Source organism: Rhamphochromis sp. 'chilingali' (assembly GCF_963969265.1).
Source record: "Rhamphochromis sp. 'chilingali' genome assembly, chromosome: 9".
Classification (NCBI taxonomy): Eukaryota; Metazoa; Chordata; class Actinopteri; order Cichliformes; family Cichlidae; genus Rhamphochromis; species Rhamphochromis sp. 'chilingali'.
The window spans coordinates 18,399,135-18,538,987 of record NC_137936.1 but is presented as its reverse complement, the minus strand read 5'-3'; the positions used below and the strand labels follow the sequence as shown (position 1 = coordinate 18,538,987).

General features: G+C 40.5%; 13 protein-coding genes and 1 pseudogene across 16 annotated transcripts; 3 read left to right on the top strand and 11 right to left on the bottom strand.

Moving 5' to 3' along the window:
* Positions 1–936: 936 nt before the first annotated feature.
* On the bottom strand, positions 937–13,186 carry eefsec (eukaryotic elongation factor, selenocysteine-tRNA-specific). Its single transcript, XM_080892715.1, has 7 exons — positions 12,627–13,186; positions 10,245–10,452; positions 9,828–9,924; positions 8,430–8,594; positions 6,574–7,218; positions 4,986–5,142; positions 937–1,752 (listed from the first exon to the last, which is right to left on the bottom strand). Exons 1-7 carry the CDS (start codon positions 12,928–12,930, stop codon positions 1,571–1,573), a joined length of 1,758 nt encoding a protein of 585 aa, XP_080748841.1. The 5' UTR covers positions 12,931–13,186; the 3' UTR covers positions 937–1,570.
* Positions 13,187–13,532: 346 nt separating this feature from the next.
* ruvbl1 (RuvB-like AAA ATPase 1) lies at positions 13,533–21,476 on the top strand. The gene is made up of 11 exons (XM_080892717.1): positions 13,533–13,820; positions 17,582–17,668; positions 17,774–17,906; positions 18,716–18,867; positions 19,031–19,120; positions 19,768–19,917; positions 20,035–20,098; positions 20,182–20,380; positions 20,478–20,580; positions 20,670–20,761; positions 21,127–21,476. The coding sequence occupies exons 1-11, from the start codon at positions 13,680–13,682 to the stop codon at positions 21,284–21,286; spliced, it is 1,371 nt and encodes a 456-aa protein (XP_080748843.1). The 5' UTR covers positions 13,533–13,679; the 3' UTR covers positions 21,287–21,476.
* Positions 21,477–21,607: 131 nt separating this feature from the next.
* On the bottom strand, positions 21,608–23,840 carry mustn1a (musculoskeletal, embryonic nuclear protein 1a). Of its 2 annotated transcripts, none has more exons than XM_080892718.1 (3): positions 23,702–23,840; positions 22,381–22,507; positions 21,608–22,067 (listed from the first exon to the last, which is right to left on the bottom strand). In XM_080892718.1, exons 1-3 carry the CDS (start codon positions 23,717–23,719, stop codon positions 21,970–21,972), a joined length of 243 nt encoding a protein of 80 aa, XP_080748844.1. In that variant the 5' UTR covers positions 23,720–23,840; the 3' UTR covers positions 21,608–21,969. The 2 variants fall into 2 exon arrangements, with proteins under 2 accessions (XP_080748844.1, XP_080748845.1); XM_080892719.1 differs by lacking the exon at positions 23,702–23,840 and adding an exon at positions 22,608–23,471.
* On the bottom strand, positions 23,618–27,231 carry rft1 (RFT1 homolog). The gene is made up of 10 exons (XM_080892716.1): positions 26,936–27,231; positions 26,759–26,844; positions 26,552–26,674; positions 26,184–26,475; positions 25,959–26,093; positions 24,883–25,143; positions 24,646–24,790; positions 24,449–24,554; positions 24,107–24,356; positions 23,618–23,986 (listed from the first exon to the last, which is right to left on the bottom strand). The coding sequence occupies exons 1-10, from the start codon at positions 26,996–26,998 to the stop codon at positions 23,822–23,824; spliced, it is 1,626 nt and encodes a 541-aa protein (XP_080748842.1). The 5' UTR covers positions 26,999–27,231; the 3' UTR covers positions 23,618–23,821.
* Positions 27,232–28,258: 1,027 nt separating this feature from the next.
* prkcda (protein kinase C, delta a) lies at positions 28,259–43,580 on the bottom strand. The gene is made up of 18 exons (XM_080890482.1): positions 43,408–43,580; positions 40,806–40,934; positions 40,463–40,662; positions 40,316–40,382; positions 39,859–40,012; positions 38,760–38,791; positions 37,863–37,948; positions 37,142–37,271; positions 36,681–36,781; positions 35,605–35,701; positions 35,301–35,431; positions 34,744–34,917; positions 34,546–34,637; positions 31,544–31,606; positions 30,603–30,741; positions 30,295–30,483; positions 29,333–29,461; positions 28,259–29,243 (listed from the first exon to the last, which is right to left on the bottom strand). Exons 2-18 carry the CDS (start codon positions 40,912–40,914, stop codon positions 29,085–29,087), a joined length of 2,052 nt encoding a protein of 683 aa, XP_080746608.1. The 5' UTR covers positions 40,915–40,934; positions 43,408–43,580; the 3' UTR covers positions 28,259–29,084.
* Positions 43,581–48,192: 4,612 nt separating this feature from the next.
* Positions 48,193–70,120, bottom strand: fgd5b (FYVE, RhoGEF and PH domain containing 5b). 2 transcript variants are annotated; one of them, XM_080891907.1, is made up of 21 exons: positions 69,912–70,120; positions 66,327–68,889; positions 60,038–60,191; positions 59,465–59,523; positions 59,327–59,357; positions 58,634–58,785; positions 58,284–58,440; positions 56,546–56,636; positions 56,371–56,421; positions 55,744–55,802; positions 54,732–54,803; positions 54,435–54,503; positions 52,730–52,813; positions 52,499–52,578; positions 52,204–52,300; positions 51,942–52,079; positions 51,686–51,788; positions 50,176–50,312; positions 49,949–50,074; positions 49,655–49,809; positions 48,193–49,215 (listed from the first exon to the last, which is right to left on the bottom strand). In XM_080891907.1, the coding sequence occupies exons 1-21, from the start codon at positions 69,919–69,921 to the stop codon at positions 49,179–49,181; spliced, it is 4,425 nt and encodes a 1,474-aa protein (XP_080748033.1). In that variant the 5' UTR covers positions 69,922–70,120; the 3' UTR covers positions 48,193–49,178. The 2 variants fall into 2 exon arrangements, with proteins under 2 accessions (XP_080748033.1, XP_080748034.1); XM_080891908.1 differs by having other exon boundaries at positions 49,976–50,074.
* A 15,108-nt stretch (positions 70,121–85,228) lies between these two features.
* On the bottom strand, positions 85,229–92,098 carry ccdc174 (coiled-coil domain containing 174). Its single transcript, XM_080892591.1, has 11 exons — positions 91,971–92,098; positions 91,639–91,746; positions 91,444–91,544; positions 91,303–91,361; positions 91,069–91,216; positions 89,772–89,867; positions 89,537–89,673; positions 89,111–89,205; positions 88,564–88,711; positions 88,309–88,461; positions 85,229–87,017 (listed from the first exon to the last, which is right to left on the bottom strand). Exons 1-11 carry the CDS (start codon positions 92,010–92,012, stop codon positions 86,470–86,472), a joined length of 1,635 nt encoding a protein of 544 aa, XP_080748717.1. The 5' UTR covers positions 92,013–92,098; the 3' UTR covers positions 85,229–86,469.
* A 2,261-nt stretch (positions 92,099–94,359) lies between these two features.
* On the top strand, positions 94,360–95,348 carry ghrl (ghrelin/obestatin prepropeptide). The gene is made up of 4 exons (XM_080892352.1): positions 94,360–94,502; positions 94,880–94,957; positions 95,047–95,158; positions 95,251–95,348. Exons 1-4 carry the CDS (start codon positions 94,389–94,391, stop codon positions 95,268–95,270), a joined length of 324 nt encoding a protein of 107 aa, XP_080748478.1. The 5' UTR covers positions 94,360–94,388; the 3' UTR covers positions 95,271–95,348.
* Positions 95,349–96,905: 1,557 nt separating this feature from the next.
* On the bottom strand, positions 96,906–103,744 carry tatdn2 (TatD DNase domain containing 2). The gene is made up of 7 exons (XM_080892701.1): positions 103,603–103,744; positions 100,733–101,042; positions 100,203–100,616; positions 99,022–100,017; positions 98,771–98,898; positions 98,205–98,388; positions 96,906–97,409 (listed from the first exon to the last, which is right to left on the bottom strand). The coding sequence occupies exons 2-7, from the start codon at positions 101,030–101,032 to the stop codon at positions 97,269–97,271; spliced, it is 2,163 nt and encodes a 720-aa protein (XP_080748827.1). The 5' UTR covers positions 101,033–101,042; positions 103,603–103,744; the 3' UTR covers positions 96,906–97,268.
* Positions 103,745–104,396: 652 nt separating this feature from the next.
* On the bottom strand, positions 104,397–107,033 carry LOC308403084 (uncharacterized protein). The gene is made up of 6 exons (XM_080892335.1): positions 106,646–107,033; positions 106,475–106,553; positions 106,324–106,372; positions 106,148–106,231; positions 105,906–106,019; positions 104,397–104,974 (listed from the first exon to the last, which is right to left on the bottom strand). Exons 1-6 carry the CDS (start codon positions 106,783–106,785, stop codon positions 104,919–104,921), a joined length of 522 nt encoding a protein of 173 aa, XP_080748461.1. The 5' UTR covers positions 106,786–107,033; the 3' UTR covers positions 104,397–104,918.
* A 1,577-nt stretch (positions 107,034–108,610) lies between these two features.
* LOC308402378 (von Hippel-Lindau disease tumor suppressor-like) lies at positions 108,611–112,709 on the bottom strand. The gene is made up of 3 exons (XM_080891179.1): positions 112,277–112,709; positions 109,799–109,921; positions 108,611–109,403 (listed from the first exon to the last, which is right to left on the bottom strand). The coding sequence occupies exons 1-3, from the start codon at positions 112,461–112,463 to the stop codon at positions 109,210–109,212; spliced, it is 504 nt and encodes a 167-aa protein (XP_080747305.1). The 5' UTR covers positions 112,464–112,709; the 3' UTR covers positions 108,611–109,209.
* A 4,083-nt stretch (positions 112,710–116,792) lies between these two features.
* LOC308403121 (uncharacterized protein) lies at positions 116,793–118,962 on the bottom strand. The gene is made up of 6 exons (XM_080892369.1): positions 118,876–118,962; positions 118,705–118,783; positions 118,554–118,602; positions 118,378–118,461; positions 118,136–118,249; positions 116,793–117,198 (listed from the first exon to the last, which is right to left on the bottom strand). The coding sequence occupies exons 2-6, from the start codon at positions 118,714–118,716 to the stop codon at positions 117,143–117,145; spliced, it is 315 nt and encodes a 104-aa protein (XP_080748495.1). The 5' UTR covers positions 118,717–118,783; positions 118,876–118,962; the 3' UTR covers positions 116,793–117,142.
* Positions 118,963–120,836: 1,874 nt separating this feature from the next.
* Positions 120,837–124,778, bottom strand: LOC308402377 (von Hippel-Lindau disease tumor suppressor-like). Its single transcript, XM_080891178.1, has 3 exons — positions 124,324–124,778; positions 122,025–122,147; positions 120,837–121,629 (listed from the first exon to the last, which is right to left on the bottom strand). Exons 1-3 carry the CDS (start codon positions 124,508–124,510, stop codon positions 121,436–121,438), a joined length of 504 nt encoding a protein of 167 aa, XP_080747304.1. The 5' UTR covers positions 124,511–124,778; the 3' UTR covers positions 120,837–121,435.
* Positions 124,779–128,768: 3,990 nt separating this feature from the next.
* On the top strand, positions 128,769–130,129 carry LOC308402512 (vasopressin V2 receptor-like; annotated as a pseudogene). Its single transcript has 2 exons — positions 128,769–129,737; positions 129,921–130,129. The product of its transcript is annotated as a vasopressin V2 receptor-like (transcript).
* Positions 130,130–139,853: the final 9,724 nt, after the last annotated feature.

The window sequence follows — 139,853 nt, the reverse complement described above, 5'->3', positions numbered from 1 at the left end:
AACAAACCAAACATGCACACTATTGTTTTGTTACGTTTAAGATCTTAAACTTGGGCAATGACGCAAATATGTGCGCTGTCATGGTATGCCGGTTTAATTGTAACACTGGGGAAATATTTAGGAACCAAAAAGCTAATTTCCATGACAGCCTCATAACGAAGCCAGTAATAGAGAAAAAGGGGAGGGGGGTTCTATAAAAACCAGAATGAAAGAGGGGGAGGTGGAGCAAGAAAGAGAAATTGGAGAGACCAGGAGTAAAAAGCGACAGATTTTTTTTTTCTGTCTGGTTTTCTATAAGAGGAACGAGAGGAGATAAGACTAAAAGGACTGTCACTCAGAGGAACAATCCTTCCAGTGTCCCCTCTTGCTCCTGCTGCTCCTCCTCCCTCCTTACCCCCCCCCCCCCCCCCCCTCTCCAATTTCCACAGATTCCTGCTGAGATAGAGTCGCTGTTCACAGGAACAGTTTGCTGACATCATCCGCTACATATCGAGCGTCCTGCATTCTCACAGCCCCGCCCAATAACACTGACAGGATGGACACGTACATACACGCATACTCAGGCACAGAGACGTGACCGTGGCTGAACAGCAACTTCTCGATAACTGCTGATTAGCAGCAACACTGATGTCCCTTTTTTTAGGGTTTAAAGAAGGGAGACTAAATCATGTGCAAACCATTTTTCTTCTTGTGTCTGGAGAGTCAGAATGCACAAGACTTCCTTTTTTTCAACTCAAACAGCAATTCTGATTGCTTGCATTATTATTTGACGACATATAGTGTGCATTATATATTTTATTGACTATAATTTAGCAAAACTAATGTCATTTCTGTAACTTACACTCTGCTGGAGCATTATCAGTATATAAACAGTACAGTAGGGCTCGTATTGAACCCCCAGTGTACTACTTTATGCATAAATACTCCCCCCCCCTCCCGAAAAAAAAAACCCAGTCTTAACAGGAGTTTTGTTTTAATTCTCTGAGATCATCAATATTGAACAGAAATCAAATATCATACAAACTGCCAATGATCACCGATTAGTTAAAGATGCAGCCAAACCCAGTCACTGAGCAAAGAAGACCTGAGTGAACGTGAGTTTAGTATTTCTACAGTGCTAAAGTCTTTATGCCAACAAGTTCTCAGATGAAATTTAAAATAAAAAAACTAAACACACACACATAAACAGCAAAGACAAAAGTTAGTTTCTAGTCAGAATGATTGAATCAATTCTGTTTTTATCAATAAAGAAGAACAAAAGCCTTGATTTCTTTCAAAGATAAATCAAACGTATTGAGATCTGTTGAGCAGCTTTCACCCTTCTGATGGAGCAAACAGGATTAGATCCAGCTCATTAAACTGAGATAAAACAATCACTGCTTTGCATGCGTTTAGCGTCCCACAATCATTGCATTTCAGCAGACTGTCTCCATCTCCAGAAAAAAAGAAAGGCAATGAGAGTTAACACAGCCTGGCAGTCACCTCTCTTTGTGCCAAGACTTCTCAAACAACTTCTCTATCTTACTCTCTGTCACCAGTGGTGTCTGTCTATAAGTGTGCGCAGCAGAGGTCAAGACTGAACCATCTTTTTATGGGGATCAAAGACATATCGCTTGAAATGCAAGTGAATGCTAACAGGCTGAAAATCTGTTCTGGGCTCCTCTTCATTTGCAGTTGCACCTTTGCTCCCACTCTTCCCTTTCTTCTTAGAGGCGGAGGAAAACAGCTGCTTGGTTTCTGGTCGAAGACCCTCTAAAGAAAAACATCAACATCAAGGTCAACTCAAACTGTATTAAAAACTGCATTGATGGAAACACAGAAAACGTTAAGATCGTTACTGTATACTGTCCGACAGTATGAACAGTAGTTGTGATGGCATATGTGATACATGATATGGATCTTTTCAGTTATGTGTGCAGTTGATGTTGTAACAATGTGCTGACCTCAAAAACAACTGATGCTTTCGTGCTCCTGATGTAACTGACGACAGTATGTAGAAAACCAGGTCGCAGTTGCTCCTAGTTATAATCTACACAGTTCCACGTTGTGTCGCATCTATCTGTTAGCTTCTCAGTCATCACTTTCCTCTCATATTGGCCTTATTCTAAGCCATACCAACCCATGCGAATGCTCAGTTTATTGTTCGATGCCAGTTAGGCGTGCAATGCAAGTCCTTCTCTATCATATCTTGTCGTCTGTCTGTATGTCTTTTCGAGGGAACAAACTGAATGCGTGTTTGCTTGCTGCCTTGCACACGGAAGGTAAAAAATGGTCTCAGTTCACTGCTTTACACGCTGGCTGTCTGACCTCACGTACAGCGGCGCCAGCATTCTTCTTGTTATCGTTATGCCAGCGTGAGGGTTGTTATGGTTGCAGCGCAGCCAGAAATTTCTTCTTGTTATCTTTGATCAGCTGAAAATGCCCCGTTCGCCACCACAAAACACGCCCTCCCACACCCTATCACTTGAGTTCAAGTGACACATGAGGATTGCTATTTTGTTTTCTGCCCACAAATGCTGCCAATGTCTTGGCATTTTCCACACACAGCAAAATTAAACTTTACAGGTACTACACAAACTTAAAGCGTCTCTCAAAGCATGACGATTTTTACTTAAAAAATATTTGTCAGATGTGGTTCAAAGTTAATAAGCAAAAAGCATAAAATACGGATAAAAACTGTCTTTGGTGTGAAGATCACTTTGTTTTCTGTGGAGATACGAAGTGACTGAATCAATACAACGACAGCAACCTAATGTATTACACAGTTCTTTTGGGCTTTTCAGTGGTAAAGTACACATGCTTGGAGAACATGTGCAGTGGCAAATATACTGACAGTTTTGTGTCGGTATATTTAGAAAAGTAGTAACAATCAGTAATACTCCGGTCACTACTACTTCTACTCTGTACAAGAAATCTGTGGATAGGCCTCTTACCTATTTCTAACATAACACACAATTATAGGAATATTATCTTAGACTATATGCTCAGCTGAATGATAAAAATAATCATTAGTTGCAGCCCTATGAATAATGCAGGTATGAACAGCTGATTTGAACAGGAAATAATCTGTGGGTGCAGTCTGTGTAAAAGCAGGCACACACATTAGAAACAGACCTGTGCTGGCCGCAGGAGAGCTCATAATATTTACAAGTTAACTTGTGTATTAGAGTAAAAGCATTTCAATACTTTGTTTTGCTTTGTTTTGTTTTTTTTTTACACTGAGTGAAAAAGAAACTACTTCAGACTTCCAGCATATACAAACTGCTTTAACCTCCAAACAACTACATATTCGTCTTTTCCTCCTGTTATAAGCTTATTACATTTAAAAATAAAATGTTTCCTATCATGAATTTGTTGGAATCTACATTTTTTCAGGGGGGTTTTTCCTACAGGAAGTTAGATAAGGAACATGTTTCTATTTATGGCCCTTGAAATATATGTGGGTTTTTTTTTAACATTATAAGCTTTGTCTTTACTGTATTTTTCAGCTTCTAAACATTGCTCTTTAATATTTTGTGGTGTACCATGTGAGAATCAGAGATATCCAGAAGTACATGCAGTTTGACAACTGAGCAACCAGAACAACAAGAGCAACCAGAGCTGGTTGAGGAAATCTGTTTGATCAAGGAAAATTGTTGCTTTTGAGAATATGAGGACAATACATCCCTTCTAAAGCTGAGAAAAGATTTAGTAGAACTGGGATGCTGAAACTCCTCATTGCATAAAAAATATTGAAAACCAGGATTCATTACTTTACATACGTATGTCTGTACATGCCGCATGCTGATGTTAAGTTTCTGAACCATAAAGGGGGCATTAAGAGAGTTTGTCATCCTCCATCTTTGCTGTTGAACACATTAACGATCTGTTTAGACCTGTGTTTAAAATGATCAACTGCTAATCTCTCTTTTAGTTATACTAAAAGAGTGTGAAAGCAACCATAGCAACCTACCTTCTGTGCCTTTCGAGACTCTGGCTGGTCCTAGTAGATTCCTAATAGGTTTTTAGTGGCAATTTTTATCGCAATGATTTACTTGAACTGATTAACAAACTGGCAAATTGAAATTGAATTTTTAGCATGGATGGTGACAAGCTTTTCAGTCCAATCATTTATTATCTGTTTTAAGACCAGACAGTCTCACCACTTCAGAGGCTACTAACATCATGAAGAGCACAGGTGAGGCTATCCAATTTCTACACGCAATCAACATCGCCCACAGAGATCTCAAGCGATTTGTCATTGGCTTATCATACTTATTCATAAGAAATTTACTTTATTTTTCTTTCAACTGAGGGTGATTTAGTTACTAATGTTGTAATCATATCTTTTTGTTAGATTCCTGAATACTCCCAGCAGCCAGAGAACTTACTGTATTCCTGAAAGAGACCCGGTGCCCCCCTCAAGCTCACAGACTTTGGCTTTGCCAAGGAGACCACCTCACTTAATGATGTTGGTAAGAATCTGTATGTAAAGCCATTAAAAAAGTATTCTTATACAAAATATGATGGATTCACTTGAGGGTTAGGAGTACAACTGCTCAAACAGATCATAACCCATCATTCTCTGTCTTATACCCCTGAATGTCTCATGTTATGTTCCTGCCTGAAGATGTGCGTGACAGTATATGTAAGACTTTTGATTATGCAGGAGTAAGGCAGCAAAAAGGATGTAGGTGAGGCTCTCTTTCTAGATATTTTTGTTTTCTCTTCCCTCCTGGTGTGGAGTCGTGGGTTTTGAGCAACAGAAGGTAAAATAAACACTGATCAGGCTTCCCCCGGAACACGTGCAATCCCCAGAGGAATCCTGGGAATGTGGCTCGGGATGTCAGGCCGACCACTTTTACCACATCCTGAAAACTGTCCGGTGAGCCCCAAAAATTCAAGGAAAGACAGAGAATTTGCTCCTGATGTGAGCACTGATGAAGAGGGAGAGACTGTTATGTGCAGCAGAAAACATCAGGGTAGTTGTTTCACTAAATCCTTACCTTGTACGCGAATCTTGAACTTCCCGCTCTGGCCAAACCCACCCTCAATGACACCAGTTTCTCCTGTGGACAAGGTGACCTTTAACCCCACAAAGAGCTGGAGATTGGTCTCCTTCTTGAACAGGCTGCGGCCAATCACAGTGTAATCATCGGTTACCTGGGCACAAGAGAGCAACAATGATGCAAACAGTGTGCAAGGCAGCGTATGATCTAATAATTCATTTATTGCTCATCTTGTGGTGACTTAATCCTCCCTCACAAAGAGCTGATCTGTCCCACATCCTCATCAATTGCACCGTCCAGCTGCATTCTTCGAGTCCCGCGGCCTGGCTGTCTCGCACTCTCTTTTCCATGGTTGTGCACTTAATGGCATATTTGCTTTTATTTCTCGATTATCATCCATCACTAAGTCAATATAACCCGCTGCTAATCTGATAACGTGAGGGCACCGCTCTGTCTCCAACTCGCCCTCATCACCAGCTCTTCCTTTCTCTTCTGCTTAACCCTCATTCATTCTTGAACATTTGACCCTGATGTATCGCAAGCGTGACTGATGAGCTGATAAAAAAAAAATACAGTTGCTGTATACGTCGTTTGACAGACCGTCTGAATTGTGGCTGTTCGAGTTCGTCATATCTCAACAATGCCACTAATGTGTTCTTTTACCAAAAGGACATTCTTTAAGTTTGAAGCATAACTGCTGCATTCTGGGAGACACACGAGTGACAACGTTAACGTCACACGACCACCATCTGACCTCGTGCACATGCTGTTCTGCTCCTGAGTTAGCGAGTGGAGCTGTCAACAGCCTGAGGTGCTAAAGCAGGAAACTAATTCACACACTTGAACCCTGACCTGAATCTGCCTTTCTATGAGGGAAACATGCAGAGAAGCTGCACACACAGAATGTAACACACAGAATGACAACAGCTATTATCAACATCACACTTAGTGTGAACAAAAATTTAAATATAACTTGTTAAGTTTCTGAAAAAATGACAAATCCAAGTTAAGTCAGTTAGATGTTTGATGAAAACCACAGAGAGAGCGGCTCGGGATTCAGGACACAATGAAAAAGCAATCACACAAATATGAAAATAAAGGTGGCGAGAGTATGTGACAGAGAGGAAGAGAATGAGAGCGAAAGACGCCCAGGCAGACAGAAGGGAGAGTTAGGCTAGTTCACAGTGGATGTGGATATTCGTGTGCCACTCAGGTGTGTCCAAACAGCGCCAGCCTCTGACAGCTAGACAGGACTAGTGGCGTCAGGCGGCCACCCACGCACACCTCTGTCACAGCACATGCTAAGGCATGCATACCCATCCCATGCCTCAAATATTGCTCACCAGAGCTGCATATGCATGCTTGTTTGTGTGTACGTGTCTGTTTATGAATATACAATAGGGGCTCTGTCTGCGACACGCTCCAGTGCCACCAGCAATGAGAAACATCCAAAGATTCAGAGCATGCAAAAGGAGCGCAAGGTGACAGAGCGGGCAGAGATGCAAGGAGCGGACTCCAAAGAAGGCTGAAAGGTCACCACACTGATCATTTTAAATGAGAGACAAACTGCTGAGCGTGCACTCACCCTCTCCACCTGTCCCTCCTTGTGCTTGGTTTTGTAAATGCGCAGACGAGGTAGATCGGTCTCAGCGTAGTTTTTATCTTCAAACCCCTGCAGCAGACGGCCCTGGAAAGCCAGCCGGCATGCATTGGCGTGGATGTCTGTATCTAGCTTTGAGCCAATTACTAGACAGAGCAAAGGGCACGTGACTGGCCGCTCAAACTCCAATAGAGCCCACTGCTCTGGGTCAGGCCCCAAACTCCCCTCTCCCTGACCAGTTACATATTCATCCTGGTAGAAGTACTCCCTGTCGAAGGTGAACGGAGTTTCCAGTGAGCAGGGCTCTGATGGAGGCGGCTTAGAGTCTGGAGGGGGCTCTGAGGCACCCACAGGTGGCAGGCCAAAGAAGGTCACCTTTGCCATGACTGTCTCGTGACCCACTGTGATGTGGAACTTGGCACGGGTGGACAGAGAGCCCTTGAAGTAGCCTATCTTCCTTACAGAGATGACAGCTGCAAAGAGCGTGCGCAGGGATTCAGGGGTGCACACCACACCACGCTCCAACAGTTTAGGGTCAAACTGTGTTACGCACACACCCACCCGATCCCCCTGCATGGCCCCAGACACGGGCTTCCGAAACATCTGCACCGACTTTATCTTCTTGGTCACCTGATGTCAGAGAGCATAGAGAAATAAATAACACAGCTCAAAACACATTTAAATACAAACAATAAAGTTTCCTCATGTAAACGTAATAAGAGACTGAGATGTAACAGATACAAAGCTACAACTGCAAAACTGAGAAGGAGAAAGCATACTAGGGCTCTACAGTAAAGTTTACAGCTTAGAATTTAACTTCCTATAGGTTCCTTTTGAAAGAGAATAATGTTTTATATTCCCTTTATCATTTTTATTTTTATCAATGTTTTCATTTTAGAGGTAAAATTTGAAAAACAAACCCAGAATACATGTAGAGATTAAAAAGAAATGAAACATCAGTTATAATAGTTATCATTTTCTCCTGTACTCTGATATTTAAAACACACAAAAACGCCCTTTAACGGAATTTTATCAATAAAACATGCACACATGTAAACAAAAAGCTTGTATAAGTTACAGTTTAAAGTGCACTGTTCATCTCTAAAAGATAAGAACTATTTGTCAGCATATTAGCTTTGATAAATGCAAAGACAAATAATTAAACTTCTTGGATATTTAAAAAGTCCCATTAAAGTGTAAAATATTATACATGACTAATTTCTGAGAAAAGGACCTGAAGAGTAAAAATCATATTTGAATATATATGAAGATAAATAAGACACTGATTGAAAAATAGATGCCAAGCTTTGTTTTGTTACACCAAATACGCATCTCCAAAAACAGGTGAACACATGGATGATTTAAAGGTGTCCAGATGAGCATCTATGTATACGTATATGTCACACCACACTCTCGATCCCTAGCTTGACACTGAGAATTTCATGGTTGTGTTTGTTGCCTATTACACAGACAAAATCACCCGTAAGCTGGATTGAGGCTCCTTAACAAGTGGCTATCAATCTAGCTATATGCTGCCTCCAAGAGGTGACCATGATGACTGCACACAAGACCACTGAGACATGCTCATAGTTTGCATCTGGTCTAAATTACCCAACTCCTGTGCTCCCAGTCCACCCCCAGTCCCCCCATCCTTCCCTCGTACTAAACTGACACATCCTCTGATCCCAGCCGGCAAGCCGTCCCTTTTTCTGCCCACAGCCAACTCAACTTCTGAACTTCCGAAACTGCGGTTCCTTCGAATGTTTTTCCACTGCTCGGGAATGTTTCGTGCTTGTACATATCAGAAATTCCAAATTCGTGCCCATTTTTTTGGAACACACCTTTAGCACTGGGATTTCTACAGTGTCATTAATGGCCAGTGACCCCTGCAGGATGGTCCCAGTCATGACTGTTCCTTGACCACGGATAGAGAAACAATGGTCCACAGCCATTAGGAGGTCACCTCCAGGGTCTCTCTTTGGTAGGTATGTCTGTTTCTTCAAAAGCTAGAAGGAGAAAGCACATATTCAAAATGAAATACAAAAAAGACACTCTAATCGATTTGAAAAAATATCTGAAGGTCACGTCTATGGTTTCGGACACATACAAGCATTAATGAGATCCATATCTTGTCTTCATTAATCCTGTTTTTGAAGCTCGGCCTCTTATGTTGACAGAGTTGATCCGACTCAGCAGTTTTTCACACTCCAGGAAAATGTACATTAACTCTCCAGAGTACCATCCTTAGGTTACGTTTTATTTAGCTTTATTGAACACTTGACTTAGTTTGACCAGTAAAATCAACCAATTGTTTATCGAAATCAGTGAGCAGTAAAGAAACTCCACGTTCCAGATGTGCCTGAAGTAATGTTTCCATTACAGTTTGACCACCAGAGAGCACTGAGCTTCTTTTCCAGCTGTCAAATGTTGCTCTTATTGCATACGTTTGTCTCTTCAAAACAATGAGGAAAATAAAAAAATACTAACAATAATGGCTTCAAAACTATTTATAATTTAGATACGCATAAAAAAAAGAATAGCCTAAAACATTATCATCACATTTTTATCTCATGGCAGAACTACAGACAAGTGTTGACAGCATTTATTTACATTAGTTAGAATTTATTTAGCTATGGCTCCTTGTGGATTATTTAATTTTCATGTACATCCCGTGAGCCAGTGGTGACACTTAATGTGGCCCACAAGTATGTGATACTCAACCCTACAGTTCATGATATACTGTGCTCAATGAGACACAGGAAGCTTTACTTCCCATGTATAAAAGGTAAAATTTACTCTTACATTTTATGCATATCTTTTCTGGCTTTGTGCTTTTAATATGTTTTATATGTTACATATTTAATAATATTAAATTTTTAGAATATTTGTCTTATTTTCTGTCTTTTATGTGAAGTGTTGGTTTTTAAATGTGCTCTATAAATAAAGTTATATTGTATTGTATTACTCTTCCACTCACTTGACTGAATGAATGAATCAGCACAAAACAAAAACCTATCAACATAAATCCAAACTCAGCAGACACATTCTAAATAATATCTAAAAATGTTTCACGCATGTTAACTCACTGAATTTGGTACTTTGAGAATGTGTGATTAAAGAAATACTTGCTGTGACCAACTCATTTTTAAGCACATCAATTAAGTAATCATAGTAAATTACTGATCACTCATTTATTATTGACTAACTAGTAACAACAGAGTGGAACCAGTCTCTTTTACCTCTATTAACTGTGGCACTCCCTGTGGCTCCTCTGTGTCAGGAGCCTCGGGACCCCCTGGCTTTGCTGCTACGGCAATCACAGGACAATCCTTAAATCTGTCCGACAGAAAAACAACAAGGTGGAATCATGTCATGCTTCAATGTTTTCGTTTTTTTTTTGTTTGTTTTTTTTTTTTTGGGGGGGGGGGGGGGGGGGGGGGTTGTTTTCTTTAAAGCATCACTGAAATATAAGCAGGCTGAGCAGACTAACTCTGGACACAGAGGGAGAGATATGAAGTGTAATAAATGAGGGAGCTGACATGAGGGTTAGACCTGTGATTACTGCAAGTGCTTGGGATCCCCGTAACCCCACTAATGTGTGGCTCTACATTATGCAGCTGTGTAACCCAATTATCATTTTAGATATAATTGCAGACCTGGTGCTTTCCAGTGTTTTGTGGAGTCTCTTGGTCATTTTCTCAATGGCACTTTGTCTCTTGTTGGGTGGCAGTAGGTCAATCTTATTCAGGACAACAACCATGCGAGGGCAGGTGAGCTCCCCTATCAGCAGACACTCTGCAGTCTGAGTCTGCACCCCTTTCACCACATCCACCACCAGCATCATCAGGTCGATGATTTGGGCACCTAGAGGAGGCAGATGTCACAGAGGTCAAAGAAAAGTAGTGAGCTGAAGGGGAACAATGCAGTGCTTTGTGTTAAAGGCATTTCAGCTTTCCTGCTCTATAAAAAGATGCAAATGCTTAGAGGCTATGTAGCCGACAACAGCAATGCAAACAGGAATGGACACGGACACCCAAAAATAACAGGAGAAAAAGAGGAGAAATAAAGGGAGGGGGTGCACAGAGGCAAAGAGAGAATAAAAGGCTAGAGGGTTGAAACTGGAGCCGCAGCTCACTTGGTTGTCTTTCCTTTCCCTCTTTCTTTTCCTGATTTTGGCAATCTCTCTTTCCTGTGCTCGCCCCACTTGGGACTACAGGGGAAGTTTAATATAGACCCCAATCCACACACAATTTTGCTCCTCCATAATCTACAGCATGTGCCACCTAAATGGCTCTTGCATTTTTTTTTCTTTTACAGTGCTGGTCACACAATGCAAATGCATTTAGTGTTTAATGGGCTTCTAAAACAACCTTTTATTGTTCAGTAAATAAGAAAACAGGACTTCTTGCTCTGAACATCTGCAAATCCTAAAGTTGTTTCTCCAAATACTTCCAACCTTTAAACTCAACATACTTTCAAACAAGCTTTGAAAAAAACAAAACAAAACACACACAGACCCACTGAGGCGTGCTGAAAAAGAGAGGGCGCCCTCTGCTGGACAACAAATTGAAGCTCAAATGTAGCGAGGATGTAGTTACTATCCTATTAAGGCCTGTTGACTGCAGCCCTCACAAAGATCTGAAAGAATGATCTGTTGTGATTGATACAAACATACTAGTCTGATAATGTACACCCTTACACCAAACACTGTCAGTGTTTGTGCTACTGAAGGCATCCCAGACATGTTTTAATGTTTTTATGGACATACTGTTAAAACTTGTTTTGTACAAACTTGTTCATTCGTGACTGATCAGCACTAAATCTTATGATGTTCCAGCACTTACTTTTTCCAATTTTCATTTGATGGTTATATATAAACTTGGGTGATGTTGTGACTGCCTGTAGTCCACTCTGTTTCAAAGGCTATTTCCCAGTGAGTCAGTCATAGTCAGTCAAATATGTGTAAAAGAATTTGTGAATTCTGAATGTTTTTCCTGCATAAATGCCTTTTCTGTTCATCTGGACATAGCGTTTTCAGTGGGAGAAACATTTCATCACTCATCCAAGTGAATTCTTCAGTCTCAGCTGACTGCAGGTTTCCCCAATCTTATAAATAGTACATTTGTATAATGATTGAAACTAGCACCATTGAGGGAACAATGGGCTGGGAGGTCAGTTCCTTGATCAATTAATATGCAAATTCTCATGACAACAACCACTGATCAAAGCCCATTGATCAATGACCATGAGTACCATTTACAGGGAGTTGGGGAATGGCTACAATTACAGCATTGTAAGATGGCAGAGATGTACCCTTAGGCCCCCTCCTCAATTCAGAGATGGTCTTTCCCTTTTCACGTAAAGGGGCTCCTTGACTAAACGCTCAAACCAGCATTCCTCCCTGTCCAGGATGTGTAAATCCTCATTACTGAAAGAGTGTCCACTGGCCTGTAGGTGTGAATAGACTGCTGACTCCTGGCCTGACGAAGTGGCTCTTCTGTGTTGTGCCATCCGCTTAGCCAGAGGTTGTTTGGTTTCCCCGATGTATAAATCCTGCCAATCCTCCTGGCACTTAACACTTACACTATATTTCTCTGTTTGTGTCAGGGGACAGATCCTTGGGGTGGACCAAGGTGCAGCCACTGAGACGTGGTGTTTTTTAAAAAATGCCTCACTTGGATGAGTGTTGAAACGTTTCTCCTTCTGAAAACGCTACGCCCAGATGAACAGAATCAACTTTTGGGGATTTACTTACCTGGATGATTGAGCATGCATCAATAAGGAAATTATGTGAAATTGAGGTTTATGAAGGTATTTTATGTCTGTGGTCTCACATCCAAACTTTTTGTACCCAGATTCCTGCAAGTTATTTTATTGCCCAAGAAGACAGCATGCAGTCACATACACACACAAAGTAGATTTAACTGACTGCATATTTACATTTTCTGTAAATATCGCGATAAAATCGTTGTTGTCATTTCTTTTGATAATCCTGTATTTAAAATGGGAAATCGTGACCCTCCTACATCAGAGCTCACCTCCAATGATAGTTCGAATGAGAGAAGCGTGCCCCGGACAATCCACCAGGGTAAACTGGAGGCTGTCATATGGCTGCTTCCCCACGCTGTCCCGCAGGTGATCGGGAAGATCCACAGTGAAGGAGGAGAAGCCGAGGTCCAGAGTGATGCCTCTCTCGCGGGACTGCGGGTTCTTGTCGAAGGCGGCAGTGGACGCGGTGCTGCTCAGCGCCCTGGCGAGCGACGTCTTCCCGCTGTCGACATGTCCGAGCACGCCGACGTTGAAATTTAACGTTTTCGTGCGGGTGTCAGAAGATTCGGACATGTTGTTGAACTCTTACCTGGAGCGCGTATTTTTCTCTACTCTGGGAGAGACGCTTAACTCGGCTCCAAAAACAGACAAAAAGCGGGGCTAGTTTATGGCCACAGACTGCGCTTATTTAGCAAAGCCGCAACAAAATATACGAATACTTTGTGGCTTACAGCGTGTGGTTTAGTAATAAATCTGACATAACTTTCGAGGAAACTGTTGAAAGTCTTCCCTAGTGTCAGTGTATTCTATCCCAGGGACAACATGTTAAGGGGGAACTGTTTTTTATTAGCAGACAAAAATCATAAAAGGAAAGTGATCACTCATAATAGCACTTTAATCACATCTTAATTTTGAAATTATTAAAACCCGTCCACCTTTTTTATTCCTGCATTTATATTGTATTTTAATTCATATATTTGCAAGTTTTTGACAGTTTCTACTACGACAAACCAACAGAAACACAAACGGAAATGGGAAACGACAAAAGGGCGGGCTCTGGAGTGTAAATGTGATTGACAGGCTCTAATCCAATGAATGCTCAGGGATATTTGGCGTAGCCCAATAGTTTACCACAGTTGTTAGATGGGCGGTACTTAAAGGTATCACTTCCGCTTATTTTCCCTAGTAACCCACATGGAAACAGATTTTCCTGTGTTTTGAGTTTAGGCGCCGATTGAGGCGGTATTTCGTATTAGAGATTATATGTGTATTTAACGCATCTGGCAGACTTTACACTATACATTTTCACAAATAACGCAACTATGAAGATCGAGGAGGTAAAAAGCACAACAAAAACGCAGAGGATCGCTTCACACAGTCACGTCAAAGGACTGGGGCTAGACGAGGCCGGTAATGCTAAACAGACAGCATGTGGACTCGTGGGCCAGGAGGCTGCAAGAGAGGTAATATTCGTGTTTCACGTCATTTGCTTTCTTTTTTCTTTTGGGGGAATATTATGTAAGAAGGGAATATTTACGAGGACAATTGAGCGCTTTACAGGCACTACAGTACAAGCTAATCCTATTAGCATTGAGTGGGGTCGCTGTCGTTTGCGGGTCCGATTTGTGACAGAGAGACGCTAACTTATAAGAAGACGGTATATACATCCCTATAGTTTAACTTAATCTGGATTAAAAGTATGAATTGTGAATTTATAATAACTGTTTTCTAACGGAAAGCAGGGAGGTATCAGTTGTTGATGGATCTAGTTGAGAAAAAACGGATCTGCTGTTGGGTACGGGTACAATAAGGACAACCAGATGAACTACATTTATTTAAAGCCATTTTAACATTCAAATGTGGTTTAATATATCCCTTTTCTTAAGTGGAAAATTAAATGATCCCGAACAGCAGTGAATTATGGGAGCTGATACAAATTTTAATGGCATACAAATTTTTCTTGCTGGCCATTGTCAATTTTTTGTATTTATCTTTTTATTTGCTATTTATTCCCATTTTGTGCTGGTAATTTAAAAAAAAAACATCATTACTAATAAAAAAAGTGGTGTAAAGTCTTTCAGGGTGTCACACTATATTTAAAAAATGTACACCCACAAAACTCATGTAACACACCAATTCAATGATCAGTTGCCACTGACATTGGTAAGTAACATTTATTTGAATGTACAAACTGATATATTTGCCAGTTAGTGTGAGTTTTATTGAAAATTAAACATTGCAGGTTCATTGTTAACCCAGCAAAGCTTTTCACAAACTAAATAGCAAAGTTATGGTAAAGACTAGAGCAGGGATGTCAAACTCATTTCATGTTGTGGGCCACATACATCCATCTTTGATCTTAAGTGGGCTGGACCAGTGAAACTCTTTTCCGTCAGTGTATAACTGCACATTTAATCTCTGAGATATCTTAACATAAGATAAAGACGTGCAATTTAAACAGCATGTCTCAGTTTTTCTACATGATATAGACATTTTACTGTAGTAAATAGTAAAAGAACTCTGTCAACATGATTCTTTAGTCTTAAACTGAAAGAAATAAATGTCTAAAATTGCTGAAAAGGTTCTGGTAGTTCCCTGTTCAGACTGACCTGCAACTATGAAACAGCATTTTTTTTTAAGTCACAAAAATTATATTTAATTGGGAATCGCTGTGAAAAAAGGAGCCTTTTTAGAAAATAGTGGAGAAAAAAAAACCTGGAAATTTTCTGTCATTTAATTGCTTATCTGTTGCTTTGGTGTAATATGAATAGGGATATCATTAGCAGCAGGAAAAAGCTGTAAAACCTATGAAAATACAGTTAAAAAAATAATAATTTATTCCACTTTGCACATTTTCCAAAGTCATCCAATGGGCTGGATTGGAGTCTTTGCTTGGTTTATTTTGGCCCCCAGGCCATATGTTTGACACCCGTAGACTAGAGCCTGATTCATTTATCAGCAGGGTAGGTTTATCAACAGTTAATAGCTGTTTAGTGGTCTGTTAGTATTGGCATTTATACTGCCTTAACAGTGAAAATAGGGAAAATATAAAGAGGAGACTAGAGAACGACGTATTGACACTGCATAGTTTGTCCATCAGAGGGCACTCTGCAACTTCCCTGTAATTTGGAACGCCACAGAAGCAACAACCAGAGCATTAATGAATTACTATAGTAACAAATGTTAGGGAAATCTGTTTATGTTTTATATTTCTGACAGATAAAAAAAAATCAGATATTAGAAATTATTTTCTTAATATTCTTAAAATTCCTACATTGACCCTGCCCACCTCCGATGTGTACTCTGCTACATGCGCTGCACCCAGTGCTGATGTTTTTGTAACGAATGAAGGTAAAACATATTTATATAGCACATTTCTAGATGAAATGCTTTACCACAACAATCAACAAAGAACAATGCTGATATAAAAACACAACAATAATTTCCACTAGGAAAAAGCAAGTCTATGCAAATAAGCTCCTTTAAAGTTTCATTGGAGTCCACGGATTTTAAATGTAATAGTAGTACATTCTCGATCCCTAATGCATGATTTCCTTTCATTTTCGGTCTTCAGAGTAGAACAATGAGGTTTTGGCCAGAAGATCTCAATCACCTGCATGCTGTATATGGATGCAATCATTTACTAATGAACGCAGGCATTTGATCATGCAGGGCTCTGAAAATGATTGCAAAGATCTTAGTCTGAACTTATGGGGATCCAGGGTGAAGACGTCAAATAGGGTGTCACATCAGAACACTTGGAGGTAGCCTCGCAGCTGCTGGTTGGACTATTTGTAAGCGATCCAACAAATGACCTATTGAAGCCAATGTACAGTGAATTGCAGTAGTCCAGTTGTTTCCATTTCCGATTTGGATGGAATTTTACTGAGGCGAGCAATATTTTGTAGATGATAAAAGCGGGATCACAGGACGGGAACGAGAACAATTAGCATTTCTTAAGTAATTGTGCAAGCTGTTATTTGCTATTCTGATACAAATATACAATGCATTATTATTTCTCTGACAGTTAATGTGAGTGGCTACAGAGGATTGCACAGATTATAACTAGATTGACACAGCTTGTAGTGCTGCTACAATTCAGAATAACTTGCATAACTCGGTTATAAAGAGCAAAAAATCCTTGGGGCAAATTGTTTTTGCTTCTATGCTTTGTTTAACCCACAGCTCTGTTGTTCTCAGTCATCACCCAGCATCTCACTCATATTTGCGACTAAAAATAGAGATGCAATAGAAAAAAACTAAGCCATTAAATCCACACAGCCCCCAGTTTTTAAACAAAAAGCTCATAACACAACAGCAGCACTTTCAATCACAATCACAAACCTGCAGCAAGCAGGGGTGAATCTAAAGGTGAGCATGGTGTATATTAGGCCATTTATTTCAAGGCTTTCGTAACAGTATTTTTCTGATTTTTAATAACATAAAATGGTTTATTAATAAAATCGTGTTTTCTAATAAAAACCATATAAAAGTTTTTTCTTCAGGCCTAAAAAAAATGTCCACGTGCCAGTAAAACTCTAAACCACTGACTTGGTGCTGTTAGGGTGGACACTTCATTATTAATAGCATCTATATGATCATAACATCTTGTTTACATCAGCGCTCAGGGTGACATTCAGAATGTCGATCTGCTCGCTTTTCTTCATTGCAGCAATGCCACACACCCTTAAAGGGATTACAGACAGACTCACTCACTGATACACTAGCACACTTAAACACGCAGATGCACAAAAACACACATGAACACACAGCAGATCTACCTCATCCATGAGATATAACACCATCGGAACTCTTTTTGCCTTCTACTAATGAGAGAAAGCCCCCCTGTCCCCAAGAACACAGAGTAAAAGAGCTAATGCCTTATTTTAGATTCATGTATATCTTATTTTATGACATTATTGTACTTTTTGACAGTTGTATGCTGTTAAACTTTTAAACACTCTACTAAATCGGATGTGAATTGCTAAATTCTTGTTCCACTCGGTGGGCTTTGAATTGAATTGTTTTTGTCAGCCACATTAAAGGAACTGACGTTTGTATCAGAGTGTGACTTTAGCCACAACAGATGCGTTGCCTCGTGTGCTTTAGTTCTCCAACAGGGTTGTATAACGCCTGGGTTCAGGAGTGGGGGTTTTGCTAGTTAGTTGTATTGCATTTAAACCTTGCGCGTGTGCATAATAGTCTAATTTGTCTTATTCTCCAGGCTTGTGGTATCATCGTTGAGCTGATCCGCTCAAAAAAGATGGCAGGGAGGGCCATTTTACTGGCAGGGCCACCTGGAACAGGAAAGGTAAGTGTGCTGTGTTCAGCAGTAAGGTTTAATTTAATATAGCAGATATCTCTGCAGCGTTTGTTAACCATGCCTCTTTATTTCTTCCTGCCTGCGCACCTTCAGACTGCCCTCGCCCTGGCTATGGCACAGGAGCTGGGAAACAAGGTACCATTCTGCCCCATGGTCGGCAGTGAGGTCTACTCATCTGAAATCAAGAAGACAGAAGTATTGATGGAGAATTTCAGGAGGGCGATTGGTGAGTGTTGGATAGATTTTTAACCCAGATTTTAGTTTTCTGTTCTCCAGGTTTACTCGATGGGTTGTGACCTGTTGGGCATTTAGTTTGTAGAAGTGAAAATGAGCTTACTATTACCAAAGGCTTAATTGGTAAGAAAATAAGAAACTGGCCTAATGATTTAATTAGATTTAATATTGATATACACCTAAAGCATTTTGTCTTTTTAAAAATAATATTTTTATGCGTGTCTTCTATTGTACTGGTGGGAAAAGATCAGGTCATACTAGCAGTGAGAAAGAAACTCTTGCACACACAGTTGTCATGAGCTGAAAGGTAACACTGTAAAGCAGATTTATAAAGGTGGTGAGAAGGAATAGCAGAAAGGGGATCTGAGACTGCTGATGCTACCTGTTGAGTGGGCAGCAAATGGAGCCAAGGTGGAGGGAGACGTGGTCATTAGCACATTCACTCCACCCCTTGAGCAGATTCTTCAGAGAGACCAGGTTTCATTTGAACGTTGTCATCACCTTGTCAATAACAGCACCCTGATGGACAGTCCCCGCCTTTAGAGCTGCTCTGTGCCCCACAGCACCGAGGATTAGACACCTGTGTGCTGCATGTAACAGGAACAAGAGCATGATCGTGTTACACTGAACAATGTCCAGTCATTTCACAGGACACATGTTTCTTTTCTGTAATAAAATACGTTGCTCGGTGACCCAATGGATGCTGCGGCTTAGCTCATGTAGGAATATAAAGACCAGATTAGGTTGTGCATAAGTTTGTATGTGTGTAAATGTGTAACTGTAATGCTGCGCCATATTCAGGATTGCGCATCAAAGAAACAAAGGAGGTGTATGAAGGGGAGGTGACAGAGCTGACCCCATGCGAGACCGAGAATCCCATGGGCGGCTACGGCAAAACCATCAGCCACGTCATCATCGGTCTGAAGACTGCCAAAGGCACAAAGCAGCTCAAGGTCAGACTGAGAGTTTTAATCTTTCCCCTCAGCTTTCCTGTCCTTTCTTCACTGTGTCTGTCAATAAAGCTGAAAAAGGCCAAAAAAAAAACCTATAATGCTGACAGCCAAAGCTAGGCCAGCGTTTTGCTTTAAAACATTTAAAGTTGTTGTGTTTCCTTAGCTGGATCCCAGTATTTACGAGAGTCTTCAGAAAGAGCGTGTGGAGGTGGGAGACGTCATCTACATTGAAGCTAACAGCGGAGCCGTGAAGGTAAACTATTTTACTTTTATGCTGTTATGTTACATTTGCAGCACATTTTGGTTTTTGGCAAAAGCGAGAAACTGATCATGGCTGATTGTTCATTTACCAGATTGTGTATAGTTTACAGATGAAAAATGTTTTTTCCAAAAAACGTCTTAGTCGGGTCAAAGTTGAGGGTTTTTCCATCTTGCTTGTCCTCTTCAACCCTTCATGGTGGCATGCTTTCATCTCTCTCCACCCTGCTGCATTTGTGTTGTACTCTGGAATGAGCCTCTCATTCCTGCGGCTCTTCATGTTCCATTTATCTCTCCATCTCCCACAGTGCCTCTTTACCAACAGTGGGGCTTGCGGCCTGTGCTGAAAGGCTGCAGGAGCGGTTCTTTTAATCAGTGCAGGTGGGCCAGAAGCACAGGTCGGCTCTAGTCAGAGGGTAAAGGAGGAGGGCTGGGCGACACATTTGTTACTGTTGACAGCCACCTCATGACTTTCCTTCTGAACCTCTTTCATCCTTCAGCCACATGCCCTTGTTTCTGCAGTGGGCTGGCACTGAGTTCAGTCATACATCTGCTCTCCCTCCTGCAGTGTGGTACCTTTCCCTTCATTGTTGACTGCAGCAATGTGAGACATTAATCTTTTCTATTACTGTGCCTTTGCAGAGACAAGGCCGCTGTGACACCTTTGCAACAGAGTTTGACCTGGAGGCAGAGGAGTATGTTCCGCTGCCCAAAGGTGATGTCCACAAAAAGAAGGAGATTGTCCAAGATGTCACACTGCATGACCTGGATGTTGCAAATGCTCGCCCCCAGGTACATAACTGCAATAATAAAGTAGCATCGGTTTGGAATAAACACATCTGTATACATCTTAAATTTGATTGTTTTTATATTGGCACTCTTTATAAACGGTTCATTGTTTCATCTCAGGGAGGCCAGGACATTCTCTCCATGATGGGACAATTGATGAAGCCCAAAAAGACAGAAATCACTGGTAGAGACGGTGTAACACCTAACTCAGACTAAATCTCTCAAGTTGTCTTCAGTTCTTGACCCACTGCCAATTTCTCGCTGCAGATAAGTTGCGTGCTGAGATCAACAAGGTGGTGAACCGCTACATAGACCAAGGTATAGCTGAGCTCGTACCCGGCGTGCTGTTCGTGGATGAGGTGCACATGCTGGACATTGAATGCTTCACGTACCTCCATCGAGCACTGGAAAGCAGCATCGCCCCCATTGTCGTATTCGCTTCTAACAGGGGAAACTGTTTAATCAGGTGAGAAGTGCTTTATGGAGAGAAGCACATTTTGTTTTTGTTTATTTTTAAGGTAAAACAAAACAGTTTCAGGATTTAAGTAGTTTTTGTTGACCAGGGGGACAGAGGACATCAGTTCTCCACACGGCATTCCTCTGGACTTGCTGGACAGAGTCATGATCATTCGCACCATGTTGTACACACCACAGGAGATGAAGCAGGTAAGTCTGAAAACCAATTTCTGTGGATTATGTGATGTGCGACATCAAACTGTCTGTGCATGCGTCACTAACGAGGCTGTGGTCTGCAGATCATCAAGATTCGGGCTCAGACCGAAGGAATCAGCATCAGCGAGGAGGCTCTTACACACCTGGCAGAGATTGGCACCAAGACCACCCTCAGGTACGGCCAAACACTCTGGGTGTGGGTGTGTTATAATGAAATGCCTCAACTCAGTTACGGTTTGCTCAACAAAATCTAAAAGTTCATGTGTACTCTTTCTATTTTTGACGTACCGTAATAAATTTGTTTAGCCATAACTGTTGCCAGATGTTTAAAAAAAAAAAAAACGTTGTTCAAAGGGATTAGAATAGGTCAGCTACGTCACTGAGACCAACATGTATAAAGTTACAGATAAAAGACTGTATACTGTAGTAAAGCTCTTGTAGGATTTGCACCCATTAAACTATCTTCTGCTATAAACAGGTTTACTATAAATATGTGTGTGTGGGTGTACTGAGTCTTTCCTATTTCCTGTTTTGTCTCAGATACGCTGTACAGCTGCTGACGCCGGCAAGTCTGTTGGGCCGCGTTCAGGGAAAAGAAACAGTGGAGAGGGAGCAGGTAGAAGAGATCAATGAGCTGTTCTATGACGCCAAGTCTTCAGCAAAAATCCTCCAAGATCAGGATCACAAGTTTATGAAATAAAACTTGTGATCATTGTATTTGTCCATCCTAGTTTCACTCTAACGTTCATTGCATTTTATCATCTTTGCCCTTCACTGTAACTCACTCCGGTGTCCCTGCCTCTGCTTTCTGTAGTAGTTTTGTTCAGATGAATTTTTATTTGTTCCATTTGTCAATGGAAAGTTTTGAAATAAAAAAAGGAAAAATTAAATTTTCTTAGTTTTGCCTCTTATTTTTGGATTTTAGTAGTAAAGTTTACTAGCATCTCACTGTAATAACAGACAGGCAAGAAGAGACAATTTGCATCATTTCAAGAGATTTTATTGCAAAGTAATTTCGTAATCGTTGCTGAATAAATCTGTCTTTCTGTTCATTATTATCATTATTATCATTAAGGTTTTTCTGAAGTGTACTGCATACACTACTTTATACTCCCACTCTGAAACTTCCGGTGTAACAAAAAGTCGTATCAGACAGATCAACAAATATGTTTTAAACACTGAAACTGAGTTCATCAGTTAGGCACCTTTCTTAAAATTCAAGGAACTATCAATATAAATCTAGTGTAAAATTTTGTCATAACGAAATACAGAAAAAATGGGCTTTAAACAAGATTTTCCTTGGGTTGAAGTAAGACAAGAAAACAGCTGATCCAAACACATGAACATGGAGCAGGTGTGATTCAGCCACGGTCAGGTTTTCTCCTATTTCCTGATTGGCTGGCCTGAGCGAGTGTTGAAAGCAGTCTCTGCTCCTGACCTCGCTCTGCTGAACACAGAGGGCGCAACTTTACCCATTTTCTCTGTGAAGAACAGGAAACAGTAGGATATCTCACTGTAAATGCAGCAGTAAAGAGGATTATGTAAGACAAATATTTGCTCTGTAAGTACATTGTGTCCCGCTCCGTGTCAGAGGGAACACTGTGACAGGAATCTCCCATCATTACAACCCCTTTCTTTTTTTTTTTTCTTCTTCTCTGTATATGGAATGGAAACTTGAGCATCATGAGAAACGCCCCTCGCATTTACTCACGGCTGCAGTGTGGTCTTAGCTTAACCAAATACAGAAAGCAGAATAGTTTCATTCGCTCTCATCTGCTGGTTTAGTGTCCTTACCGCACTCCTCCATTACTTCCATTGTCTTGCTCTTGGGAGGCCCGGCAGCACCCAGCTTGTTCTTTGCTTCAGTCAGGTCTTCTTCTCTCACTTCAGGACGCTGCATTTGCTCATCTTCCTGATTAGGCTGAAAGGCAGTAAAGGGAAAGTAAAACACAGAGGTTACTGACAGTCCCCGTGTCTGCAACAATTATGCCCTGCTTTGAAAGCTCAAACACTGCTCTTACTTGAGACATGATTGTTGAGTAGCTGAAGATGGCCTGGAATAAATTCTCTTTCTTTCAGCGGGCTCTCTTTCTCCAACAGGCCGAACCCAACACACACTCTCATATATATACACAACCTAACAGTGAGTCAGTCTCCAGTGGGCAATAACTCTGTTCCTAACACATAAAAAATGACGTAATGAGGGAACTGACTCCTCCTCTTGATCTCTCCCTCCTATTTTTCTCAGGGTCTGCTTCTTCCTTAGAAAATGAAACACTTCTACAACTTGTGGCATTACTTTTTGTCGAATAAATCGGCGGTGTAGGAATCTTGCAAGCGTGGTTGGGCAGCTGCTTTCTAACAGCGCTGACAATAAACAAACCATGCAAATTAAACTCAAAGTTTATAAGATGTGAATCAAGAGATAAGTACTTGATTTTCTTAAGAGGAGACTTAATTTTTCCTGCTGTAAAAGAATGTCACCCCACCCACACACCCATCCATCCATCTTTGTGAAAAAATTGCTGGGCTGATGGGATAGGTTCATTTTCCATAATTACATCATTATTCAACCCCACGGAGACCCCAAATTCAGTGGAAATTAGTTTAGGGGCAAGAAAAGCAATTAAATGGCTGTCTTATCAGACAGGGAAACAATTACAAAGTAGCTGAGTTGACTTAAGCACTGAACTCAAACTTTTCTTTCAAAAACAAGGAAAAAAAATACTAGTGCAAATCAAGGCTCAAGAACGTAACTACTTCTCACAATATAAACAAAATATTTGGTCAAGGTAAGGTAGCAGAAGTCAAGCATTTCATTTCATTTTAGTAAACATGTTGTACTGCTTCTTAAATACAACTCTACTCCAATCAGTCAACACTGAGAGCGCCTGCCTTAGTTTGTGCACAACTGTTTCACCAAAACAGCTACAGAGGTAGGTGAGCAACACAAACGCAGTATTTAAAACCAAACTTTTTTCCATTTAATTCCTGGAAAAACACCACAGATATAAATACAGTGGTCATGGTGTAAAACAATAAAGAGTTTTATTAAAATACATCCACTTTTTTAAACCCACAACTAAATTCATTCATTTTTTTATATAAAACTCACAGATTCACACACGCTCATGACACATGTGAGGTCCTTAGAAAGAAAAGGTTGTTCCCCGGCTCAGTTTGTAGTGGAAACGCACGACTTCTTTGAGTCAGGTGTAACAGTTTTACGTCTAATTTAAGTGCGCTTCTTTCTGAATCGAGGCAGCAGCTGAGTGCTCACAAACTGAACAAGCTTAGTCTCTGTGAGAAGAACAGCTACAACCACACCAAGCAGACATATTGCCCCCACGCCGATATGGACGAGCCTCAGAAGCAAGCCGCTGTCGCAGCAGAAAAAAGCCTGGAGACAAGAAAACAGATGCTCCAGTTAGGATCACAGACTTCTACAGAATAAAAATAATAATAAGTATGTTTACTAAAAGCGCAGCTCAAAAGTTCCTGTTTTGAGAAAAAAACAAACCTCAGAAACTGCTGTGACAACTCCACTGACGCCCAACGCCAGCAGTATGAGAGGGGAGGGCAACAGGCCTCGCAGAGGTTTCCACCGACTCAACTGGAAGTACCGGTGTATGTAAAGCAGGCTGTGTAAGATACGGAGGCCCATATTGAGGCAGTTTGCCAGTATGAAGCCAACACTGCCAGCCCAACTTGTCAGTACGTATGAAAGGAAGAGGAAGGAGACAGACAGGGCTAGCATGATGAAGTTGTACCTGAGGACATAAACTCAGTGTTAAATGACAGTTTACACGCTATAAAATAACTGTGTGTCTATATACATATATATGTGTTTCTGCATTCTCACTTGTCAACCTCTTCTTGGCTCATGACAGCAAAAACAAAACACTCTGTTACACCATTCACAGCAAGCAGGAGGACATAGCAGCTGTAGCATTGCAGCAAACTGGGCCCTAAAAAATAAAGAAACACATTTTACAAATTCCCAGCAAAGCAAAATGTCATATACTGGTGTCTCCTGTCACCGGATTGTAGCTCACATACCTGACCCACTACTAAGGAGAGAGCCACCATAAATATCCAGAGCCAGGTGAGAGTATGCATAACCAAACACTGTGATAATCAGACCAATCACCAGCACCAGTTTCAGCAGGCACTCCAGGACCTCTGCGACAATGGCAACTTCTTCCTATAACAAAAACCAGCAAAAAGAGGTCAAATCAACAATTCCAGCATAGCCACTCACAAACATTTGTTTGAGATAACGTCCACAGTTCAGACCTGTTTCTGACTTTTGACATTGCGCCCTCTCTCCAGCACTTTGGCAAAGAATATGTAGAAGCTTTCTTCAATTGGCAAGAAGATGAAGCGCGCCACCATGGAGCCCAGATTATTGACGATATCATAAACACCCTGATCTCCAAAGCTGAGGACGTTCAAAAAGGTCATGACGTATCGCTCACCCTCGGTCAGGATCTGCTTCAGGAAGGATTGCTTGAAGAAGCTCCAAGTGAGCCGCGCTAGATTCCTGTCGACTAACGGCTTTAAACACAGAAAAAGGTTAAGAATATCCGCCGTGAATAGTAACCAAAATATAATTAATAATCACAAATAATCAGATTTTTACAACATTTTCTGCTTGACTGTCTCTAATTTACCTAAAACATTATAGCACAAAGCTTGGATATAAATTTTTATCTTTATATGCTAAATGCTTTTCTAGATTTTTTAATGGCCTATCCACCCACTTTCAGGGTGTTGTTTCCCTGAGGCATCTGAGGCAGTGTAACCCAAACCAAACCTTAACGCCAGAACTTCCACAGGCAAGCAGGGATCAGATAATCATCATGCTGACTGCTGCAACGAAGGCTGCTGTCTATGATATTATAATATACATGAAAATGATACATTGTTGCATTTATTTTAAACCTAATCTGAATGATTTGATTCCTTCAGGGCAGAGTGCATGCCTTAAAAGTGGGTCTCAAAAATGTAAACTTTGCACAAAATAGAGTTTTCTTCTATTCAGGTTAGACTGTCTGCTATTGTTTTTGTGGTACAAATTGTCATATTTGCTCTACCAGCATGAAAGTTGAATGGTAATGCCATTTTCTTAATTTTTGCGACTAGGAATTTCATAAATCAGAAAAAGAGAGAGAGAGAGAGAATGATTTGATCTTCAGTGCGAATATTTCACAGCAATCATCACATACATCCAAACTTTGTACCATAAATTTAGCATGCAAATTTGGAGATGGTCGAGCAGAAGGCACACAGTGATTTCAGATGCAATGACTCAGTGTGACTTTGATGGGATCAGTGATGAGTAATGCATAATGACGTGCAAGGTCAAGTACCTCTCCATACTGTCTGCGGGGCAGCAAATCTCTAACACGGCGCAGTGGGAAACTATTCCTCGCTGCCTCTTTGGAACCCAGGAAATGAATGAAGTAAACAGCATAGCATAGCACCAGGATCCCTGTGTACACCAACTAGAAAAAGTGAACACAGCACAAAGTCGTGAAAAGTTCAAACAAATATCTGCAGAAATAAAGCAGCTGATACTTCAGCTGATTTCTTACATGAGCAGCAGAAAAGATGTAAAGGCCCCATTCACGGGAAAACACCACCAGCACCACAGTTATGCTGCACTTTGCGATCATTGCCAAGCTTTCAGCCACCACTTTCAATCGGATAAACATGTGAGCTTGAGCCAAGACCCACAAGGGTTCTGCCAGGAGCTCCTGCACCCCAGATAAGGCAAACAGCACCACAGCAGGACTGTAGTAAGGGACAGTGTGAGCATCTGGGACCTCTAGGAGCCAAAGCCACACATATGACAGAAGTACTGCCCATAACACACCAAGGGGTACCCTGAAAAATTAGAAATAACATGTGAGCATCAAAAACTGAAAATCAGAATGCCTATTTTATCATCTAATCAACTCACGTCATCCATAGGAGATTGATAACTGGTCTCCAGCTGTGGTTTTTGCCCGATTGCCCGCTCAGACAGGCCCTCCGGAAAGCCTCTCTGGACAGAAACACTAATGTGGAATACAGCAGTGTAAGCCTGCATAATAAAGACACACGTAAGGACACATGTTACAGCGGCTGGAGCCCGAAAACCATTGTGTTGTTTTCCTGCAAACTTTACCTGACATTGACCACCCCAATCAGCTCTTTGGACACAAACCGCAGCGTAAAGGCATTCAGAAGAAAGGTGAGCACACGGAACATTACCTGAGGACATAAAACCGGACAAATAAATGAATAAATAAATAAAAAAAATGCTGTAAATGCTCAACACACATCAACTACCGTGTTTGTTTACCTGTAGCAACACATTATAGGACGCTAGAGTGGACACACTCTGCAGTATGTCCTGAGAGCTCATTTTGATCTTCCTTTGGCTCTGTGAAAACTGTAGTCAGGTGTGGAGTATACCAGGTGTCCGCTGCTTTCTACGAAGAAGAATCATAATGCTGCCATAGTGTGGGAACTCTTATCTCGACCGCATTACAAACCGGCGGCACCAGACATTATTCCAGTAGAGCAACTATGAGCTGTCAGTTGTGCCCGGCAGTTAAAGCTGTGGATCGTGCACCAATACTTCCGTAGACATTTTACGCAAGCGCATTACGTAGTGACGTCACGCAACGTTGCTTTCACCCTAGTGCCACTAGATAGCGTCATAATGCTTAGGAAAAATCTATAGATGAAATCAAAAATTAATGCTCGGGAATTTATTATGTACTACAGGTCCACGTGGACCACGTGTTTCTGGAAAATGCATTACTGGTTAATATCTCCAAATTCGGCAGCACGGTGGTTAGCACTGTTGCCGCACAGCAAGAAGGTCCTGAGTTCAATTCCACCATCAGGCCGGGGTCTTTCTGTGTGGAGTTTGCATGTTCTCCCCGTGTTTACGTGGGTTCCCTCCGGGTACTCCGGCTTCCTCCCACCGTCCAAAGACATGCAGCTTGTGGGGATAGGTTAATTGGAAAATCCAAATTGCCACTAGGTGTGAATGTGCGAGTGAACGTGAGTGTGAATGGTTGTCTGTCCTTGTGTGTTGGCCCTGCGACAGACTGGCGACCTGTCCAGGGTGTACCCCGCCTCTCGCCCCATGACAGCTGGGATAGGCTCCAGCGCCCCCCGCGACCCTGGAAAGGATAAGCGGAAGCGAATGGATGGATGGATCTCCAAATTCGACTTTCTGACTCAAACCTTGGTTGTTGATGTTTTAGTGGCAGAAACAAGCATCCATAGGGTCTCAATATATTCGCTATATAAACACATATATGCATTTCTGATAAAATAATAATAATAATAATAATAAGTTACGGGAAAATGTGTCTAATATTTCCTGTCCAAATAAAAAGATTTATTAACAAATAGAAAAAAAAAATATTTTGTCGACTGATACTGATTCTTGTTTTGGTTTGTTTATGAATCAAATTTAATCAAAGGATAATGGGTTGTTGATCAGATCCAAAACGCTTTTAAGTGAAAAGCCTTCAAAATTTTAATTTGATTTATATAAAGATTATATTGCTTTAGATCGCCTCCAGTCCAGCTCCTGAAAGTCAATTTGTTTAAAACCTTTTCTATTACGTGCACTTCAAAATCACACAAAAGGAGCACAGACTTGGGAGTTTATGTTTTTTTTTAATCATATGGGAAATATGGAGACAGTAAAAAAAAAAATACATCCTTTGCAAACCAATATACATGTTAACAACAATATACATAAATATTATATACAGCGTTTAAGTGGCTCACCAATTAGTCATTTCACTACTCTTTTTGTACCCATGGCTGCACTCATTGCACCTCCATCCACAAAACAGAACTTTTCTGTACAGCTGAAAACAGCTGGAGCATTAAAGTTTGATCATTACATGGCACTGTTCAGTCAACTTTACAACCACAAGTTCTTCTTAGTCAAAGGCAAGAAGTTGGATGTTTGAAATTATAACATTCATATTTAAGCCACAATGCTAAGATTGATGGATTTTTCTTGGTCTCAAATCTCTAAACATGCAGTCACCTCATTCACAAATACGACCTATATCTGAAGCATGAAGTAAAATTAGTTCCTGTAGCCTTTTTCCTCCATTTCATATTTTCTATCCCCAGTGGAGATGATTTTCAACATGAAAGGGAAACATGATGGCAGCAGATGGTAGCAATGACGTCAAGTGGAATGTAAGGATTTTTCAGACTCCCACTCCCACAGTATATTATTACTCACACAGGTCTTCATAACCTATACAAATAATAAGCATGCACATAAATGAAACATCCACATATATATATATACAGTACACGGGCCGTTTGTTGTTTGATCGTACCCAAGAATAGTTTGTGCTTAAAATAAGGTGAAACAAATACTGATTGTGAAACAGCTTGCTCATCTGCAAGCAGGCAAACTGTTCCATAAACATGAGGAGAGTAACATGAGTCTGACATGGATGACATCATTTTTCTAAAAGATGCTCCATCTTGGGGTTCATGAATGAAAACCCAGCAAATGCCGACTGGTCCATGGAATCTATGAAGTTCTTATCACTGTAGGAAAGACGAGCCTTCTCGCTGAGGAACTCCCGGTCAAAGTTGCTGCAGTCATTCGGCGCTTTCTGGAAGTTTCCACAAACAAATCTCAGCAAAATGTAATCATAGCACAAGAGCTACAATTTTTAAATCCTCAGTGACGTGTGTGACGTACCACTTTGGGTTTGAAGGGGGGCTCAACCTCTCTCATTTCCAACGCCTGCCAGTTAATGCTCTTGAAAAAGGGGTGTAACCGGATATTACCCACAATTCCTATCCTGCGAGTTGGGTCTCTCTCAAACAACTGCAGGGAAGGAAGGTCAGAAAGGTTGCATAAGGAATATATGTGATCATGTGTCAAACACAAAGGATTTTCAGTTAAATGGACTGCTTATGTTCTCAGACCGTACCAGCCAGGGACTGAACTTGGTGCTTAATGTTCCCTCCACTCAAGTGCATCAACAAGCTAATTTTTTTACCGTCATTTCCTACTCCACAGACAATCTAAGTTATTCAGGTCAGGACTCTGCGAGGTCTTACAACTGGCAGAGTAACTGCAGGTGGAGTAGACCATATTAACAATGGATATGTTGCACTAAGTGTGACAATTAGAACTTGTCCAAATACTTTTTGTTAATATTTGGAGGGCTTTTGGATGCTCCCTCAAAAGAAAGGCTGATTTCATTTCACTAAACCTCAAGCAAAGCTTTAGCTCAGGCAGGCCCACAAAGGCAAGTCTTGGAACAATCCCAGCAGACTAGCTGATCCCAGTATTAGCCCACACCAGCAGAGGACTAAGCTCAGTTACCCTAAAACCCTTTCAAATGGTTATTTCATATAGGATATGAAATGTAAGCAGCTTTTTCTTGCCCACTGTTTCTGTGCATCTGCAAGCTGCTTCTTTTCATGTTTCTGACTTGTTCAATGTCCAGTCTGTTGCCAGTGACACAAATACTAGTTTACCTAATACTTTGTGAAATAAACACATGAAACTCACTTGGATGAGTGATAAAACATTGCTCCCACTGAAAACGCTACGTCCAGATGAACAGAGTCAACTTTTTGGGACTCATGGACATTTCGTGTCTGAACGCTTTTTGGGGTTATTATATTTAGTATTAAAGATATGATACAAACCCGCTCAAGCAGATCTTTCGACTCCTTGCTAATCCATCGGGGATAATGGGGAGTATCCATGCGAATGGACTCAAACAGCTCATCCTCATCATCTCCATGAAAAGGTGACTGACCAATCAGCATCTCATACAGCAACACCCCAAATGACCACCAGTCAACTGAGAATGAGTATTTCTGTCCCAGCAGAATCTAAAGTTAAACAAAAAATTATAAATAACAATTAAACCAGACAGACGTTTAAAAGTTTTGTTTTTAAATGCAGATTTGATTATTTCAGCACAAGAGAGAATTTTGGAAGAAGACTGCACCTCTGGAGCGATGTAATCCGGAGTGCCGCAAAAAGTTGTGGCGCGATTGTCACCAAATACATTCTCCTTGCACATGCCAAAGTCAGCAATCTTTATATGCCCATCGCAGTCCAGCATCACATTGTCTAACTTAAGATCCCTGAAAATGAATAAAAAGTAGAACCAAGTTACGATATAAACATGAGTTATTGTGATGATAACGTTTTAGAAAACTATTTTGTGTTTGTTAGAACAGAATTTACCACACAAATAACAACTTACAATAAAAGGTTAAATAAAATTTTAAGGGGATTAATGTTTGATTACAGATGCATTTGCACTTTGAACTGTGAGATTTTTTACACACTACTATTCGCTATACAAAGCAGCAGTTTTGTAAAATGCAGTAATTATATGAGTTTCTTTGAGGATATTGAATTTTTACTATACTTATAGGTGATTTCACTATAATTAAAAAAAACAAAATTATGCAGAGATATGAAAGGTCTTTGAGATATGCAGTCCAATTGAGTGGTCTACTGTTTCTATGTTCATTTACTAGACATTTTGTAACAGTTATCTTAGTTTTGTGTTGTCCTGAAATGTCAGGAGTCTGGTTTTCTCAGTGTAACAAATAAACACATTTACATTTTCCTCTTCCCAAAATCTTTTAAAAAAATTTTAAATCACATTTTTGTACTGCATCCAAGTCCACAGTTTTCATAACAGCCCTTGCTCAATGCATGCCACACAATAATAATTAAACTTTCAGGGGGAAAAAGTGTCAAAAATGCGTGGGATTACCTAACTAAACAAGATTGGAGACTTTGCAAATTCATTTTCTCATTACACTTGCAACTGAAATCATTGGCGCATTAAAAAACAACAACAAAATAATGTAAAGAAAACAGATTTTTAAGTGTATTTTATATTCATGTGAAATTCCTATTCTGTGCTCTGACCTGTAGATGATGCCTTTGGAATGTAAAAACTGAAGACCACAAATGATCTCGGCAGAGTAGAACCTGGTAAGACAAAGGAGTCAGAGACAGAAATATCAGACACTCATCTCTGATGGAAAGCTACAGGCCTGTGCGGAGCTATCTCAGTACATAGCTGGAGGCTTAACACTGGTGTAACTGCAGACTCATTTCAGTGTACACCTGAATTATTGAAGAGGACATTTGTATGGAGTAGGAGACAGGTGAATAACACTCTCATAATGTGAAACCCAAGAGCTGCTGCGAGCCGAATGATTAGCCTATCGCTGACCTGCTTCTCTTGTCATCTGTGTCGAGTGAAACAACCAGGTCCGGAGAGCACACAAAGCCATCTCTCCAGCCCAGTTCCTGCACAGTGACACTAAATGACCTGCTGAACAGGACTGAATAGACTGTCAATATCTCTCACTTAACATCATTAGAAATGCAGTCCTCATAGAATAGGAGTCAGACAGTACAGGCATATGTACAAGAACGTCTCAACCTGGATCACGAAGAACAAAACAAAAACACACAGTTGTAAGAGGACACCTCGATATGCATGCAAGCTGAAGGAAAGTTGAAATGGTGCATGAAACTAGTCTTTGTCAGGTTAGCAGCAGCCTTTGTGGTGGCAACGAGCTTAACTGAGACTCTGCAGTTCAGTCACTGCCAAAGGAAAAATGTTGCATAACCAGATCCAGCACGTGCCTTATATTCTGTGACAGCCTGTGCAGCAATATACAACACGACAGTTTAGACACATTAATCTTGTGTGTCATCAAGTTTACAGAAACTATTCTATTATAAATAAGTCACCAGAAGATTATGTATATTGCAGGTACTAGACGACTTCCTGACTGGCATGGCGGTGGAAGTGCAGGTTGATGGAAGAATACTGCTTTGTCTTTTTCACAACAATAATGAGCATTCCTACAGAAATAAGAGGAAATGCCACTGGAGGAACAGATAGATAAGAAAATGAAAGGAGGGGATCAAAGCCATATCTCACCTCTAACAGTGCAGGAAATTATGTTAATGGCATGAGATTGACAAGGAAATGAGCCTAATGAGTGTGCAGTTACGTTTTACAGAGACATAGCAACAGGGTATATTTCAGATCCCTTGATTACCATCAACCGCTTTCAGACAGTTCGGGTGAACAGGAATAAATCCAAGCGTAATAAATAAAGATGTGGATGATTTGCCACTTTTATTAACAACAGATGGTGCCACCCTTGTCACATTACTGTGAAGGAACGCTTCTGCAGCCCACATATTTAACATGGGGCTACTTCCACACTATATACCCACAGACTTTTCACATGCCAGATTGGCTGTTGTTTACATCGCGCTCTCCAGCAAACTGGCAACTCCGTGTGACATCATCCACACTTGCATTGAGACTACGGACTATGCATCCCAGTGATTTCTTGTAGTCCTGTGTTGTGTTAGGCTTGTGGGATTTTACAACTCGCCAGTATTAGAGCTGTTACAAAATAATTTCCCTGCAGAGAATATTAAAGTCCTTATTTTAATCCATCCATCCTCATTTGTTTAACACTTTAAATGTGTATAAATGCATCATCTACAAGCATCCTATTTTTTTTTTTTTAAGTTTAAACAACCAACCTGCTCCACCATGACTATAACAGGCAATGTTATAGTCATGGTGGAGCTATGCTGTTTGTCAGCAAGATAGGCAAAACTACCAAAGTTAACTTACATAAAGTGCACTGCATAAAAAAGCAACAGCTCATAGCATGAACTTGCTGCTCTTACTGATATTACCATTCAGTCTTCAAAAACAATGCATGGTTAACACCACAGACTGTAAGCATACATTTAAATTAAAGCAAATTTGTTTAATTAATTTACTGCTTTGCTGGAATTGACTTAAATTCGGTCTTATGAACCACAGAATTTCTGCTGTCTTGTTGAGGCATGTTTGTTTTAAGCATTAACATAAAAAAAGATGCAAACACGTAAAGGAATGAATAGTAGGGAAATAAAATAGCCCACTCTCTTTCTCACTCACTGAGGATAAATTACCCAGAGTGAATACAGTCACTGAGTGAGGAGAATTCTAGAGGATGCCAACAAAGGATCAGGTGTCAGTGTTTGCAAAGTACAAAATTACTCCTGTCATCTCAAAGGTACTGGACACAGCCGCTGATTTAACTACAGGAGATGTAAGATCAGTGACTAAGCACAACAGTTAGAAAGCAGAACATGAAGCATTTCAGTGGTTCATAAGAAAAAAATCCAGCGAATGCATTCAGTCTTAAAACCCGGCTGTACACTCTTTGTATTTTTCTGCTACATACAGCCAAATTCTGTCAAAACTCTTCAGCCAAAACATTACTTTTCAAAAGATTTCTGCACTCAGTGAATTAAATTTATAACTGACTAAAAAGCAAGAATTTCATCGGTTCTAAACACCACATAACATGATTATTACTCTCATATTAATCTCTCTGAATCCTTAGCACTTGCTAAGAAATGTCAGCAGGTTTGTAAAAGTGTAATTTAATTTAAAAAAGTAAAAGTTTAGTTGGCAGTCAAGGTGCCGCCAGATTTTGGATTCATAACGCTTTATTTCACCAGCTTGCGATTGTTTTTCTCTGGAGAGATTCCCATAGTGTGATGAGAAGTGGGTGTAGTAACTGATATCTCCCCATACACAAACATTAAGAGCTGTTCACTCCTTACAAGGCCTGTCTTCTAAAGAACAGGAGCTAATAGATGCCAGCATTGCCCCAGTCCTTCAGACTTTATACATCATATAAAAGAAAACAAGATGCAGGCTAAAAAAGTGACAAAGAGACAATAAATATATGCTCATCTTTACAAGTATCTTCTGTAAATGTGAGTCTCTGGGCAGCTAGACAAGCATGTGAACACTGAGTAAGGATGGCAGGGATTGTGTTTCCACTGAGTAACGTACAGTATGTCATGATGGCTGTGTGACAGGTGGAACTCACGTGGCTCTGTAGAGCTCAAAGCGCCCTTTTTCCTGAATGTGAAACATCAAGTCACCTCCATTCAGATACTCCATCACAAAGAACAGATGCTCCTAGAGAAACATTTCATTTTTTACTATTAAAGGCACAACGATGTAATGTAATGTAACTACTGATGCAGAATAAAATACAGTCATTAATGACATGGAGGGGAAGTACCTTGGTCTGAAAGGTGGAGTAAAGGTGTGTGAGGAAGGGGTTTTCCCAGGCTAAAGCCAAGACTCTTTTCTCTACCATCGTGCACTCCACATCATCATCCATAAGCACTACATCTTTCTTCAGAGCTTTCACAGCAAAATACTCTCCACGCCCTTTCAGCTCTGCCAGCAGGACCTACAAAGAGAAGAGAAGAGAAGAGAAGAGAAGAGAAGAGAAGAGAAGAGAAGAGAAGAGAAGAGAAGAGAAGAGAAGAGAAGAGAAGAGAAGAGAAGAAAAGAGAAGAGAAGAGAAGAGAAGAGAAGAGAAGAGAAGAGAAGAGAAGAGAAGAGAAGAAAAGAGAAGAGAAGTATTAGTATTTTAATTCGCTGGTTGATGAAACACCCACAGTCCATGTAATAAGTTCTATAAGAGAACTACAGCCTCCATTGTAATGATGACAGCTGATATGGGTTGACTTGAGTGTTGTTGGTTCACTTATTTATATTCTCTCTTTTTCTCTCTAGTTTTTAAGATGGCAGTCTCACAGTTCGTTTCACACTGACGTCATTGCTCCGTACCTTTCCAAAACTGCCTTTTCCTAAGACTTTGTGGAAGATGAAGTTGTCCATGTTGATCTTGGTTAAGTGGGTAAGACGAGACGGTACCCGTGGGATGGAACCTTCCCAAAGTTTGCCGTATGTCGACCCATCTAATGGACAAATACATTACCACACACAGAAATGACATATTTACACAATTATCTCAAACCTTTGCATATTTTCTGCAGTTTTTATTTGCATAGCATTTGCTATCAGTACAGAACTTTAACTTTCTGCTTGAATGTTTGGAGGAAAAAGCACCAACAAATAAAGCCTCACTCACCATTGATCTCAAGTCCAGCAAGTTTATTCACTTCGTCATAGATTCCAATATCCGGGAGATTAGGCAGATTTGGATCTGAACGGCGAGTGGATGATTTCTGATGGAAAAAAGGAAGAAAAATAAACACATAAACAAAAAATAAACATGAAGAACTCAAACAACTGTTTCCTAACAATGGTCGACTAACAGCCGTGGTACATTTGAGTCAAAAACTTGTTTGATTCTTCTCTCTTTAACTGTCTTCAAAACTAAATAGATTTTGGGTTGAACGACAGGCCTGTAAAGACAGAACAGAATGAGTCAGGCGTTTAGCACAGAAGGGCAGGAAAATTAGGTCAACACACACCAGTAACTTTGAGTTTCACATTCAAGTGAAACAAATAAGATACTTTTTTGCTAGTTAGTTATTATTAATCAGCTTGTTATCTTTCCACTTCAGGTAAGAAGCCTGAAGTGGAAAGTTTGGGTAAACAAAGAAAGTTGATAACTGTTATCATGACACCCATTATCTCTATAACCAGTTTTAGGTTTTGTTGAGCCAACAAACACAAGCATCTCGGGGTACTGGCAACATTGCAAGCTAAGTGCCTAGATTTGATTTCAGATCTATTTGAATCTTCTCTATCCTTTCAAAACAAACATTTACACATTATGATAAATAATGTAAATACTTCAAGAATTTAAATGCTATTTCATTTCTTAAATGATGATAAAATATAGAGATGTAGTTATAAGGCTTAAGTATTCATTTTATTCAGAAAGTTTATAAAGTTATAAAGAAATTTGCTGCTAATATGTTTACTAATATTTCTGGAAAACATCCAAATAAGTGCCACTACATAGAAAACAGAACAGCAACAACCAGTTTTTAAATGATCTTTTTTATATAAAATTTAATAAAGTGCTTATCTATATTTGTTATTCATTATCATTCGGAGTCACAAAATCTCCAAGAGCAAAGTCGCGTTAGTAGAATGACACCTGAGTCACACTTCTTTCTCATTGTAATGTCATCCATCTTGATGTGGACTTGAATACCAAAAGATACAATCCACTGAATGACTCACTGAACTCACCTGACTGACTTGTGTGAGGGCTTCGGCTAGTAGTTTCTGATTGATACCACAAAGGTTGGCTACTTTGTCCTGACACTTGTGATGGACATTCATGGCGCAGTCTGCAAAGAGAAAAAACAAGTCTGCACTGAAAATTTTTTTCTTGGCCCCCATAAATATGAAGCAATAATTTTGAGTAAAATAAAAATGAAATCTATAAAACTGAAGGGTTATTTTTTTAAATAATCATTAAGGAAAATATGCTTAGGATAAACTAAATGTATTTCAATACGGTAAATTTAATTTGACCAAATCCATTAAATTTAATGTTTTACATGTTTTATATGTAAAAAATACACAGAAAATTTACTTTTAATTAAGTTGCTTAAAGTCAACATTTTAGGCGTAAATATTTTTTTAGTCTGTAGAGTACAGAAGCACACGCTCCTGTAACCATCCAGTCAATCATGTCTCTGCTGTACCTTCACACTTCAGGCCTTGCTTGACCAGACCCCACAGAAGGCTTCCACAGTGGTCACAGAAGGTGGGACTCATGTAGTTGTTGATCTTGAAACGATGCGGCATGTCGATTTTAAATCGCTCCTTCTGGAACTTTGGGCACGGAGAAGATTCATCATTGCTATGTATGACCAAAGGACTCACGCTCACAGGCCTGTAACATCTAGCTTTCCTGCGCACCTTCCTCATCCTTTTTTTCCCCCTTGTCTTCTTCTTCCCTCTCTAACTTCAATGTGTCAAAAGTCACTACAGCACTGTGTAAAAAAAATTCTCAGAGATTACAACTTGTGGGCCAGATCTGTCCCTGCTAGTTGAATTTAAAGTATTTCCCTAAGACCACACCCCATCTGTTAGTCCCACAATGTGTGGGGGTGCAGTGCTCATTCCTGTCACTGCTATCTAGGTTAGCTGGACTTTGATTACCCCCTAATATTGATGGACATTGAAAAATGCTTCACTGGAAGTGGAAACTAACAGGTATGTGCCTTTGTGTTAAACCCTGACCGAACTATACACTTTAATTTGATAAACGAATCATTGTTGATTTGCTAAGGAGGAATACATCAAAATCGTAAATCACAGAGGAAAAAAAGCCCACACTAAACTGACTATTGCGCACTAATTGGGACACATATGGCGAACACTAACAGTACATGGTGTACAGAAGAAATGTGTGTTACACACCACAGTATCCCGACTGTTGGCAGCAGTACCAGTACATCTGCCGATGATTTTGTCTATACATTTCTTGTGGATGGCTGCATTACATTCTGAGAAAAAGAAACGATATAGCAGATTAATACTTTAGTTTTTAAGCTGTACACACACATGCTTTCATAAACATGAAGCAGTGATTTTGAATAAAATTCAGTGAAAATATGTCAAATCAAATTTATCTATATAATTAATCTTGCAGGAAAATGGTAGTCCACTACATTTCTTTTGACCAGACTCCTTTAAATCTATCATTTTACCTTGTAAAAAAAATTACATGGAAATATTTCAGCAATCAGCATATTTTTGAGTGCATAACGGTAAAAGAAATGAATATGTACATTTCACAGTTTGCTTTTATGGTTAAGTAGACATTTTTTATGTTTAACATCTCAGCCATTCTCACTCCCGAGATGTGATATACTCACGATATGTTAAGTCCCGAGGCATTCCTGAGGAACGCGAAAGCATAAGAACGTGTATTATGCTACGCGCCTGGTTATAGATGAATTCCAGTAGAATGCCGGTAATACACATTCCAGCCATGTATTCCAGCCCTAACCATAAACTTATCCCGAACCTTAACCAGCACTTTGATGACATTAGATAGTGTTTTCTAAAGCAACTTAAGTAAAATGAACGTACATGTGTAGATTCATTTCAAACGGTTCTCATGTTTTCTCATGTTTCCTCATTTTTCCGATCTCATAATATAGGGACGTGTTGGGTGCCGGAAGCGTAATATACAGACGATTTGTCACCTAGCGTAAAATGTAACGCTTTGGGAGTGAGAACGTGTTGAACATCTATGTTGCTGTTTTAGCTATAACACAATGTATTGAGATTTTTTTAATGAAGTACACTTACGTCTGCATTTATAGCCTTGCTTGTTGAGTCCCCTGTGTGAGACAAAGACAGGCTTTGTGAATGATTTCCCAGTTTATCACTCAAAAGCAATAAGGAACAGGTACTGCATTGCATACACTTTATAACTTGTAAATTCTATCTTAACTGTGTGGTAACGATGGTGATTAAGTCTCATTAAGGTTAAAACACTTCATAGGAACAGGCCCTGATTTGCTACTCTACCTAAGAATATTAAAGTGCATAACACAAGTAACATAACCTCCCAAAAGCACAAGTCTCCTACCTTTAGGGTAATCTTAGAGCTACACTAACAATCCCTCTTCCATCAAGTAGAGTGAGTAAGTACAGATGTGTGAGGAAGGGGTTAGTGGTAGTACTTTATTTCTGAACTTCATTTAACTAACGTGGCAACAGCAATCATTGAGAAAGCTAATGGTAACAAGGATGTGTGGAGCTCAGTAAGATGGAAAAGTACCAGCGGGTGGTCAATAATGGGCTTAAACGAGATGTTGGGGTGTATATTTATCATTTCCTAATCTGAAATAAGATAAAGTGAAGTCAGATAAGATAGGATGCCTCCTATATTTAGACTTTACTTCTGTAGAATCAATTTGGGAAAATAATGTTAGGCTTATCTAATATTAGGCCTAAAATAGTACATTTCTGTAATGTGGCTCCAAATGAAGTATGTAGTTTTGTGTATCTTTTTGCACAAAATTTCCAATTTCATCAAAATGTGCTTCATATCAGATAACTGGACAACTAAAGTCTTCAAAGGAAAACATGAGCATTCTATGTATAACATCAAGAAAATGGGTCATCAAAGTCTTGGGTCATGGTCTGGCAAACAAAAATAGTTATTGAGAGTTTCTGCCAAACTATGTCAGGGGATTGTCCTCACTTCTTTTTTAATTAGAGAGCTCATATTTCCAGGAACTGTTCACATTAAAAGTGTCACATACAAAACAGTGATCTAGAAAAATAATTACAGTCTTAATCAGAAATAAGTCTGCTAATACTACATATCCACAAGTTCCTGAACACTAGATTCTCAATATCCTGTTTCCTAATTTGATGAAAGTTTTAGACGGGCACTGACCAGACAAATTCTCTGCACACAGAGCAGAAAGTGGGCTGTCTGAAGAAAGTTGCAATGAACTCATGGTTCTTGATGAAGTGTATTTTGGCCTGCTTTATGGCCCCGCGTCTACGGTTCAGAGTAGGAGCTTCCTCCTTCACAGGCTGCTTGCTCTCTTCCAAATAAAGAGAGAAAAACAAGTCAGTCATATACAACACTGTGACAGAAAAAGAGAGGTCATATTACAGATTTGTTACAGACTGATAGCCTTATGATTGCAGTAGGGAATCACACGTTAAAGTGTGTGTAAGGACTACATTAAATTAGCAGCTGAAAACCAGAGATGACTGGTGTGGGTGAGGGGGATACCCCTCTAACTGTCTTTGAAGAGGCTGCAAAACATACTTAAATAAAAGGAAGTGCATAGAAGAGAAAATAAAAATAAATAATATAAAAATATAATGTAATTTAATCTCACCTGCATCTGCATCCTCCAGAAAATACTGCACTGCCATCATTACTTTTCCTGAAGGATGGAGATCCATCTGAACACAAAATATAAGTACAGTTAAACAGGATCCTGACATTTGCTCTTAAAGACAAAGGACAGTGTGTAATGACTTACCCAGAATTCAGCACGCCCGTTGGCTTTCTTGCAGCGCTCAGCAAGGACAGACACACCGACAGACACTTCAGCCAGCGGCTCCTCCGCTGTCTTCATCAGCAGTACCTCGAGCACACGACCTTCATAGATGTGTGCATCAAAAGTGGACTTCCAGGCTGGGTACATGGTGGGTTTACGCTGAACCAGGGTCTTCCCTCTTTCTGAGAAGCAGATGGGCAGATAGAGGAAGTAGAAAAAATATTTTTGGCATGTTTTCAATTTAAACAAAATAAGATAACATAATTTGTGTTTGTTGTTTGAGCAGAAGTAGAGACTTCTGCAAAAGACAAAAAAATGATCTCACCAGTTGTCAAGGCTTCCTTCATCTTGATAGCACAGAAGGGTGGGTCAGTCAGAGGAGGCAGGATACCCAGGTCGTACGAGTTAAAGGCAATCCTCAAGAAAGGAGCCATGGTGAAAGTACCAGGATCGCCTGTTCTCAGACAAGAACAACCACAAATTTATTACTGTTAAAGTGCATCATCGCATTGTCTCAAAATATTGCAAAATGTCAAGCAATAGTGCTAAGTTCTATCTGAGCATTTTGACCCCAAACAAAAAAAAGACAGAAGATAAGATAAGCGGTCTTTTTACTGGTATTTGAGAATTTCCTGTCACTAAGCGAGACACCTGCAATGAGCAAAATTTGCCTCTGGCTGCAGCACAAATTTGTATTTTGCTTTCTCTCACTGCAAGATTTACTCTGACTCAATTTTTTATGGTGGACTGGCTATTAATCCAAATGACTGCTTGTTGGAAGCAAGTTACGCACACATTTAGTACATGACCTGAATTTTATGTCATGTATATATTTTCCATATTTTTCCTAACTGAAGAGAAAAAAATCATTCACTTTTTTACCTACAGAGGAAATACCTGAATAACTGGATTTCTTTTGCATTAGAAGTGAAATTCCAGTGGTGACACATAATGAGCGATCAATGTCCCCCTTTGTGCTGGGTGCTTGTTACCTCACGCATGATTTGCTGCTTGCATAACTCCACAAGTGTTGCAGACAGTGCCACAACTTTTCTCTATAACAACCCAAACACCACTAGTTTCAGTATGTGCAATACATTAGGTAACCCCTGTTAACTGTTACACCCATGGAGTCTTTAATTATTATTTTCTTATTGCCACTGATACACATTTAAAATGTGAGCACAAAGTCACATTTGTTTGGTTCCTTATCACTATGCGTGCAGTTTCTGACAGGTTGCAGCTGCAACACCAGAGGTGTTTCCTAGCACTACAAAGTCAGAGCTAGTCTCAACATGTCACTGATCCAAATGCATGCTGTGCTCCAAAGAAAGCCTAGCTGCTATCACAAGCCTGAAACTGTAACCACCTACACTCAGACTCAGAAAAGTAAGACGGAATAAAAGATGCAGGCAAGTAAAAAAGCATGCAACCAGTTTCACTCACGTACTGCAGCTGGGAGCTGTGATGCCAGGGCTTTTGGGAGTTAATCAACAGCAGGCATGCTGTGTGTTTCAGGCCAATAGTGATTGATTTCCCAACCAGCTGTGAGCAGTTTCAAATTGTCCTGTCTAGTTACCTCCCCAGCATACTGTAACTGGTAAACATCCTCTAGAAGCTTGTTATTCAACTTTATGTTGTCTACTTCCTAATGTCTGACCTAACAAACCACACAATTACTGATTTCTGTTATTATTGCTTAATAATTGTATCAAAAACCATTACACGCTGTTCATTCACAAAGGCAATGTGGTAAAATCATTACAAAAAATAAACCCCTGAGCACTGAAACATAATTTGATGGCTGTACTCTCCTCTGAACCTTTGCTTAATTTAAAGTTCAATTAAAATTTTAATTTTCTTCCACACAGAAGAATACTAACATCGCTTTTACTGACTGAAATGGTAACATAATACCTGATTCTGAGAGCCTGACTGTGTTTCATCGTGGTATGGAAAATAGCCTTTCTTCCTCGACGTAATTACCCCCTCATAAACACTTTTGAACGCCTCATGTGATCGCGCAGAACACCTAAACCATTGCTGAGGTTGACACAGGTCCTATCTAGATTTGAGTCTTGCGCATAATGAAAAACTAAACTCTGACGGTCACATTCACCGAGAATCAGTCAGTGCATCTGATTCTCTCTTTATTCTCTAAAGGATGTGGTCGATTGTCAGTTGGCTGAACGCAGATGTCACCCCACGTCTGACTCAGACAGCAGCTTGCAGCCAGATTGTCTTAATGACAAGTAAATAACTGTTCCTTCTCCCTTTTCTCCCTTTTCTTCTTTTTATCTTTACTCCTCCATCCTTGCTGTCCAGACCTGCTCACATTCCTCCTCATCCCTGGTGATATTCTGTCACTTAACGGATTCCACATAAGCAGAATTACCGACATACTGCATGCAGTTACCGACTGTGTTAAGACAGGGCCGCAGATGCTTGCAGATGTTCCAGTCCAGGTGGGTATAGATCAGTAGGTCGCGATAATTCACCTGTCAGTACCTTTTGTGACCCCGTAGCGTCAGCAAGTGTGACGGGGTCACGGATTCCTGTGCACTGTTTCACTGAAGCAGCTCCAGTCGCTACTCGGAAAAGTTGTCAGGGGTTATTATTTTAACCAAAACAGCTGTGTAGTGCCAGCTGCCTTGTTGACTTTTCATAGAAATGAAACGTGTCTGGCTAAACTTTCACTGCGCTACAACAGCTAACGCTTTCAGCGAGGAAGAAAAACTGTAACCAGTTAGCCAGGGTTTAGCGTTACTCGCCTCACCCTCACAGTGAGGTTTTCCAAAGGATGAAAGAAGCAGACGAAACGGTACTGTTTTCTGTAACTTTCTGTAAAGTTTAGACGTAAAACCCGTACTCTGCTACTAAAAACCCACTCGACTGAAGCCTGAAAAGGATTGTAATGGCAGACTCACCTTGTCCTGCAAACCAGGCGGTTGTTCTCGACGAAAGTTGCTCTTTTTCTTCCTCTAGTGTTTTTTTTCTCTCTGTGATTCCGTCGATTGAGGAAGTGTGGCGCGCGCTCGCAGCGCAGGGGCTTTCTTTGCAAGCTGTGACGTTTACCTGGTATGCACACAAACACACACACAGACACACACACTCACTCCCCCCCTCTCTCTCTCTTTCAGACACACAGACTCACACAGGGTAGTCTGTGAAGCGGTGGCGGGGCACTGTACACTTAGCTGCCCTCATTGAATTTAGGGCCGTGCCACTTACCATAATACTTTTTTTCTTTTTTTCTCCCCCCTCAGGGGTGGGAGTATTCCCTTAACACACACAAACACAGCACAGATGCAGGCAAATACACACATAGTCTATCACTTTTCAGTCACGCGTGTCACTTGACATGTAAGCCTGTTTGAAGTTAACGGGCGTGTTCGTCACAGCAGACCTGTTGATCATATATGAGGCTATATGAGTTATAAATATGAAAAAGCGACCCAACACATTATAACTGTGCATAAAGATCCGCATTGCTGGTGAGTATGCCCTAGATTACAGTATGTGGGGGAAGAGTCTTTTTTTTTCCACGTGAAGTGTTTGTGTGGCAGGGGGTGGGGTCACGTGGCTGGGACTGTAGGCTGCGGGGGTAGTTTTGAGGTTTGCGCTAGGTTTTGCTGGTGAGGAGGTGGCAGATTTGGCTCCGGTACCAAGAAGGATCTTTTCTTGTTCTAAACAGGCACTCCAGATTATCCACACTCTTTATTTGTTTCATGCCTGTGTTCACCCCCACACACGCACACATAGATCTAAATAATTGTATGTCAGCACAAGTAAGGGGGGGTTAAGCCCAACTTGGTATTCATCGTCATCTGATTAGAGGCAGCTATAGAACATACTGGCTGATTGAGGGCCTAATTCCTCCAGGATGAGTCATAGTTCAATGACTGGGAGCAATAAGTAATTGCTGCTCTGTGTCAAAAGGGAAGGAAAAAAAACCTGGACAGGAGCAGGCTGGCAGGGCACAGGTGTGCCGGTGTCCCCCTCACTTCTCTGTGGATTTACATAACAAGCAGATTCTGACTCATGGTAGACACACAGGAAGTCTGCAGACTAGGTGTGTGCACTAAAGACTTCAATGCTCACCGACTCTTCTGACTCTCACTGAGGCACCCTCAAAGCTCAAGAAACCCTGTTATTCTGTTCTTTTTCCAGCACACACATGCACACATACACACACTGTGATGATCCACCAGTGGGATTCATAGGCTGGAGAACAGGCGGATGTTAAATTGAGCCTGCAGAGATGGAAGAGAGAATGATCATCTACATAGAAACTCCTTATGCATGCAGATGAATGCATATGGCTATGTGGCTCTGTGGGCTAGGAAGCTAAGGAAGAGGCTTCGTCATTTGAAGCTGAGGTTTCTTTCATGGGTTTTAGTGCATACTCAGTTGTGAGTTTATTATTTAAATGTTTATTATGGTCAACTACAGGTGTAAGACTTTTTTTTTTAATTGTTTTGGCCGTCAGGTTATTCAAAGCTGCTTCTTTTGTTGCTGTAAATAGAGGATACATTTGAATTTTAAATTTAGAAAATATTATTTTCTCTATTTTGTACAATTCAAAAAATCAAATGTAAAAAGGCACATCACAACTGCTGATTTAAGCAGAATAGCATCAGCTATAAAATAGGAAGAAAAAAATTTGGGGGTGCCTGACAGTTGCAGATAAAGACTGTGTGATGAATTAGTTTCATGCATAATGCTAGAGAGACACAGCAGCATCTCCCGATTGCTCTGTGGAAAAGACATTTAGAGCATTTCCATTTACAAGTATTAGGATAAACAGATCGTTTCCCATGTTTAAGGGATAAGTGTGTAACATCAGCTTTCTTGCTTTTGTGGCGGAAACTCCACCACAACTTGACTTTGTGAATTAACACAGTTAATGTTATTAAATCTGTACAAAAACAAAGTGGAAAAGCAGTGCTTCATCGTTTTTATGGAGGCTATATAGAATAAACCAGCGGGTGCTTGAACTCTGTGTTGGTTGCAATTTCCTCCAGCTAATATATTGTCTGTTACAGAGATGTCTGATTCATACAACCCAAAATTCACCATCTGGGTTGGACCAGTGAAACTCTGCTTTCTGTCAGTGTAATGAATTTTACCTACACATCTGCTCCCTGAAATATCTTAATATCAGAAAAATAAGTGAAATTTGACCAGTATGTCTTAGTTTTTCTGCATAATGCAGATATGGTACTGTGGTAAATGAAAGAAATCTGCCAGCACTACTCTTTGGGCTTACATTTTAAAATTACTCATTGCTCAGCCATTTACATAGTAGATAGTGAAAAACAAGAATTTATCTGTCACTGGCAATTAATTGTTTGGAAAACTGTTGCATTATTTATAAAAAATTAAAAAAAAAATACTATTAAAAGCACAAATTCAGTTCAGTGGAGTGTTGGCCCAGTCCTATTTGGGCCACCGAAGCTTATGTTTGATTCCCATGGTCTTCTAAATAAACTCCAAGCAAACTACAACTTGATCAGAATCAGAATCAGATGTTTTTACACCTGAAGTGCAGTGCACAAAAAGAAAAAATAAAGCCTTCACGTCTGGATGAAGGGCATGAGGGTAAAACATTGTGATGTTTGTTGACAAGGTTACCTTTTCACTTCTGCATTTTCAACTAGAAACAAGATTCTTGTTAGTGAGCTCCATAGATTTGAAAGGTATTATTTGTTTGCTTTGAAAATCTATTTGTTCCCCAGTCGTCACACTCTTTAACCTATCAGGCTTTTCTTTATTTTTATTAATTAAAATGGTTCAAATAAAGTGATTCTACGGTCAGAATTAAAAAAAAACTAAAACAAGATCCACTTTAAATGGAAATTCCCGAGTGTGATGTCAGTCTTCTAAATTAACTCTCATTAACACAGCTCTAAAGCCTGGTCACCAAATAACAAGCATTTTTTAAAGTGTTTGGAGTTTGCAAAAGCCTCCTCTGAGATGTCATATCTCAAAGCCTTTTATTGTTGGATGCTGGTCCTGCTGACATATGTTTAATTATCTCTTTCTAAATGTTTATGACACACTGATCACCAGAGAACAGAAGGCACAATGCAGACTACCCGTTTAGGCAGCAGGAATAATGTATGTTCAGTCGGAGGTGCAGAGTGTGCTGAAGGCTGTGTGTTTCTCTCTGGTTTGTCCTTTTGAGGGAAAGCGGGCTATTTAAAGCTTTAGGGGAGGTGGAATAGGTGTAACATTGACTTGGCAGTGTAGGCTGCAAAGAGTTTGCAAAGTGGGACATAAGAGTGAGTCCCTCTATTCTTCCAGCCTCTCTGTATCTTTTCTTTTCTCCACTTCCTCTCCCCATCTCTGAGTGAGAACGAGAAACACAAGGTGCAAACCCAGAAATGTCAAGCCAATGTCAAGGGGACGGAGTCTTTCTTTTTATTAAACATCCAGCTCTTGCGTAATAAACTCTTTTCCTTTCCCCTGAGGCAATGCTGCCCACACAGCACTATGAAAGATGAGAAGCTATCCTGTTGTAGCTCACGACATCAATGCAAACGCTGCATTCCCTTCTCAGACAAAGACTGGCGGTCCGAGCGTGTCAGTGTGAGTTTGTCGTTAAATAAAGTCGAGTGTGTGCTGTTGGTGCGTTGTGAGTAAAAAGCCACAGGTAAGGAAGCTCACCTCAGAATAGATTTCAAGCGGCTCCGTAGCATCAGTTGTTAATGGTAACAGACCACATATAACAGAGCTGCCTGCATCTGACCTTATTGAGTAGGCTGTGTGTACGATTGATTATTTGCTTCACTCTGCATTGCTCCCGCCTGCAGCAATGTGGAAGTAAGACCGGATTATGACACCATTCCTGCCTCACTGAAAAAGACACGTCAAGCACACAGAAGGCTTTCTTTTTGTGCTTCTTAACTAGCACATAAATAATCATTAAAAGTGCCACCGGATATACCTGTTCTTGTCATATATGCCCTCATATATGCCCTTGCAATGAGTTCCTGTTTTTAGAAGAAGGAAAAAAAGTTAAGGGGAAGTATTTTAAATACGGACACACTAAATTTGCATTTGGAAGCTGACAGAGAAGTTCTACATTTAGGTAAACTAGGTTTGTACCCTGCTTTCCTTGTGGCATCTGGCAACTGCTATGCAACGTAGGCAGAGAAGTCCCAACTGAAGATATGTGATGAAAGCAAACAGAGTAGGGAGAAAGCAGAACTGGGGCTAGAGAGGAAGAACACAGTGATGAATGGTCTCTCCTTTATGTAGGACGAGGTGTCTGCAACTTTTCAGTAGCCCCAGAAAGCAAACTTTCTGCCTGATATTATTCTGGGTCAGGAAGCCTCAGGGGTAGATGAGAAGCAGAACAGGCCTGGCCTGTCTTTGGCCCAACAGCACACTGGTCTGTGTATCACTTAGTCCCACTGTGTCTTCCCGAGAAGCTCTGCACGTGAGCTGAAAAACTGACCAGCTTGGTCTCGGAACAAGCGTCACATGGACTATTTGTCAGCCCAGGCACCTTTAGGTTTATTTAGAAGCTGCTGCATGTTGAATTTTTCCTATTTTAATCTAAAGTATGTGTTGTAAACCACGAGCAAGGACACGGTAACAGAAAATCAATGACAGCCTGCCACCTGCTTTAAAATATAGTCCACCTGCCATCTAGAGGACACGAGCAGAATGAAGAGAAAGCACAGACACTGACTCTTTGTATGATCATATAGTATCTTTTACTTTGTTTTAAAATTATTGTCTTGTAAATAAACATAAGAAAACATCTAGTACAGTACAAAGTCCAAAACACTGATTATGTAGATCAGTGCAATCAGTGATTCATGTTTCAGTCCACGTCTGCAGATCCGCTCCAGCTCAGTGAGTCTTATACAAACATGGATTTATAATATACTTATTATAGGGATTTAAAATGTTAAAGACATAGTTTTCCACATTTTCCCAGTAGCTAGTATATTAAGTACAGTAGTTGAACCTTTTGGTCCCAGTAATGAATGACACTCATTTGTACAATCATTTCTTTTTCAAATCAGTGCAAAAGGCATAGAAACTACTTATTCACGTTCATCTCCACAATACAGTACATGGCAAAGCAATAGACACTATTATACATATAAAGTTACTCCCTATTTGATGCAGCCTGTGCTTCAGAGCATATTTATGGAGATCCAGTGCAAGAACAAATGTTGAAATTAAGGCATAAATAATGCATGTTTGACTAAAGATGAGGCCATTTCTGAGTTACGCTGACAGGTGTTATTATCTTTTCAGCCTCTTCTGAAGTATTCAACATATTCAAAATATTGTTAGTAATAAAACTTGGAAATAATCGACAGCATTTCACCACAATTTGGAGGAGTGACGCTGATCAGCTGCTGGGGGAAATACAGGTCACATCATTGTAATGTTCCACACTGTCAGGTATCTGGGCCAGTGCATCTCGTGGTTCTCAGCATCACACCTGCTCTACCAGCAGGCAGGGAACACTTGGAGGTTGACAAAGTAGGTGATCATGTCCCTTCTCAAAGAACACAATGTCTTCTTTTCTTCAGTCCAGCTGGCAAGTTATAACTTGTAAACCTGCAGTAATAAAACAGTGTTTGTTCCTCTTCGCTGTGGTTTCACAGTCAGAAGTTTTTTGAGGGGCGCAAGTGTGTAGAAAGAGAAAGGCAGACTTTTCTTTCAGCTTATTCTATAAAACTGTGGCTTCCTCCATGGCGTTTGCCCATCTGCACAAGGAAAAGATTTTAGATCAGAAAAGAGTCATTTTAGTCTGCACCACCTAACAATAACCAGGGCTATCGGGTGGCTACGTTATTCACTGAGCTAATTTTATGTCTTATATCTCAGTTTTTAATATTAGTCTATCTTGGCCAAGGATGGTAGCTTTTCTGTTTTCTCCCCAATTTGGTGCTATTCATGCTTAAACTGAGTTGAAGAATTGCTGTAGATGGTCTGTGGGTTAAGGTCAAGTTGTTCTCCCAGAAAGCAACAACCCGTCAATGCGAAGCCATCATTTAGTTATTTTTACTGGCAAAGACACTGTGAGTTCCCAAGATCAACACCAGCATCCATACAGCAGTAATGCTTGTTGTGTTTCAAACTGAGTCAGGCTAAGAGCTAAGCCTCTTTCCATTTTATGGGCTATCAGGTAAATGTGCTTCTCACCTCTGGGCTGTGTTGTTATCTTCAGCTTTGAAAGTGTAGTACAAAGTGTTTTTGTGGTACAGCTGGAAGACATTAGCCTCTTCATCTCCCCTCTGCTTGTCAGGCAGCCTCACTGTGAAACCCAACAGAGGTAAACTCTCTGACGCTACCTTCTCCTGCAGATGGAAGATAAATCAGAGGAAACTAAACAGGTTATAACATACAACACTTTGTTATTAAACCTCGCCATTGCAGTCTGTATAGGTGTAAAATATGTGTGGTTTAGGTTAAAGGGGAGTGCATATTTCCCCTCACCTCTTGGGCTCTGTAGGTGTAAAGCACCTTGTCTTTTAGGAGGAACCACAGTCTCTTCCAGTTCCTTTTGCTCTTCTTGCTTCGCTGTAGACTGCCACTGATTGAGCCCTCCTCCGACACTGTCACCTGTGTAACAATGGCAGTTTTACTTAATAAAATGGCATAGCTGTCACTTCATTACCAGCGATTCATTAACCTTCATAATGCACAGACTCTGTTGAATTTACCTGTGTGAAGGATGCAGTGCCTTTCCGATGTCTCCAAATATTGGGAGGATGAATGTTCTGGAACACGGTGGAGAGCGGACGACTGGAGCGGTTTGACCGAGGGCTAGTCTGCCCTGACATCACAGCAGCATCTCCGCCTGTGGAGAGAGCCCACACTCTTTCAACCAGCGTGAAGGACAGCTGCTACAACCCAATCAAATGAGAACTCACAGCACAGGCATATTTGTTGTGACTATGAAGACGTGCACGAATAACGATGAAAACTGCACAGTAACAACTGTGTGAATTCAAGTAATATACTAATGCAATGATAACACAATCACATTTATTATTTTGTCTGACCACTTACCTGTAACAGGTAACTGTACCGTGGTGCAGCTGACAGTAAAAAAGCTGTTGTACATAATAGCAGCCCAGGAGTTTCATCTTTAATTTAGATTGTTTATTTTATTTTCCAATAGTACAACTTCCTGTCTTTTCCGAATACACATTTCAAAGGTCCTGAGCTTCATTTCTTTATATTTTGCTTCCAGACTTCCAGAGGAGCCAGACTTTCTTGATTTTTTGTTTTTTGTCGTGGTTTTGAGCTAGGGGTTAGCTCTCCAGGCTTTCTCACAGTTCTTTGGATGTTGGCAGCTTTTTACTCAGTCCCATCCACGTTCTTGACCATTTTTGAGAGAATTTGTTAATTTGTTTGTTTGTTTACTGACCTATGAATCATTTAAGCATACAAAGACACCTAACTGAAGGGATGAACCAGCAGTTTTAAACAATATTATAAGGTACATATTTCCCTGTATTTTCCTGTTTGTTTGCACACGTTTCACTAAATCAATGCATCTATTTCAGATCTTCTGGCAAAATATAAAGAAAGGAGGGGCGACTCAAGACTCTTGCCCAGTATTGTACCTTTGGTAAAATAAACATTTTAATCTTCCAGCTCTGTTTGACTCCACTCACACTCAGTCCGAGCATAAACTTAACTAATCAAAAGGACCTGCATGTACAGGTGAAGACAAAGGAGATGGTTGTCAAACATATGGCTCAGTGCCCCAAAGCGGCCTGCCAAAGACTCCAATCCGCACCGTCACATGTTCGATTGATTTTCTACTTTTAACTGTATTTTCAGAAGTTTTACAGCCCCTATGGGGGCATTCGTACTACACCACAGTAATCAAGTAATAGGTGAACATTTAAATGAAAGAAATGTTTCACATTATTCACTTAACTACAACAGAAAGTATTAAAGTACATTTCAATGTAAGTATTTCTTTGTCATGTAGAGAAACTGGGACATGTTTTTGAAATAGCACTTCTTTTTCTTATATATAGATAACTGAGGGATTTAATGTGTGATTAAACTTCTTTATACTTAAAAAAAAAGGGGGGGGGGGCTTCACTGTTCTAATCCATTTGAGGTCAAAGTCGGCTGCATGTGACTCATGATGTAAACTGAGTTTGAAATTCTTAATATATGATATTCAAATGTATTTGAGCACATTTTTCTCACCTCTCTTCTTTAGCTCGTTGTAACAGTGATCGCACACTTTGGCCATGCGATCCTTCATGTACTTCAGAGGGTATCTGTTCCTGGAGCAGCTCCGACAAACAATCTGTGACACAAATATACGAAGGAACCACAAAGCGCATTAAAACAAGCTCTAATGACGATTAACACTTGTGAAAGCTACAGTTTGCTGCATCCTGTCTAAACTGTAGATTTTAAACTATCTTAAAGCTCAGTGTTTTATTTGTATGTGGCTCACCCGTCCACAGCCGTGGCAGTGGTGTCTGCGAAGAGTGAGACTAAAATCTGAGGTGCAGTTCATGCACATCATCACTTGTGAGACGGGAACAAGTGTGGGAGCCTTCTCTCCTAGAGTCAGCCGGAGGCGATCTCTGGCCTGGCACACACACACACAGAAGCACACAGATATATCAGTCTCATTGTGGTTGGTGCGGTTAAGCATGACTGAAGAAATATCAGTAAAGTATTAACACAGTTGTTTGGAAGCAGGGTTTGCTCACCTCTCCAGAGCAACTGCTGAATGTCACAGAGCCTCTCATATGTTCAGTCACAGCGCGATTAAGAGTGTAAAACCAGTCCTCTCTTTCAAAAAAGGAACTGCAAAATATACAGACAAGCTCAAAACAAGCTTCAATTCAACTAGACACCTAATGTGATAGTATCCACATTCATCTCTTTAGTTTCAAAGGTTTTAGACTTCTTTGGTAGCAAAATCATTGTTTTTTTTTTTTCACCACCATCAGTACCACATATATTATCGATCATTTTTACAGGATGCTCTATATTGTGACCCACCTTGCAGACAAAGTGATGGAGATGTCTGCTGCCTCTATCTTCAGTGCATTTTGGACATTTTCAATAATGGGTTTACTGACCTGAGCAATCATTCAAGATCAGACATCCAGACATGAAGAAAAAACGTACAAGAAATTCAAACACATTCTTGAAATATCCATGTGCTTTTATAGATGTAACTTGCATGTAAGCCGGCGATTGAGCATTACTGACTCTAATCTTAAGACTGACCTTCAGCCCAGTGAGGGGCAAAGTGTTTTTCAGTCTATATTTGCCATCCTGCTGAGGGTAGGTGTAAAGAAGCACGTCATTCATCTGACAACAGGCAGACATGAGACACAGTTAGTGAGTGTAGATGAAAGGCTTTGTTAGAAGCATAAAAACAATAGTCAGCAGTTAAAACAGTCAGCTGAGCAGTTCATCGTTCATGTATATGCAGCTTTTCTCCAGTAGGCGTCACTCTAATGCAAAACTTGACCACCGTGTTCACATTTAAAAAAGAACAGGATTTTTTTTTCCCTTTTAATTATCAGCCGTTTTCTTGCACAAAGTAAAAACAGTCACAGTGTATTTGAATGCTTACAAACAATAATTTCTCATGCATGAAAACACAATCAGACCCTCTTCTAAAAGAAACCAATAATCGATTTTGACTTCATTAGGAACTTATCGGTTATTCTGAAACATGGTAAATAAAACTGTGAAGTCACCCTCTATGTAGGTTGCGTCTCATGTGTCATGTCCCCTGTATGTTTGCCCTCCAATGAGAACACCAACGTACATGCATAGTTTGACAGTAGAAGATCATTTTTAGATTCATCTCCTAACAGGGAAAGTTTCCCTGTGCTTCCAATGTGTTTTTTTATGAAACAATATCCAGCAGTTTGAAATACCAAATTTTTCAATTTTTCAATGAGGAAATCCAGGATTAAAGTTGTGAGACAACCAATAAAAATATGCAGATTATTATTTCATGTCTGCAGGGGATCTGTGAATTGATAACTCCTACTTATAAATGTTTATGATTATACATATGTGAGATATTTGAGACAACGGTTATCAAAGTCGGTGTCAAATTGCATCATTAAAGTTTTTATTATTTTTCCAGTACATAATTTTATTTACTGTCCCTCTGCATTTTAGTACCGTCTTTGAGGAAACTGCCAGCTCCTGCAGTCTTGTTTTATTATGCTCTCCCCAACATTAATCCCAATAAGCTTGGAAATAAAAGTTATGCTGTGATGATTATCAATATTCCTCCAGAAGAGACATTTACGAGGGTTTTTTTAGTGTCGAGCTCAGACCACAAATTTCAAAAACACCACAGGAGGGAAAAACAATCCACCTCGGTCATGCTCTATGGATAATATGCGAAGGCGTTTAATTTCCCAACCTCTCTTGATTGCAGTATTTCATATTTCATATCTTTGTATTGATTTTTCAAACTGAATTTTTAGAGTAAATAAACAGAGCAATTGTATTAAGGTGGTTACTAAGTTTATGCTTTCTGTTTCATCAATGACATCCTTCTCTACTTCTTTATCATCATATCGCATGAACTTAATAAGGATCAACTGAAGGAGCTAAACGCATGCTAGTCTAATATTTACCAAACACAATTAGCCTTGTAAAACTCTACATGGATCGCTCAGCTTTTAAGGAGCTCTTGTTGACCTTCCCTGTGCTGTCAGTAAAGAACTGGCTCAGGAAGCCAGCATTCAGAAACATCCTGTCAGGAAACCCTGCTCTTAATAGCTCAGTCTGGACATGGAAATAGACCAGACAGAAAATGCCTCACTCTACATTTTACACATTTAATAAAAATAAGAAGTTCTAATTAAGCAAATAGCACACATATCTTAAAAAGTTGGTATAATAAGAGACTGGTACATGAGTCTTTAATACCAATGTCCTGCAAACAGGAAACAACATTTACCAAAAACAGATGGCGGGGCTGTCGACTCTTCCTGCTGACCTTCATCAGCGTGCCCTCCTTCACAAAAATCTGACGGTTAAAAAAAACAAAACAAACATGATTTAATCAAACCAAGCATTTCACAACTCATCAAATCCTGACACAAAGAGGGCATCTGCGGTAATTAATGTTATTTAACCAGGCGGTGTGGGGATTCCCAGCTGAATGATTGTGTAAAGGGCAGCAAGGAGTGGTGCAACACAGACAGGGTGGGCTGGCAAGCTTTAAGCAGAAACAATACTGTTATCAGACACATACCCTGCCAGGCTGAAGCAAGTCCCGCTGGCCACGAACACTGTACTCTATGTTGACCAGACGCAACAAGTTCTCCTGAGAGACAGAAAGAAAGGAGAGGGGTGAGACGCCAAAATAAGAGACGGATGGATGAAAGGGCATTATCGTCATTTTCCTGACAACATCAAGATATTTTTATATTTTGTCTGACTCCAGAGTGGAGCTATCTCTTAAATCAGACAAACATACCATATATGTTTCGCTTTAGACCATACCCAATCAAAAATGTCATTATGCCAGACATGTGACTCCAACTACACAGTTGTAGCTGGATGCTGATTTGAGTCTCTACTTATGACTCTTATTACTATGAATGTTTGATTTAAGATTTCACTCTCAAAGCGCAGCTGCAGCTTTTAAAGGTGGGGAAGAGTGTGCCCAGTTTCCTGTCAGTACATCCAGCAGTTGTTGCACTTTCAGGTATTTTCAGACGGTTCACAAAGGGTAAAAGGATAAAGTAGATGTAGATTAGAAGAAATAAACAAATATATACTACACAACGTGTTTTATTTCTTTTGGGGGGGATTTCCTGAAATTTTAGCTTATTTGCTTCTGACTGAAAATATCAGATTTTTCCTTCCAAAAGCTGGAAAGGTTGGGAATCACCAAATATGTCTCAGTTTAGTGTGGCTGCAAAATGTCTTCATGACAATAAGAAAGGATTAAATGATATTTGTTCATATTCCAACATGAGAAAGAAGAGAACTGTTTAAACAGTGTGATTTTGATGATATCTTGGGTTGAATGCATTATTAAATGTGTGCATTTAATAATGCATTCACATTGAAAAGTGACACTATTAATAAGGGAGCAGTGAACTTTCCTTCTCAACTAGGTCTATAAACCAGTATCATTGATTGTACTCCTGTATGAATGTTGCATTTGTGTGTGTGTGCTCTTAATAAGATTTTTTAAAAAGTGTGATTCTGCATCACAGGTGGTGTTGTGTGTACAAGAGTTAACGTGTGACCCTTACCCCATGTTTTAGGCTGTCATTCACTTGATCTGCGATGTCAGACATGATTACTACGGCAGCTGAGTAAAACAAACACAGACAGAGGGATCAGGGTAGAGACGTCAGAGAGGATTGTTTGGTTTCTTTCTACAATATCATAAAGTTAAGGTGTCAGTACTATTGTGACTTCGCATAAATAAAGCTGAACTGGATTTATTTCGTTTCAGTCACGACCACAATCACATTAAAGGTTTGTATAACTCATGAGATCTTTTTTCCTTGCTTCTGTGTGCAAAGTGATTAAGTTAGGAGTCTGGAAGTGTCTGCATGTTTGGACTAGGTGGCTCCCTTATGGGAGATACAGCAAGAGATAGTGTTGCTTCAACGTGCCTTCTCATGAATTACACATTACTGTCTTCAGGCAGAAAATACTTCGAATGACTCCTCGGTGGGTTACCACCAAAAACAAAGAAATCTAAATTGGCTCTCTCTTGACCATTTCTACATGCCAAATGAGCACGAATAAATTCTTTCTAAACACACAGCCACAAACAGAAGCTGGCAAAGCTCTCCTGTGAGTAGAAGAGAGTGTGAACTTTGCAGCCTCTGTGCACACTGCTGCCTGCTCTTGTGATATGTTTACTGTACCCTGAGTGTCTTCATATTCCTTGGAATCTGGGGAGAGATTGTTCAAGTAATCTGCAAGAGAAAGAAAAGAAATGAATTCCTCCAGAGAGTAAAGAAGACAACAATGTTGAGTAAGATATTATCTAAATACTGTAGGACGGACGCTTTGTCCTGATTTAATTAAAATTTGGCTCACCCGTGAGGAGCATACGATACTGAGCCACACGCACGATGACCCGCAGAAGCTGATGTTTAAAGGAGGCATTTTCCCCAGCTGGATTTTTCTCCTGAGACACATACATATTTGTTATTTCCCTTAATCACAGCTGCCCCTAAGGGCCACGTTTACTGCAGAAGCTCACATGAACACAAGTCAAACAATGCCAGAGTGATTAAAAAGGCAAGGAATGAAACTGTCCACAAAAAAGAGGACAGCTGTATCGACACACAAGCTATACAACATCACAGGAGCTTTGAGGAGAAACAGTCATATTTTAAACGTGAACAAGGGCCAATAACCCAAACTTCCTGTCAGCACAGCAGTTTGTGAGTTTGGGTGTGTGCCTGAACTTGTATTTAGTTATTTCACACAGACACTGCTAGCGACAAAAATGCAAATCTTCGTTAGTCATTAGAAAGACTTGGTTCAATGCTACTGTTAAGAATGGGGCTCGGCAAGTACTGAAGGTATTTGCCCTGTAAATAAATGTAATGGACAGTGTAACATATTTCTGTTTATAGTATTTTTGTGATAATTTGAGTTTTTCACTTTTTTAATTCACATTCATTTAATTCTTGTTTTAAAGGGTAGACAAAGAAGCTCACTGCGTTGGCATTAATGCACAAAGTAGAATCTAAGGACGTTTAAACGCCGGTGCTCTTAAATTAGACGGAGAAAACTGCGCAGCTCTGCAAACTTTTACAGCCAACTCCTCTCCTTAGTGGTCTGTAAAATGGATGGAAAATATTGAAAATTCCTCTGTCAATAAATAAAACACATGTACACTGTGCCACTCGACGTTGAGCTACAATTAACTGGCATTATTAAAAAGCATAATACTTTGAGTAACCAAACCCTGAGGAGAAAAACAGCAAGAACAAACTTGAGACTGACCTGCTCTGAACTCTAAACAACATGCGACTGAGAATAAAACAACAGCTGTTTAAGAAATGCTTATAATGCGTTTTTGTTGTACTTATCGTTTTTTAATACTCCAAACTTATCAACTTAAAGGCTTTCCTATCTGTTGCTCTCTGGTTAGACAAACACATTCCTGTGTCTGCTCGTTTAATTGAGGCTAATTATAACTGCAGCCTTGGAGCTAAAATTAGTCGCTAATTAATTTGTGCCTGTGTTGGGAAAGTTCAAAAAGCCATTGGTAAATGCAAGCAACATAAATTTTAAGAAAGGTTTGGTGATTAAATTGTCATTCTGAAAGATTTTTTAATGTCTTTATTTGTCTTTTGGGTGCCATAACTGCTCCTTTTTTGGCAGATGAATGTAGCTGCTGCTTGAAATAAAACGATGACTTCTAGCTACTTAGTGTCTGACTTTTCAAAGCCTTATGTCTCTATTTCTTCTCTCTCTGTCATACACACATGTACACACACATATATGTATATAGAAATCCATAACTACTTAGACAAGTATCCTACATTTAATCATCACTAACTCTGTTTTTGTTCTTTTGAACATACAATAACAGTATAGGTTTTCGACTTGACTTCTTGACTATCTAATAATGTCCTTATAGTAAGAAAATGTAATCATAGCTGTGCAGCTTTCACTGAGCACAGCAAAGACCATTTGATTCTCAAAAACACCTTTTCTTTTTTCTTTTTTTTTAAATTTATAGTTAATTTTAACAATATGCCATTTTGAATTTTGTGCTACCTTTCACAAGTCAGTTAAAAGACCCTGTCATAGGTCATACCTCAAAACGTTGAACAATCTCCGCAAAAGCGGGCGATGTTCGGCAGCTGTCCTCCAGTAAACTCATGCTCCGATCGTAGTGGCCGATGTAGGTGGTAAAGACCAAAAACTCTGCTTTCCTGCTCAGGAATATATCTGCAATCGTTTGGCTGTCCTCCCTGAATGAACAAACAGAGGCGAGATCATGACAGAGAAGTACCCACTGCCCTTAGATTGCTTTCTGAGCAACACAATAGAGGAAGAAAAAGGTTGGAAAGGATTTTTTTTTCAATAATAGCTTGATGTGTTTTAGGTGTGTGTGTGTTGAAGTATTTCCTATTTAACACTAATGTATGCTGTCCCATCGCTCACCAGTGTTGGATTCGATTCTCTAGCTCAGTAAGGATCGTGCGGTGCAGGGTGTAAACATCAGGAAGCTCATTAAGAATCTCTCGAAGTCTCTCATCATCCAGCGCAGGTTCCCCTTGGTCTCCTACTGTCGACCGAACAGCCTCACGAAAGTCCTGGCACATGGATGAGTGTGGAGGAATTAACTTTATGTCACAGTTTAGGTTAGAATATTGCTTCCAGTTTCCCAAAACCACGCAGTTAGCCTCCAACAATCCGTCCCTTTCTCCACCATAGATTAACTCTCCCACAGCAGGAAGAGCTTAAGCTAATATATCAGGGAATCTCATCATCTCTTCAAGCACTGGAGTGGTTTAGGTCACTGGTTATGCCCTATACTGTAGCAGGAAGCAAAATGAAAAAAACAGGGTTTGCTCCTGTCTCATTATCACAGCAGAGGTGCTCCACACTGTTTCAGTGGAGCTACAAAGAGGACAGAAGAAAAGTGTACTTGTGCTAAATGAGTGTGGTGAAAATGAGCTTGTGAATGAGTAACTATGGTCCGAACACACAGCAAAGCAGACGCAGGAATAAAGGTAATAAATATAAACCTGAGCTGTAATGTTACCCGTACTGAATATCTGGATGCATACAGGAGATGTAGAGTGGGTTGGTTAATTGGAAAAGGATATATATATATATATAAACTTCACTTACTTCCTGGAGCACCTTGAGGGCTTTAACATGTCTGTGGGTAGATAAATAAAGCCACAATTCAGCAGGATAGTACTGGGAACGAGACTGCTTTTAGCAGATATAGTTAATAAGAAATAATATGTTAAATAGGAAACTTACGTTCTCTCTGAATCCACCAGCTCTTTGACGATGTAAAAGGCTCTGGATCGACCGTCAGGCTGTAAACAATCATATTATTTACTTGGAATAAGCCTCATGTTGGGAGAAACTAAAGCATTCTGGCGCAGGTTCAAATGTAGCTGGCTCACCACTCAACATCATCTCCAAGCAGCAATCAAATTCTAAATAATGAGGACAGCCCTGTAGTAGCCCATTAACCTCCATTAACCTGCATTAAAATGCTGGCACTGGAGGGCATTTTTGCAGTTGGCCAAGGTGAAAAAAAAAACAGTTTACTCTGTGTTATGTTACTCCCTTCTTACAATACATCTTCATTTCTACCAGTCATTTGGAGGAAAGGTGACTTCTCTGTAAAAACAATTAAATAATTAAGTTTTATTTCTGAGGATGGAGGGTTTTCTAAATAAGAGTAGGTGAATAAAAGGCTTAGTGAATGGGGACTTCTAAGCTAAGTATGTTATGGACAAGATATTTAACATTTTGTTGTGGAAATCTGTTATTCTACCTATAAAACCTTTTTTCTCCCCTCAGTGTGCCTGTAAGGAACCCAACCTGTCTGTCATAGTTGTTTTCTGTCACTGCCTCGTCTTCCTCAGAGGTGCGTCCTTGGTCTTCTTCACCCATTGTCTTTCTCACATCTTCACCCACCGGATTAACCTGTGGACCAGCTGCCAACGCACACACGTTGTATGCTTCTGTATAGGCACTGTGGGAAGCAACAAAAAAAAGGAGTGGCTGGTGTGAAACAAGGCAGCGTGCTGGATATACAGTCCAAAAAATGCTACAGAGTATATGCACACTCTTAACAATAATGACGAAAATTCATGTAGCATTTTATTGGTTTCTTTTGCACTGAATTTGGTAAAATGGAAAATTTCAAAAACATGTTTAATAATATCGCCCTTGTTGGCTTATTTTTATGAGGCTGTACCTCATTTGGTTTCTGGCTCATAACACTGATGTAACAGCCTCATAACTACTCTGCCTAATTTACAGTTTTGATTTGTTGAGAGCAAAAATATTTTCAAATCACACTTTTGCCTGGTAAAAAGGATACAGAGACTTATTTCATCTCAAATTCTTCCACAGGCCTCATAGTGTTACGGACTAAATTAAGTAAATGTGGGGTATTATTTAAGATGGACAATAGTCCAGAACGTAAGGGTTTTATGAAGATATGGAGAGCAGAACTTTAGCACCTTAACATAAATACTGAATACAAGGACACAGAGCTAACGCCGAAACAAAATAATATTTGCCAAGGAGCATCTTAAAGCTCACTAAATACGACATTTTAACCTATTTAATCCACAGAAAAGTGATTACTGTGACCAAAACATTCCAGCTGTCTCTGCTTTTTGACTTACAAAAAGTCTGGCTAAACTTACCTACCTTCAGGATCTGTAATTGTTTGTGCTTGTTCCTTCTTATTCCTTAATAATAATATATCCACAGACACTTTGTTATAGACACTGGTTCAAATGCTCAATAATGTAAATATCCAATCAGCCAATCACATGGAAGCAACAGAGTGCATGTAGACATAATCAAGATGACCTGCTAAGGTTCAAACTGAGCATCAGAATGAGAAAGAAAAATGATTTAAGTGACTTTGCATGTTGTTGGGGGTTTTTTTCGGTGTCTGTTAGTCAGGCTAGTCTGAGTATTTGCCTGATCTTAACCAGGACTATAATGATGTTAAATAGCGTGTTTCTAAGCGATTTGAAGAAAAAGAGCGAACATGTTTAGATGGAGTCCAGACGGTTCTCATATTTCCTCTTTTTTCCGAGGTCGTCATTTAGGAACGTGGTGGGTAGCCGAAAACGTAATATGTTGACGATTTGTCACCTAGTGTAAAATGTTACGCTTTGGGAGTGAGAACGTGTTGGTATTTTAGACACTGCTGATCTACTGGGGTTTTCCCGCCCAGCTGACTTCTGCATTTACGAAGAAAGGTCCAGAAAAAGAGAAAAATATCCACTGAATTGCAAAAGTGCATTTTGATGCTAAAGGTCAGAGGAGGTCAGACTGCTTAAAACTGATAGGACGTCTACAGTAACTCAAAAAACACTAGTTATGAAGTTATGCTGAAAAGCATCCCTGAATGGATGAAATCATTAAACCTTGAAGATGATGGGTTACAGCACCAGAAGACCACACAAGGTGACACTCCTGTCAGCTAAAAACAGGAAACTGAGGCTATAATTCACACAGGCTCACCAAAATTGGACCACAAAAGATGATTTTGGTTTTGATTTCTGCTGTAAGCTGCTGCTGAAAGAATGGATCTATCCTATCTCACATTACCAGTTCAGGCTGATGGTGGTGGCGTAATGATGTGGGGGTTAGTTAGCACCTTTGTGTTTTGGTAGATCTAAAGACACCCTTCATGGATGTGCATCTGTCAAATCTGCAGCAACTCTGTGACGCCGTCAATGTCAATATGAACCAAAATCTCCAGCACCTTGTTGATTCTGTGCCGCAAAGAATTAAGGCAGTTCTGAAGCTAAATGGGAAATCAACCTTGTATTAGCATAATGTACCTAATAAAGTGTCTGGTGAGTGTATATTGCATCCCCTTGTTGAAAACCACTACTCTAGCCTTAAAATGTGTCATTTCATTTTTTCCCCCACACTTTGACCAAGTGATTCTATAATATGAGCTTCATTCATGTGAGAATAAATCAGATGAATTTTATTTAACCATTCAAATCATCTTTATGCTTCACATTGAAATATCACTATAATAAACATAGTCAGTGTTAGAATTAAATGTGAATAGATAAAACATTGCAGGTCTGCAAAAGCCAATAAACTGATTCTGAAAGGCCCGCGGTGACAACTGTACCCGATCAGGGACACATGTTGGTATTTTATGCTATGAGATTTCCTTCTGCGGGGAGCCCAAATGAATATGCTAATGTCTGCCGCTCAGCGGGGAATGTAAGCTACGCAAATAACAACACATCCTTAAAGTTACAGTGGTGATGCAGTAGTCCTCTACGTGACCAGATAATTGCTTTGCCAATCTTCCTGCCATGTTTCACTCCAAGCACCGGTGGATTAAATCCCACTGAGATGCAAATTAGCTACATATGAACAACATATGTGAGCAGTTCAGATCTCTGCATCACACACATTAGAGCTGCATGGCCCATTACTGTTTACTAGATCAAACTTTGAATGAGATACCACAAAACTGCACGGACAGTCTCTATATTAGGCTTTTATATCACTGCCAAAGAAACTGCCTCCATCTCTTCACACGCTCCTGCCACAATGTATGACGTCTCAAGGCGAAATGTGCAGCGATAAATTACAGGAGATAAAAAATATTGTTTCTATCTTTTTCCTCAAGCAAGGTTCCCAATGAAAGCTGACTGGAGAAAAGACACCAATTATCTCCAAACTATCTGTTAATATGGCTCCTTCAGGCTATTGCAAAATTAACATCCTCAGCCTCTAACTCGACTGTCCATTTGGAGAACTGTGATTATGCTGGCTTTATTCTGTAGAAGCTGAAACACCGTGCAGAAATCATATTCATACCACTGTTTGTTTAGGATTAACATTAAAAGGTCAATTAAGCAATAAATTAGTCGTGCATAAAAATAATAATAAAAAAAAATCAGCAAATAATTAAAAAAAACAACTTATTCATTAATTATTTTAAAAAGTTTTATTTCAATCTATATAATGAAAAAATCTTGTTACTGTAGCTTCTTAAATTTGACAACTTTGCTGATTTATTGAGGTTGTAGCTATTCACTGTTTACGTAGTATTTACGATGGAGTTTTGTTAAATACTTTTTTTTTCCTGTTTTGCTTTGACAAATAAGGCTCAACTGGATTAAGTAGATTATTAGTAGTGTTATTTTTAAAATCGTTGTTGTTTTGAAAGGGAACTTACATCTCTGACACTACTAGACAGCAGGAACTGGAAGGGTTTATGGGTTTGTTATAAACCCACTTTGTAAGAATTGAAAGGGTGATGATTCTTTAAAAATAATTATTATACATTCAGTGTTAAACTTTAAGCATTATATACATAGCTGACCATTTTTTCCCAAAATAATTTTTCTCTTGAAACAATTTTAATGTTACACGAGTCTCACGTTAATTTGCCTTTTCCAGTTAATTTGCTTTTTATGCACCTTGACCCTGCAATTCTATCATTGTTATTAATTATTGATTTACATCTTAGCACTAGCATCATCATTATTATTATTAACATTATTAGTGTTCATTTTGTAACCCTTTCTCTTTTTGTCTCCAAAAAATCAAGATGGTGACGATTATATTGTCAAACCAGGGGGGCAACCTCTGTGAATGAAATATGATGTCAGCACAGAAGTGGCAAAAACTGCAGTTCCTCAAGACAATGCTTAAAGCTTTCAGCAAAAGACAGTCAGCCCCTACAGGCTCACACTTTAAAATGTCCAATGTTGCAGAACAGAAAAACACATTTACAGCCTGGTACTAAAAACAGTTTCAGCATCTATGGATAGGCAGCTGGAGCCAGTTGGGTAGGCCTCATCCTAGTTCAAGTCATTAAACTGGACCTCCCAACTGTGTGTGCATTTGTGAGTGTCATGTTTGTGCTGTTTGAGCACTTTTAATGTGTTATCTGACTGATATTTAGCTTTATTGTTAGATAGACCATTGCAGAAGTCTGTGCTTAATTAGCTGGTATTACCTGGTACAGCTTATGAAAGTAGCTTGCTCACCATGCTGGCTATAGTGGTAGCTTATACCATCATTTATCCATATAAGGGAATGTCTGGCTCCAAATAACACAGCAGACAAAAATGCTAATGTTGAAGCTTCAAAATGCAGAATTTCTAAGTTACAGTTATAGAGTCAGGGTGGCTATGTCTTTTATACTGTCTGTACCAAACACGAGGCTTCACAACAGGATGTCATGGAGGTAGCTTTTAAATAAAGTCTGTTTTTTTAATTTATTTGTTGGGTTTCAGCCTTTACTTTGATAGAACAGTGGCGAGAAGACACTGGGAGAAAGACCAGGGCAGAAGACATGCAGTAAATGGCTGTGGGGCATAATCCAACCTGGGCCTCTATACTAGGCTTATGGCATTTGGGCCACTTGTTCAAATCAGTGAGCTAAAGTGTTTGTAACCATGACAAGAGAAAGCAGCAAATGCTCTGGTTTTTCTGTTTGTGTGCATAAGTTACCTGCCTGGTCTTTGCTTGAAATTTATCCCTTAGGTCATTTTCACATTTCTTACTTTTTTTTATTTGTCATTATTTTAAAAATAGTTTGCATTTTTTGGCCAAAATAAAGATTCTTGATGAAGCCACCTTGGGCTCTTCAATATTGTCTTTGGCATTTTCACAGTTCTCAAATGTGTAGTAGATAAACAGGTTAATTTACTCTATTAACTCACGCTGCAATACTATGGGGAGCCAGTGTGTGCACATGCAAGTGAGCACAGTGTCCATATGAAAAAGCTGGAATTTAAACAAGTCCCTAAATAATAGTATCCATGTGGAGTTTAAGGCACCAGAAAAAAAGTTTGCCCAAACCAGAGTAATAATGATATGCTCAGCCATACAACATGTTCACATGTTCATCATCAACTCAAGGTGTGTGCAGGTTGATTTATTGATTTAAAACATAAAATATTTAAGTTTATAGACTGTAAAAACTTCTTGTGAGGAAAATATATGAAAGGATGAAGACAGCAAGCTGTTCATTGATGACTAAGAGTCAGAAGTACACCTGTATGTTTTCCAATGGTTGATTTTAGGAGTTAATTTTCACAGAAATGATATAGAGTATAAAATACAACGGTCTGTGTCAAACCACACTGTGTCAGCCTCTTCAGCAGTGTATTATAAGCCCTGCTGTACAGCTTTGTTTGCACATATAGTATAACCTAAATGGTGAACATGAGGAGAGGGAAGCTCTTTGGTGAACAACTGCTGACTACAGAACATACTGAGATTGTATCACCGCCTGTTGTTTCTGAATGGCTAGAGACGAGCAATGACTCCAAAAGACTCTGACTATTAATCATCGTGGACAGCCTGTATGATATGGGCACAGCTAACAGGAATGTGGGGGTGGGGGGTAAGGGGGAGGTGGGTTAAAGTCAGAGCCGCCTGGCTGATCATACAACAAACAGCATCCCACTAGAGACACAAGAGGCTCTGCCTACAACATCAGCCCAAAAGCACCCCATTTTCTGTACCTAAAGGGATGATTTATGAATGAAAACAGCCCGTTTTCAATTACATCTTAAGCCACTACCCCTACACCAGCATTTCCTCTTCTCCCACTCAACAAGCCATGACAAGACAAGTTTAGTCTTACTGCAAGGTAAGAGGTAAGCTTCCTCTTTACATACCTGCAGGGATCATAGCATCAGGGGGGTCTCTATATAACAAATAATGATAATTCCAAGGACATTATTAAAGTGACCATGAAGTAATAAAAAATGGTAGTGGCAGGAATCACTAATATGATGCACAATTGCCATGCGTGTTAGCTGTTTGGCTTCTTGGTCTTTTAGTAAGACACTCCACTGCTTTGGTGCTGATGGATTTATTGCAAAAACTCTGGGATGGACAGACATAAAAATTGTTGCAGAGATTCATAATCTTCAGACGGTGAATCCAGTGTGGAGCCCTAACTTAGATAACATGACTTTCTTCTGATAGCATCAACACGTCAAATTTGAATTGCATAAAACCTTGCGTGTGATGTTTAGTGGTAATAAGCAATTACCAAGATAACATTTTAAACCAACATTGTTATTGTTTTTAGCAATGTCATCATTTAACTCAAGGCAGTGCTACAAGCTTTGGTTCATTTACATACCTTTCTGTTTCCTGTTCAAGTGACTGAGTTTTTTTCTCAAACCCAGGGAGGCTGCTCATGTCCACATAACCATCTGTCTCATTGGCAGCAGACAGCACTCGACTGGGACGGACAAAGAAGTCTGTGAGAGGTATCTGCCGAACAGGCCTCCGCTGCGGCACCTGAAGGTTCTCGTAGTCTGAACTGATGACCGGAACATTCTCGTAGTCAGAGGTATCTGTGTTGGGGACGGAGATGGACCGAGGCTTGGTCAGGGGGAGAGGAGTGAAAGGCACACGAGAGCGATCCTCGAAGGACTCCACCCGGACAACGCTGCGATTGAGGAAGGCCACAGTGTTCCCTTTCCTTCTGCTTTCCTTGTAGAACAGGAAGGGAGAGGCCGGCTCAGGTGAAACTTGTAGTTTGCTGACTGAGCGTGAGTTCAGCTGCGGAGAGCTGTTTATGCTGCTTCTATCTAAATCCAGCAGTCTGCTGGGCGTACGGTGGCTGGACTCTGCTGAGGGCTTAAAGAACGATGGTTTGACATCGACCGCAGGCTTGTTTTCTGTCTTCCGCCTAAATTTAAGCATGAGAAAGCGCTTAAGGGAGGACTTCTTTTTCCTGTTTTTCTCTGATGAGTCCCCCTCAATGAGAAGGGAAGGAGAACTCTTTGTAATAGGCCTCTTAGTGATGTAGGCCAGCTCAAACGGAGGAGGGATATCCACTGCAGATGTAGGTGTGGATAGGGCACTGGATGAGAGAGGGGAGCGCCTGGAGAAGCTTTCAGATGAACAAAGGGCACCTCTCTGTCTAGGAGATCCTTCCCTGTAGACACACAGAGATGAGTCTTGGCCCTCCATGGACAGGGAACGGGGGTACAGGGACAAATAATGGGGTTTTGAGTAACTTTTGTGCCGTGTTGAGTTTAACATGGGGCTGCTGCTCATTGCAGGTTGTCCAAATCCACTCGTGTAGGGCTTCTGAAGAAACTGCACTCCTGTATCCTCCACTTTATTAGTAATGCGGTGTGACAAAGAGTGGGATCGAATCCCGGTCACTTTCCTATCAAAAGGAAAACCATTTTCCGCATACAAACTTTTCCCTGGCTCCTCGTATAGATGCTCATCGCTGATGTCCTGCTCTGTGTCAGTGGTGTCATCCAGAAAGGGCACAATGTGGCCCTCCGAGTCATCGTCGTCTCTGAAGACGTCAGAGTCGTTTGGGGACAGGAGCTGGCTTCCTGAGCATGAAGAGGTCAGTGAGGTATCGGCATCTGTTGGTACTGAGATGGATATCTGCCTGAACCTCGGCTGGAAGTACAAATGATTTAATATGTCTCCCACTGCATGAGAATTATGCTCTTCAGTTTTGACAGGCATCCTTTTCGGACATATCCTTACCTTGTTTTCATGAGTGTTGTTAATGTAATCCTGAGAACCCAAACACTCCGTTTGTATATTTTCGGCTGTTTCCTCATATTTCCTGGCTGATACTCCATGGCTGTTTAAAGAAGAAACGGTACTTTGTGTGAGTGCACTCTCTAGTGGTCCACAAGTTTTGTCTTTCCTTGACATCAAGTCTCGGTTTATAATGTCCTCCGAAGAGATGTAAAACGGCTCATAACCTGGATCGCCTTCTAAGCCAGTGTGTCTCTTAGCTGCACCAGAGATCTGTTTCTGGTCGTCAGGAGTGAAGTCATAAAAACGGGTGCGCTCTTGGCTTTCACCTTTTTCTTTAATCTTAGGGCTACACCTCAGCTTTAGGATGTTACAAGTGAAACCACAGTCAGAGACTGGTTCTACTTTCTCTTCATCTTCTGCTAGAAAAACACGCTTGTCATCAGCCTCAGTTGTGGTTTCTTCACCCAGGACATCAGGTTCATCTGTACAAGACTCAGTTAGATCGTCTGCTGTATTTGCATCCTCTTCAATTTGGCGCTGGTTCTTGTTCAGGTCTCGACTTTCACCAGAATAACAGCCTGCCTCCTCATCGATGCTGTTAACAGAAAAGTCTCCCACAGAGATGCCATCTGTGTCGGCCAGCGCCTCACCTGCATCGCAACCTTCAGCATCCATGTCCTCCGTCACGTCTGTGTCAATCATCTCCACTGCCTCCTCCGAGTCAGCCGTGGGTCTAGCATCACTGATCCAAAGTGTTTCCAGGGAATCAGCTTCCTCTGTCACAGCACTGTCAGTTAATCTCCAGTCCTCATCCATCTTCAGAATCATATCTTCATCTTCGTTTTCCTCCTCTGTCACATCTCTGTCCTCCAGCCCATGTGACCCCGATGGTGAGTCTGTTTGTGGTGATTTGAGGATGTAAGAGTTAAATTGTTGCTCCGTTGGCAATGTGTCTATAATTGCTTTGTTTAGACCATTCTCTGTCTTGTGCTCCTCATCAGCCTCACCATCTGAGGTTACCAGGCTGCCATTACTGCATCCTCCCTGGCTGCCATTTACCTCTGATGCGACTTTAGGTTTTGGGGCTATAGAAGGTTTAGGACCCCTGGCTGCAGACAGAAGGGGGAACAGCTTGGCGTGACAAACAAATCTTGGCTTGGGAGCAACAGAGGGCTTGGTGCAGTCTGAAAGAACAACAGGAAAAGGAAACTGTAAGATTATGTGCTTTAAAATAGATTGCAGGTCATTTGCATTGTTTCACTGTGACCTAAAACTGATTAAAGATTCACAAATGATAAAACTTTGAACCGTGTGTAAGAGTCATATTTAGCTGTGCACATTTTCTTCACAAAATCTGTAGAATATTTCTTTGTAAAAATATATATATTTCCATACATGAAACTGACAGTACAAACCAAGATAGCTCCTCCAATTGGTACAGCTTGGTGGTGTAAGATTATAATAAAAAGATGCTAAATTAGTAATGTATACTTTGATATTCTTCAAGAAAGAATTGAAGGGAATTCCCTGATTCACTTCCTGTGATTCAAGCGAGAGACACTCCTGTCAGGCTGCCTGTACTGCTTTAAGAACAATAGGTCACTTTACATGTCGCAAAGGACAGTGCTAATAAATCAGCACATGTACTTCACGTGTATTCAATACATGAATTACATCAATACATTATGCAATGCACAATATCTATATAAAGGAAGTGTTAAAATAGGCAATTATGACAGTTGCCTATAAATAGAAAACATGCAGTTAAAGATTGATTTGAAGTTTTCAAACCCCAAGCTAGCTTCATTTTTTGCTAAAGCGCTCTCTTTTCTTCTATATAACCAACACCATACTTCCTTGTAAAATCAAGAAACACTGGGTAAAGGCACACTTTGATTTGCTCCATATCCTGTCTGTTGCTACAGCTGGAGTCATTCATTTACGAAGAAAGGAGCCAAAGTGAGATATACATATATATATATATATATATATATATATATATATATATATATATATATATATATATATATATATATATATATATATATATATATATATATATATATATATATATATATATATATATATATATATCTTTAAAAAGATGAATCTGTAAGATATAAGTAACTGTAAACTTCGTATGTCTTCTAATTTTCTAAAAATGTCGAAAGTGAAGCAGTTCGTGGCTCGAGGCAAATCGTCTCACCTGTGTTCATTTTTGGAAAGCGAGTATCTCCAACATCTCGTCCGCAAAATCAGTCAGGACACAAAAAGTAATAAAAATGGAGCAAACAGCAAACTCTGTTGAATAGTCTAAGCAGAGAGTGAGTGAGTGTGCCTCAACGCAGCCCTGCCTTCTGGGAGGGAAACGCTGCCCAGCTGATCGCTCGCTGGTGCGTCTTGGTGCGCGCCGGACGCGATTGGAAACTGGAATGAACCGCACTTGAGGAGAATCCCTGCACAGCAGCAGGTCCAGTTAAGTGTTGGAAATGTTACAGTCCGCCTACAAATGAATTTCAGCGATGATTGGTACTTTACTGTAATCAGTAAATATAACAGGGATGAGATTAAACGGAGTGATGTGGATGTTTTACGTAGACAGTCACTCAATTTATGTAAAAGAAACTTAATTTAACGCCTGTTCACGAGGTGGACTACACACAAAAACGATAATTCTGGGAAAATCCCATAAAAGCAAAAAATGCCACATTTTGTCCCAGGGTGTGTGTATATATATATATATATGTCACTTATATCATCAAATATATATATATATATATATATATATATATATATATATATATATATATATATATATATATATATATATATATATATATATATATATATATATATATTTGATGATATTTGTTATCATCATATACTTTCTTATAGTTTCTATTTTTAGCAGTTACAAAGTAACCAAATGTTAAACATTATCACGAGATAATAAAACATACAACAAAGTCATGGCTTGCAACTTATGGGCGTTTTTTAAAGTTGTTCTTGTGAAACTGAGTGTTTGATTTATTAGTGTCAAATCAGAGCAACGACTGGATAATATTCTCATAAAACAGTTTTTCTTAGCAGCATAAAATATATTTGACATTTCAGAACAGCTCTCTTGCATTGATAAACCGGCTTTGTTTCCCTGCACGCCCATCTGTCCATCTGATTGCTGTACAACAGGCTCCTTTTTTGCACAACAGGAAGCTGCTCTCCCATGTTTCCTGCACAGCCCAACTTCACATCCTTAGCAGCCTATGGACATCATTTAACCCCTCCGTGCATTTTACTGTGACTCACCGGTGGTGAAGTAAGGGGAGTTATTTTTACTAATCAATTGTAGTCAGCTGGTGAAGATTTATAACACCAAAAATATGTGTGTGTTACAGCAGCAAACAGCAGGGTTAGGGGAGTGGCTCAGTGGGGGATAAGTCCAGCATGCGAAAAAGGGGGGAGTCAAGAAACAGCTGTTTTGACTCAAAAACACATAATTCACATCAAACAGAAAACAGCAAATGAATTGATCTCTTTTTCTTTTTTTAAATATCCTTTTTTCATATCACAAAACATGAGTGAAATTAGATTACAAAATGCTAGAAAGGCTAATCCAGGGCAAATCATATGTAGTAGACTTTGTGTCTCAAACATTTATAATGGACATTTCCTTGGCTGTTATCCCATTGTACATATTTAGTGGGTTACAAGTGAGCGGAGAGTTTATGTGGCCATGCAACATAAGGATGAATAGCCTCACATTTGATATTCTTCTGCATCACACTTTAAGATCAAAAATCAGTCCCCCGACAATGCCAGTCAATCTTGCATGCATTAAACTATAGAAAATATCATCTCTGATAACCCCACAATAGATGGTTTATCACAGCCCAACATAAAGCTTGAGATGCTCTGACGAAGAAACACAAAACTAGGCTGATTTCAAACAGTTGCCTAAATGAAAAGCACCCCAAATGTGCTGCTCTATGTGAGGCCGTGAATAGTCCTGTCATTAAGAGAGTGTTAGACTCATTACAAACATCATGTGGTTCCACCTTTGACCCTGATTTTGTTGGTGCAATAATTGTGTTTTCATATTGAGTCAATAAAGAGGGGAAGGTGAGCTCTAGCACCAAACAGTAATGACAGATCCGCTAAGAAAAACATGTTGAGGATGAGTGGGTGTTCTCACACACACACACACACAAACACGAGCGCACACAATAAAATAGGGTAAGGCTGGTGATGCTATTGTCAGTCTAAAGTACAGAGCTGAACAAACAATGAGTTAATTTGTCCCTCAGTACTTTGCAACTTCCCCAGTCTGTCGGCATCTGGCTGTTTTCCAAAACAGCTGGGCACAGCAAGTTTTTTTTAACAAAAATTGAGCATAAAGAAGAAAAAATGGTGTGAATTTAGGTATGCTTGTCTCAGGATCATTTACACTCTGCTCTGATACACTATTGTGCACTAGTGCAAACTCTGTCACTAAAGTACCTTCAATAAGTACCTAAAATAATTTTTTTAATTGGATTTGTTTGCAATAAGAAGAAGATAAGATCTCTCTAGACCTGCTCTTTAGGCATGCGGATAGGTGAAAAATTAAAGGATATCTTTGAATAAAGGAAATATTTCATCATAGGATAAAGGTGATTACTCTGAACAACTTTATATTGATTTGCAGTTAATCTCTCCTCTAAGAAGACAAGCCAGCAAAATACCCAAACACAGTATGACAAACCCATTGTCGGGTTTCCGAGCAGCGTGCCCCCACCACTTGGTGTGCCCATTGTTACATCCATCACTGTAATAGTACATATATATGACAGATAATAAGAAATCACTAAAGAACAATGAGTACATAACCTAATAGAGATATAGGCTACACATGTCACGTTATGTTGAAAATACACAATAACAACTAATGGATGAGAAAAGCAGTTTGTTTACAGTGAGGATGGAGATAAACTCAGAGGTTCATCTCCATCTGTGTGTCTCCTGTTTGTGTCAGACAAGAAAAGAGTGCGTCTGCTCCTCTCTCCTGCTCTGAGGTAAAACAATAAGGCCGAGGCTTAAAAAAGGAACTCCATCTTGATCTACTCCTTCCTGTCACTGTTTTCAAGCCTTTCAGTGAAACTACACACAGGGTGTAGTCAACAAACGTAAAGGATAATTCAAGTTATTTTCAATCAGGGCCTCATTGTCCTACTTTTTTATCAGCACTGAGAGGTTACTTGAGAGAAAAATGTCTCAAAACTAAAATCAGAAGGCAAGTAGGTAGCTAGTATAATAGCCACACTGATGGATAACTAACAGGTAAACTTTATTTTTGTACATCCAGTGAAAAATAAAGGCGCATGTTCAGTATCCTTGAAAAGTTTTGTTGACTTTTCTCTCTTTGGCAACACTGAATCCAGTAAACTGACAGGGTCTGATAGGATGCAGGAAGAAACTTTTGTGTCATGGCGGTCTAATTTTAGTTTCCCTTCACATCATGACAAGGAAGAAAACACAGCTGGAAGGTTGTTTTTGTTCTTCTGTGAGAACTTTCATACAATAGTGTACAAGAAGTATACAATAGGGATAGTTTTTTACAAAGGAAAACTGTGACCATAAGGTTGTTGATGCAAAATTTTAAAACTGTCATTTCAAAAAAACAAAAGAAAAAATGAACTTAATTTAAACTCTGTCTTGAATATTTTGTGTGTTTCCTGTAATAAAATGTCAGTGTGTGTTTGCACGCAGAGGCCAAGTCGCTGAACTTCAGTAATAGCTCAGTGAAAACAAATATGCTGCTCCAAAAAACTTAAAGGAACACTTTTTAATCACAGTAAAGCATCAAGTCAGTTAAACTTCTGGGATGTTGATCTGGTCAGTTAAGTAGCAGAGGGGGGGTCATTAATCGGTTTTAGCTGCTTTGGTGTTAATGAAATTAACAACAGGTGAACTAGAGGGGCAACAATGAGACAATTCCCTAAAAATGTTTTATAGTTGGAGGCCATTGCCATTTTTTTTCCTGCTCAGATTTTCTGACTGTTTTTTCACTGGTTTTGCATTTGGCTAGGGTCAGTGTCACTGCTGGTGACATGAGGTGATACCTTGCGCCTACAGAGGTTGCTGCAGGATGGCACATCAATATATGCCATTGCCAGAAGGTTTGCTGTGTCTCCCAGCACAGTCTCAAGAGCATGGAGGAGACCATTTCTCTCAAGGAAAGCTGGGCAAGGCTGTAAAATCTGCTCCTTTGTGCAAGAAGGAACAGGATTAGAACTGCCAGAGCTGCAAAATGAGCTGCAGCAGGTTACTGGTGTGAATGTCTCTGACCACACGATCAGAAAAAGAAGGTCCAACAACCCCTAGTGGGCTCTGTGCCCACTGCCCCATAGAGCTCGATTGGCTTTTGCCATAGAATACCAGAACTGGCAGGCCACCACCGGCACTCTTTGCTTTTCAGATATTAGAGCAGGTTCACCGCATGTGGCAAGAGTTTGCAGGCAGGTCCTAAAGGATGACAGAATTGATACCATTGATTGGCCCCCACACTCACCTGACCTAAATCCAGTAGAACACCTCTGGGACAATATATTTCATTCATCTGATAGTGCCAGGTTGTACCTCAGACTGTCCAGGACCTCAGTGATGCTTCCCACACTGATCATTTCATTTTTAATAAAACAATGTGGCATCCTTTCATTTATAACATATTACCAAACCCATATCAGTGTAGATAGAGTCTTTTCCCACTGAGATCTGATGGGTTTGCAAAGTGTTCCTTTGATTATTTAAGCGTTGTATTTCCAGAAGATTTGCAACAAAGTGAGGAAAAAAATGAGAACAAATGTTCAGTGTTTCACACTAAATCAGATTACATCAGGCGTTTTGTTGGACTAAATCTGTCTGTGTCTATATTAGAGGGATACAAAGTATCTAATTTGCTTAATGTACAGAAAGAAATGTGGATATTTTCATAAACGCACCATGTTCTCTGCCCTATCTCTTAGTAAACAAACAGAAAAACTAAAAATCAAAGTCCTTAAAGCAATGCAACAATAAGAAAAAATCAATATATTAACTAATTAATTAAATGATGGTCTCGTGTGGGAGTGAAACTCATGAAAAGTCTCATGGGTTATGCCTCTCCCATATTTCCCCCTTGAATACATAAATTTCCTAAGAGTTTGATGTGGTTTAGTTCTATGAGTATTTCATCTTTAGGAAATAAGGATACATTTACCATTTACCCAAGTGGACATGGCGCCTTGTGTATCTGCTACATCAACTGACATCCTCTGAATTCAATTCAATTCAATTTTGTTTATATAGCACCAAATCACAACAACAGTTGCCTCAAGGTGCTTTATATTGTAAAGTAGACCCTACAGTAATACATGCAGAGAAAAACCCAACAATCATATGACCTCCTATGAGCAAGCACTTTGGTGACAGTGGGAAGGAAAAAGGAAAAACTCCCTTTTAATAGGAGGAAACCTCCAGCAGAAGCAGGCTCGGGGAGGGGCGGGGCCATCTGCCGCGACAGGTTGGGGTGAGAGAAGGAAGACAGGATAAAAGACATGCTGTGGAAGAGAGCCAGAGATTAATAACAAGTATGATTTCTGAATGAGTACTATATGTACTTATTCATATACAGTATTGGCTCTGCTGCATTGCATTAACTGAGACAACATGCATTAAGCAGCTGCACTGACACCATCATCTTGCCTTCTTTGAATTTGTGGAATGCGTCTGAGTCACAGACTCCATTTCACAACTTATAAGCATGAAATCCCTTTAATGTCCCTGATTTGGGTATTTCATTTCCAGTTTGTTTAATACATACTGAAATGTGTAAAAATGTGCTTTTTTACCTGATGAAGCTAACTGACTCCTGGCTGTGGCCTCGTATTTACCACAGAGATGCATTTGTGAAAGCTCAAAATTCTCAAATAAATACAGCAGTATTGACTAGAATGCTGATCTGTGCCTGCTGAATCTTTTAGTTTACTTTGGTTTCGGAAACTGTTGTTTGTGCTTAATTAATAATGAAGTGAAATCCAGCAGGAAAGAGGCTGTTTTACAGAGGTAGCATTAATTCTCTGCTGAAGGACACATTGAGATGCAAGCAGCCCCTTAACAGCTCCTGGATCTAACAATCAATACTGGGCATGTGACTCTGGAGCTAGCAAGAGTGACATCTTTGCTGCCAAGAAACACCGCCTCCGTTCTTTACAGCATCTAATTTAGGGAAGGTCACTGACTGCCATAGATCACCATCAAATTCAACTCAGTAGTCTGACTCTAGACACTTAGTTTTCAGCTGACACTTCTACTTTCCACATGTCACAAAACCTTCAAATTAGGTCACATGGCCCCCTTTTTTGTTAAGGTAAATAATGCATATAGTGTATTGTAACATGCACTTATAGCATTGTTTCTTCAGAAGTGTTGTTGAAGCCTGTGTGTCCCGTAGGAGGGGCGAAAAGTTGTCTAGCCAGCTAGCATCAGGTGATCTTTGTTGTTTATGTCTATTACTTTGATGTAATTGGTATGAGATGTTTGGTCAGAGGCTCAAGAAGTTGTAAAAGTTCACAAAATACTGCAGCTGGTGTGACAGTTGCAGTTAAAACACACTAATATGCGCAATATGTTTATGGAGCTTTATGCAAAAGGAGGACTTTTTTTTTCTCCAAATAACCAGCAGGTGCTGACTCGTCTGGTGCAAAAGTAAAAGTTACAAATAATCAGAAAGTAACAACGAAAAGGTCAGATCTCAACAAACATGTTCCATGAAATGTAATCATTACTTTCAAGTCTTTTTTAATCTTTTTTTTCTTTTAATTTAAAAAAAAAAATTAGGTCCTACGTGAAGTAAATAAAGCAGTTTTTATTTTAGAGCTTGGCTCCCACTTACCTGGCAGACCTTCTGCACATATACACCAAACAAAGGTCTGTGACCCCCAAATTATAGAATGAGTTGGTCCTCCACTTTAAATCACATTTAAAAACACACACCAGAGTTAATATTAGTTAGTCAAGATAATTTTAGTCCGTTTTTTTTGTTTGTTTGTTTAGCCTTTCTAGTTTTATTTATTGCATATTTTATTGTCTATTTTATACCAACCGGTTGTCCCTCACTCTTAACATCTGGTTTAAAAACCTAGGATGGCAGAAAAGTAGGTGATGTTATCGTGACAATATCCATCTTTCATTTACAGGTAATGACCAAATAATAGTTTACCAGAGTCCAAACACAGCACATTATCAGCTGAACAGACATAAAGACAAAAACTGGCAGCACCATTATTCAACTATATTACACACAAATTTAATTTCCACTTTCATACAATCAAATACCCAAAATCTATCTAAAATAAATCCATAAATATAATATACATACTATTTTTGCCATTTTAGGGTAAAAGTGAATAATAGATTGTTAAAACAATATCAAACATGGTAATATAAGAACTTTAGCAGCACTTTAAAAAGGAGTTACATTCCAAAAAGAAACCATATAACCACAACATGAAGCAGCAGAGCTCTGAAGTGTATCGTAAACACAAATGTCAAATGCTACTTGCAGGACTATTTGCTGCATCTGTTAACTGCAGGTAGAAAGCTTGCTGGGTGGTTTAGAGCAGCAGGAGAATGAGTAGACTTGCAATGAGTCCCCAGTCCCTTTCCTTCCTATTCACTCCTTTTTTTCTCCCCTTTCACATGAGCAGAATTTATGAGGCCATTACGGGTGTGCATGCAATGTCAACAGTGCCCAGCTAATATCTTTATCCACCATCGTGAAGAGTGGGTGGTGTGTGTGTGTGTGTGTGTGTGTGTGTGTGTGTGTGTGTGTGTGTGTGTGTGTGTGTGTGTGTGTGTGTGTGTGTGTGTGTGTGTGTGTGGGTGGGTGGGTGGGTGGGAGAGTTGACAGGCGACACATACACTGCCCAGGAGACAAACTACCTCCAAGCTCACAGCTCAGCTCAGCCCAGAAGTACTGTATACACTTGATGCATTTTACACTCCTCAGCATCTCAGACACATTAGTTTGCTTCTATAAGGAAACAACTTCAGTAATGAATTCAGCACAAACCTTTTCTTTTAATAGAAGAAAAGTGAAAAGTGCTCAAAATCCCAGAGAATCAGGAGCAATGCAACAATACAAGTGAAGACATAAATGTACAGAAACACATCAGCTATCAGTTTTACCATAGATTCAAATCAGGTACACTTACTACTGTGTATACAGTTATTATATACAGTCTGATATTTAAACTTGTTTAATGATAGGATACATTCAAGTGTGACAAACATACAAAAAAAGGAAATCAGATCACATCACTTAAAAATAAGTATAGCATTATACTGCTTAATCATGTATAACTGCATAAAATACACTTTTTCTGCATTTTCTCACTTGCCTACAGAGTCTGTGGCTCTGAGCTTCTCACAGAGTGATGTGCTCAAATTGTCACAAATATTATTAATTTAGAAAAAAGCCCACTATTTAGCAGTTTTCAGTGAGCTTTACCAAAACTTACTCAAGGAGGACTATTATTGACTAAAGATTAATGCAGACTGATTTGGTATGTCTGTTAATATTCACCACAGTGATGAACTGAAAAACGCATCCCTGTTCATCTTAAACATGTCACCCAGCAGTGTGGTTTCTGTACCTTTATATTACTCATATACACTATACTCAAAGTCCTGGGTTCTTGTGTTGGACTTGATTCATTTATTTCAAACCTTAAAAGCAAACAAACATAAGCATATTAATGAAAAGATTAAATCCGTTTCTCCCAGTCGTTTTGCTTTGTGGTCCCTCATACAGCACTCAAATGCTGCCGGTACACTGATGGATCAGAATTAATTGTCTTATTATGTTATACACAATGTAATAGCAACCAGGGACATTTATATGTACAATTAATTTTTTCATTATTACTTTTGGGTAGCAATAAGTGTTTGCTTAATCAAGTAGGACAGTGAATGCAGTTTGTTGACTTGTTAGAAGTACTTATGGCATTTTTTTGGATACTAATACTGACTGCACTTTAGTCAGCTGATGCAACCATGAGTCTCTTAACCATACGTCTCACAAAGCAGCAGTATCAGGACCGAGTGGTTGCATTGGCAGTGGAACTGAAAAATTCTAATTGATATCACCCCCGTGTTAACAACATGTGATCAGAGGAGGCAGGAGGTGTTATTTAACAACATAAATTCAGCTGCCCCAAGTCGTGATGTGATCCGCAGCCAAACACTGTCATTACAGACTCCACGGCCCTTTTGTCCCCTCTTTCTCTGATCCATCTGCTGCTGGGGAGACATTGCAGCAGGCCTGCCATCAAGCTCACTGGCACCAGTCTGTTTTACATGTGGCTGTTTGACACAGCGCAGCAGGAGCACATTACGGCCTTGTGGCAAGAGGGGCTCAGTAGCCGTGGCAGCATTAGCTATCATTATGCTCACCAACTCATTACAGCTCACCGTGGGGTGATGCTGACAGAGCGACCCGGGCCTCCATCTGAAGCACATCCTCTCATGGTGTGGAGGTGGCAATACACATAAGTGTAAGACTGTTCACTGATGAACCATTAAGGAAGCCTACAGCAGCAAAGCAGTGCTCCCGTTGAGCAGTGTGGGATGTCGAGCTAATAATGTGATTTAATTGTCTGCTCCGTGCACAAATTTAATTTTTTTTTCTTTGTTGTTGTTGTATTTATTTTTTAATGGAGCTCTCTTTTTTAATTAATTATCTTTAGATGATGCTCATTGAAGATTTTTTTTAAAGGATGTTCTAATGACACATTTTGTTTGGGTGCCATTGCTATTCATTTTTATCAAGCCGTGGGGCAGCATGAGTTTCACCCATTTCTTTTGTAATAGCTGTAGCGAGAAGAAGTAGCAACAGTGGTAAAACAAAGGCATGAAGCCTGTTCTGATTTGTGTTTTCTTCTTTCTATCTCTCTGTTTCTGTTCCCCTGCAACTTTTCAATTAATTTCTATCATGTGGCATTTCTAGGAGGACTCTGGAATCAAATAAGTTGAAGCTCCTGCAGCGCTCCACAGCTGAGATAAGCACACAGAAGAACGCCGCGGATCCCAAAGCAGGAATCATGGATTGTTGAAAGGAAATGAAACCAAGCTGCTGTCCTTCTTTACAGAAGGTGAAATTAATTTTAGAGGCATAAAAATGCTTACGTGTCAGAAATTAAACATAATAAGCTCTAATGAATTTTAGATTTTCCACCAGTCTCTCTTTCAGGATTGCTGGACTTCACAAAAAGGCCCCCCTATTGTTTTATGACTCCAGTGAAGATCCAACTTTAAGTAACTTTGCTCAGTGAGCACATGCAGACACACACACACACACACACACACCAATGTGTGCTTACCATCTTAACCTGCTCTCTGCATATCTTTAAAACTTTAATCTGATTTTTTAGTCAAATGTTTAGAAACTTCAGTTTATGTAAAAGAAAATCTCCAATACTTGACACATTCTTTCGCAATTTTTTGCATATAACAATTTCAGTAATCTGTCACTGTCTCTAAATGTCTCTGTTGGTTCAAATGTGCATGTCATTAATCAATAAACGTAATCCCTTATTACCGTTCAAGGAAACCCTGCTATTTCCTTTCTTACCGTTACATTAAACCTTAAAAACAAACCTCTTGATGAAAAAAACTTCTTGATGAAGGTTTCGTTTTATTACCAAACCTCCATCCAGCTCAGTGAACTTGCAGTTGTGTGTCCTGCACTGACAATTTATGAGTTTGATTGCTTTTCCATTTTGAGAGTTTAGTCCCCTGTTGTGCTGTTGATACTCTGCATCATAAAACTGCCCAGAGGATTAAAAACATCCCAAAGACCGGTGTGTCGTCTGAGCTCACAGCTCGCCTGGGCCTAACTAAAGTAATGCCGGTACAGTGTGAACAGATTTTTGGAAAGACCTGTGTGACGTTGTAGTGTAAGCTAAACCGTGAGATTTCAGGAAGTATATAGCTCATGGCCAAGAAGTAAGTAAATAATAATTATACAAAGAGTTTGCCTTCAGACAGAGGCAGGCCAGCTGTTTCCCTTCTTCCCAGTGAACAAGTGGCTGTAGCTGCACTTTTGATTTTAGTATCTCCACTACAAAGCCAAAAAAATCTAATTTGATCAATTTCGATTAATTACAGACTTGAGGACACAGAAAATGTTTGCCTCAATATATCAATATAATAATCAGGATCAGCTCCAAACTATACAAACTTTAATACAAAGAGTCAGTGTGAAACCTCTGCACTGCTCTAGTTTATCTGAACCTCTCTGGAGCACGAGGAGAGGATTTATTTGATCTCCCAGTGCCAGTAGTTTGATGTTGCAGGTAGAAGGGATAAACGCTGCAGCTCACTGGCCTGGTTTGCTTTTTATGTCAGTGTAAGTGCATTAACAGGGGGACAGACCTTCTCTTCCCACCTCTCTGGATCAGGGCCCTGCAGAGATTAGATCATCAGTTCAAGTCTAGAGGGCATCGCTGAGAAAGTGGTGCACATCACCCCCAGTTTGCAACCTTCAGCACTGAGTGGCTTCATAGTTGCATCAACACATGTGTGGCTGTTGGCGAAACTTAATGCTTTTGATTTACCCCCAAAAAATTATTAGGGGAAAAAAAACATCAGAGTGCATTGTAAGTATCCTTGATGTGCAGATCATTTATTGTCCATTAAGAAAATGGCTGATTGCCATTTTTGCTCACCCAGAGCAGAATTAAAATGCCACACAGAAATACAGAAATGATTTCCCAGTGTGGCTGATCCTTGAGAGAAAGGCAGATCTGTCAGCAGGACACACCTTCATGTCCCTAATAAGTGATTAGATTCATTAAAGTGATAAGTCAGCAAGTCAAATCTTGTTCAGTCTTTGGTAAAACTGCACACAAAAGGCACTGACTTACTTCTTGGCCCCACTCAGTTAAGGCTGTATGGTCAGATTAGTCGTGGTCAGTGTTCGGAGCCACTCACTTTGGACAGCAGTGACTGAAACTGAGAAATATTGACTTTGATTTTGAAATTTGATGACATTGACACATTTAATTTACCACTAGGTGCATCTTGGTCGTGCTGGGCTTTTAGACATGTCTTAGAGATTTAACAAGGTGTTAGAAACATTCCTCAGAGATTTTTGGTCCACATTGACATGATGGCGTCACACGGTTTCTGCAGATACGACAGCCGCACATCCATGATGCAATTTTCCTGTTACACTAGAACTCAAAGGTGCTCCACTGGATTGAGATCTGGAGACTGTGGAAGCCATTTGAGTTCAGGGAACTTACTGACATGTTCAGGAAATCAGTTTGAGATGATCTGAGCTCTGTGACATGGTGTGCTATCCTGCTGGAAGCAGCCACCAGAAGATCACTATGATAATAAAAGGAAGGACGTGATTGGCAACAGTAATGGGGTGGCTGTGATGTTTACGCAATATTTAGCTGTATTGGGGCCCAAAACCGTATCGGTAAAGCATTCCCCATACCATTTCACTCCTGAACTCTGATACAGACGGATCATTATCATTTTCTTTAAGCCAAATTCTGGCCCAATCGAGACTAATCTGGTCAGGCAATGCTTTGCCACTCTTCTGTTGTCCAATTTTAGTGAGCTTGTGTGAATTGTAGCCTCAGGTTCTTGTTCTGAGCTGACAGGAGTGGCACTTGGTGTGCTCTTCTTCTGCTTCAGCCCATCTGCTTCAAAGTTTGATGTCTTGTGCTCTCCTGCATACCTCGGTTGTGTCGAGTGGTTATTTTAGTTGCTGTTGCCTTCATTTCAGCTCGATGTAGTCTGGCCATTCTCTGACCTCTGGCATTAGCAAGAAGTTTTCACGCAGGGATCTGGTGCTCACTGGACATTTTCTCTTTTTTCCAATCAGCCTCTTTAAAGCCTGGAAACCATTGTGTGGGGAAATCCGGAGAGGACCAGGAGTTTCTGACATGTCTGGAACCAGCAATCACAGTCAATTAAAGTCATCATTCAAAGTCACTTAAGTCTAATTTCTTCCCCATTCTGAGGCTCAGTTCGAAGTTCAGCAGCTTGACTTGACTGTGTCTAGTTTTTAGCATGTGAGTAACTGTGTCAACAAGCAGTTGAAAAGTGTACCAGTGGCCAGTCAGTGTAAGCTTTAGATGACATACAAACAAAAACAAAATGAAAATCACTGTTTTCTAGTTTGATTGTTTGTTTTTTCATTTCACAGGCAACTTTTTTGGCAATAAACAGACTGTCCAAAGATTATACATGTCACTATTGTTATTACCTTAATTATGTTTATATAGAGTGAGTGATACTTCCAGCTTAATCCTTTTATCAGCACACTAATTTGCTTACAATGACCGTGCACCTGAAACATGATGCTGGTGTTCAGCAATTTAGATTGATTATGATCTACATATTACTCTTAGTGTTTTATCATGCTAACATTTGCTGAGCACACAGTGGAAGCCGAGGCTGATTAAGTGTCATTAGTTTGCATAAATCTGGTCATAAACCAAAGTACTGGACAAATTTAAACTCGGCCAGTTGTTGAGGGATTTCACTAAAAGCCACAAATATCACGTTTATGGTGGCTGTAAAGAAAAACCCAGAGCATTTTTAATATCCTGGGAAAAACAGTCTGTGATAATCACTCCAAAACCTGCTGAGTTATTTCAGTCTGGACCAAAAAAATGAACCAGCTGAGCGATACCATTAAAAGGAACCATGTGGGAGGAAATAAATTATTATTTTGCTCTTTAACTCACTATATGACTTTTAGTCTGTGAGGTCCTGTTACTATAGAAACATATTGTCACCCCACAGGCAGAAAATTTACCTGGCACCAGTTTAGCTTCAACAGTGCATACAAACACATGCTTGACAGAGATACACACACAAATACATCTACCTACCAGTGACACAGTGCTTCAGCTGTCTGAGAGTGCATGGACTCAATGTGAGACTAGAGTAACAAAAAGAGGAAAAAAAACATCATGTTTAAGGTTACAATTGGGTCAAAAATCTACCTCAACAGGAAGATAAACCCAATATGTGTTGGAGAGATCAACAAAACACACAATGCGCCAAACTAACATTCTCGTTAGAGAGGAAACAAGGGAGGGAGAACCCAGGCCAAATATCTAACTGGAAGGCTAATAGGGTGATGAGGGTCAAGTGGTAAATCAGGCTTTTTATTAATCCCTTGAATAGCTCCCTGGTGAGGTGTGTTGTGATTTTTCTGTGGAGCTGCACAGGGTCAGAGGTCAGAATGAGAAAACTGATAACCGTCTGTGTTATGTTTCAGCACATGTAAACCAACATTATCCCACGGCAGAAGTGCTGTCCTTTGTAACGTAATGCTGCATGCCTGAATCTCCGTTATAGGGTAATTTTAGATGCTTTTATGTAACAGCCTGCATTCAGCCCGCATTCAGAGTCAATCAGCATGATTAAAGCTAGTTTTGAGTCACTCTCATAACAGTGATGTGAGGTTATTTAGCTGAGCAGTTGTTATATTGGGCTCTGCTAAATTCTCTCCAAAGATGAACGATGGCCTGGATTTAGACATGTACACATGATCAAGAAGACCTGCTAAAGTTCAACCCGAGTATCAGAATGAAGAAAAAAAAAGTGATTTTAAGTTGTTAGTGCCAGACAGGCTGGTCTGAGTATTTCAGAAATTGCTCCTCTTCTGGGATTTTCCCACAGAACCATCTCAAGGGTTTACAGAGAACGGTGTGAAAAAAAGAAAATATCCAGTGAGTGGTAGTTCTCAGCGTGAACATGTCATGTTGATGCCAGAGCTCAGAGGACAATGGTCAGACTACTTCAAGCTCATAGCAACAAAATAGTAACTTAAATAAACAGTTTTCATAGCCAAGGTATGATTGCACATATCAAATATTAGAGATGGGTCACAGCAGCAGAAGACCACTCCTGTCAAATAAGAACAGGAAACTGAGGCTAATATTCACACAGGCTCACCATAACTGCACCTTTATTCAAGCATGTTTTTCCAAGAGAAGATTGGAGAAAAAAAGGTTTCCCAGTTTGGATTGGCAAAGGAATAAATCGAGGCATCAGAAGATGCTATGCCGAAGCCAGTTTTGAGACAAAGCATAAGAATTTCCTTAATAAATACTCAGTAAATAAACAACTAACAAAGGCTACTGCAACTCTTAAAGGAATAGTGAAGAAATCAATGAACCGTCACTTGAACTTCACATAAAAGTGTATGTGGTACCATCTGGTGGATATTTATATACTGCAACTAAATTACACACTCCCAGATTCCAAACAGCTCCGTGAGCCGACTGACATTAAACACAAATATGAATCATTTTGTGATATACTCTTGCAAGAAAAATTTATGAACCCCTTGGAAGGATTTAGCAGGATTTTTGTTTTGGTTACTCATAAAAGAACGGTTGATCTTCATCTAAGCAAAAACCCACAAATGGTTTTAACTTTATAGGATAGGATAAGCTTTATTTGTCAGTTGCAGTTGCCAGGAGCTGAAATGACAGACCTAGTCGACCATACAGACAATACATAATATACAAACTTACATTGGGGAGACAGGTCCGGCTAGGGAGCAAAAAAGGGGTAGACAGTGAGATATGTAACATATAGGGGCAAAGTTCAGGAGAAAAAAAAGGGGGTTTCTGCCCATGATGACTTCCAACAAGGGAGTCATCATGAGGAGAAAACAGGAAACTCCATAGCACATAAAGAAGCACAGATCATCACACTATACGCCATAAAACACAGACAAGCACCATAGGGGCGGGGATTACGCCGATGTACACAGCGGTCGCGAACGCTGCAGTTCCTCGCGCCTCCAGCTGAGCCGCTGTCTCCATCGAGCGAGGTAAGCATCCGGGGAAGGGAGTGTGGTGAGTGCATATCAGTATCAGTGTGCATGTGTGCGTGTCGGGGTGTGTGTCCTTTCGCCTGTTAGGCAAAGATCAACAGTCCTACGCAGGTGGCCTTGATGAATAGGGCAGAGAGTCAGTTCGTTCTCATTATCGTCTCTCCTGGAAGAATGTTGTTGTTCTCCTCGGCGTCAACCTTCAAGCAGCTGGCGCCGTCAGGGGTGGAGGCATAGCCGCATTAGAGATGGAGGTAACTGGTTTAGGTCGAACGAACTGCATCCATTTTACACTCGTCCTAATGTCCATCACTGGTCTCCAGTCTCTCACTGGTCTCTCTTTTAAGAGCCGTGAGCTCCTCGAAGATCTTTCCCATATTTCGTTCAGTGCACTCACCGCTCTTCCCACAGTTTCGATCAGAGCGGCTAGCCTTGTGGGGTTTTGAACAGCAGTCACCTGCACGATGACAATTCATTTTTGATCATTTCTCTCCAGAAAACGGTGTAACTTCAGTATGTCAGGTCAAGGCAGAAGATCTCAGCTGGCTTCAGGTCACTGGTCTCTGCCTGACCTCTGACCCTGAAGTAACAAGGCATTGCATGACATCCCCTCAGTCATTCTTCGTAGCTGGATTAAAGTTTTGATATTCATGTGCAGTGCTTGAGCAGAAATTAATCATTAATCCCTTCTGTGACCAAAATACACACAAACACAAATGATGCACTCTTGATATTTATTAAATATCTAAACTCCAAAAAGCTGACATATTGTGTTTTATTGTTTTTGTGATTTACTCTATAAACAAAGAGCGAGAAAAAAAGAGCAGTGTTTAAACTCACAATATGACCCAACTACACATCAAGCAGTATTTAGACATCAGGTGGAGTTCCTGTAGAAGGACAACATGTCATCCAGACTTTGAGGAGGGCCCTGGTGGAGTTGCTGGGTTTGGCTGTCACCTGCAGGTTGCGCCTGGCTCTGCACCTGAGGTGGATACTGGGGTGGATATTGATGTGGGAACGGTGGTGGAAATGGAGGAAGGAGGTGAGGTGGGCTTGCAAACTGAGGAGTAGGTGGAGGAGGAAATGGAGGATAAAATAGCGGGTGAGGGGGATACTGGGGATGAAAGGGGGGAGCCGACAGCGACGAGCTGTCTGAGGGCGGTGGCTGTGCAGACGGGGGAGGGTTTGGTTGAGGTTCAGGAGGTGAAGATGCAGTTTTAGACCGAGGTTGTGGTTCTGCTTTGCTCTCAGAGATTCCTCCTGGAGCTCTTGCCCACTTGAAGGACATGTTGGATTTATTCTCCTCATTTTTATACTTTCCTGGTTTCGGCCTCTTGTCATCTGCAAAGTATGCAGATGGAGGTGCAAATTCAGTATCCCGCTCCTCCCGACGCCGACTTTTCCACTCAGTAAACATGAACTCTGAAAGGAAACAAAGACAAAAGCTAATGTTAGGGAGGTTACATTCCAGAAAACAGAGGTGCCTTGATCCTTAAAACTCCACCTAAAAGTGACATAAAGCCAATCTGTCAATCTATTATTGGATGGTGCTGAATTTATTAGAAGAACTAGCTAGGCTTTGATCCAAACAGCCAAGCAAATATGAATGGAATTTCCAGAAAACTGGCAGAAGAAGGATGCAAATAAATAACTACTTCCATCCACTTGTGCTGTGCTAATAATAGAAGCTGGACACTTCAGGATGAACAGCTGGTGGTAGTCATTTTTATAGTCAGAAGAGGCTGACTTTGGAGCACAGCTCAGTTGGAGTTATAGATAGTTGTAGACTTGCCTTTCCCTGATATTAAAGGTGATTATCAGCCCTGGTTCAAAGAGCAAATGAGCACTAACAAATTGCATAAAAGTGCAACTGTGACAGCAGTCAGTCACCTCTGACATTTACTGTCACCTGACCTGACTTGCCTTCACCACCTGCTCATAGACTGCATTAAGTCAATAAAAGCTCTCACACAGTCATTATGAGTCCTGTTCATAATGCAGATCAAGGAAAAGGAAATACAAGCAATGAGCACTGTGGGGCCTGGCTCTTCTCTATGCATCAAATGTCATGAGGAGTTTGGCGTCACCATTGTTGGCTGAATGTGGGTGTGCAGAGGGCAGAGTATGAGGCTGACCACACATTTCCGCGTTGTCTATTATCTATAACAGGAACGCTGACTTTTGGCACACAAATATCTTCAGCTTTTGTGCATTTGTACTTCTTTTAGCAGTTTTATAAATGAGACTCTCTGAAGTTTTCATCAAACATAGTTGCTCTGCTCTGTATTTGCAATAATTTCCACAAATAAAAAAAAAAAATACACATCTCAACATTACTACAGCCTAAAGCAGTGTGAGCTCATCAAATGGAAAACCAAATAGTCTTTTTATTGGAGTACTGTATATTATACTATAACTATCAGTTGGGGACTTGAACTTTGGGTTTTTCACAACACATTTTGATTTGTTACAGAAGGACAAACAAGTGTTACTAATAATATCAATGTCTCTGTTTGAATCAAGGGTCCCAGTTAAATCATGCCAGTGACCCAGCATGCATGACACAGAAACCGCTGTATCTAAATAATGAATTAACTTCATCATCGACAGAAAAGAAAACATCCTATTTAACGTGTTATCTAGCTGAAACATACAGCACATTTATTATATTCATAACATGAAAGTGTTTTTTTTTTTTTTAAATGAGACTTACCTTTGCCTCTGTCCCACTCTCTGACATGAGGAACTCCTGGTTTGGTGTCTCTCCTCTCCTGGATCTCCACTTCCACCTTCTTGAGTATGCTGACCTCTGGGCACTCCTCTGGTTGAGGGGAGGTCCCTGTTGTTTCAAATTCCTCTTCCTCTCCTGAAACCAAGAATTCATAACTGTTCTTACTAGCATTCGTGCGATCATTGAACTGAAGCCTGCAAACAAATTTTCTACACAAACAGCCGTGCAGATCCGAACCTTCATTCTCCTCTTCTTTCTCCTCTTCCTCTGTACCATCCAGCTTGGCCTTCTTCATCTTCCTCTGCCTTACCTTGGCTAGTCGAGCCTGTAGGATGGCCTGCTTCCTCTCCTTCAGTCGTTCTCTCTTTGTGCGCTGATCTGTAGTCTGCAGGACAGAACAGGTGGAATAAAACACTTATTAGATTATAAAGTAATAAATAATTCCTGATGGATCTAATTTAAATGACAATCACAATCTAAATATTTTTATTACATTATAAATGTTCAGTGTTGTAAACAGTTAAATAATTCCTTTATTAATTCTCTCCATTGTTATCAAATTATCTCTTTCTCTTGTATGTACAATTTTGCACTTCCTCACATAACAAGGCCTTCAATATGGGCCTGTGGTGCTTTTATCAATGTTTTTTTTTTATTATTCTTTATGCTGCTGCTATAACACAGTCATTTCCCTGGGATGAATAGAATATCTATATGTCCATCCCTCTATCAGAAACCATAATGCTGTCCTGGGCCGGCATTTTACATGTGTTTAATAGCTCACCTGATCTCTAAGCATGTCCAGAGTTTCTCTCTGTTTTTGCCGCTGCTCCTGATCCTGAGAGAATGCGTAGTACCCCACACCAAGGTCCCGAGCCTCTGAGATAAGAACAACAACAGTAAGACAACAGTTTCAAACCTGCAAACCAAACTTCCTCTGTTTCAAAGTGTAGCGTAGCATAAAAAAAGACCTTATTTTCAGTCCATAAATTCTTTTGGTATATATTATTTGGCAAAGAATTCAGTGGCGATTAAGCAAAACCCACAAAGATCTAACTTCAAACTCTCAAGATCACCATTAACTCTGTAGCCAACTATGAGGAAAGATGACACAGGCTCAATACTAATCTGTAACCACAAACAAATCGCCTTGTGGCTGACTGAGTGAAAGACGATGTAAGGGCTCAAAGCTCTTTGCTGTGACACTAACCCTGTTGTCTGATATCCTCATAGTGAATCGGTCCAACAGGCCTTTTCATTGCCTCCTCTTCCTCCCTCTCCCACTCCTGCCTCTGCAGCTCTCGTCGCATGTCTTCTGAGAGTAATGTCTTGTCTGATGAAGCTTTTCTACAGGGACCAGGCATATCCAAAAGAGTTAAGAGTTTCAAATATTTCATTACCATCCTTGAAGAAAAAAAAAAAAATCACAATACATAAATAATTACCCTTTCCCTTGAAGGTCTTGGTCCATTTTCTTAAAGTCTGGCAGGTCTTTTTTCATGCACCGCCGAGATCGTCCCAAAGCATCCACAAAGTCCACCCTGCAGAGAAAAAAAATAGTTGTTTTTGTTTTTTTAAATATTGTGACAAATAACACAAGGCCTTTTGTTTATCTGTAATGTCAAAAAGCAGTGATAGAGTCTGATCACTCCTTCTATATTCGCAGAGCAAAAATTGTTATTTGCATATAGTGGCTGATAAAAACTTTCTGGCTTCTCAATCATTCAGTTCATGGTAGTCTAGAAAACTGAACTAAGTTTGTGAAGATGTCTCAGCTCTTATACAAGAGGCTTCTTCTGTTCTAAAAACAAAAGGTGGCAAGCCCCAGGTGCTTCTACAAACATTTGTGAAAGAATGGGTCGCTCTTAGGAGCTCCTTACCACCTGTGCAACAGGTTCAATTGTGAAATTTACTCGCTACTAAATATTCAACACTCAGCTGTTACTGGTATTATAACAAAATGGAACTAACTGTGAACAGCAGCAGCTCAGCCATGAAGGGGTAGACCATGTAAATTCACAGAGCAGTGTCAGCGGATGCTGAGGTGTACATTGTGCAGAGGTCGCCAACTTTCTGCAGAGTCAATCGCTACAGACCTACAAAATTCACGTGGCCTTCAGATTAGCTCAAGAATAGTGGGTAGCCAGCATAATGGAATGAGTTTCTATGGCCGAGCAGCTGCCACTGGATTCTACAGCAGTGGTTTCAGCTTCTTGGTTCCAGTGAAAGGAACTCTGCATACTGAGACGTTTTTGACAATTTCATTCTTTTAATATTGTGGAAATAGTTTGGGGATCGGCCCTTCCTGTTTCAACATGACTGAGCACCAGTGCACAAAGCAAGGTTGATAAAGACTTGGATGAGCAAGTTTGGAGTGGAAGAATTTGACTGGCCTGCACAGAATCCTGACCACTGCTGAATTAGAGTGCCAACTATGAGCCAGGCCTTCTCATCAAACATTATTGTCTGACCTTACAAATGTGCTTCTAAAAGAATAGTCAAAAATTCCCATAAACTCACTCCTAAACCTGTGGAAAGCTGAAAGATATGAAGCTAAGCGTGGGCCAGTATTATCTTAAACCCTATGGATTAAGAAAGGAATGCCACTCAAGACAGACAAGTGAATATTTTTGGCAACATAATGTATTAGCAAATACTGGAAAACATATAAGCCTAATATTGATATGTTATATGATGCCAGCACAAGTTGAATATTGATGAATGCAATCAATGTGAAGTTACCATTCTTCATCCGGGTTCTCAGGAGGAGGGACGGGTGATGAGCTGAGTTGCTCCTCGTCCTCTTTCTCCTTCTGGGCAAGTGTTTCTCTCTTTTTGTCAATAATCTTCTGGGTGAAGTCAACAAGGAACAGCCCTTCCGTCTCTTCATCTGATGAGTTACACAACAAGGTAAATACAAAGTATGCCCACTTTGATGCTGTTGTAGCAGACATAAGGCACAAACAGTTCACCAACCAGGAAAGTCTCCTTTAGTCATCTGTTCGTAGAGTCTCGCCTTCTCCTCCAACTTACGCCTGTCGAGAGAGTAGAAAAAAAAGCTGTGAGAGGTTTTGGTCCACCTGTTATACAGAAAAACTTCAGCAGTACTGAACTCACCTTGCTGTATCGATGGTGCTCCGCTCCTCTTCCAGCTGCTCTGCATCTTTAGCAGCTCTTGCTGAAACACCCGCATTTTGTTTATTCCAGATGTTGGGCTTCTGCAGAGGAACATGTGGAGAGGAAAATTAGAAACGTGAGTCAGTCATTGCACGCCATTATAAAAAAAACGTTCAGAAATCACTCGTGCTGTACCTTATCTTTTGATTTTGCTTTGAATCCTGCTCCAGAAGTTTCTTGTCCAAGTTTCTGCCGTTTGAACTGCTCCTGTTTCCTGTACAGCTCAGCTTTAAGGTCCACTAGCTGCACGAAATAAAACCGAAATTTAAGGTTTAGCTGTTTATTCTCCAAAGAAAAAAAAAACTAACAAACGTTATGTATTTCTTCTAAATACAGTCCATGCTCGTTGTATGTGCTGCTAGCAACCATGAGAGTAAGTTAGCTATGTTTATCCGTATAATTAAGCTTAAGCGTCTACAGTTTCTGTCAAACAAATATTTGAAGAGCTGCCTGTACATTCAACTCACCGATGAAGCAGTCACGTCTAAAGGTTTCTTCTTTTTATCCATTTCCCCTACACCTTAATCTCCAGTTTGTTGCTGTTTGCTGGAGTCCGACTTCTTCGTTGGTATTTCTGTTGCTACCAAACTGTCGCTTTACAGCCAACTAGTGGCGTCTCTCCGACACTGCACGCATTTCCGTTTCAAACGTTCATTCTTACTTTCACCGTTTTTGTTAAAAAGTAACTATAAACTAAAATAAAATGAGATGACTATTGTCTAGTCTAGATAAAGGAAAACAGATTTTATAAGGAAGGGAAAAAAAGTCGTGCAGACTCCCTCCTGCACGACTTTTAGTAGTTTTATAGTTTTCTTTTTCTTGTCTTTTTTGCTTTATGGGTGATTATATGCATTTATGTGCGAGATAGTTATGAAAATTGCTTTAATTGCAACAGGGCTATTGGCATTAATCCAAGGTTTAGAATCCAACACAATTTCAATATGTTTAGGAGGACAAAAGTGTCTGCACCCTTGTTGGGTAGAAGCTTTTTTGGATAAACTTACCATTTCCTCAATGAAAATTAAACACATCCCAAAAGTGTTTGGGGGGGGGGGGGGGGGGGGGGGGGGTTGTTTTTGAAATTGAGAGTTTTCATCAAAAGATGGGTACAGTGTGTTCATTAAGGGGTGGACATGGTCGGCAACAATACTCAGGTAAGCTGTGGAAATTAAAGGATGATCAGTTGGTATTGAGGGGGACAAAAATGTCCCCTGCAGACTGATCTGCTGTTATGAGACAGGATGGATACATGCTTCTGCTTATCCTTTTCAGGGTCGCGGGGAGCGCTAGAGCCTATCCCAGCTGTCATAGGGCGAGAGGCAGGGTACACCCTGCCAACACACAGGGACAGACAACCATTCACACTCACACATTCACACCGAGTGGCAATTTGGTTTATCCAACTAACCTATCCCCACAAGCTGCATGTCGGTGGACGGTGGGAGGAAGCCGGAGTACCCGGAGGGAACCTACGCAAACACGGGGAGAACATGCAAACTCCACACAGAAAGACTCAGGACCTTCTTGCTGTGCGGCAACAGTGCTAACTACCGTGCCACCGTGCTGCCTTGCTTTCAGACTGTTTATTGTTTATTTCCTGAACATCTTAATGTCACAGCCTCATTTTCCTATCCTGAGAAACCGAGTGCGGTCTTCTGTTGCTGTAACCCATCTGCTTCAAAATTGAATGTGCTGCAAATTCAGAGATGCTCTTCTGTGCACATTGGCTGTAACGAGGGACCGAGTTACTGCTTGACTACCAGTCAATGATTATTTTCTCTTTTTTCATACCATTCTCTGTAAACCCTATAGAAGGTTGTGAAATACTCAGGCCAGGCCATCTGGTGCTAACAACCATGCCACACTCAAAGTCACTTAAATCACCTTTCTTCCTCATTCTGATCTTCCATTTGAACTTCAGCAGGTCGTCTAGATCTTGTCTACATGGGTAAATGTATTGAGTTGAGGCTGATTAGATAATCGTGCTGAGTAATTGGACACGTGTACCTAACAAAGTATTGAGTAACCATATGATAGGTGTGATGCCTAAATAAGAAAAAAATTAAATACAGATTACTTTCCTAAATCAAAGAAATGTAATTACACTTCTTGGAGTAGCTGTCTGACCAATGCAAGTTTTTCCATTTCATATAAACTGTCCTTCATACTGTGTCTTATGCATGATGCTTTAGGCTTCGTGTATTTTGTCAATTGGTAGGCTGTTGATTTAAAAACTAAAAACCATTTTGAACCATCACAGTTCCACTGAAAGCACAATTACACAACACAAGCATGTAAATGTGAGTGAAAATCCTTGTAAATCAAATGCCACATGGCTGTGTCAATATCCGCTCCAGTTACTTTGGTTTATTTGTTTATTTCAGAGATATTAAAGTAGCATTCATTCCAGCTGAGCACTGATGTAATGATAACACTATGCTGATATAAATTTAAGTTTCCTGTCTAATCAAACATTAGATTATTGCTAACTTTATTACAGCTCTTGCCTGAGAGTCAGTGCTGCTGTAGAAGTCTGTGACTGCAATACTATTCTGTCCATAGCCCACTGATAAGATGTCCATCACACCTCATATCAGATCACAACACAGAAATGCCCACTTTGCTATCAGATTAAACATTTGAGCAGTCTTATGTTACCAAGATATGATCACACAACATCCTGTTACCGTTGTGTTCAGTGTTTTTTTTTTTTAAACCAGCATGAAGGAGGATGAAAGGTATATAAAGGTACGAAGATGGACAGAAAACAAAGAAAGTTAGATCCATATCAGAATCAGGTGAAAAGCATCAGAGCTGATTTTTAATAGACAACATCTTCATACTGTGTGCAGCAGATCCAGCAGTGGAGACGTTTTTCTTCCACCATGCTTCTGAAAAGAAACACCTGCCTGTTGGCTTTTCTCTTGTGTTCCTTGACCTTGTGGTGCAAGTCAACCAGTGCGGGCTCAAGCTTCCTCAGCCCATCACAGAAACCTCAGGTGAGATACTTTGTCCTAATTTATCTTTTTTTTTTAAACTACATTTTTATAAAATCTTTATGAAAACTTCACTCAGCGTTGGTTTCTTTTTAACGCTTGTAATAACCTATAAATATTTCAATGCTTCATGTTTTTTGTTTTCAGCCTTTGAGTTTAAACTTATTATCACCCATCATAACCACCAAAGCTTTAAGATGGACTAAAAATTAAAACTCTACCAGCTATTTAGACTGTGAACTCACCAACCAACCAGTGACATTATTCTGCACTGTACCTCACCCATGCCATTTGAATTAGGGAGGTTTTCTTATGTTAATTAAACCTCTTAAGTGGAAATTATTTCATAACAATGATGAGATGTCATTTTTAAATCACAGAACAAAGTGAAGTCCTCCAGAATCGGTCGCCAAGCCATGGAGGAGCCAAATCAAACCAATATGGACAAAACCATGACAGTGAGTTGGGGAAAAATACAAAACAAATACAGCCCATCTCCCAGCAGTCAATCCTGCAGCTTTGTGTTTTTTTTTTCTCTTCGGACCAGATAAGTGCGCCCTTTGAAATTGGCGTCACCTTGAGAGCAGAAGACTTGGCGGACTACATTGTAGAGCTGCAGGAGATTGTGCAACGCCTGCTGGGAAACACAGAATCAGCAGGTTGTCCCTTCTTTCTGGTTTATACAGTAAAAAAAGTGTTTCCTTTAAATATTACAATATATTTATATATATATATATATTATTTTCCCCAGAGAGACCATCTCCTCGTTGAAGATCAGAGACTGTGTCAGTGTTTTCCATAATCAGCTTTAGTTATCTAAGTTATTAGACTGTGGTTAAATAACATGAAATACAAGATAAATGAATGATGCCTAAAACATTAAAATGCTTACCATGTGACCCTGTGTGTAAAATGGAACACATCAATCAGCCAAATAGCATTTCCTGGAGATTTCAGCCTCAAAGATTATGTTCATCATCAAGGGGTTGGTTCAGCTGTCATTATGAATTTCCCGGGGTGCAGCTTTAGGAAAAATGTCTCTCAAACACCCAAATGTTTAACTCACACTCTGACATTTTGCATTCATTATTAAAACTCCTGTGTCGGCAGAGAAATACGATCTAATGTTAGTCAACCTGTAAAAAATGATACCCTGTATAGATCACTACAGCACACACTATACCATCTGTCTCTTTAGGATTCGGGTATGCCTTATACAATAAAGCATCAATCAACCTTTTGTCTCACTGTATTATATTTAATGAGTCTTTAAATCAGAAGGTCTGTGATGCAACAGCTCATCCGGTTCATGATTTACAGGTTACCTGATGGGTGAATAACAGTTTTCTTGGTGGTAATTAGCTGTACTGCAAAAACTAACAATTAAAATCCACTGAGAAGTCAAGGAACCTCACAAACAGTTGTCCATCCATTTTCCGCCACTCACCCTGGGCTGGGCTGGCCGTGGGGGGCAGCAGCCTAAGCAGAGAAGCCCAGACTTCTCCCCAGCGCAGCTCAGGGAACACCAAGACATTCCCAGGCCAGTCGATTATATCTCTTGACTGGCCTGGGAATGTCTTTTTGCACGCAAAATTTATTAATAAGAATGTTTTGTTAACGACTTTGCTAAATAACCTGAACTGAATATTGTTGAATACATCAGGGAGAAAAAAGTGTAAGCCTTGTGCATAAACATTATGCTTGACTTTGAGTATGATTTGGGTGAAGACCCATTAGGTGACCACCGTGTGCCAGTTTGATTAAATTCTGACCCTCATGATATCATGGATCATGAATGTCTCACCATGTGAACTTTGGTTGTATGAGCTAAAAATATCAAGGAAACAGATGCTTAGGATGCAAACACTTGAGTAAAGACTTAACTGGTACCTTTAAAGCTACAATTAAAAGGCTAAATGTCTTACAAAACACAAAATGACCATGTTTTTTTTTTTAAAAAGAAAAAAAGAAAAAGAAAAAGAAAAAAAAAAAGGAAGAAGGATGTTGAAGAACATCCTGACCAAACCTCAGTGACAGAGTTTACTCTGACCTTTTTAAAGGCTCTATAATAAGAAATGTGCTTAAAAAAATAAATAAATAAATAAAAAACTGGCAGGATGAACACACATCTGCTCACTCTTGATATTGTTTAGATTTAAAAAGAAAAAAAAGAGCACTTAGACAAATGTGTGTGACGAGCAGGGCGTCATTAAAGTGGAGTAATGGACCGCTCCCGCAGCCCCTCTCCTTCCCTCAATGCAGAATCAGCTTTGTTCAGTGTACACGTTTGCTCCACTGTAGACTATGCTTTCCTGTCTCCGTGCGCTCCTCCATCAGCACCAGTGTTCGCACTGATGACTAATTTAACAAAACATGTCTCAGAGAAAAAAGAAGCACTATTATAAAGACTTTTAATGCATCTCTACTGCATCACACCAAGGCAGCCAAACGTCCAGCAAACCAAACAAGCGAGCAATGTAAAACTACAGAAACACACATAAAAGAAAAACACAAACTGCTTAGAAATTAATCTATAATAACAACGGCATAAAAGAAATATTCAGATAAACAATTATACACTTGGATCTCTGTTAGACAAGAGATATTTTCATTCCAGTCAGGCTTGTCTCCTTTTTCTCTTTCAGGTTGTTTAAAATGAAATTTCTTCTCCACACGTCAACATCCATATATGGAGAATTGACAAATATAAAACAAAAACAGGAAACGTCTCTCTTCTTTCTTGCCAGTTTACAGCGTTTTCTCTAAAGGTCATATACCATACAGCTGAGTGGTGTTGTTTCGGATGGTGTCAAGGACAGTGGCCATGTCTTCCCCCTTCAGTAGGCTCAGCTCCCGCAGAGTATGGATGCCCATTCCAGGATGGGAAAACTGGCAGACACCTTTCCCAACCTATTAAAGAGCATGACATTCAAAAAGGTCAACATGGAGTCTCATAATAATTAATACCTCAAATATAACAACACGGATATTTGCTTTAAATTCTGATAGTAGTTTTAGACTCAATAGAAATATGTGCCCAGTTTCACTCCACTCTTGGAGGGAAAATTTCGTTTCAGATCAACAAGAGATCAAGCAGTCAAGGAACACAAGAGACAGGCCAACAGGCAGGAGGTTCTTTTCAGAAGCATGGTGGAACAAAAACGTCTCCACTGCTGGATCTGCTGCACACAGTATGATGATGTTGTCTGTTAAAAATCAGCTCTGATGCTTTACATCTGATTCTGATATAGATCAAACTTTCTTTGTTTTCCCAAGACTGTCGTCATACCATTATATACCTTTCATCCTCCTTTATGCTGGTTTAACAAAAAACAAAACAAAAAAAACACTGAACATAACGGTAACAGGATCTTTTGTGATCATATCTTGCTAACATAAGACTGTTCAAATGTTTAATCTGATAGCAAAGTGGGCATTTCTGTGTTGTGATCTGAGACCAAACTCTCTGAGAACTGACCACTTGTTGAGTCTGTGCCACAAAGAATTAAAGATCCTCTGAAGGCAAAAGCAGGTTTAACCAGCACTAGCATGGCGTACCTAATAAACTGTATGACATACCTCTAGTTTGTTCAATAATACATTTCTAATATTTTGCAATTTTAAAAAAAAATGGCAGAAACCTTTTCTTTCATTAATGACACAAGATGTTTGTTTTGGATTTCCCGAGCCTCTATCTACACATACCTGTCTTGGCAGGAAATATGGCGCATCTGTCTCCAACACAATGCGATTCAGAGGGATCTGGGAAACGGCATTCCGGACCTCTGTAGCCCTCAAGTAGGTGATTAGGGCTGTGAATCCCACATACAAATTGGGGAATTCTGCCAGGAAGGGCTCAATCACTGGATAACTGTTTGTAAAACAGTGCCTGGAAAGCACAACGTAATTCAAATTAAAAGCCTGATTAAAGGCACTAAGATTTAAACTCCAAAGGTCTTTAGAGTTTAAAAATCCTCAGGTTGTCAGTTCTGATGTGGAAATGAGCAGAACAGCTGTTGTGTTTCAGACATATTAAATAATTCAAATTCACTTTATGACCGTTTTCTGTTCTTCTTCATCACCATCGAAAAATGACAACTATTACGAGTCAATTACAAAAAGGCTAGTCAGAAATAAAGTGCAAGCCTTTATCTTATTTCTCTAAACTGAAACATTTGAATTTCTTACAAAAAAAATAAGCAATTAATTTTAAGAAGAAGCTATAAAAAGAAAAACTGAGTTTAAAGGGTTTTACTCCACACACAACACACCTATGAATTTTGTACTCCCTGGGAACACACTTCTTCATGATTTTCAGCAGGTCGTCATCTGCATCCCTGCAGTGGATCACCAGAGGTTTCTGCATGGCCACGGCCAAACGCAGCTGCCGCTCAAACACCTTCACAGAGAAGCAGAGAAACAAAACAAAGACCACGACATTCTTATTTTCAATATCCAGGCATACGCTGCTCAAGAAAAACTGAGTCTCAAATTAGAAAATCCACTTCAGATTTTACCTTACCTCTTTCTGCGTTGAGGTGTCAGTAGAGTTTTTGTAGGAGTAGTCCAGGCCCATCTCACCAAAGGCCACGGCTTTTGGATGCCTCATCGCCGTCAGTATATTGCGCTCTTGAATACTCGAGTAGTTTTTGGCAAAATGCGGGTGGCACCCAAATGCCCCCCATACCATGTCTTCAGCCAGCAGACCTTCCCACAGCGCCTCTTTCACCATGATATCTGGGTTGCAGAAGTTTGTAATACAGCCTTGAAACTCTCCAGTGAAGCTACTCTGGTACAGCCTTCGAAAGCTGCTGAACGTCCCGCAGAAGCCAAGTTTTCCATAGAGCATGTCCAGATGGCAATGCGTGTCTATGAAGCCAGCTTCACTGCTTGAGCAGGGGTAGCTGGTCCATAAAGGTTCAGCCCCCAAGGACAGTCTTCTAGGAGTCCAAGTATGAGATGAGGAGTAACCAGGGTAACGCATGCGGAAAACACCGTCCGACTGCCTGCGTGAGGCTGTGGGGTCGAAGCACAGCTTTGACGCTCCCGTATTTGAGTGTCGGGGCAGAGCAAAGGGATCCGATGAACGTCCCCTAATGATGGATGAGCAAATATTGTCAGCCTCAACTGCAGATGCATTTAAAACGCTCACGTGCGGTGAGTGGGGCTGCTTCAGTGAGACAAAAACTTTCCTCTGTGGTGATGAGAAAGGCACCTCCATGTCTTTAGCAGCTGCCTCGAGGGTCCCAGTGGTTTCATTAGAGGGTGTAAACGTAAAAGTGGGAGTTACACCTCCCTCACTATCGACTAAAGTTTGATGTTGATCACAGCTCTGGTCAGATGAGAAACGAGATGAAGAATCTGGTATGTACTCTAGTGCAGGGAGGGCGGAGTCATGGTCCTCAGCTTCCAGCTCATTGTCTGGAGGAAATGGTCTGTCTTGGAAGGTCTTCTCCAGAGAAACAGAGTCCTCACTAACAAACATCCTGGGAAAATCCTCTCCTTCAACCACAAAACGCTGAAAAACAAAATCTTGATTCAGCGCCATGATAATTTTATGGTATGATACATTTAAAAACATTTTAAAATAAAAACTGAAGCTGCTTTAGAATTCAAAAGAATCAGTAACAACCAATGCACAACTAAAACATTATAACAAGAAGAAATGCTATATTACTTTTATTACAAGTTGTAGTTGCTTACCCTTCCATCTGTCTTTGGCTCTGAAGCATCACCTTTGATGTCTGAGTCTTCCAACACCTGCAGGGTGGGCCACTGATCTCCTTTGCTACCGCCTCGGTCCTCAGGTGCAGTGTCATACTGGCTCCAGGAGCTGTTAATATCCACAATGGTTGTCTCAAGGTAGGCTGGACTGGGACGTTCAGTCTGCAGAGGTGAAGACAAGCTGTTCATGTCAGTTCTGATGATATTAGTAGTGCTGCACGTTGTTTTTGTGTTTCCAAGGGCTGCCATCAGTGCCTTCCTGCAGATAGCCTTTAATCCCTCCTCAGGTGTCCTGTCTTTCTTCTTCAAGATAAAAGAGTGGGGTGGAGGTGGTGAAGCTTTCTGGATGTTTTTGGACTCTGGCTGTGCGGCTGAGGTGTTCATAGGTTTGTCCTGTGCCAAATTAACCACAAACAGATAATGTATTCACTGGAACCAAGCAACTTGTGAGACTCAAGATAGATTCAAAACATTCAATCTAAAATTATAATCCAATGGCAAAGGTTTACCTTCAAAGTTTTAAATGTTTCACTGTTTTTTCTGGAAAGCTTCCGCAGCTTAAGTTTGCCTACAGAGGGCAGACTTTCAGAGAGCACCTCGGCTTTTCTCTTGGGAGTATCCAGACTCAGTGCTCCAAGCCGCGCAGATCCTGGAGAATCACTGCAGGGCAAAGTTTCTGAATCTTCATTTTGCGTTATGGTCCGGCAAGGCGGTGTGACTGAGTCAGCGTTTCCACCCTGATGATGTGCTGGTGAAGTGACTGTAGTTCGGAGCCAGCTGAAGGCCACCTTCTTTCTTCTGCTATCCATGTCTAAGATCCTGATCCAAAACGCAGTTAGAAAAGGAATGAACACATCTGGATAAGCTTCTTGATAAAAATGACCACGGACTGGCTCTCATGCAATGATGATCATTTTATTAGCTTCTACACAACATTAACTCTACATAAAGTGGGCCCAACACTGGGTTACCTGGTTAAGAGAATTTCTTAAAAATTCATTCCACAGTAATCATATCTCTCCAATCTTACCAGCTCCTTTTATCAGTGTTGGCACGTTCTTACTGGAAGTTCAGAACAAGGACACCACATTCAGCAGTGGAGCTTCTGCACTGAATGTCATGCAAGCATTTTTATACTCTTATTTGACTTAATGAAGCTCTCCTGTTGTGGTGAAAACCTTTTTTGGTCTACCTATATCTGATTAGCAATTAAAAAGGAGATTGATTAAGAACTAGCCCTGTAATCACGGCTGTTATCATCCTGTTATCACGGCTAGAATTTCATGCTGGCCTAAAAGGATCTGCCCTACAGTGGTTTCGTTCCTATTTGTCAGAAAGGTTTTTTTTATGTCAATATGGGCCCCCACAACTCCAAAATAGCCCCTCTTAAATACGGTGTACCTCAAGGCTCTATTTTGGGTCGTGCCCTGTTCGCACTCTATTTGTTGCCATTGGGCTCCATCTTCTCGCGGTACAGCATTTCATTTCATTGTTTTGCTGATGATTTGCAGATTTATCTACCTTTAAAAGCAGGGTCAGACCATTCGCAGCTCTTATTACGCTGCCTTGATGATGTCAAACAGTGGTTGTCATTAAATTTTTTTAAACTAAATGAAAATAAAACTGAGGTTGTCATTTTTGGCAACTTTAATCATATCGACAGCACTCTGGGCACCCTTTCCTCGTATTGTAAAACACATGTAAAAAACCTCGGTGTCTACATTGATGGTTCTTTTAAATTGAATAAGCAGGTGAGTGCAGTAGTTCAGTCCTGTTTTTTTCAGTTAAGACAGCTAGCCAAGGTAAAGCCATACCTTCCGGCTAACGTCTTTGAGCGTGTTATTCACCTTTTTCTTACTTGCAGATTAGACTACTGCAATTCATTGTATTATGGTCTAGATCAGGCCACCATCCATCATCTTCAGATGGTTCAAAATGCTGCTGCTCGCCTGCTAACTGGTACCAAACGGAGAGAGCATATAACCCCAGTTTTAGCTTCTTTACACTGGCTTCCTGTCTCCTACAGGATCCAATTTAAACTTCTACTTTTTGTTTTTAAGTCACTTAATGCCCGAGCCCCTCCTTACCTGTCTGAGCTCTCTGCCTATGCTCCAGGAAAAACCACGAGGTCTAGATCAAAACTAATGTTGTCCATCCCACAGACTAACCTCAAATCCCGTGGTGATAGATCCTTCTCTGTGGCAGGTCCTAGACTTTGGAATAGTCTCCCCTTAAATATTAGATCTGCACAAACACTTGAGCAATTTAAATCTTTACTAAAGACACATTTCTATGCCCTGGCTTTTAACACATTATGACCCAAGCATTTTGGTCTTATTTGAATTAGTTTAGTTATTGTTTTAATTCTTTTACTGTCCTTTTGTTTTTTATTGTTATTATTGTATTACATTGTTGCTTTTTAATACCATTTTTATATTGTTAAGCACTTTGTGCAGCATCGGCTGTTTGAAATGTGCTATATAAATAAATTTGACCTTGATCTTGTAAGCAGAAGCAATAATGCGAGTAAATCTATACTTATCAATATTAATCCCTAGGGGCTGATAATTCCCTGCTCGAACCACAGCTCTAAGTGGTCATATGCACTGTTAACCTGGAAAAGGCTCCGGAAAAGCGTGGATGTCTTACTTTATCATCTGACCTTAAACCCTTGTCTTTCAAACTAAGATCACGTAAATCCTAACACTAGCGTGAATATGGGCTTATCATTTCCCTGCACAAATCAATACACATCAACCCCAATACTGCAGCCAAAACTACAACTAAATACAAATGTATGTTTACAAAGAAACAGCTTTTTTCACAGCATTAACAAAAATAATCTGGCCTCAAATAAGTTTGAGTATCTCCATCTCAAAGTTCTGCAGAATGAGTAGCCATTCATTCATTAGTTCAGCTCGTCAAACCTATCCCTGTTTATTAATGAATTAACTTGCAGGGTTACTTGTGGGTCTATCTGTTTCTAAGTGCAGGGCTGGGCTCCGCTGGTTGCACCTGGAGGGAATTTTAGGTGATAAAATTATTAGCGGGATAAACAGTAAAACACAGCTTTAATAACCTATATACAGCAGGATTGTGTATTTTTTTAAAGCTGTGACACTAAATTAACCGTGTGAAAGCACTCCGCGGGGGGGAAGCGCCTTGACGGTAAAACTTTGGCAATAACTGTGTGCTAGCTAGCAGCTTGACTGCCACAAAACTCCCGGTCACGAATGTTTGCAAACAATAATCATTACCTCAAAATATTCAATCCAACTAGTTAAATCAATATCACTATAATTATTTGACATTTATAAAACGTTAATCTAGCTAAGCCGCTTGTTTTAAGTAGCACTGCCTGACGTTGAGGAGCTATTACCTGGTGGGTCTCCGCGGTGGAAACGGCAATTAAAGCGTCAACCGGCAGCTTAAACGGCTCCTACGGAGATCGGTCTGTAAACAAAAGCACTGAAACGTTTCACTGTCTTCACGTATTATTAATGTATTGAGTTGAACCAAGAAAAGTTTGTTATAAAATTAACCACTAGGTGGCGATAAGAGCGCACATTTAAAAGTTCCTTTGCGCTTTCGTCACACAATCGTGTTAGATCTCGCGAGAATTGTTTACACCGGCTAAAGCAGCAATTACACATTAGTTTTCTCTATATTTTCCTTCCAATGAGCCAGCCTTTCTTGCTTCTTGTTTACGTTACTAATTAAAGTAGTCTTGAAAAGTAGTCCAGTATTCAGTCCAGTCTTTGTACCTGACAATTTTCCGAAAACATTTTTGTCTCTTTGTGAAGCTAGGCTTGATGTTTTGTGTCTGCTACTGAAGACTATAACTTAAAATTTCAGGTTGTTATCTCAAACTTTTGAACAGGGCATCGCAAAAATATCGAAGAAATAACTCAAAAATTACAAAATTACTTTAGAGTTTGAGTTATGTCCAAAGTTTGAGATAATTTTCAGTATTTTTTGGGTTCTGTTTTTGATTTTTATCAGAAGCAGAAAGAAGCTTCCATGTATGATCTATGAATTATTAACACATAAAAAAAAAACACGCCTATCTTCAGGAATTTGTAGGCGAGTGTTGTCCTGCACCAAAAGTTCACTTTACCAGAATAACAGGTCAAATTAAAGCAAACCAAAGTTTATTTTTGTGACACAGTGAATTAAACATTTTTAATTTTGTTTTTTTCATTTAAACCTTCCAAAAATGTAAAACAAGCTCTAAAGAGTGTGTGCAAAAATCAGCTGTATTCTGTATATTCACTTAAGAGGCATTTCTGAATGAATTGAAACTAAAGACAAAGTCAACCATAAAAAAGACGAATACAGCGTTTATAGCACAAGGGAATATACAAGATTTTCACTCAACTTGTGAAGGTGATGAGAGGCGAGGCTTAACTTATTAAATTTAAATTTTCCATTATCATTATTACTTATGCTAAAAACAAAATAAAGATGTTTTGCTAAGAGAACTTGAGTAGGCTATATATCAAGTCTCTTTTGGAAATAAAATTTTGTAATTCGCCATACCTCATTACTTGTGCAGAAAAAAATAAGAAAATTAAACAAATTTCTAGAAGTATGTGTATTTCTGATAATACTTCTTTACAGATTTTCAAGTAAGTGCAAGCTCAGCTTTTCAAACTAATGTGGGCATCTTTAGAAGAGGTCTGGTGAACTGTTTCTTCAAACTTTTGGTAATCCCAGAAAGGTTTTATATGCACCCAAGCTGCATCCTTTACCTACAGGAATGAAAAGAAAAAGATGTCAATGTGTAAACTGGTCATGTATCATTATCCTTCCTTATAACAGCATCCCAGTCATGAACATTCCTGTATAAGAATGATCTCTTATACAATCATCTGCTGTGGTGCAGCAGATTTTGATTGTGAGAATCACTTGATTCATTTTATGGTCTGCCATCAAAAATTAGATTCACAATAGAACATAAAATTTTTCTATTGTGAGCATTAAATTGTGAAGACTTTGAGTATCTCATCATCTACTTAATATCATCAAAAGATTCAGGGAATCTAGAGAAATTTCTGTGCACAATGGACACAGCTGAAAAAAAAATCGAATACCCAGATGATGTACTTTTCAGGGAAGGCCTCACCTATTTTAGATAATGCTAAACCATATACTTGATCTACTACAACACCATGGCACCACAGTAGAACATTTAATACATTATGAAACGGAAAATATGAGAAAGAAGACCCAGAATTGCTGTGAAGCTAAAATCCTGTATCAGACAAGGTTAGGACAATATTCCTCCCCCAAACGTTCAACAGCTGGTCTCCTCTGTTCCCAGATGTTTACAGGCTGTTGTAAGGGAGAGGAGCTGACCGTACACATTGGTAAACACAGCCCTGTGTCGACTTTTTTGGGATGTGTTGCTGTCATCAAATTCAAAATAAGCAAATATTTATCTTGAACTGGTAGATTTTTCACAGTTTAAACATTTGATATGTTTTCCATGTTCTGTTGTGAGTCAAATATGAGTTTATGGGATTTCACTGCATTCTGTCTTTATTTACATTTTACACAGTGTCACAACTTTTTTGGAACTCGGGACGTCAGTATCACATTAGATAATCCAGCAACACGTGCATGAAAGTTGCAATAAGCAGATTATTGTATGTGTTATATTTTGCTTCAGTCAGTACTAACATGTTGGACTCTTCTCCACAAGCCAGTAGCAGAAGCCCGTCCTAGCGCGCTCATTGAACACATTCCTGTACTGGGACATGTTTCGAGGTGAAACACTGGTTTTTTTTAATGTGCCTAAAGGGAAAAAACATAAACAAAATAAAGATTCAGCAGTGAGACCGATACCTAAATTAAGAGTTCATCACCAACTCTGATGTGACACCTGCTATATGCTCACTAGAGGGAGGGAAGAGAATCATTACCTGCACCTTCGTCTTGAGTCAGGGGAGGTAACGGGCTGCCGGTGGTGCGGTCTAGAGCAGAATTACCTCCATGAGACGGAGCCACTTAAATAAATTATAAAATCAAACACAAATTAGAAATTAGAGACATTTTTCTTGAAAAGGCCAGTTTCTTTTACTTGATTATTCTCACAAACCTGATTCTTTTAACAAGGATGGTGGAAGTGACGCAAAATAAACTGGTACCTATGTGGGAATAACCATGACACCAACTCACAGTAATTTATGATGTAGTAATCTGTCTGCGGCTCTGCAGGTAGGCAGGATTTCTTGTCGTTTTACTCTTACCATTGTTTTCATTTTGCTCCAGTGATCTGTCTGCAGGTGTGGGAAGACAACTGGGTGACTCCTCGGCCAAAATGTTTTGCTGGCGGAGAAAATGAAAAGGATGATGAACTCTGGATCCAAGATCTAATTATTTACAGTTGTGAGAGACGCAGAGAAAAGCTGAGGTCTTACAGCTCTCGCCTGAAACGACCTGAGTGCTGTTTTTTTCCTTTTCCCCCGCCTGCATGCTCCTGATACACGGCACCCAGCTCAACTCGTTTCACACACACACACACAACAATGTGTTGTGTTACTTTGTCACTTAGCAACATGTCTGGCAACAGTGCCCCTGCTGAGCAAACAGAAGCACGTTATGATTTCAGGTTGTGATCTGTTCCTGAAAGAGGGCATCCACATGTAGGCTGTGAGTGAGATGCTACAGAAGTGCCAACAGCATGAGGTTATTCGGGTATATTACACGTGAAGTCTGAGCAGTGTCATTGCTATTATGATACAATTTTCAAGTATTAATTTTAAAAAAGCCATATCATAAATTAATATAAAATATAAATGGATACATTTTTGTATTATTAACCAGAAGAGCAACAAATTAGAGACACTAATACATGTAACTCAGTGATATCCTGGTCGTTCCTTTATTTATTTGTTATCCTCACAGAAAGGGAAGCGGGCATGTATGACTGCACACAGAGGAGGTTACGTTGTTCGAGATGTCCTTGAGATGCTCATTGGATGTTTAATTGTTTTGTTTTTGATACAGCATACAGGATTGCATAAATTGCTTTTACACCTGTGTACCCATTTACGCTGTTACCTGTATTAATTATACCAACTTGTTAGAATTCATCTATTCTTGTTTTAAAATGTAAAGAAATGCATTAATTATCTTGGCATTAATTTACACACAGCTCTATTTAAGGTCCCACCACAGCACAACACCTTGATTGTTTTCTTTTTTAGCCATTCTTTTGTAGATTTGCTGCTGAGCCTGGGATTGTTGTCCTGTTGAATGAACCAGTTTGAGCAAAGCTTTACCTGTTGCACAAACAGCCTCACTGGATTCTGTTTTGGTATACAAAAGTGTTCCTGGTCTGTTCAATGACTGCAAGGTACCCAGGTTGTGTGGCTGGACAGTTGGCGTCTGTGTTTGGTTTTCTGGAAATGTGGCACTGTGCATCTCCTCTTTGCTCTCATCTGTCTAAAGGATATTGCTGCAGAAATCTTGTGGTTTGTTTAACTTTGCAAAGTTGATTTTTCTGAGCATTGCACATGTTTTTCAAAGGACTGCATAGACTCTTGTGAAAATGTGCTTTTCGAGGCAGTAAGTTAGGCACAGCTGACTACACTCAGCTAATTGCAGAGATGTGTAGAGGAGAGGATGGTCTGTATGGCATTGGTCTTTGTAATGTTTTAGTAGAGGACACTTCTTTTGACCACGTTGTAATTTTTGCAGCTTTTCTGTTACTGCTGAATCCAATGGCTTATCTCAGCACAGCAAGATCTGTATCTTCAACAGCAATGTGAAAGCAGTGCTTCTGTATGGGTCCGAGACGTGGCGGGTGACCAAGACCACTACCAGTAAGATACAGATTTTCATCAACAAATGCTTGAGACACATCCTCAACAGCAGATGGCCTGAGAAGATCTCAAACACAGACCTCTGGAAGAGAACCAGCCAGAACCCGGTCGGTCAAGACATCAAGAAGAGAAAATGGGGCTGGATAGGCCACACACTTCGAAAACCACTCGACAATGTCGCAAAGCAAGCACTGGACTGGAACCTACAAGGCAAAAAAGGAAAGTGGGGAGACCCAAACAGACTTGGAGAAGATCTGTCGAGAGCGAAGTGAAGGCCGTCGGAATGACGTGGACCCAGCTAAAGAGAGCAGCCCAGAACAGAGTCCGTTGGAGTGGTGTTGTTGCGGACCTATGCTCCCCCAGGAGTCAACAGGAAAATTGAATCCAATGGCTTAGCGGTCACCCTGAAATCTTCTTTTTCTTACAACTATTACTTCCTCACATCCCCTGGACATCCTGTGAAACATAACTGTTATACATTTGCTTTATTTAGAGACAGCACCAACAACTAAAACAGCAATGTAAACTGAAGAGTGTTCCAAGGTATCAAGGCGTCCATCCATTAATAAAACTTGTATATATTTTATTCAATATACAAATAAAACTCTTTTACATACAGCAGCAATGTGTCATCAGGAAAATTATTACAAAGAAGACAGAAAAGAAGACAAAAACAAGAGGATAAGCTCCTCGGTCACAGTATTTTCCCCACATTGGAAATCATCTGCGAGTTAACCTTTATGACAGTCTCACCTGTTCCTAATAACCCAATATTTCTGACAGATTACAGCTACAACAATAGAATACAACACAGCATCCATTTTTGAAGGGAATTGTGCAGGTATGGCAAGATAACCTCATATCAAGCATTACTAATAAGAATATGAACAACACAGATCTCTGAATTCTAATGTGGCTACATACAGAAGATGGATTTATATTACATATAACTCTTACTAAAAAAGGAAAAAACACATTTTCTTCTGTTCAACAACTGTGACAAACAAACAGAAGATCAAACTGAAACTGATTTCCAAAAAATGTGTTTATAGCCACTGTGAAGTAAGTCCTGTGTTTCATCTTTAAAGTTCTTTACGTTCTCGGAAAGTGCAAGAACATCTGTCCTTATGTGATAAATATCCATTCTGCCTTAATCATCACTCCTCCTGCCCTTGTGTGTTCTCTTTCAGATGTTGGGCTACTCGCTGGTTTATGCGTTGGAGATCTTTCAAAACACTCGGGCGATCTTCGAGCTCCTCGTGGAGGGACCACGCTATTTCCAAGCTCCTGTAGTCGTTTGGTCGCACAAGACGCCGAGTAACCTGAAGAGCTCGATCCTTGAGACTGTAAACTGTGTAAACAAACGCTTGTTAACAGTGTGGGATTTTTTGTCAACTCACAAATCCAAATATAGATCAGTTTGTCTCTAAATTTACCAAAACTTCTTATGCCAAAAGTGAATCAAACAATACTAACATCAGAGTTTCTTAATTAAAACATTACAACATCTGTCACACTATTTTGTGTGGTTTCCCCTGAAAATTGCTGATGAAAAAAAGAAAAACAACTGGTAAAATTTCTATAATATCCAGAGAAACTATTACGTATTTTTTCATGAAATTATCCTGTATGATTTGATCAATATGTCAATCACTCTGTATACTCTGAAACTAGCTTAATACACACTTACTACTAAATCATAATTGCATGGCACAGAGACTTCAGGTAATATAACTGATGTTTTACCTGGTAAACTGATATTGACATATGTCACATTTCCACCCCCTGCTGGCTTAGGAAGAAACAGCTCTTTGCTGTTGACCTTGAGAGGGTCATCGGTCTCTGCATCTCTGAACATCCACGGGTGACCTGGAAAAGATACAAGCGGAAACACTGTTTAAGAGTTAAAGCCTGAGGCCTGTACTACGAACAGTTAACCCTGGGTTAACTGCACACTGGGGTGGTGGTTAAATTCCTGTCAGGGTATATCGCCATGATAACTTGCGTTGTCCTTTTGTTGTACCTTTTCGAGATTAGGGATCAACAGGTACAAAATCGCAGCCTAACGCTCACCATAAAATAGCGTAACCCAGAATGGTCCTAAGACCCCACCTACTGTACCAGAGCCACACCACTGTGCCTGCCTCTCTCTCCACATAGCGCTGTCGCCTCCGGTGAGAATCCTGACACCCTTCCCACACCCATCACTTTCATTGCAGACCAGGTTCAGATGCAAATGAGGAGACTCCACTCAGGCAAGTCTGCTGGACCAGACGGAGTGAGTCCCCGCATCCTCAAGGCCTGTGCCCCCCAGCTTTGTGGAGTCTTCCATAAGCTGTTCATGCTGAGTCTGGGTCTGCAGAGGGTCCCAGTGCTGTGGAAGACATCATACCTCGTCCCTGCACCATAGATGGCACGCCTCAGTGGCCCCCAGGACTACAGGACTGTGGCATTGACCTCCCACATCATGAAGACTCTGGAAAGGCTCATCCTGGACCAGCTCCGACCCATTGTCAGACCACATCTGGACCCCCTTCAGTTCGCTTACCAGCCCCGTCTCCGAACTGAGGACGCACTCATCTATCTGCTTAATCGTGTCTACACCCATCTGGACCAGCCAGCGAGCACTGCGAGGGTCATGTTTTTTGACTTTTCCAGTGCTTCCAACTAGGGCTGTGCGATATGACCAAAATCTCATATCCTGATAGACATCATATAATTACATTTTCTGAAAATTCTGTGAATCTCGGGCAGCTCGACTTGCGTGAAGTGTTTCCAGCTGGGCATCATGTACCTGGAGTCCAGTGTTTTAGCCGATGCATGAAACTATACATTTTTAGACATAAGTTGTAACGGGCCGTTTTCTTTGTGAGTATTTATTACACAGCGTGCTGCGGGGAAAAGCCTGCTCTAACCTTTGAGTCTAAGGTTTATTTTCTAGCACCTGGCAGCTGTTGTTTACTTCTCATCCGTAAACTCTCTGCATACTCTTTCACGTGATTCAGTTTATTTTGAAAAATCTCAACAGGATCTTGAGCTTTATTGTGAAAGGTTTATGTGGAAAATAAACAAGCGGACACGTGTTGATTTTACCGTCGTTGTTGCTAACGACAACACATAAAAACAGGCGCTTGTCCGTCCGTAGTGTGGTTATATTAAATATAAGAGAAAGAGAGAACTTTAAGAAATTAATATAAGTTTACAATAGTTAATTTCAGTTTATTTTGCGACACCACAAAACAAACGATAGCGTAAAATGAAACGATAGACGCTCAGGATTTTCTACGAGTCTGTTGTGGCCAGTGCAATCCTCTATGCCGTTGCATGCTGGAGGAGCAGGCTGAGGGTCGCTGATGCCAACAGACTTATAAACTGATCCGTAAGGCCAGTAATGTTGTGGGGATGGAGCTGGACTTCGTTAAGGTGGTGTCGGAGAGGTGGATGTTGTCCAAAATAAAGACAATGTTGGATAATACTTCCCACCCACTCCATGACACGCTGGTCAGTCACAGGAGCCCGTTCAGTGAGAGGCTGAGAGTACCAAAGCACCACTGAACGACACAGGAAATCACATTTTTTCAGCACTATATACATATGAACAGTATAAAGAGAAAATATATATAAAATGTACAAATATACAAGAGTAATGCTTTAAAGGTGATACTATTTCATGATTTTCGTGATACAATTCTAGGTTCAGTTTCCAAGACATGGCTTATTATTTTTATTATTATTATCATTATTATGAATCTCGGTATTAAAAGACAGACAAAAATACTAAAACATATTATTTAAACAAAGAGAAAAACCTCCAATCAACCCGTCAGTCAGTACAAGGATCAAGACAGAATTAAGCACATATCAATAAGAGCTGGCAACACAGATGATAATCAAAGCAACTGAAAGCTGACTTCCAGTCTGTAAAGACATCATATGTAACAGACCTGCATAAAAACAGGTCTATATATATATATATGTGTGTGTGTGTTTGTAGTAAACCTAATCCTAGACATCCATCGGTTTCCTTTAGTCTGGGCTGGGTTCTTCTCTGAGAAAGCTGCGTTCAGGTGATACCAGCATTCCGAGAAAACTCATTGCTTTTTTACACAAAACAAAGCTTCTCTAGAAATACCTGAGTAAGCACCCTTGCTACAATAAAGCTACAAAGAGCCACTTGTTATCTAATCGCTTTATGCACTAGTAACGTGCAAGCAGCCGTCTTACCGACGTAAGTGTTCATCCTCAGTCCAGTCCCTGGTTGTATGTCATTGTAAGGATGCGGTTCTCCCTGGTAATTTATCCACAAAGGCCGTACGACACGGGGACTATGGTTATAAAACAGCACTTTAACTGGTATCTGACTGTTCAGGGAACGAACCAGAGAAAGAGTCTCCTCTCTTTCTTGAGGCATTGGAGCTAAATAATGCTAAACTGTTATCGCAGCGAGAGTCGCGTTCTGTAGCTAACGCTAGCAAGTAGCTCCCTAAATGTTTACAATCGTCCGAGACGGCAGCTACTCGAAATTATAAAAATCGTATCAGTTAATCTGTCTAGTCGCTTACTTATCTTATAAAACAGAAAAAGTTAAAAACATTTTTAAACGCCGCAGCGAGAAAACTACTTCTCAACTAGTTTGTTTACAATCACTTTTCCGGTCGAAAGTGTGGAACGTTGAACTGTTCTGATCTCTGATTGGTCGTGACATGCAGTGGCAGCTCCAAGTGATGCGTTCAGGACGCGTTGTACGTGGACTGTCAGACTCTCACACACCTCCACCTAGAAAATAAATAAAAGCGTATATATATAAAAAAAAAAAAAAAAAAACCACCCAGCACGCCCCTGCGGGCGGTTTATCCTTCAAGCTCGGGTCCTCTACCAGAGGCCTGGGAGCTTGAGGGTCCTGCGCAGTATCTTAGCTGTTCCCAGGACTGCGCTCTTCTGGACAGAGATCTCCGATGTTATTCCCGGGATCTGCTGGAGCCACTCGCCTAGCTTGGGAGTCACCGTACCTAGTGCTCCGATTACCACGGGGACCACCATTACCTTCACCCTCCACATCCTCTCGAGCTCTTCTCTGAGCCCTTGGTATTTCTCCAGCTTCTCGTGTTCCTTCTTCCTGATATTGCTGTCATTCGGAACCGCTACATCGATCACTACGGCCGTCTTCTTCTGTTTGTCTACCACCACTATGTCCGGTTGGTTAGCCACCACCATTTTGTCCGTCTGTATCTGGAAGTCCCACAGGATCTTAGCTCGGTCATTCTCCACCACCCTTGGGGGCATCTCCCATTTTGACCTCGGGACTTCCAGGTTATACTCAGCACAGATGTTCCTGTACACTATGCCGGCCACTTGGTTATGGCGTTCCATGTATGCCTTGCCTGCTAGCATCTTGCACCCTGCTGTTATGTGCTGGATTGTCTCTGGGGCATCTTTACACAGCCTGCACCTGGGGTCTTGCCTGGTGTGATAGACCCCAGCCTCTATGGATCTTGTACTCAGAGCTTGTTCTTGTGCTGCCATGATTAGTGCCTCTGTGCTGTCTTTCAGTCCAGCTTTGTCCAGCCACTGGTAGGATTTCTGGATATCAGCCACCTCCTCTATCTGCCGGTGGTACATACCGTGCAGGGGCCTGTCCTTCCATGATGGTTCCTCGTCTCCCTCCTCTTTCTTGGGTTTCTGCTGCCTGAGGTATTCACTGAGCACTCGGTCAGTTGGGGCCATCTTCCCAATGTATTCTTGGATGTTCCTTGTCTCATCCTGGACTGTGGTGCTGACACTCACCAGTCCCCGGCCCCCTTCCTTCCGCTTAGCGTACAGCCTCAGGGTGCTGGACTTGGGGTGAAACCCTCCATGCATGGTAAGGAGCTTTCTTGTCTTTATGTCAGTGGCTTCTATCTCCTCCTTTGGCCAGCCTATTACCCCAGCAGGGTACCTGATCACGGGTAGGGCGTACGTGTTGATGGCCCGGATCTTGTTCTTACCATTCAGCTGACTCCTCAGGACTTGCCTGACCCTCTGCAGGTACTTGGTGGTTGCAGCCTTTCTAGCGGCCTCTTCATGGTTCCCATTTGCCTGCGGGATCCCCAGGTACTTGTAACTGTCCTCTATGTCTGCAATGTTGCCTTCTGGTAGTTCAATCCCCTCAGTTCTGACTACCTTCCCTCTCTTTGTTACCATCCGGCTACACTTCTCCAGTCCGAACGACATTCCAATGTCATTGCTGTATAGCCTGGTAGTGTGGATCAGTGAATCGATGTCTCGTTCACTCTTGGCATACAGCTTGATGTCATCCATGTACAGGAGGTGGCTGACAACTGCTCCGTTCCGTAGTCGGTATCCGTAGCCAGCCTTGTTAATGATCTCACTGAGGGGGTTCAGGCCTATGCAGAACAGCAGTGGGGACAGAGCATCTCCTTGGTAGATCCCGCACTTGATGGTGACTTGTGCTATGGGCTTGGAGTTGGCCTCTAGTGTTGTACGCCACATCCCCATTGAGTTCCTGATGAAGGCTCTTAGGGTCCCATTGATCTTGTACAATTCTAAGCATTCCAGTATCCAGCTGTGGGGCATTGAGTCATAGGCCTTCTTGTAATCAATCCAGGCAGTGCACAGGTTGGTCAGTCTGGTCTTGCAGTCTCGGCTGACTGTTCTGTCTACCAGTAGCTGGTGTTTTGCGCCTCTGGTATTCTTGCCAATTCCTTTCTGTGTCCCACTCATGTATTGACCCATGTGCCTGTTCATCTTAGCCGATATGATGCCTGACAGGAGCTTCCATGTGGTACTGAGGCAGGTTATTGGTCGGTAGTTGGAGGGGACCGGTCCCTTCTTGGGGTCCTTGGGGATCAGGACTGTCCGACCTTCGGTTAGCCATTCCGGGTGTCTCTCGTTAACTAGCAGCTGGTTCATTTGTGCTGCCAGACGCTCGTGGAGTGCAGTCAGCTTCTTCAGCCAGTAGGCGTGAACCATGTCGGGCCCTGGTGCTGTCCAACTCTTCATACTGGAGACTCTTTCTTGGATATCTGCCACTGTGATGGTTACTGGACCCTGTTCAGGGAGGTCGCTGTGGTCTGCCCTCAGATCCTCTAGCCACTGAGCATTGCCGTTATGGGTTGCGTCCTTCTCCCATATGCTCTTCCAGTATTGCTCCGTCTCCAGCCTTGGTGGTGCTGTTCTCTTATTATTGTTCCCTTGCCACTGAGAGTACACCTTTGCTGGTTCTGTGGAGAACAGCTGGTTTATTCTCCTGCCTTCTATCTCTCTGGTGTACCTCCTCAAGCGGCTGGCCAAGGCTGTGAGTCTTTGCTTGGCAGTTTCCAAGGCCTCAGGTATGGACAGCTTGCTGTATTTCTTAGGCACCTTCTTTGTCGCACCTTTCTGCAACTCCGTTAGTTGGCTAACCTCCCTCCGTGCTACTTTGATCTTGCCCTCTAGCCTCCTTCTCCATGGAGGGTACTGCCCCTTGTGGCTGTTCAACTTGTAGCCAAGCATCTCACTGATCACTGCTGCCGTATTGTAGATCAGCTTGTTAGTGTCGGTAATCGTGGTTGTAGGTATTGTCCGTAGTGCTGCATTAACATCATCTAGCAGACCTTCTGAGGGTACTTCACGTAATCTTGGTAACCGGCTACGGGGGATACAGGTTTCAAGCTTGGCCATTATCCTATTTTTCAGGTCAGTTCCTCTCGTACTCAACGATCCTTCTCCTATCGCACTTGGGGCTATGTACCCAATCTCGGGTGGAGGTGATGATATCTCCCCCCTGACCTGGCGTCCTGACTCCTCCTTGCCGTAGCATTTGTGTTGTACCTCGTCAATCTCTAGCTGTGAGAGCAGTCCCTTCTTTCGAATGTTGGAACACTGAGCTACTAGTTGTTTCGCCGTCATTGTGGATGTTGGGTATCGAAGAATCCATAGGTCCGTCATCCTATTCATGTAGCCCCTTCCGCCGGGGTTACTTGCGTAGTAGCATTCCAACAACGCCCTGTTTTCGTCTCTTGCCCACCGATGCCTTCTTGTTCCAGTAGCCCACTTTTCGTCAGGGTGCCCTGGTTCCTCAACACCTGACGCGGACCTTGTTGATCCGGGCGACGTCCGAGCCGGCATGCCTTCATATTTATCTGTCTCGCTCATGTCTGCGGTAGGCTCGCTTAGCATAGGGGGTCTAGCCTTAGGACCCTTACTGGATACAGACGCCCCAGGCAGGAATCGAACTTGCGATCCTGGGTTCCAAAGGCACAGTAGAAACCTTCCAGATTAACACCAGACAGCATTCGCAAGCTGAACTCGACTGCAGGAGTAAAGCTTCCATTCGCCTTCAATATTATTTGAGGTTTAAGCAGGTATACAGAAATAAGCCACATTGCAGTTACTTCTATGGAACAGAATCTTCTTTTCAACAATATTTTATCATGGGAAATTACGTTTTGACTTTTGTTTGTTTGCATAAAATAAAAATATTCAATTTTTCCTTCATTTCAGATACTTTTCGTCAACATCGAAGGTCTTCAATCACAATGAATGACAGTGACTTTGTGGAGGCACAGGATGTGCCAAGAGATGAGAGTCTGGCCAAGGTGGAGATCGCGCTGCTCACGTGTGGACGAAAGGTGCAAACGCATAGAAAAATCTCCGTTTTCAAAAATACCCGGGTACGTGTGGACGTAGCCTTAGGGGCATTTCTGAATGAATTGAAACTAAAGACAAAGTCAACCATAAAAAAGACGAATACAGCGTTTATAGCACAAGGGAATATACAAGATTTTCACTCAACTTATGAAGGTGATGAGAGGCGAGGCTTAACTTATTAAATTTAAATTTGCCATTATCATTATTACTTATGCTAAAAACAAAATAAAGATGTTTTGCTAAGAGAACTTGAGTAGGCTATATATCAAGTCTCTTTTGGAAATAAAATTTTGTAATTCGCCATACCTCATTACTTGTGCAGAAAAAAATAAGAAAATTAAACAAATTTCTAGAAGTATGTGTATTTCTGATAATACTTCTTTACAGATTTTCAAGTAAGTGCAAGCTCAGCTTTTCAAACTAATGTGGGCATCTTTAGAAGAGGTCTGGTGAACTGTTTCTTCAAACTTTTGGTAATCCCAGAAAGGTTTTATATGCACCCAAGCTGCATCCTTTACCTACAGGAATGAAAAGAAAAAGATGTCAATGTGTAAACTGGTCATGTATCATTATCCTTCCTTATAACAGCATCCCAGTCATGAACATTCCTGTATAAGAATGATCTCTTATACAATCATCTGCTGTGGTGCAGCAGATTTTGATTGTGAGAATCACTTGATTCATTTTATGGTCTGCCATCAAAAATTAGATTCACAATAGAACATAAAATTTTTCTATTGTGAGCATTAAATTGTGAAGACTTTGAGTATCTCATCATCTACTTAATATCATCAAAAGATTCAGGGAATCTAGAGAAATTTCTGTGCACAATGGACACAGCTGAAAAAAAAATCGAATACCCAGATGATGTACTTTTCAGGGAAGGCCTCACCTATTTTAGATAATGCTAAACCATATACTTGATCTACTACAACACCATGGCACCACAGTAGAACATTTAATACATTATGAAACGGAAAATATGAGAAAGAAGACCCAGAATTGCTGTGAAGCTAAAATCCTGTATCAGACAAGGTTAGGACAATATTCCTCCCCCAAACGTTCAACAGCTGGTCTCCTCTGTTCCCAGATGTTTACAGGCTGTTGTAAGGGAGAGGAGCTGACCGTACACATTGGTAAACACAGCCCTGTGTCGACTTTTTTGGGATGTGTTGCTGTCATCAAATTCAAAATAAGCAAATATTTATCTTGAACTGGTAGATTTTTCACAGTTTAAACATTTGATATGTTTTCCATGTTCTGTTGTGAGTCAAATATGAGTTTATGGGATTTGCAAATCACTGCATTCTGTCTTTATTTACATTTTACACAGTGTCACAACTTTTTTGGAACTCGGGACGTCAGTATCACATTAGATAATCCAGCAACACGTGCATGAAAGTTGCAATAAGCAGATTATTGTATGTGTTATATTTTGCTTCAGTCAGTACTAACATGTTGGACTCTTCTCCACAAGCCAGTAGCAGAAGCCCGTCCTAGCGCGCTCATTGAACACATTCCTGTACTGGGACATGTTTCGAGGTGAAACACTGGTTTTTTTTAATGTGCCTAAAGGGAAAAAACATAAACAAAATAAAGATTCAGCAGTGAGACCGATACCTAAATTAAGAGTTCATCACCAACTCTGATGTGACACCTGCTATATGCTCACTAGAGGGAGGGAAGAGAATCATTACCTGCACCTTCGTCTTGAGTCAGGGGAGGTAACGGGCTGCCGGTGGTGCGGTCTAGAGCAGAATTACCTCCATGAGACGGAGCCACTTAAATAAATTATAAAATCAAACACAAATTAGAAATTAGAGACATTTTTCTTGAAAAGGCCAGTTTCTTTTACTTGATTATTCTCACAAACCTGATTCTTTTAACAAGGATGGTGGAAGTGACGCAAAATAAACTGGTACCTATGTGGGAATAACCATGACACCAACTCACAGTAATTTATGATGTAGTAATCTGTCTGCGGCTCTGCAGGTAGGCAGGATTTCTTGTCGTTTTACTCTTACCATTGTTTTCATTTTGCTCCAGTGATCTGTCTGCAGGTGTGGGAAGACAACTGGGTGACTCCTCGGCCAAAATGTTTTGCTGGCGGAGAAAATGAAAAGGATGATGAACTCTGGATCCAAGATCTAATTATTTACAGTTGTGAGAGACGCAGAGAAAAGCTGAGGTCTTACAGCTCTCGCCTGAAACGACCTGAGTGCTGTTTTTTTCCTTTTCCCCCGCCTGCATGCTCCTGATACACGGCACCCAGCTCAACTCGTTTCACACACACACAACAATGTGTTGTGTTACTTTGTCACTTAGCAACATGTCTGGCAACAGTGCCCCTGCTGAGCAAACAGAAGCACGTTATGATTTCAGGTTGTGATCTGTTCCTGAAAGAGGGCATCCACATGTAGGCTGTGAGTGAGATGCTACAGAAGTGCCAACAGCATGAGGTTATTCGGGTATATTACACGTGAAGTCTGAGCAGTGTCATTGCTATTATGATACAATTTTCAAGTATTAATTAAAAAAAAGCCATATCATAAATTAATATAAAATATAAATGGATACATTTTTGTATTATTAACCAGAAGAGCAACAAATTAGAGACACTAATACATGTAACTCAGTGATATCCTGGTCGTTCCTTTATTTACTTGTTATCCTCACAGAAAGGGAAGCGGGCATGTATGACTGCACACAGAGGAGGTTACGTTGTTCGAGATGTCCTTGAGATGCTCATTGGATGTTTAATTGTTTTGTTTTTGATACAGCATACAGGATTGCATAAATTGCTTTTACACCTGTGTACCCATTTACGCTGTTACCTGTATTAATTATACCAACTTGTTAGAATTCATCTATTCTTGTTTTAAAATGTAAAGAAATGCATTAATTATCTTGGCATTAATTTACACACAGCTCTATTTAAGGTCCCACCACAGCACAACACCTTGATTGTTTTCTTTTTTAGCCATTCTTTTGTAGATTTGCTGCTGAGCCTGGGATTGTTGTCCTGTTGAATGAACCAGTTTGAGCAAAGCTTTACCTGTTGCACAAACAGCCTCACTGGATTCTGTTTTGGTATACAAAAGTGTTCCTGGTCTGTTCAATGACTGCAAGGTACCCAGGTTGTGTGGCTGGACAGTTGGCGTCTGTGTTTGGTTTTCTGGAAATGTGGCACTGTGCATCTCCTCTTTGCTCTCATCTGTCTAAAGGATATTGCTGCAGAAATCTTGTGGTTTGTTTAACTTTGCAAAGTTGATTTTTCTGAGCATTGCACATGTTTTTCAAAGGACTGCATAGACTCTTGTGAAAATGTGCTTTTCGAGGCAGTAAGTTAGGCACAGCTGACTACACTCAGCTAATTGCAGAGATGTGTAGAGGAGAGGATGGTCTGTATGGCATTGGTCTTTGTAATGTTTTAGTAGAGGACACTTCTTTTGACCACGTTGTAATTTTTGCAGCTTTTCTGTTACTGCTGAATCCAATGGCTTATCTCAGCACAGCAAGATCTGTATCTTCAACAGCAATGTGAAAGCAGTGCTTCTGTATGGGTCCGAGACGTGGCGGGTGACCAAGACCACTACCAGTAAGATACAGATTTTCATCAACAAATGCTTGAGACACATCCTCAACAGCAGATGGCCTGAGAAGATCTCAAACACAGACCTCTGGAAGAGAACCAGCCAGAACCCGGTCGGTCAAGACATCAAGAAGAGAAAATGGGGCTGGATAGGCCACACACTTCGAAAACCACTCGACAATGTCGCAAAGCAAGCACTGGACTGGAACCTACAAGGCAAAAAAGGAAAGTGGGGAGACCCAAACAGACTTGGAGAAGATCTGTCGAGAGCGAAGTGAAGGCCGTCGGAATGACGTGGACCCAGCTAAAGAGAGCAGCCCAGAACAGAGTCCGTTGGCGTGGTGTTGTTGCGGACCTATGCTCCCCCAGGAGTCAACAGGAAAATTGAATCCAATGGCTTAGCGGTCACCCTGAAATCTTCTTTTTCTTACAACTATTACTTCCTCACATCCCCTGGACATCCTGTGAAACATAACTGTTATACATTTGCTTTATTTAGAGACAGCACCAACAACTAAAACAGCAATGTAAACTGAAGAGTGTTCCAAGGTATCAAGGCGTCCATCCATTAATAAAACTTGTATATATTTTATTCAATATACAAATAAAACTCTTTTACATACAGCAGCAATGTGTCATCAGGAAAATTATTACAAAGAAGACAGAAAAGAAGACAAAAACAAGAGGATAAGCTCCTCGGTCACAGTATTTTCCCCACATTGGAAATCATCTGCGAGTTAACCTTTATGACAGTCTCACCTGTTCCTAATAACCCAATATTTCTGACAGATTACAGCTACAACAATAGAATACAACACAGCATCCATTTTTGAAGGGAATTGTGCAGGTATGGCAAGATAACCTCATATCAAGCATTACTAATAAGAATATGAACAACACAGATCTCTGAATTCTAATGTGGCTACATACAGAAGATGGATTTATATTACATATAACTCTTACTAAAAAAGGAAAAAACACATTTTCTTCTGTTCAACAACTGTGACAAACAAACAGAAGATCAAACTGAAACTGATTTCCAAAAAATGTGTTTATAGCCACTGTGAAGTAAGTCCTGTGTTTCATCTTTAAAGTTCTTTACGTTCTCGGAAAGTGCAAGAACATCTGTCCTTATGTGATAAATATCCATTCTGCCTTAATCATCACTCCTCCTGCCCTTGTGTGTTCTCTTTCAGATGTTGGGCTACTCGCTGGTTTATGCGTTGGAGATCTTTCAAAACACTCGGGCGATCTTCGAGCTCCTCGTGGAGGGACCACGCTATTTCCAAGCTCCTGTAGTCGTTTGGTCGCACAAGACGCCGAGTAACCTGAAGAGCTCGATCCTTGAGACTGTAAACTGTGTAAACAAACGCTTGTTAACAGTGTGGGATTTTTTGTCAACTCACAAATCCAAATATAGATCAGTTTGTCTCTAAATTTACCAAAACTTCTTATGCCAAAAGTGAATCAAACAATACTAACATCAGAGTTTCTTAATTAAAACATTACAACATCTGTCACACTATTTTGTGTGGTTTCCCCTGAAAATTGCTGATGAAAAAAAGAAAAACAACTGGTAAAATTTCTATAATATCCAGAGAAACTATTACGTATTTTTTCATGAAATTATCCTGTATGATTTGATCAATATGTCAATCACTCTGTATACTCTGAAACTAGCTTAATGCATACTTACTACTAAATCATAATTGCATGGCACAGAGACTTCAGGTAATATAACTGATGTTTTACCTGGTAAACTGATATTGGCATATGTCACATTTCCACCCCCTGCTGGCTTAGGAAGAAACAGCTCTTTGCTGTTGACCTTGAGAGGGTCATCGGTCTCTGCATCTCTGAACATCCACGGGTGACCTGGAAAAGATACAAGCGGAAACACTGTTTAAGAGTTAAAGCCTGAGGCCTGTACTACGAACAGTTAACCCTGGGTTAACTGCACACTGGGGTGGTGGTTAAATTCCTGTCAGGGTATATCGCCATGATAACTTGCGTTGTCCTTTTGTTGTACCTTTTCGAGATTAGGGATCAACAGGTACAAAATCGCAGCCTAACGCTCACCATAAAATAGCGTAACCCAGAATGGTCCTAAGACCCCACCTACTGTACCAGAGCCACACCACTGTGCCTGCCTCTCTCTCCACATAGCGCTGTCGCCTCCGGTGAGAATCCTGACACCCTTCCCACACCCATCACTTTCATTGCAGACCAGGTTCAGATGCAAATGAGGAGACTCCACTCAGGCAAGTCTGCTGGACCAGACGGAGTGAGTCCCCGCATCCTCAAGGCCTGTGCCCCCCAGCTTTGTGGAGTCTTCCATAAGCTGTTCATGCTGAGTCTGGGTCTGCAGAGGGTCCCAGTGCTGTGGAAGACATCATGCCTCGTCCCTGCACCAAAGACGCCACGCCCCAGTGGCCCCCAGGACTACAGGCCTGTGGCATTGACCTCCCACATCATGAAGACTCTGGAAAGGCTCATCCTGGACCAGCTCCGACCCATTGTCAGACCACATCTGGACCCCCTTCAGTTCGCTTACCAGCCCCGTCTCCGAACTGAGGACGCCATCATCTATCTGCTTAATCGTGTCTACACCCATCTCGACCAGCCAGCGAGCACTGCGAGGGTCATGTTTTTTTACTTTTCCAGTGCTTCCAACACCATCAGGCCGACCCTCCTGGGAGATAAGCTGACAGCGATATAGGTGGATGCTTCTCTGGTGTCCTGGATTGTTGATTACCTGACCTCAGCAGAGATGATGAGACAGAGTACCGGGCTGTGGTCGACTCCTTTGTCCCGTGGTGTGAGCAGAATCATCTTCAGCTCAACGTGGCAAAGACCAAGAAACTGATCGTGGACTTCAGGAAGACCAGGAAACACTTGACCCCTGTTTCAATCCAGGGGGTCAATGTTGACATTGTGAATTACTATAAATACCTCAGAGTATACATAGACAATAAACTGGACTGGGCTAAAAACACCACAGCACTTTACAGGAAGGGCCAGAGTCGCCTCTATTTTCTTAAGGCGACTGAGGTCCTTCAACATCCGCCGGACAACACTCAGGATTTTCTACGAGTCTGTTGTGGCCAGTGCAATCCTCTATGCCGTTGCATGCTGGGGGAGCAGGCTGAGGGTCGCCTCATGCTAACAGGCTTATAAACTGATCCGTAAGGCCAGTAGTGTTGTGGGGATGGAGCTGGACTCCGTTAAGGTGGTGTCGGAGAGGTGGATGTTGTCCAAAATAAAGACAATGTTGGATAATACTTCCCACCCACTCCATGACATGCTGGTCAGTCACAGGATCCCGTTCAGTGAGAGGCTGAGAGTACCAAAGCACCACTGAACGACACAGGAAATCAGTTTTTCAGCACTATATACATATGAACAGTATAAAGAGAAAATATATATAATATGTACAAATATACAAGAGTAATGCTTTAAAGGTGATACTATTTCATGATTTTCGTGATACAATTCTAGGTTCAGTTTCCAAGACATGGCTTATTATTTTTATTATTATTATCATTATTATGAATCTCGGAATTAAAAGACAGACAAAATACTAAAACATATTATTTAAACAAAGAGACAATCATTAAAATTACACAAAAAACCTCCAGTCAATCAGTCAGTCAGTACAAGGTTCATTACAGAATTAAGCACAAATATCAATAGAAGCTGGCAACACAGATGATAATCAAAACAACTGAAAGCTCACTTCCAGTCTGTAAAGACATCATATGTAACAGACCTGCATAAAAACAGGTCTATATATATATGTGTGTGTGTGTTTGTAGTAAACCTAATCCTAGACATCCATCGTTTTCCTTTAGTCTGGGCTGGGTTCTTCTCTGAGAAAGCTGCGTTCAGGTGATACCAGCATTCCGAGAAAACTCATTGCTTTTTTTACACAAAACAAAGCTTTAAATCTCTAGAAATACCTGAGTAAGCACCCTTGCTACAATAAAGCTACAAAGAGCCACTTGTTAGCTAATCGCTTTATGCACTGGTAACGTGCAAGCAGCCGTCTTACCGACGTAAGTGTGCATCCTCCGTCCAGTCCCTGGTTGTATGTCATTGTAAGGATGCGGTTCTCCCTGGTAATTTATCCACAAAGGCCGTACGACACGGGGACTATGGTTATAAAACAGCACTTTAACTGGTATCTGACTGTTCAGGGAACGAACCAGAGGAAGAGTCTCCTCTCTTTCTTGAGGCATTGGAGCTAAATAATGCTAAACTGTTATCGCAGCGAGAGTCGCGTTCTGTAGCTAACGCTAGCAAGTAGCTCCCTAAATGTTTACAATCGTCCGCGACGGCAGCTACTCGAAATTATAAAAATCGTATCAGTTAATCTGTCTAGTCGCTTACTTATCTTATAAAACAGAAAAAGTTAAAAACATTTTTAAACGCCACAGCGAGAAAACTACTTCTCAACTAGTTTGTTTACAATCACTTTTCCGGTTGAAAGTGTGGAACGTTGTACTGTTCTGATCTCTGATTGGTCGTGACATGCAGTGGCTCGCTACAAGAGATGCGTTCAGGACGCGTTGTACGTGGTGCAGAAGCAGCAACAAGAAAATAAATTTCAAATGAAATCACAACAGGAAAACTGTCAGACTCTCACCCACCTCCACCTAGAAAATAAATAAAAGCAATTATATATATATATATATATATATATATATATATATATATATATATATATATATATATATATATATATTGCTTTATATATATGTGTGTGTGTGTGTGTGTGTGTGTGTGTGTGTGTGTGTGTGGTTAGAACTCTATATTTTACGTTCTAACCACTTTTACTAGACCTGATCTGTTAAGACTATATATATAATTGGTTTATATATATATATGTATGTGTGTGTGTGTGTGTGTGTGTGTGTGTGTGTGTGTGTGTGTGTGTGTGTGTGTGTGTGTGTGTGTGTGTGTGTGTGTGTGTTATTGGAATTGACTGGCCCTCGGATTACTCTGTGTGTTGTGGTTTATCGTCCGCCTAAATACCACAAGATGTTTATCTCTGAATTTGCTGACTTTTTGGGATCCATTCTTTTTAAATATGGTTCTGTTATTATTTCTGGTGATTTTAACATTCATGTCTGTTGTATGGATGATCAATTGGCTAATGATTTTCTTGCACTGACCGACTCTTTTAATCTTACTCAGTGGGTGAATGAGCCTACCCATGTTAAAGGCCACACCCTTGATTTGGTTTTCTCATACGATGTGGATATATGTATTAAGGAAATTCGAAACACTGGACTTTCTGACCATTCCCCGGTTATCTTCGATCTTGACCTAGATAACACCGGATCACGCTTTGAGGCTCCTCTTTGCCCTACGCGTACTGTGAATCCTGATACTGTGTTGAATTTCTCTAACTCTTTTGTGAACTCTCCATTTACTACGTCAGATTGTCTTACCCCACATACGCTTGAGAATTTTGCCAATACTCTATTAACTACATGCTCCTCTATCCTTGACATTGTAGCACCTATCAAAATGAAACGCCCCAGAACCTACTCACAATGTTGGTTAAATGATTCTGTTCGCGCTTTACGACGTATGTGTCGGCGGGATGAGAGGAGGTGGAGGAAAGATAATCTCCAGTCATCATATGACATTTTATGTATTAGCCGCTTGAAGTTTCAATCAGCTGCCAGAACGGCTAAAGCAGCTTTCCTATCTAAAATTATCACCACCAATGGCAACAATCCTCGAATTTTATTTAAAATTTTTAACTCTGTGGTCAACCCCTGCCCCTCTATGCCTCTGCCGTGCTCCCCGGGTCTTTGTGAAAAATTTTCAAGTAATTTTTTAGACAAAGTCGTATTTCTTAAATCTACTCTTCCTTTGGTGACAGATCGTATGTCCATTCCTGATTGTTCTACTACTTTTTGTCAATTTGAACCCGTTTCACTCTCTACTCTGAAGCATCTAATTGAGAAACTGAACAATACTAATCTTGTACATGATGTTCTTCCATCCCGTATAGTCAAGGACTGTTTTAGTGCAATTGGACCTTGTCTATTGTCCATATTGAACTCTTCCTTGCTTTCCGGTTATGTACCATCAGCTTTTAAACATGCTATAATCCAACCTGTTCTTAAAAAAAGTAACCTCGATCAAAATGATTATGCCAACTATAGGCCGATTTCTAAGCTTCCCTTCGTGGCCAAAATTCTTGAGAAGGTAGTTCTGCTTCAACTTCAGACCTACCTGGATGAGAATAACATTAATGATAAATTTCAATCGGCCTTCAAACAACATCACAGCACTGAATCAGCGCTGCTCCGAGTTTTTAATGACCTTTTATTAATGGCTGACAATGGACGCCCCTCTGTCCTAGTGCTATTGGATCTTTCATCGGCATTTGACATGGTTGACCATAACATACTATTGGCGAGACTAGAGCACACTGTAGGCATCAAGGGCGCTGCCTTGGATTGGTTTAAATCTTACCTCTCCAATCGGCTCTCTTCGGTTCACTTGGCCACCTCGTCTTCTTCCGCTGTACCTGTTTGCTGTGGTGTCCCCCAGGGATCTGTGTTAGGCCCTACCCTGTTCTCATTATATATGCTTCCTTTAAGTGCTATCTTTGAGAAATACCACATTGCTTTTCATTATTATGCCGATGACATCCAGATCTATTTTGAGTTAAATGATGATCTAGCTCTGTCCTTGAGTAGCTTTCGAGAGTGCATGTGTGAGGTCAAGCAATGGCTTCTGGCAAATACTCTTATCCTTAATGATAAGAAAACTGAAATTATGATCTTTGGTAGTGACGCTCTCCGTGCCAAACTTCGTGATGCCTTTGGTTTTCTCACTAGCTCTTTCTCTGACACTGTTAGGAATCTGGGTGTGCTACTTGACAGCTCATTTAAACTTGATAAACAAGTGTCTGCTGTCGTCAGATCCAGTTTTTACCAACTTCGCCTTATTTCTAAGGCCAAACACTATATCCCGCACAATGACCTGGAAAAGCTCATCCATGCCTTTGTAACGTCAAGGCTAGATTATTGTAATTCACTTTATTTTGGTCTCCACTCTACCCTTCTACATAGATTACAGACAGTCCAGAATGCCGCTGCACGCATTCTAACTGAAACTAAGAAGTTTGCTCACATCACTCCCGTCCTTGCTGATCTGCACTGGTTGCCTGTGAAATTTCGTATTCAATTTAAAATTCTGTTGCTTACTTTTAAAATTACTAATAACACAGGACCAAGCTATCTTAAGGAACTCTTAAACTCATATGCTCCTGCGAGGGCTTTAAGATCATCCTCACAGTTATTGTTGGTTCAGCCCAGATCTCGTTTGAAGTCTAGAGGTGATCGAGCGTTTGCTCTAGCTGCACCTGAGCTGTGGAACAATCTCCCGATTGGCATCCGGGCGTCTGATTCTATTCAATCTTTTAAATCACGGCTTAAAACATATCTGTTTGAACTTGCTTTTTCTACCAGTTAAATCCTGGCCTTGTTTGCAGTGAGTTATTCTATTAATTTTTCTGTTTGTCTTGCGTTGTCTTGCGCTGTCTATGTTCTCTATCACTGTGTTTGATGGTACAGCTTTACTTTGCTATAGCTATGTGCTATAGTTTACTCTTATTAGTGGTTTTTACCTGTGAACATAATTCCACACTTATATGATTCTGATGTTGGCTTTTAAATGTGCTCTATAAATAAAGATTGTTGTTGTTGTTGTTGTTGTTGTTGTTGTTGTTGTGTGTGTGTGTGTGTGTGTGTGTGTGTGTGTGTGTGTGTGTGTGTGTGTGTGTGTGTGTGTGTGTGTGTGTGTGTGTGTGTGTGTGTGTGTGTGTGTGTGGTTAGAACTCTATATTTTACGTTCTAACCACTTTTACTAGACCAGATCTGTTAAGACTATGCATGCGAACCAAAGTTTCAGGTTATACAATAATAAATAAAAAGATATAATAACAGATTCTTTAATTGGTCTATTTATATTTGATAATACAAATGCATATAGGCCTAAAGTATTTACAATTGCTGAGTAAAGGATCTGTGGAGAAGAGATAAATCGGTCAAAATCAAGTAGGCTAAATAGTACTATATATACTATCCTATACTATTATACTTGATATTAAATATCAAAAAATCATTTTTAACATATTGAAAGTAAAAATGCAATAAAAATCACATGATATCTCTTCTTTAGCCTAAACAACAGTCCGCCAGCACTAATCTCCCATATGCTTTATACTTAATTATCAGGATTAACCCATGGCTTTTTTTATGTGTAAGAAATGCTAATCAGATTCAATGAATATGAGCTCCACCCAGTTTCATTCTGACATAAAATACTGAGGCACAGTAGAAACCTTCCAGATTAACACCAGACAGCATTCGCAAGCTGAACTCGACTGCAGGAGTAAAGCTTCCATTCGCCTTCAATATTATTTGAGGTTTAAGCAGGTATACAGAAATAAGCCACATTGCAGTTACTTCTATGGAACAGAATCTTCTTTTCAACAATATTTTATCATGGGAAATTACGTTTTGACTTTTGTTTGTTTGCATAAAATGAAAATATTCAATTTTTCCTTCATTTCAGATACTTTTCGTCAACATCGAAGGTCTTCAATCACAATGAATGACAGTGACTTTGTGGAGGCACAGGATGTGCCAAGAGATGAGAGCCTGGCCAAGGTGGAGATCGCGCTGCTCAGTGTCGTCTTCGTGAGCGCCGCCGTCCTCAACACCAGCCTGCTGCTCGTCCTGTGGAAACAGCGCAAACAGATGTCCAGAATGCGCGTCTTCGTGTTCCACCTGTGCCTGGCGGACCTGGTGGTCACTTTCTTCCAGGTGTGTCCGCAGCTTTTGTGGGACATCACAGACAGGTTCGTCGGACCGGACTTGGTGTGCCGACTTGTGAAATATTTGCAAGTTCTCGGCATGTTTTCATCGACCTACATGATCGTGGTGATGACAGTTGACAGGTACCAGGCTATCTGCAACCCGATGGTAAAGTTTCAGCGGACACGCACGAGACTAAATGTCCCCGTGTGCGTTGCGTGGGGGATTTCTCTGCTGGGCAGCTTGCCTCAGGTCTTCATTTTCTCACAGGTGGAGGTTACACCGGGTGTGTTTGATTGCTGGGCTACATTTATCCAGCCATGGGGGCTGCAGACTTACATCACCTGGACCACGCTGGTCATTTTTGTTTTACCCGTTATCACAGTTGTTGTTTGCCAAGTCCGCATCTGCCGAGTCATCCAGATCAACATCTACCAAAAGACTCAGCAGAAAGGAACGGTGGGTTTGCCATCCAGAGCCAGCGGTGTGGCTGGCATGTCGAAGGCTAGAGTGAAAACACTGAAGATGACGGTGGTCATAGTACTCGCTTATATTGTCTGCTGGGCTCCGTTTTTCACTGTCCAGCTGTGGTCCGCGTGGGACAAGCAGGCGCCTAAAGAAAGTAAGTATTGCGTATATTTGCTGTGTGATCGTCATAATCAATGTAGTTCATTTGGTCTTTTACGTTTTCTAATTACACAGAACCTGAGCATATTTACGCACAAACACAAATTACTAATCTCTAGGTGGCAGATGAGATTGCTTGGCAGACACGTGACACTTTGCCCTCCTCTTTTAATTCCAGCTGCTACTTTCACCATCCTGATGTTGCTTGCCAGCCTGAACAGCTGCGCGAATCCCTGCATTTACCTTTTGTTCAGCGGTCAGGTTCCCAAGAGGCTGGTGTCGCTCCTGTGCAGGAGGCATTCAGGCGGAAAGGACTCAGTGCACGAGGAAGCGACGCTGGTCAGCACTTTGTATCTAAGCTTAAAAAATCCCCCCGAGTCCAAGTGAAGGTAGCGCATTACTAAAAATGGGAAACTCCTGCAGGGCAAACCGTGCAAAGTCTGCGCGCCTGGATATGCTGCCTCTCTGAATTTTAGCAACCGTTTCAAAGGGTGAAGGCAACGCATGCTGTATGTTATTTGGCACATAAAAAGATATAGTGTGTAGTAAAAAGCAGCCAACAAAGGCGAGAGAGTGAGAACAACATGCTGTTGGATAACAGCATCTGGAGAGACTAAACAACTGGTGTGGATCATCAAGCTGTTTGGATAAATCTTTTTACTTTGAGAAATAAAATGTTCATCCCATTTAGTGGTACCTGAATGAGCCAGTCTTTTCAGCCAGATTGGATTCAGCTGTATAGTGTTTTGCATACTGCCATATATAGAAACATTCCTTGAGTTGATTTCACCAATCTAAAGTAAATAAAATCTATTCATAGCTTTCCAAACGAAAGATTAAAAGCAAGCATATGTGTTTCACTGATGTAACAGAGAGGAAATAGAGGCACACTTTATGTTGGAACAAACTGTATTTAAAGATTGTGAAATATGTTTGTCAGCCCTTTAAATGTTTCTATGGTGAAAACCTACTCACTGTTCACAAAATCACACACCAGGTGCTTGTATTTTGTAAAATACTGTTCATGCCATGAACAACTTTGTTTATTTATGGAATAAAATGTTGTCACAAATGTGTTGCACTGCTGTTGTATAACACATGAGGTAGCCTTTGTAATCCTAAACATTTACAAATGATACAGATCGTATTTATGGCACTAATATTTAGATATAAGTCCATGCGGTCCCACCTAATGTTAATGTGTTTTAAAACAAGGATTGAATTGTCTACATTGTCAACATATCTTTCCACAAATATTACAGCTGGAAGAATGTAATCAAAAGACAAACAGACAGATGGACAACCCTGCGCTATGTCATGCAACATCTGCAGGTCATCAGAGTGAAAAACCTTCTTTGAAAGAGCAGCACGCCAAAGAGAGACATAGAATGAGAAAAATATGAAGCTCGGAATGTGGCCAGTTCATTGTCCAAGTCAGTCAGTAATTTTGATCAGGACTTCAGGTCAAACTAGAAAATTAGTCATCAGCAACAACAATTAGTTTCAGTGATTGAAGGCATATCCAACGTGTGCTACCTATATGACAGTGGAAAAAAGAGCATTGGTACTGAGCTGAAAAGTTTTGTTGGTTGCTTTGTAACTATGGGAGCTGCAATGGTCTAAATTTCATTTGAGGATCTTAAAATAACTGAACACTTTGACCTTCACAGCAGTGCTTCAGGTTTCACTGGAGTCCACAGGGACCTGCAGTAACGTAATTTTATTTTCCCTCCTAAATGTGTTTTTTGGGATATTATAAAGAAAGAGGCATCACAGCAGACACTAACTGGTGGCAGTTACTCGTGCACATATATGCTCACCTGAGCACTGAGGCAATCCGACAGCTTACGTTGGGAGTCTATCCAATTTTCTCTGGTAAATTTTTATGTGCTAACTTGTACCTCTGCATAAATTTACAACAGAAAGTATTTTATTTATATATCGAAAAACATACAATATAGGCATAATGCTTCAACACACTGGTTTTCTTTCAATATTATCACCAATGTTTCAACACAACCCAGAAATGATTTCCTCTTCTGTCCTCCTGTGTTTGTCTGGTATCTGATGCCAGAGTAAACAGTTCTGTCTGGTAGCAGGCTATTACCCCCCCCCCCCCCCCCGTTTAGGTCAATAATAAATCAGGTTACTTTAATTCATCAACACTTGATTGCAGCTCATCAATATTTCTCATTAATAATATTGATGGGTGCAGTAATCAGCCAATCTTTTCAAATCAGTGTAGCTGCTGTTTTCTCAGGGGCCCAGGAACACATTGTTGCCCTTTGGTTCCACTGGATGTGAATGCAGCCCTGCAGTGATCTCATCTCTGCAGCAGCTCTCTGAAATCCAGGACGTCCACCATGAATAAATGCCAATGATAAAGAGCTAACGTGCATTTTCATATGGTAATATTCAATAACTTGTGAGTAAGACTGAACATTAGCTTTGAAATTTAATATCAGCTCATTATGCCATTTTAGCATCTCCGACGAGGGTCGGAGTGTCAACGAAAACCGTGAGGAAGGAGCACTTCCACCTGCTGTTGTGGTTGTGATTCGCCCATCTTGCCTGCCTGGATGAGGTGCGGCAGCTGGAATCAGAAAGATCAAACACCATGGCTAAAGTGAGCATAGAAACAAGACACAAGGTGGTGAGCCTGCACCAGCAAGGTCTCTCACAGGTAGAAATCTCGCGGCAGACAGGTGTTTCCAGATGTGCTGTTCAAGCTCTTCTGCAGAAGCACAAAGAAACGGGTACGGTTGAAGATCAGAAACGCAGCGGCCGACCGAGGAAGCTGAGTAAAGCGGACGAAAGACTCATTAAGATGACTTTGCAGCGAAATAGGAAGATCTCCAGTAGCGCCATCACCTCAGAGCTGGCGGTGACCAGCGGCACTCTGGTGCACCCGTCCACTGTGCGGAGGAGTCTGGCCAGGAGCGGTCTAAATGGGAGGAGAGGGAGCAAAAAGCAGGTCCGGATGTGTGAAACGAGCGAAGACAAGACACTCTCAGGTGAACAGAAACAGCAGAACTGGGATGACAATAAATGGGAGCAGGAGGTCTGGACTGAAGATTCAGAAGCTGAGATTTCTGACTCTAACACAGAGGCTGGAGAGCCACAGGACTGTGAGGAGACAGATTAGGCGACATGTGAAGCACGCTGGAGCTTCCTGATAGGTTTGGGATTGCATGTCTGCAAAATCAGGATCACATTATCCTGAGACAAGCATGTCAACAATCTCAGAGTTATATATTTATATAGATCAGTTCATGTTAAACTTAAAGCGCAAAACTATCATACATGTTCAGCTGCCGTGTGTTTGTATTCGTTTCAAAGAAAAATTATTATCTGAAATATATTTTTACACTTCAGTAGAAAGTGCAATAAATATGAGATGTTTGAGAAGTTGTTAAGTTCTCCTTGTTCTGCCTATTTAAAAAGTTTATTTTTATTTTAAAGAGGCAGGCATTCACCAGGTCACATAGACATATTTTTTTGTGAAAATTGGTGGACATCCATTTAATCCATGTTGCATGTGTTATCCTGTAAAAATGATTAACCTTTCCCCCCGTGGACCCTTTTATATTTGCTGCACCAATTCAGTTTCCCCAGGGATAGCAGTAATGTGCAGTCTGATCTTGAAATTGGTGGGTTTAACCTGATTAAAGGCCTTAACAAGATATGTATTTCACCATCACCTTCAGTTATTTGACACTCTTGTCTCGGTAAAAATACAAAGCTCAGTAAAGGCAGAAAGACAGACCATGTGTGAGACTGCAGGATATAGAAGAGAAGACAGCAGCTCATGTGCTTCGTTGTTTTCTGTGCTCCTCTCACACTTTTTAAATGCGCTGATTAGAAAAAAGCAAAACAAAATGGGAGCAGGATCTAAAAATGTAAGTGTCACTGTATGATTTTTAGAATTTTTGAGTTGTTTTGCAGCATGTGCTAAAATTGAAACCGGGACAATAAATGCAAGCATCCAAAAATCTACCAATTAAACCCTAAATTTAGAATCACACTGTTCATGGTGAGTTCACCTGGTGCTGCAGCACCCCTGAATATGTCTGGACACTTGTAGACAGCAATTTAATGTTTTATTGCAGGTACAGTTCAGGCTCGCTGTGAAACAAGCAGTCCATTCAGACTGCACAGGCACTCCATCTCAACCAGTATGGTTTGCTGTGTCTCCCTGCACAGTCTCAAGACCGGGGTAGACACAGGAAGACGTTTTTAGTCAGTCAGTTTTTACAACCCATGTAGTAGGCTCTCACTGGAATTAATGAATGCCACTCAGAAGTAACTATTGTTTTAGACAAAGAGCAGTTTGTTAGTTAAAATTTAACCATAGTATTATTTCAGGATGTAAACTTTGATAATAACTTTTGATTTTGAATAATTGTGGATAAGCCAAACATGATAGGAAGATTTCATTTTACTTTGAGTCCATATTATTGTTTCATATTAAATTAGTATTTTCACACCTGTTTGGTTTCTGCATACTTTTTCTTTATTACACTGCAACAGCACACATCTTAGACTCTGGCATCCAGGAGTAATGGAGGCTCTCCTTCTAGCTGTGGAGTCAAACAGTTTTCATATCATGTCTACGAGTGCATAGTACTATGCAGCCAGAGAGTCCTGTTTAGTTTAACTTGTGACATAACTGAAATAAATATTTGAAATATAATAAATTACTTCACCTGCACAAGAGACACGAGGAAGAAATGGAAATATGGAAAATGTTTTATGTCTAAATGATGGAAGTTGGGACAGAATCAGTATTAAAGCAGATTCAGCACTAAGAGAAAATCTAATAACCAATCTTAGTGAGACATCTAGAAATATCTTATTAGAGCTGTGTAACAGAGACTGGGAGGCTCTGTTAGCAGTGGTAGTAACAATGTGAAAACCAGGGAAAGATGAGAGAGAACTAGGAAATTACAGACCAGTAACTTAAAAAATCCAAATCTGCAAAACAATGGAGAATATATGAAATGAATGGTTAAAGTACTATATAGATAATAAAATTGAAAGTGGGCTTAGAAGAGGGAGAAGTACAACTGAACCAGCTTTATGTTTAAAACATGAAATTAGAAAAGGCAATGTAAACAAACAAAGTGCCATGACATACAATATGACACAATGTGAAGAGAAGGTCAACTAGTGAAAGTGAGGAAAATAGGCATTACAAATTATTACACAGATACATTTCTTTTAAAAACTACAGAAGGATAAATACATACATGTCATGGGAAGCTTTACACTGGAAAATGTAAGTAATCAAGAGTTGGTCGTGGTTTCATGAAAGGATTACATGGGTCACACACAATGAAGAAAAACAGTAAGAAATGCAAGAGTGTTAAATGTAATCATATGTTTAATTGAAAATAACTAAGCAGACAGGAATTCTATGAGGACCATATACAGCAGATTTATCAGGCCAGTATTAGATTATGGAGTATTGTAGTGTATGGTTCAGCATCAGATACATACAAACATACAATTGCACCCAGCGCACCTGCGTGTAAAACAACCCCAATAGCAGCATAATGAGCAGAGCTGGGTGGAATGCCACTAGAAATCAGAAGGGAGCAGCTAACACTAAATTGCTGAGCAAAGTTACAGGGCCATGAACGGGGTCATCCAACATGAGGCGTTCGTAAGAGCTTTATGGGAAAAGGAAAGAAAAAACAAAGCGCTTTGGCTTGTCTCAGAGAGCAACAGAACTTAAAATAGGCCAGTTAAACATTAGTCAGACCGTGCCATTACAGGCAAAAGAGCAACAAATACTTCCTGTCGCCACAGAAGAATTTACATTAATGGAAAAGAAAGAGTAAGGATGGGGATTTTATTTTAAACATACAGTACAGGCATACATTCATCAGCACTGCAGTTTTGTCCACATTGATGCAGATGCATCAATTAGAGTGATGGTCACTGTTTCTGAGTTTCTTATCAAAGTAGAGGAAAACATTACTGACAGATTATGAATGAACATGGGAGAAATGTTCATAGTACTTGAAGATGCAAGACCAATAACTTGACTCAAATTCACTCAAAACACTCACATAGTGTACAGTATATCTATCTATCTATCTATCTATCTATCTATCTATCTATCTATCTATCTACCTACCTACCTACCTGTCTTCATGTATATACAATTTTAAAATGATCTTGTGTTTTCTTTCTCATTTCCCAGCACAGCCACCCCACCTTGTGTATATAGGTTATTTGAATAACTATAATAAAAAGACACTAATGATAGTTAATCAAGACAACTATTATGAGTGCCTTTTTGTTTGCACTGATGTTCATGAATAAAGTTCTTTTTTTAGAAAAAAAAATGTTTTAGTTAAACTCAGGCTGACAGGAATAAAGAGCATCGTGATGCAGAAAATGTTGAAAAGGTGGCAAAAGCAATGAAAGGACGAAATGAAAGGGTAATGGTTCTGGGGAGGAGCAGGAGAGATTCCCATCTGTCATTCGTAACAGGAAAACACCAAACATGTTGTATTATACTATGAAAAATATGAAGACAGGAGACGCAAAGTGGTCCAAAAACCTCAAGAAACTAAAAGTTAACCTGGCTGTTGAAGTCTTTAAGTGGTGAACGCTATCGGGACCAGCTGGTGGCGGTAATGCACCAATTAGATGTGTGCCAACCTCAAGTATGCATCAAGAAGAAGACGCAGAAGAAGACGCTCTTCCGCCTGCTGTTTTGGTTGTGATTCCCGTCGTCTGGTCTACCTGGTTAAGGTGAGGCTGCTGGGATCAGAAAGATCAAACACCATGGCTAAAGTGAGCATAGAAACGAGACACAAGGTGGTGAGCCTGCGCCAGCAAGGTCTCTCACAGGCGGAAATCTCGCGTCAGACAGGTGTTTCCAAACGTGCTGTTCAAGCTCTTCTGCAGAAGCACAAAAAAACGGGTACGGTTGAAGATCAGAAACGCAGCGGCCGACCGAGGAAACTAAGTAAAGCGGACGAAAGACTCATTAAGCTGACTTTCCTGGAGAATCGGACCATGTCCAGTAGCGCCATCACCTCAGAGCTGGCGGTGACCAGCGGCACTCTGGTGGACCCATCCACCGTGCGGAGATGTTTGGCCAGGAGCGGTCTTAATGGGAGGAGAGGGAGCAAAAAGCAGGTCCAGATGTGTGAATCGAGCGAAGACAAGACACTCTCAGGTGAACAGAAACAGGAGGACTTGGATGTCAACAAACTGAAGCAAGAGGAGGAGGAACAATGGGAGCAGGGGGAACAAGGGGAGCAGGAGAAGCAGGGGGAACAAAAGGTGTGGACTGGAGATTCAGCAGATGAGAGATCTTACTCCAACTCGGAGGGTGGAGACAGCCACAGCGACGAGAGGCTTTAGGCAGCCTGTGAAGCATGCTGGGACTGCATTTCTGCAACTGTTGTTGAGTTTTTTGTCTGAATGTGTGAATTCCTTAAAGATACATCATGGGGGGAATTCAAATGATTTACTTTCATGTTTTTTATTTGGTTACACATTACCGTTTGGTTTACTTCTTTCTATTTAGTCACTTTGTTAGTGTCTGTTTGCCTTTATGTATCTACATTATTGTGATCAGCCAAAGATCTCCTTTGTCTTTTGTCTGCTTTGTCAACTTTGGGCACTTTATGTCACTTTATCTTATCTCGGCCTTAAAAAAAAGTCAAGTTGTTTAATTTTATGTTGCATTTAGTTTAGTTTTTGATCTTTTTGTAAATTGTTTTTCACATTTTGGGGGTAGAGTAAAACTTACATGTGCCCTTCACGCTGCATAAGCAGAAAAGGAATCCGGTGCATGTCCTCAAACGATGTCACTTGAGTCTGCATGGCACAGGCGGAAGAATGGAAGTTTTAAAATAAACAAGGAAGTTAGAGAAGCGTGAGCTTGTTAGGCATATTCTTATAATAATCAGAAGACTGGGGATATATGCTTGAACCCAAATTAGCTGATAAAAGCAGAATGTTTAAAAAAATCTTCATTTTGACATGATGGCATCAAACAGCCGCTGCAGATTTGTCTGCTGCACATCCATGATGTGAATCTCCTGTTCCACCACATCCCAAAGATTCTCCATTGGGCTGATACCTGGTGATTTAGGTACTCGGTCATGTTTAGGGAACCAGTTTGAGATGATTTGAGCCATCAGACGATGGGTACAGTGTGGTCGTATAAGGATGGATGTGGTCAGCAGCCATACTCAGGTAAGCCGTGGCATTTAAACAATGCTCAGCTGATATTAGGGGGCCCAAAGTGCAAAGAAAATATTTGATACCATACCAGCAGCTATCCAAGGTGTTGTTTACACTAAATTCTGACACTACAAATGTCACAGCTTCTTTTTTCCCCCCAGTTTTCTGTTGTCCAGTTTTGGTTTGGTGACAGAAGAGGCACCCAGTGTGGTCTTCTGCTGCTGTAGTCCATCTGCTTCTAAGTTGGACCTGTTTTGCATTTAAAGATGCTCTCCTGCATACCTTGGTTGTAATGAGTGGTTATTTGAGTTACTGTTACCTTCCAATAAGATCAAAGCAGTCGAGCTATTCTCCTCTGATCTCTGGCATCAACAAGGTGTTTTCACCACTACTGGACATTTTCTGTTTTTCTGACCATTTTCTGTAAACCTGAGAGATGCATGTGTGGGAAAGTACCATCACTTCAGTAGTTTCCGAAATGCTCAGACCAGCCTGTCTGGCACCAACAACATTCAAAGTCATTTAAATCTGTCTCCCTTCTGATGACCAGTTTGAACTTTTGCAGGTTGTGCACCTGCCTAAATGCATGGCATTGCTGCAATATGATTGGCTAATTAGACGTGTGTTTAAAAGTGCTGAGCGGGTGTACCTAATAAAGTGACCTGTTAGCATATGTGTAATATATATAGATAGATAGATAGATAGATAGATAGATAGATAGATATACACACACAACACATACATACATACACAGGTATATATATTTTTTTTACAATATGAAACTTATGTGAGAATAAAAACCTCACTTTAATTAATAATAATGAGTCAGCTGTCATCAATTTGGACTAATTGTAAAAAAAAAAAAAAAGTACATTTACACTTACTCAAAAAATAATTAAAGCACTTTACCAGTTAGCCTATCAATGAGTATCTACATTTATATCTAAACAAATTCCAATAGAGAACTGTAGGGAGGATTTTCTTTATTTACGTGATTTTTGTTGACCACAAATCGAGGAACGACTTTACAGAAACTGGTCGCAGACGACTAAGGAAAAAGCACCACCTCATCATCCCTTTCATAAAGGAGGAAAGAGAGAAACAAAACAACTGCTAAAGCCACAAAACAAGCTGACCAATATGCAAACAACAGTATGCTAAATATTTGTTTTCTGTGGTGTAGCAGTTTAAACATTTTCCTAACAAGCCTCCCCTCCTGGGAGGACACACAAATCCCCTGGGGGTTGCATCTGGAAGGGCATCTGGCGTAAAAATCTGCCAAATTAAATACTGCAGAGGTTCCTGCTGTGGTGACTGTGAATAATTTGTTTTTGTTTTGAATAATTTGTTTGTTTGTTTTTCAAATGGTCATCGTACGGTGCCTTCCATTTTTCGTATAAAAATGAATGAAGCTGTCTAATGTTTTACAGAGAAAAACAGGGGGGCAACATTCATGACAAAAATCATACTATGAGAAATATAGTATATGTAAGCATTTATTCTTGGAGGCATGGGTAAATTTTACTTATGGGACCTGTATTTTTGCTCAACTTATGTTAAATTCATAATGACATAGTGTAATATTTCATGTGTTTTTGTTCTGAGGGTGTATTAACCTCATTTAAGACCTGATAATGACCAGAAGATCTGGGATGAGGTGTTTTTACTTTTTAACCACGACCATAGGTCACGTAGTCCACGTGTGAAACCAAGTGAACTTTTTTTTTTTTTTTTACTATAAATGCTCCTCTCCGATGGGCCCTCACGTTCAAGGCCACAGTGGCTGACAATTCTCCGCTCCCATACATGGACTGATTAGATTCTCACACGTGCTACAGAATATCAATGATCCTCCAGCCACTTGCATCTGCATAGTTGCACGTAGTCACATCTGCATACT

Bases quoted from the DNA above. Each gene is read 5' to 3' on its own strand.
- LOC308402378 (XM_080891179.1), bottom strand. From the start codon at position 112,463: ATGCCTCAAGAAAGAGAGGAGACTCTTTCTCTGGTTCGTTCCCTGAAC. The intron at 109,922-112,276 runs GTAAGACGGCTG...TATCTTTTCCAG, and splicing joins GAGGATGAACACTTACGTCG to GTCACCCGTGGATGTTCAGA. The intron at 109,404-109,798 runs GTAAAACATCAG...TTGTTTACACAG, and splicing joins TGTCAATATCAGTTTACCAG to TTTACAGTCTCAAGGATCGA.
- prkcda (XM_080890482.1), bottom strand. From the start codon at position 40,914: ATGGCTCCTTTCTTGAGGATTGCCTTTAACTCGTACGACCTGGGTATC. The intron at 34,638-34,743 runs GTACTTCCCCTC...ATGTTTCTCTAG, and splicing joins ACTCCACCTTTCAGACCAAG to GAGCATCTGTTCTTTGTGAT. The intron at 31,607-34,545 runs GTGAGTTCCACC...TTGTCTTACCAG, and splicing joins TTTGAGCTCTACAGAGCCAC to GTTCTACTCTGCCGAGATCA.
- mustn1a (XM_080892718.1), bottom strand. The intron at 22,068-22,380 runs GTAAGGACACTA...TGTTCTTCACAG, and splicing joins GGAAGTAATGGAGGAGTGCG to AGAAAATGGGTAAAGTTGCG.
- eefsec (XM_080892715.1), bottom strand. From the start codon at position 12,930: ATGTCCGAATCTTCTGACACCCGCACGAAAACGTTAAATTTCAACGTC. The intron at 10,453-12,626 runs GTGAGCTCTGAT...TGCCTCCTCTAG, and splicing joins CATTCGAACTATCATTGGAG to GTGCCCAAATCATCGACCTG. The intron at 1,753-4,985 runs GTAAGGATTTAG...GTTTTTCTTTAG, and splicing joins GTTCAAGATTCGCGTACAAG to AGGGTCTTCGACCAGAAACC.
- LOC308403084 (XM_080892335.1), bottom strand. From the start codon at position 106,785: ATGTTGCTAAGTGACAAAGTAACACAACACATTGTTGTGTGTGTGTGT. The intron at 106,554-106,645 runs GTAAGACCTCAG...TTTCTCCGCCAG, and splicing joins GGTCGTTTCAGGCGAGAGCT to CAAAACATTTTGGCCGAGGA. The intron at 106,232-106,323 runs GTTTGTGAGAAT...AATTTATTTAAG, and splicing joins ATCCTTGTTAAAAGAATCAG to TGGCTCCGTCTCATGGAGGT.
- LOC308402377 (XM_080891178.1), bottom strand. From the start codon at position 124,510: ATGCCTCAAGAAAGAGAGGAGACTCTTCCTCTGGTTCGTTCCCTGAAC. The intron at 122,148-124,323 runs GTAAGACGGCTG...TATCTTTTCCAG, and splicing joins GAGGATGCACACTTACGTCG to GTCACCCGTGGATGTTCAGA. The intron at 121,630-122,024 runs GTAAAACATCAG...TTGTTTACACAG, and splicing joins TGCCAATATCAGTTTACCAG to TTTACAGTCTCAAGGATCGA.
- ccdc174 (XM_080892591.1), bottom strand. From the start codon at position 92,012: ATGGATAAAAAGAAGAAACCTTTAGACGTGACTGCTTCATCG. The intron at 89,674-89,771 runs GTAATTATTTAT...TGGTCCCTGTAG, and splicing joins CAAGACCTTCAAGGGAAAGG to AAAAGCTTCATCAGACAAGA. The intron at 88,462-88,563 runs GTTCGGATCTGC...TCTTGGTTTCAG, and splicing joins GAAAGAAGAGGAGAATGAAG to GAGAGGAAGAGGAATTTGAA.
- ruvbl1 (XM_080892717.1), top strand. From the start codon at position 13,680: ATGAAGATCGAGGAGGTAAAAAGCACAACAAAAACGCAGAGGATCGCT. The intron at 19,121-19,767 runs GTAAACTATTTT...GTGCCTTTGCAG, and splicing joins CTAACAGCGGAGCCGTGAAG to AGACAAGGCCGCTGTGACAC. The intron at 20,581-20,669 runs GTAAGTCTGAAA...TGTGGTCTGCAG, and splicing joins CACCACAGGAGATGAAGCAG to ATCATCAAGATTCGGGCTCA.
- tatdn2 (XM_080892701.1), bottom strand. From the start codon at position 101,032: ATGGATAGCAGAAGAAAGAAGGTGGCCTTCAGCTGGCTCCGAACTACA. The intron at 100,617-100,732 runs GTAAACCTTTGC...AATTTGGCACAG, and splicing joins AAACATTTAAAACTTTGAAG to GACAAACCTATGAACACCTC. The intron at 98,899-99,021 runs GTAAGGTAAAAT...TTCTCTGTGAAG, and splicing joins ACACCTCAACGCAGAAAGAG to GTGTTTGAGCGGCAGCTGCG.
- LOC308403121 (XM_080892369.1), bottom strand. The intron at 118,250-118,377 runs GTAATGATTCTC...TTTTCCCTTTAG, and splicing joins GACTCAAGACGAAGGTGCAG to GCACATTAAAAAAAACCAGT. The intron at 117,199-118,135 runs GTTAGTACTGAC...TCATTCCTGTAG, and splicing joins TGTGGAGAAGAGTCCAACAT to GTAAAGGATGCAGCTTGGGT.
- rft1 (XM_080892716.1), bottom strand. From the start codon at position 26,998: ATGAGCTCTCAGGACATACTGCAGAGTGTGTCCACTCTAGCGTCCTAT. The intron at 26,476-26,551 runs GTGAGTTGATTA...CTAATTTTTCAG, and splicing joins ATCAATCTCCTATGGATGAC to GGTACCCCTTGGTGTGTTAT. The intron at 25,144-25,958 runs GTACTTGACCTT...CTGTGTTTAAAG, and splicing joins CCCGCAGACAGTATGGAGAG to CCGTTAGTCGACAGGAATCT.
- fgd5b (XM_080891907.1), bottom strand. The intron at 54,504-54,731 runs GTATGTGTCTGA...TTTAACCGTCAG, and splicing joins ACTTGCTTCAGCCTGGCAGG to ATTTTTGTGAAGGAGGGCAC. The intron at 52,301-52,498 runs GTGGGTCACAAT...TATATTTTGCAG, and splicing joins TCCATCACTTTGTCTGCAAG to TTCCTTTTTTGAAAGAGAGG.
- ghrl (XM_080892352.1), top strand. From the start codon at position 94,389: ATGCTTCTGAAAAGAAACACCTGCCTGTTGGCTTTTCTCTTGTGTTCC. The intron at 94,503-94,879 runs GTGAGATACTTT...TTTAAATCACAG, and splicing joins GCCCATCACAGAAACCTCAG to AACAAAGTGAAGTCCTCCAG. The intron at 95,159-95,250 runs GTTGTCCCTTCT...TATTTTCCCCAG, and splicing joins GGGAAACACAGAATCAGCAG to AGAGACCATCTCCTCGTTGA.